Consider the following 137,850-nt stretch of genomic DNA (forward strand, 5'->3'; position numbering starts at 1 on the left):
TGATTGCACACGATTTCGGATTGCCCGAGCCCTCCCTTTCTTTCGCATTGGTCCCTCAACGGACAATGTCTCGCCGATATTTATAACTTAACTTATACGCGCAATTCTATCGTACACAAAGAATAGCCACAAACGTATGACCTTTGAATAATTTAATTATTGGAAAAAGCTCTTAAAACATAATTAACACGCCCCTTTTTTAAAATATATATTACCACAAGGCAACGCAAGAGATTTTAGAATGAGCCGCACTATAAACCATATAGATTTACATGCATTAATATCGAAAACATGGCATAACTTTTCACGCGTATTTATTCAAACTATTTCAGCTTAGGATGTTTCTTTTATTGAGCCTATATTACGATTGTGAAGGGAACCCATAGTAATAATCCATACCAAGAGCGCTTGCAGCCTGTTACAAAAGCAGAGATTACGTCAAGTTCAACAATAAAACATTGTTGTTAGCGTTGACTCTAAAGGAACAACCTAGGGTTATTAAAGACTCGGAGGTGGGCAGTGTCTTGTCTTTCTTGATCGGCTTATATATGACAATAGAAACTTTGAGTTGAGCTTATCATAATGAATGTCACACTTAAGCGAAAGATTATAACAGCACAGTTGCGGTCTTTAAAACCTTTAGATTCCTAAGATATAGAGCTGCAAAATAATAATAATAATAAAAAAAAGAAGAAAACTATATAGCTATACAAAAAGCCTTTTTACTGCGCTGCAGCAGCTAAAAACCGTGTATCAAAACACATAAATATCAAGTCGTAAAAACGGGTCAGTACATAAAGCCATCGGAGAGCGTACAGCATCATGTTTATTCAAATTTGTGACAGACACAATAGTGCAACATTATCCCGAAATTGGAGGCAATGATGAAAAGTGCCTTGACGTATAAAAATTCTTAAAAAAACCCGTCAGTTGTCTAGATCGTATTCGACCGCTCCAGAAAACCAATTTTTAATCCTTATACTTGGCTCTGCAGTTCGTTCTACTTTGTAGTACGTATACAGCGCCCACCTACTGCTTTATAACTATAGGCTATTGGAGAATGCAGTTTTGGACTACTCTCCTATGCCGCTCCGGGTATATTTCATATGACTTTATGGGCAATTGAACATCAAGTAAAATGATGCCCTACGTTCTTCGTGATCGTTTTTTTTTTAAATTGATCCTCTATATTTAATATCAAAATAGTTTGTTTTAGAATGACACCGTCAATATCACATCGATTGATCTGTTTGCCGTTCCATTTCGATTCATTTCAAAGGGAAACAGGATGTGTGGAGTTACGGATAACAAAGCGCAAGCTGCGTATATATAATCGAATGGTATAATATGTAACCGACGATGTGTCCCGCAGGCAACTACTTGCTTGGCATGTGCGCATCACGATCCTCTCCTCATTTAAATGCAAGGCGTGTGAATGACTCACAACCTGTCAAAGCAACGAGACGGATAGATATTTGCCTTTGGTATATATACACGGATACGTGTAAGTCACGCCACGATGTTATTGGCCTTTTTTTCTTTTTTTTTTTTTTTAGGGTTAAAGAAGCGCCGGCTAAAAGTAACGTCGCAGTTTGTCGGAACACGACCAACCGGCGAAAGAACAACAGGCCGAGTCCGAGAAGTTTATGATGAGTTTCTTTTTCTTACTTTTTTGTTTTTTTACTTTGGACGCAGTACAGAAGTCAGTGTCTACTAGCTTTATATTATATAGGCTATCTATTCTATTTTTTTTTATTCTTCCTGTCTCGGCTCCTTTCTCTCTTCCGGTTTCTCACGCAGCGGATATTGAATCATGCAGCGGGCGACAACGGCACATTAGCGGGTGACCCTCTCGCTATCGATTTCACGGCACGTCAGCCCAACAGCTCAACCTATTAACGGTGTAGGCTACATTTAATATACAGGAATGACGTCGCATTTTGGCCCTACCCAATGTCCGTGTGCAGCCCGACACAAACATCGTTGATCGACGACGGTCTGACCTTTCTGAACCGCTTGGCCAATATAGCTGTCGATAACGCGCTTCATCTAACCTTATTTCATCGACAATTATGTCGTAGAAAAAAAGGCTGCAATACTCAACCGGCAAACTGCCGACACGCTCAAATGATAACCCAATACGTCACTGAGTTTGACGAACGCTTGTGCCTTATTGTAGTGTCGTTAGGAAAAGCGTGGCTCGGGTGTGACAGCTGCCTCGAAATCGCTTGATATATTTAAGTCACTGCCTATCAAAAAAAAAGAAAGAAGAAGAATAACGTCAGCGTTTGATGGGTGGCGCTGACTGTATGGTATAACACCCGATCCATATCAACCGAGGGGCTTCACTGATGGCGAACAGCTACGCACGCATGTTTCGAGCCTGTATAAATACATGACGTACATATACTTCCAACTTATGTAGACTACTCCGTCTATGTCGCACAGTCGAAATCATTTTGTTGTTGTTGTTGTTGTTGTTGTGCCCATAGAAATTTTTTTTTTCGGGATTTTATGCAGCTCGTGTCGAGAAAATAATAACCAAGAACGCTATATATACGAAGCGCCTGTCACGTTTAAATATATTTACAGCAATAAAAAAGCACGTAAAAAAAACGAATCTCCATTGTAAGCAGATTGTACAGTATGGTGTTTGGGACGCCCAGGAGGTATATTCACTTGTGAATATACAAAAAAAAAAAAGAAACGGGCGTGAAGGCATCAAATAAAAATGAAAAGTGGGCGACGGAGTCTATACTACAAGAAACTATTGTGAGATGGTGAGAAGTGTAGGAAGTCGGCGCACTCGGGATGACGTCACCAGTGACCCCATCAAATCAGGTCGAGTTAAAAAAAATAAATAAATAAATAATAAATAAAAAAAAAAATAAAAAATGAGATCACGGACCCCTACATGTACATTTGAGAATATACATCCATCACGACGTGATCTACAGTGCGCTTAGAAGCTATAAATAACACGGGCAATATTAATCCCGTCTGAGAGACAAAGTCGGCGCATTGTGCTCATCACTATGTAGAGAGTTGCACACACACACACACACACACACACAAAATGGCTGCTGTACAGTTTTTGTGGACTATATGACAGCAGACTGAAAATAGCCGACATCAATGTTTGGTGCCAAACATTTTTGTTTTGTTTGTTTGTTTTTTTTTTTTTTTCGTGTGTACAGCAGTTGTTTCTTTTATTCATTTGATTTTTTTTTTTTCAAAGCATTTCTCGCCTCTATATCATTTTTGCCCATGTAGCTTTTTTTTGGCAATGTCTTTTCCTATATATACTATAACTATAGTTTTGCAATTCAAATTCGCCGGCCAGTCAATGTGGCGGAGAGGCCCTCAAGACACGGCGTATAGATAGTTTGCTTTCGTGTAACAAAATATTACATATCGACTAGTTGAGAGGAGTCCCACCTGGCTTTGCAGACACGGTCGTTATTCACTCGCACCACACACGAAGAAAACACACACGCGCATATACACACACCCATCATCTGGAATTCTCTCGTCCCACCGACTCGTCTTTTTAGATACCAACAACCTCTTACACGTTAGCTACGTATATTTACGGAGAAAAGAAGAAAACAAACCCCCCCCAAAAAAAACGGTGAATGAAAAAAGAAACAAAAACAAAAAACAAAATGTACGCCGTTGATGAATGTTGAAAATTCGACGCCGCCCTAAAAAAAAAGATGCGACGCATACCCGTACATTTATCCTTTTACGGTGCACGCTGTTTCATATAACAAGACACGGCCATTTTCCCTTTTTTTTTTCCTCATCCATCAATCTATTATTATCTATCGCTCCGCACGTAGAAGCAACGCGGCTTTTCTTTTCTTTCTTTGAATGGAAAACAAAAACAAAAGAACGGTCGTGAATGATCCCACGATCGAAGATGAGAATCGTGTTATATTAAATCATTGTAAAACACCGTGGCGCCAATGACGACAACAAGCTCCGCCAACGCCAAAATTGAATGATTTCAATATTTAGGACTGTAATGTATGTACCGTTTGACGTGTGTTGCGTTAATGCTTTGTAACACATATACGAGCTATCATTACACACACGACGGTAATGCGTGTGTGTGTAACAATTGAATATATATACTGTATATAGTATATGTAATAGGCTGTGTGTGTGTGCGTATAATATAGTGGTTGCAAGGAGAAGGCATAATGTATATATACCTGGTGAGAATGCCGGCGCAGAGCCAAGTGAAAAGGGAGATGGCCATGGCCCGGCTTTTCGTGCAAACGTAGCCGGCCCTCAAAGGTTGACAGATGGCGTAATAGCGTTCGAAACTGATGGCCAGAATGGTCAGCACCGAGGTGTGCGGAGCAATTAACTCGACGAAAGTCACCACCAAACCTGCGTGTCAAAGAAATAAAACCAACAAAACAAAAGTAACAAATTACAATGCGTTCGCATTCAATCGGGGCGTACGTAATATAAATAAAAATCAAAACAAAAAAACAAAACAAAAAAAAACCGCACGTTGGCTGCAAAAAAAAATCCAATTGGCAAAAACAAGTTATTTCACTTGCGTGGCTATATACGATACTGTGCCACCTATCCATTAAGAAAAGGTCAAGCGCAATTGAAAGCGCCACGTAGTTAAAGGTCAAATTTCCGTATGGTGCGCCTTTCTCGGATGTTATGCTTAATGAATTCTGCCTTGATTTTCATTCGCCTTTCATGCCCCATAGCGTTGGACTCAATTACACATTACACGCTATTGCGTATATGGAAACAAAGAACCCTAGGTCAGGGCAGTGGAAAGGGTACAATCCGGTTATAGGACGCCTTATTCAATACATCCGCCGCATTCAATGACATCCATCCTGATTATTAGTCAATGTGGTCGAGAGGGTAAGAAATAAAAGGCAAAAAAAAAAAATAATAAGAAATAAAAAATAATGATTATGTGGGTGCGGGTTGCGCTGAGATATAAACCACGTCCTCATCCGCGGTCATCGCGGACGTCCAATTTTCGGAGTGAATGTTTGAACGCGGGGTTTCCGCCTTTTTTTTGCTATCTTTCAAAAACTCCGGCTGTTGCTGGCGTCGTTTTTAACAGCGATCCCCTATATGACGAAGGCAACAGCAATTGGCACTCAAAGTCTATCAACGACGGCGTCTAATGCTGCCAGATGTGCAGTACTTCAAAGGAGACTATAGGCGCCATCCCATTTGATTGCCCCACTCCCCCTTTTTTCCCCCTTTCTCGTCGGCTACGACGAATGGCACCGCCTTCAAATCCCTTTTTGAAATTCCACATCGTCAGGAATTCAATTTGAAAAAATGCAATAACATTTTTTAGGTGTTATTTTGCGTCCAAGAAAATAATGAAGTGGTCGGCGTGAAAGACGGTCTATGTTGGAATTATTGCCTCATCATCTTACATTCATGGGGGTCTTAAAGCTGAAATGCCGATGGAAAAAAAAAAAGACTTGCTGTTTTATATATTTATGTTATTTTAAATTTTCCTTAGCTGTGAAAAAAAAAAATTTTATTGAAACGCTCGGCGAGTCGAAATCGATTTCATCAGAATAGATAAAACGATTAGACAAGTTACAACTTGAGCTCACGCTGCTCCCTGCCGGCCCCACACACACACACAAACTAAAGCCGACCTCCCGGATTCTTCATTTTTCATTTGATAATCGTGTCCGTTCCATAAGTCAATGCGCCCCTTACGTATGATGCTGCATCTATTTTGTCTTCGTGCCCAGTATTCGTTTTTATTCTGCCCGCTGATGTGTATCGACGTTGTTATCTTCATCATTTTCGACGGCCGTTGTCTCCGTTGTTTTACAGTCTGCCAACAAGTTGTTTAACGATGTCGAATCCTTTTTGGCCCGGTCATTCAGCGAGTCGTTGGCCTAGACGATGCGCATTCTCTATATAGTTATTGCATATATAAGCGAATATATTCATATGAACAGCATAATCGTAGAGAGCCGCAGACAAACATCGGCCATTATATAGGACACACAAACAAATAGATGAAGGCAGAGGAAGGGGGCGCGTCTATTTATATGCAAATTTATGAGCTTGCTGAATATTACCCGAGCTGACGACAAATATTTCGACGAAAAAGAGAGACAGCAAAACTGAGTCTCTCCCTCTTGTTTGTGACACTGTGTGTGTGTGTGTGTCTCAGTCTGGACAAACTACCAAAATACACTCACCAGCACGTCCCTTTTCTTCGCCTCTCGGTCGCCCACGCCCCACCCCAATCTGACGACACTCCCGAATTTAGATCTATACTCTATACCTATATATATACAAGAAATACATATTAGCTTTGCCGTCCAAGGGCTAGACATTTGGCATGTAGGTAATCCCGCAGCTAGACGCGAAACATTCTGCGGGCCAATTCGGGACTGTTGCGAGGCCGTTGACGTCGACTAATGACTCTGTCCATTTTTTTTTTCACATATTTTTTTTTAAAGATCTTTGACAGCCGAGTCTATACACATGTGCTGTTTCTATAGGGTGTATATACTGTTAAGACATGCAGAAATGGGTGGTATAGCCCGGGCTAGGGGTTGGCGTGAACGAACGATTGGCAAACGATGTCAACGATGCCAACGATGCAACCGATGCCAACAAACGAAGGAAAAATCCTCCCCCCGGTTGTTGATGGATTAATGCGGTCGTTGCGTCTTTTTCCCCCCACCGTAAACGCTAATGGCCCTTGCCTTTAGTTTCCTTTTTTTTCGCGGACTCGTATAAAGCGACTGAAGGTCGACAGTTTGATAGCCGAGGCTACTGGATAAGAAGTGGTTCTAAACAAAAGCTTTAAACATATATCCTTTATAAGTTATAACACACAGATATACGTAGGTATAGATGGGGATTAATAAAAAAAATGCCGAACGTCGTGCCACTTCTACTGTTCGTACATAAAAAAAAAGAATAAAATAAAGGAGGGGATAAAACAAAACAAAATGCGATCTGTTCAAGACAAACGGCCTGTACAGCTGCGCTCGTGACGTACTGTTTGCCAAGGTTGGTGCCCACGATCGAACGTCGGTGGTTGATATTAAACTAAATAGAGCAAAGCTTGAGACGACACCGCCTCTCTTTTGTTTTGTTTTTTCTCCGATTCATCACATCTCCACGACATTATGGCTTGTTGAAAGGCAAAATACAAGTCGATGGCAACCGACTAAGCTCCGCTATCAACAGCAGCCACTTGAAATGAAACTGAAAACCCTCGAACGGTTGAGCTCATCAAAACTGTGCGGATATCATGTCTTAATATATATATGGTTTATAAATCAAGTTTTCTCAAGACATTTCTTAGAAATGTGTGTTTATTTTCACATTTATTTATTTATTTTTTAAATAAGATTTTTTTTATGTTTCGCAGCATTAATTTTTGTTTTGTTTTTTTCAAATATAAATTGGTACTTGTCGTTAGGGGGAAATTCTCCGACGGGGAGGAATTCGAAGAGTGGAACTATATAAAAGAAAGCGTGTGGCTCAGCAAACGATACGCATACCAAAGTGAATTTAAAACAGCTTAGCGAAAATTGGGGCTAATTAGTAGACGCCCTACTTCGAACGATGACTGTAATGCATTTTCAATAGCAACGAAAAGAAGCTTCCCCGACTGCCAATTAGTTTCAAAACATATGCAAATTTTCACTGGGCTTTTTAAAAAACGAAACCAAGTATACTTATATTGAATCACGTCCCATCAATTCAATATCCTTTGTATGCATATATAGTGTCACCTTAGCGGCACGTAATACGGCAACTCCCATCGTTCAAACGAAACACAAAATTGTCCTTTACATTTTCAACGACTGGCTCTATATATATTGACGCAATATCTATAATGCAACTATATACCTATTCCGAACAATGCAAATCAATGACAAGATCTATTTTCAAATACACTTGTCACAGCAGATATATGTACGGGATCATATCTCGTGTAATTAAGAGCCGTGCACGCCATCATCTGTTTTAATAACGAGGAAGATTGTATAAACTACGTCATAACAGACAGCATAGTATACATATAATATATTCGAGAAGGGAAAAATAAAAAAAACACGTTAACCAAGGTAAACTGGCAAACTTTAAAGCCGAAAAGTTATTACTCGATGACATTTTGAAAGTTATGTAGTAACAGGCGTCACGACGCTTCTGCACGAAATGCTGACAGAGTCTGTTGAAGTTGCCGAAAGGAAACGCGCGGTATTCTACCCCATCACATCGGATAACTTTTGGAGAGAAAAAAAATATAAATACTGCATATAAAAAATTATAACTAAACTTTTAACATCGGTATATGCAACTGGAATATTTATAGCAACATTTTTTTTTTCCCCTGTCCATCGGAGAGTATAGTCAATAACATTTTACATACTACTTTTTTCTGCCCATGTACGACCGTTAATTGTCTCAAAGTTGGACCTTTACATTATACGTGGCCGAGGGCAATGAAGTTTCGATGCATAATGACGTGGGCCGAGGAGGGATGTACGTGATGACGCATACGTTCAAGAGAGTCAAACATTAAAAAGTCGTCGACATTTCGTTTTTGAACGAACGAAAACTTTTCTCGTTTCAATATATCCCACAAAACAAAATTGGCTTTCGCATTTCGAGCTATTCACGTTAATGCCGGTTTCCATTTTTCACAAGGTCGACAGGAAGAAACGGATACGGTTAAACTGAATCGCAGATGCTATGCATCTATAATCTCCTTCGCAGTTGACGCTGATGTTTGATGCACGAAAAGCCCGAAGAGAACTGAAAAGGTCAACACCCAGCTTCGTTAGCCCCAATTCAAATGTTACAAATCGTCTTGAATTCAAAAGTTCAGCTCAAGGCTTTTGTTTTTTTGTTTTTTTGTTTTTTTTTTGTCGCTATGCAAATCATCAGGTATGTATACAGATATACGTCGACATTGCGTGACCTTTCATTTCACCTTCCTTATACTATTCTCAATATATGACGTCTTGGTCTGTCGACGACGAAGCTATAAGCTCGTTTATTTGCTATATCCACCATATCCAATCCCTAATAATAATGATTTAATGAATATTTCCCGCTCACTTAAGTGTATCAGAGAAAACGTTCAGCCGATGACAACAGGATCCCTTCTTCTTCTTGCTCGCATCAATCCCTTGGAATTCGATACTTAGTTATTCCGCTGTTTGCCTCTGACCGCTGCATGTAACGTTGACATAACAATATCTCGTCCCCCCCTCCCCTCTTTCTTCCAAATCAAAAGTCGTGTCAAATCCTTCATCAACCCAGACACACACACAGACAAATAAAATGTGCTGTAACGTGTGGATCTTTTCACTGGCGTCTCAAATCTCACGTGTAAACACAAAAGACAAAAACAGGAGGGTTTATTTATTTTTTGTTTTTGAGCTTAACCTTATGGTCTCCCCACCATCCAGTCCTAGATTGCATTGGCTTTTGTCAGTAGACTACGGAACGTGTAGATCCTATTTCATCTCCCCGCGGGATCGATCAGCGTCGTCCGTGCTGGATCCCATCCGAAACGATATTGACAAGGAAACCAACCGATTCGGCTTTGGCTTTCTCTCTTTATATGTGTAAAGAAACGAAATGTGTATACACGTCGTACAGTATAGAGTGTGTGACTGCGTGCTCCTCGATAGTTTTATTTCGTCAGCGGCTTACGGTTCGTCGGCTGCCAGACATATTGATACACACACAGTTGGCGGGTTCTAACTGCATCAGATTGGAATTGGGTCTCATCACTTTTGTTTTCTCTCTTCATTCAACTAGGCTACCCCTACTTCTACGTTGGCTGTCGGCTACATCTCGTTAAATAGACCTTTCATGTGTGCATAGGGTCTATCTTTATATAGAGGAAACAACTTGTCTTCTTGGATCTATGACCTCCATATCTAATCATCTTTAGTTGCTGGCCTTTCAAAACTATTTCATCAAAAGCGAGTGCGTCGTGATATTATTTGTTATATATAGGAGACGCCCTACTTTTCTTTGCGCCTCGGCTATTGTATTGCCTGCTGATGTGTAGACGAGTTAAACAGATTGGCCCGCTTCCTTTTCTGGCTGTTGTGTTGTATAGACTAAAAGCTCTCTATGGAATAAACTTGAAGACTTTTCTTTTTTCTAGTCGATTAAACTGCAGATTAAAGATTGATGCATTTTATTTATTTATTTATTTTTTACCTGAGTCCGTCGCATATTACGGTATTCAATGCATATGCATCCGTCATGGCCGTTCAACGTACCGTAAATAAGAGAGAAAAAGAAACAATTTCGATAAAAATGAAAAAGGTTAAGAAGGTTAAAGTTAGAAAAATCGAGTTGTCAAAACTTTAAGATATCTCGAAAAACTTTTTCTCCGTCTAAATCGTAATTTTTTAACCAAAACGCACGCTTTAGTAAAAATAGTTCAGATAATTTCAATATTTCACAATAATTCATTTAATTTCCCTTAAAAATTAAATAATAAATGTAACGATGACCATGCAGGGCAATGAAACACTTTTTATATTCCGTCGCAGGTCATTTTTGCAAGTATTTGACGTAATTCATTAAACAAATGTAAATCATCATGTTAACACAACATAATACTATCGCGTTGGATTATTAAAAAACATGTTCTAATGGTTTTTAATAATTATTAAATATTAAAACTAAATACGACACTAAGCATATTTTAAAAAAACCATGACCAATGTAAATTGATCACCACAGTGGCGCGAGATATCGATTCATTTTATGGGTATAAGAAGCTCCTAGGAAAACCCACGTTCAATCGTCGACACCCAAACGGTGTGTCGCAGGGCAGAAACATTGCCCCACCAGGCAATGAAACACTCAAGCGACCTCAGTTTTTACAATACTACTATTATAATAATCTTTCTAATAAAAAAATATCGTTTGTACTGAGATAATAGGCTACAATTCTATATAATTTTTATATAAAATTTTCAGTTTTTTCAAAAATACAAAACCAAAAGTATCAATGCCCCCCCCCCCTACTATAAACGCCATCGAATCAAGATTCATTTTTGATCGGATTAAATGTGATGCTTCGCAGCATTATCGTTCATATTATTCATTTAATGGTATAAATAACGTTTGCGCTGTATTCCAGAAAATAAAAGCAAAATGCTGTAGATCTATACAGAGAATGTCAAATTATTCAGGCCCCGATGCCTGGCCGGCTTTGAATCGAAACGGAATTCAATTCGATGGAAAAATGAGTACATTTTCATAACTTCCGTTTTCAGCTTGACGTTCAGCATTAACACACATGAAAAATGTTGCTATAGCTAAAAGCGCTTGTCTCATATTCCGACAGACTATTAAACAGCTGGAGGGTCCATATTTTAACTACATCCCACTAAACACATCGAAATCAGGGCATTTTGTTGTCGCAGCAGCAGCAGCCGACCGTTGCCGCCCGTCTTTTTTCGTTTTCGTTTTCCTTCCACGTGGGCTTTGCACACACCTCTCCGTTTATTGCGCCGCGCTTCGTTCGTGTCAAACGAAGCGAAGCACCGCACGTCGTCACCCGGTTCAAGTGCTGAACTATATAACAAACACACGGGGCAACGTCAAGTGAAGCATCAGTAGTCCACGTCACGTTTTGTTTGTAAAATATCAAAATATATACGCTGTTTTTTTGTTGTTTTTTTAAGGAGACGAGGCGTGTCGTTGAATGAGTTAAGGTACTTTTTATTTTGAAAGTGCGTTACTTGTTTGTTTTTGGAAATGAACAGCCTGAGAAGTGATTGCGCTTGTTTGTTACCTATCAAAAGACGTTTGCGTTTCATTTGTTTTTTGTTTGGATTTGCATAAACAGTGTCAAGTGTATACACACACACGCACAAATGGGATGCTTTGACTGTCGGTTATTTTCATAAATTTCGTTCGTCATTCACTGAATGAAAGAAGATTTAAAAAAAATGGAGGCGAGAAAAACAAAATGATGTGAATATATCTTGCGAGCTATCTATAAATAAAAAGTGTAAATGTATGTCTTATTTATAGATTTATAGTATATAGCCTATACGGACAGGGGCAAACACAAGCTGCTGCTTATATATATATATATACAGTATATAGGGACGAGGAGGGGGAGCGGGGTGTGGGAAAAATATAAGTGTCACGGTTGGTCAGTTGCCGAGAGCTTTCTTATCCGAGCAGCGCAGGCAGAGGCGGCACGGCACGCGCCGTTTCTCACACTCTATCAAACAGGCACACCCATATGTACACTGCGCTTCCTTTCTCTTCTCGTATATAGACCCTATACCACTGACCCGACTGCGGCGCTGTCGGTACAATAAAGGCCCAACGGTGTATCGTTTTTGAAAAAAAGAAAACGAATGTTGTTTTGTTTTTGTTTGTTTTTATTTTTGTAGGAAAGAATGAATGGAATCTTTTGTGCTTTGTTTCATCAAGATACTTTAAGAACAAGATCTTGCTATTCTGGAACAGCTATATTCTGTTCCTATAGCCAGGAAACCATATATATTTCAGTTCTATCTTTTCTTTCTTTCCTCGCCATTCGAGTTGGACAGCTTCGGCATTATATAGGCCACACTTTTGTGCAATTTAATATATTCAAATTGTTATGCATCAGACGAAATGAGCAATACACTATAGACACGTTGAATTTAGAAGAAAAATAAACCCTCGGTTCTATTTCTTTTTTTTTTTTAATATTATCGTTTCCATGTTGTTGTTGGATCGAGAATAGAAACATTAAATTTGATCACCATGTCCATTTGTTTTATATATATAGCATCAGTATACGAGGACAATCGAGTCAATCTGCCCGATAGAAAGATATAACAAGTGATGACACAAAAAAGAACACACGTAGATTTTTGCTATTGATGGTGCACTCATCTCCTTTGGTTTGTTCGACATCTTCGCCGTCTTTATATATAAGGAAGAATCGCTAGTTTCTTTTTAATTAAAAAAAAAATAAATAAATAAATAAAAAATGAAGATAAAGAATCTGCGTGGGCTGCGGGAAGAGTCACTCTATAGTCTGGACAAGCCATCGGGAACCGGACTGTGTCCTCCAAGCGTCTGTATAGACGATATAGGCTTTTTGCTGTGCGCATTCTTGTACGAGCCAAAAAGATAAATCTGGTGAGTGCAAATCCCCTAAAATGGTTCGCTATGCGGCTAGTCGACGATCGGCACGCTTGATGATTCGTGAACGGCGGCCAGTCATATCAACGTCGGAATGAATCAAATGCCATCCTCATTGATACGAAAAAAAATAAATAAATAAATAAATAAAATAAATAAATATTTTGTTCTTTTTTAAAAATTTTTTTTAAATATTTTAAATATTTTTTTTCTCTTCACCCGTCAATTCTTTTTTTTTTTATATTTATTTTATTTACTTATTTTATTTTACTTTTATTTTTAAAATATTTTTTGTAGCGCCCTATTTTCGTTTTCTTTGAATTGCGTGATTCCATAGGAGGGAAGATCGACTTGGCTTTCATGCAGGAATTTTCTAAATTTGAAATGGGTCTGCGGAGTGTTTTGCGATTTGTGTAACAATAACGGGGAAAAAAAAGACAACAAACCAACGGAAGAAAATGTTCAGATGTTAAAGAGTAGGAAAACCAAAAAAAGGTGGTAATCCCCCTGCCAATTAGCAGCTGTAAACACGGAACCCGAAAAACGAGTCGATGGCCATTTCATTCCTGTTTTTGTTTTGTTTTGTTTTGTTTTGTTTTTTTCTTCCTCTACACCCAACATTTTTTCGATATATTTCGCCATATTTGGGCCGAACTTTGCTTTATTGTAAAAACAAAACATCGGCCTGTGAAAATACACAAGAGGGCGTCGCTTCAGCAGGACCGACCGAAAGAAGAGCTAATTATAGCTTACTCATTTTCAGGTGATAAAAACAAACTATTCCTATGCAAATCGCAACTCGAATCAACTCGACTTTTTTTTTTTCTTTTCTTTTGAATTTTTATTGATTCACTTCCCTCCCTTTATTTATTATGATAATTTTTTTTTTTTTTTTTCAAATATTACCAGCAACATTATTTCTTATCTCCCGTGTCGCTGCCAACACCACCTTCCCCCCGGAGTCATTTTTCCGTGCCGAATGAGTGGTTGCAGAAAAAAAAAAAAGTCCATTGATATTCATATATCCACTCGTAAAAAAAGAAAAAAAAAAAAAAAAAAAAAAGCTGTTAAAGTGGGATATCTTTTGCGATTCACTCTTTTCTCTTCCAGTCCTTTTTGCCCCTTTCTTCAAAATTTTATTTTATTTTATATATATATTTTTTTCTTTTGAAAATTCGAATGCACGAGCTGTCTCTTCTCAACTATTTTATTCAAATCAAGTGGATTCTGCAAGGATGAAATACGCAGCCATGCCAGGAGCTCAAGTTTTTTTTTTTAAATATTTTTATACAGAAAAAAAAATAATAATTTCTTTGATAAACTCGACAATTCCGTTGGAGTGATTTTGTACCGCCGGTAAGGAATGCGATGCAGCGTTTCGTCTAACTCAACTTTTGACTCTTCAACAACAACAACAAAAAAATTGAATCACGAAAACTAGAGTTCCGCTTATAGATATAATCCCTTTGATCCAATCATTTTCCATGGCGTCAGAACGTATGCGAAGCAACTCATCAGCAGGGAGAATTCGAAACGAAATGGCGTCCAAATTGGGAGCTATCGAGGTCGTATAGTTCGCGAAAAAGCCATGCAAAGTAGAGCCAACAAACTTCAGCCAAATAAGCTTTTGGAGTTATTGTCTGGAAAACGTTAGCGGATAAAAAAGGAAAAAAGAAAAAGAAAAGAAAAATTCAGGAATCACGTTCGCAATCCTTTTTCGCTTCCATTGTAATGTCCTTGTTTTTCTCTGGTTTTTCTTTCAAGGATTAAGTGTGCTCATCACTCTGGCGGGAGAGCGCTGAAGAATCAAATAAAAAGGCAATAGCGCCATTTTCTTTTTTCGGTTTGGCAACGTTTTCTTTCCCCTTTGCTTTTAATTCCGGCGTCTCCCTCATTTTTTGTTGTTTTCTTTTTTTCACATACCATTTTCGTCCCTTGCTTGGCTTTTTCGATGATTGTTTCCATTTAAAAAAAGAAAAAGAGAGAAAAATTATAAACTCGACAAGCTCCTGCGAAAGCGATGTCGACATTCAGCGTCGACGCCGTTTCTCTTATTCATGGCCGTCCAAAACGCTCAAGGTATTACATAAACTGTCGCATAACGCATATATAGTATAAGCAGCGCTTGATAGTTATCGCTGCTTTTGGACGTTTCGCATCGCAGAAACTGCAGACGTCCATAAAAAAACAAAAAAAAAACAAAAAACAAAACAAAAAACAATAGGAGAAAGAAAGAAGAAGAGCATCATCACAAAATATAGTCGGGAATCAAGGAGCCAACGCATTTCTATGCTCCGGTAAAAATGATGCGTGGCTGCGCGATCCTCAACATAATTTCTTATCAATCTAAAAACATTATTTTTTTTGCATTCAGCGCAATTCCATGAAAGACGAATTGATTAGCGCGATGCAAATGAACTGTTTTTTTTTTGTTCTTTTGTCCCCACATGCTTCGTAATTCGCAGTCCAAAACATAATCAGCAAAAAAAAAAAAAAAAAAAGTTGGTCAAAAGCCAGGACGTCCTTATTTATTCATCTCCAATTGCCGCAGTGTTTTTAATATGCATAACAATAGCATACTTTCATATAATCCGTCAATTTACATTCAATCGCTCAATTCTCCCCCTTTTTTTTTTATTCTCCCCTCCGACATTTGAGGTCAAGACTAAAAGAGTTTCACACAATCGCAAAGCTGCCAATATCATTTTTTTTTAAATAATTCGTCAATGTAAATTCCTTGATTTTTCGACTTGGATTTCCCTTTGTTTGCCCCCAACTCGCCTTATTATGGACTGTTGCAATACCCAATGTGGAAAGAAAGAAGAAAGAAATTCATTCACAATTGACAAGCCGGTAGAACCAGTCCCGATACATTCCAAATCGTTTCGTTTCTGTTCTTTGATTTGAATGTTGTCTACTTTCCTCATCGAATAATAGATAGACAGTGATGGCGAAGAAAGGCAGTTGGAATGTAAGCGGATCCATTTCTCTGTTGTGAATATTATACGTCTCCATAAACTGACATTTCCTCCGGGACGCCACGAGCTATTCTGATGCTGTCATGTAATGTTTTTGTTTTGACTATGGTCTGTATCATTTGTTGATATAAGCAAACTAACGCGGCAGCATGCGAAACAGGGAGATTGCTATATATCCTTCAAGACCCGGATGACCGACAATTAGCCAATTAGACTGCGTGCCATTTGTGGAAGTGACCAAGCGACTAACGTATAATATATATATACAATCGGGCGCAATTTGCGAGTGCTATATCTTCTTACAAAGGCTGTATACCCCATGAACCGTCTTGGCGTTCGTGGTGTTCAGCTTTCACCACGACGTCCCTCTCTTCTCTAGTGGCTATGAGTCATCCAAAATTTATAAAAAATAATAATAATAACCTTTTTTTTTGTTTTTTTAAAGAAAAATCAGACAATCGCAGCTTCGAAGAAGACAGCATCGATTGTGAGTTCTTAAAACTTCAATGGTCGACGTAGAATAATCAATACGCTAATGACAAAACACCGAACGTTTAGACACAATGTGGCTCAACTTGAACTTTGTGCTTTTCCATAAACAATTTCTTTCGTTATTTACTGAATTTTTGCTTATCTTTTATACAGCCACAGCTAGCGGACGTGTAGAGCCTCATGCCAGGAGCGAGGCCAAACCTGAACGTCCCGTATTTTTTATTTTTTTTGGTTGTCTATTGAAAAACTGTTTGATGACCATAGCTGATGCTGACAGTGCAAGTTTTGATGTATTTCAACAAAAGAAGTTCCAACAGATCTGATCGATCTCGATTATCAAAGAAAAAAATCGCCAGTATACAATCAAAATTCAAAATAAAAACAGCGCGACTATGCAAATGTGTTGGAATTTTCAGCCGACACGGCCAACGTGGCAGAGAATGGTGCAACAGTGTTCATCATTTTATTTTTCCTTTTCCCTGCCATTTGCCTGTGTGTCTGTTCTTTCAACAACAAAAAAACCCTCAACGAGTGCACGTTTGTGCACTGTCAGTCGCACTTGTTCAAATGCTAAGTGGTCCAGCATCACCTCAACCTCTGAGACTCTTAAATGAGAGCGCGTGTTATATTATACGCGACGGATGGATGCAAATATTGCGGAGCCTGAGACGCAAATTTCTAGCCACTTGTCAGTTTTGGTTGCAATCTTTTAGAGGAGACTATTATATAGTTCAACTATATAAATCTACTATGTATCCATTTTTTTTTTGTTAGAGAGAGAGAGAGGAAGAAAAAAAGAATGGGATGAAGTCGGGATAAATGTGGGACGTATTCGCGGGAAAGTACATTCAGTAAGTGCAAAGGGAACGGCGCGCATTGGCGCCAGTCATAATCAAATGGAATTGACAACTTGCATTCTTGCGATTAACATCAGGAAAGAAAAGAAAGAAAACATCAGACAATCAGGAAAGTTTGAAGGATGTCTGAATATCTGAGAAATGTATCGCTCCAAATTGAGGTCACAAAACGTTTTTTTTTTTTTGTTATTTGATTTTGGTTTTTTTAACGACTTAAGAGGAATTGTTTTCCTCCAAAAAAATCTCTGCAACTGATACGCATTTTCCTGTAAGTTAATTTATACAATTCCACGAGCTGATTAGCCAGCCGGTCGTAATAGGTACAAAACGATGGTATGCAAGTGCAACTACAGAACACGTAGATACACAATGCAACAACGTGCGTGCAAACATGCGCAAGTATTCGGCCAACCGTCAATTGGGCAACAAGTTTCATTGTCTTATTCGACGAGGCAGCCATCGTCTTTGCTCAGCAAAATATCTTCCGTCGGAATTTCATGCGCCGAATCGAAATATATTAAAATCTCGTACTGATTGGCAATGCGCTTATGCATCTATCTGTTGTCAAATCGAGTATGTGCAAGAGCTTGCCAACGATGACGCAATCGACGCACTTTACATATCCCGAAAAGAAATGACAGAGGACCTTCATTCGCTATTCGACAAACAAACATTTCTTTCTTTCTTTCTCTATTCCGATTCGATTACTGTGAAATCGTCCTTGCAAGGACGTTGTCCTTTCAATCGCAACATGTAAAAATCAATATCATGGCGACATGATAAGTTTTACATGTTTCGAATACAACCAGCGTGGCCTTTCTGAGTCATCCCAACTTAAAAAAAAAAAATAAGAATAAATAAAAGACAACCTTTCCATAAAGAAAACGGGCGTCCGTCTTTCCAGCACTGTTTCCTTATATTCTGTCCGGCAAAGTATTACGCCACGTCTATATGTACGATTAGAGAACAGCGGCCATGCCCTTTTTGTGTATGTGTGTGTGTGTCTTGCTCATTTGTGTTTCACCGTTCGTATCTGGCTCCGTTTTCTTATTTTCTATGCACAAGAAACGTAGTCTAAAAGGGGCAACGGACTTGACTCTATAGCAATGACGTTGGCCGAGCGATAGGAGAGCGCAATCACGTCGCTTCCTGTTTGGCGTCGGCCGAAACTCGACGGATGTGCTGGCGAAGCCTTAATTTTCGACTCTCCTCTTTATTGTCAGCGCTCGAGATTTTCAAAAGCAAATCAAAGTATATTACCCTAAAACAAAAAAAAAAAAAAGAAAATAAACTGCGTTTCCATGCCACGTCTTAATCTGTGTAATATACAACTGTTACGCGACTATATTTGTTTACCTCCTTTTTCTTTTTCAAAAAAAAAAATGTTGACTTCATTTTTCTGCCTCCCACTCAAGCGGATGTGCGGTCCGTGACGCCGCTATTTCTACACACACACACAAAAGTGATGTCGGCGCATCACCGCATGCCTTTCATTTGTAATTTCTTATCTTGTATGACTTCACTTCCCCCTTTTTTGGCTAACGCAAGAGCTTTGAAACGGAGACGAAAATCAAAAAGAAAGTCGAACGTTCTTATTACCAGCTCAAACGAGAAAATGAAACAAAATAAAAAAAAATGATGAGGAAAGAAAAAAAAAAAATGGCGTTATCATCCAATGGCTGGGGCCGGTCACAAGAATCCGACTTTTCGTTTTCAGTAATAACCGCATTCTTGACTTTTATCCGACCCGTCGAGTCACCGTTGTATATATCCTTGAACGGGTCTTATTGAAATGCCAAGGATTTATTTACTGTATATGTGTCGTACGATATTTGAATCGATTATATTTTCTTGTGAACATGGAAGACCGTCGGTCAAATGTTATTACGCCCCTACGTGTCAACAATGGAAAACTGCGTTCATGGCCAAAATCGAATTCAACGTTTTGTGTATAACTATACGGATATGTACAACTCCATTTTAGCACGCCCCACCATAGCGATTGTTGCGCTAACGATAACAAAGTGAAGAAAGCTTTTAGAAACGTAGAAACTTTATTGCGCAATTCCATCTCCATATATTTTGCGAGTAGTATATAGGTACTATGAGATACGTGTGTCCTGTTATGTGACAAGTGAGGATTTACACCACCTATCCACATTTGACATCAATTTCAAAAAAAAAAAAACCAAAACATGAATCATAAAGGATTAAGAAACTAAGAAAACAAAAGAAGGCTATATGACGACAAGTGTTGCGTCATTAGAATGTCCCCCCCACCCAAAAAAAAAAAACCAGAACAATTTACAACATGTAAAATGCGCATATTGCGTATATAACTATGTAAACAATTGCATCACTTCAAGACCAAAAATGAATGAAACAACCTTTTCTTTTTATCTTTTATGCACAGTATATAGTTGACTACCATAAAAGTCCCGATTGTCCTTCGGCTGAGATTTGCTAAAGCTATATATGCAAATTTTATGTTTCAAGACTGTATATACTTTTAATGCTTTGACGGAGATCATTTTGATGACACAAAAGATGTACATTTTTAATGATCTTCGGTATGCCACCAACGTTGAAGTTGTGCAGCATTCGTCATGTCGTTTCATTCCCCATCAAACGACTATTAAATTTAGGCGTTAATGTGATAGAATTCAACTTTCTCAGCTTAAGGAACGCCTTCAACAAAATGATTTGCGCATCAAAAGTATTAAGTTGCTCGCATAATTTCGACTTGAAATTAGTTCACCCGGGTAAAACTAATAACTTCATTTGATGTGAATCGCTTCATTAGTTCAATACATCATTGAGTTCTACATGTAAAAGCAAGGCGACAGTATAAATATGCATATTGACATCCCCAGCAGCCCATAAATGAGATGCCCCTCCACCGTTGAAACAAATCATTTTTGAAATCAGCGCGTTTAATGGCCCTATTTCAATCGCCTCTATTCTCCGCTTGAATTCGCATTTTTCATTATGTGGAACGTCAAGAGGAAGGCGAACGCACGTCCGTACACATACTTAGATAGATACATCCTATTATACCCTTGCGCCTACCTTCCATGAAATGTTACTGAAATTCACTAAAGGATGATGGCGATCAAATGAAATAATAACGGACAAGCGGCGGCCCAGTGTGCATGTGCGACACCCAGCCAAATAGAACCAGCCTCGCAACTGGACCGGTTCTTTCTCTGCTGACTGTGGCCAGCGTTCCAGTTCCGCTGTCTTCGGTCAACGCCTACGGAGGCTTTGTCCGCGGTAATTGTCATCGCAAAACTTGCGAACCCAACGGGAATGAATCTTTTGTTTTTTTGTTCTTTTATTTGTTTCTATTGCAAAGTAGAATCCTTGCCCTGTATATATACTACACAGTTAGGGAATCAAACAAAAGGCTGAACGGATTTCCGCGGATTGCCGACTGGGCCGCCCATGAGACGACATGTGTAGTGAACGTTAAAAACAAAAGAAAAAATAGGGGACGATGGCAAAAAAAAGGGACAACGTGATTTGGACTCGTCGAGCTTCTTTTATTTTCACTCCTATCATCTCGTCGTATACGTAACTACAAGAGGAAGAAAGAGACAAGTTGAGCCTTTCTGCATCGCTCTTCCCTTTCGTCTCAGTTGTAGTATTTCTCCAATCTCCTGCCTCTTCTTGTTTTGTTTGCTTCTTTCTTTCTCAGCGCTTATTCTTTACAGTGTAGTCATCTAAATTGTCATTATACAATCGCGTCTACATGACCGATGTTGCCATAGCATCTGCAAATAGACACAGCACTACACACACTGCAATACCAAGTGAACACATACGAAAAACGGAGGACATTCTTGTTGATTCTGACGTCATTTTTGAGTTTATTTTATTTAATTTTTTTTTAAATTTAAAATTCTAGAAAAAAAAGGAGGGTCCAACTCTTTTCTTCTAAACCTCCTGAAAAAAATCGGCGTGAAAAAGAAATCGTTATGGAAAAAAGAAATGCACGCGGTTTCGATCGACAGCGTTAAAAACGTGTCGGGTGATCGGGGGGGTTTGACAGTGGCCAGGTCGAAAGCTGTTTATTGTTGTTTTTTTTTTTATATATAAAGAAACGTCTGCACATCCACAGCTCGACCCCAATTGAGTCTGTGATGGATGACTTATTAGTGACGACAGCGACTTTAACTGACTCCGTCCATTTTTGCGCTGTGTGTTTCTTTCTTTCTCTTTCTCTTTTGTTGTTTTTTGTTCAACGGCTATTTATTTGCTTGCCACTTTCTTTGTTTTGATTTGGGATCCTTGTTATTGTTTTGTTTTCTTTGTCGTCACCATCGTTCTGTCCTTTTTTCCTTTTTTTCTTTTTTCTTTTCTTGGATTGTATTCAAATGAGATACGATGACTTAGTGCGCCCTGTTTTGCTTGCGTTTAAACGCCAAGCGCGTTGGGATCGCGTTTGAAATGAAGGGCGTTTGCATTTTGACGTCACGATGCTTGCTCTCTTATTAATGTAATAAAAGAAGCAGTCACAGTTGGGAAGAAAGAAAATAAAAATTCGAAATAAAAGGAAAATGACACGTCCGATCGACACGCTGAACAATTGCAGTTTGAAAACCGGCATCCCATCAGCTGATATTCCCATTATCATGTAAAACTCTACTGGTTCAATGCCAAAATGCCATTACACATTTGAAACTTTCGTTTTGCCCTTTTTTTTTTATTTATTTATTTTTGTTTTGTTTTGTTTCTTTTTTCGCTAATCTACTTGTGGTGTGTAATCGAACGAGATTTTCAAAAAGGTCGCAAACACAAGACGAAAACAGATTTCAAGGCCCCGTGAAAACACGGCGCTTTTCGTGTACATCCCAAACGAGGCGTCTCTATACTATCGACCACACGAACAACTTGTGTTGAAATCACGAAAGCAAAACAAACAAAACAAAACCCCCCAAAAAATCCATGACGATTGAAAACGAGAAATGCCTTACGGGATAGTAATACCAGAAAAAAATAAACAAAAAAAAAATAAAAAGAACTGCGCAATATGAAACGGGGGAGAAATAAGGCCAATGGCTGTTTATACAGTTTTAGAGCTATGCTAAACAGCCATGCAACTTTACAAAGTAGCATCAACATTTTGACACATCAGTCCATATCTAATCCGCGCAACCCAACTATGGGGGAGGGCGCTGAACATCTCTGATTGCGATGCAGAAGCCAAGATATAAAAACGACTCAAAGGGGGATGAACGTGTTGCGATGGAACGCAAATCGGAAACGATATACTGCACATAACGATATATACATAGCGTGTACTTACACATGGTTTCGCCCAGGTACCAGACGCCCGGAGTGGAATGGAGTTCGACGAAACCGGTCGGCAGGCAGATGAGGATGACTAGCAGGTCGGCAAGGGCCAGATTGACCAGAAAAATGTTGGTCGAATTGCGCAGATCTTTGCTGTGGGCGATGACGATGGGCACGAGAACGTTGCCCGTGATGCCCACCAGCAGAATGATGCTCATTATGGTTACCGTGGCGATGTAGGTCGTCGTCGAGCCGGCCAGGTCGCCTTCCATCCCGCCCAGCGATGGACCGATGCTGGACAACAGGTCGATCCCATCCGACTCGATCATTGCCATCGTGCTCGATCCGCTATGCGAGTCGTCCAGGCTATCACCGATGGGACCGGATGCCGACATCAGCGCACCTCCAGCCACGTCGTCCGCAATGGCGCCACTACTGACCGTCGTGAACCAGAAAAGGGGACCCATTCCACTGCCACTGATGTCGTCCACATCTTCGCCCCAGGAAAGAGTTGAGGGAGACAAATGTGCCCCATAGCCGGTGCTCCCGTTCGTCACTTGCTCCATTAGCCGACTCGTCTCTCTTTTCTTTTTTTTTTTTCCTTTTTCTTTTTTCTTTTGAATTTTAATTTTCACGTGATGCTACTTTTTGCTGCCTACACGGCGGCTACTCCACTTTAATGGATTGGCCGTGGGCAATAGGCAAATGAGTCACCGTACACCGATCAAGCATTTAATATCCACAGTCAAATGTCTCGGGTCTTCTGGCCGCAATTCAAAGCAACAACAAAATTAAATCTCAACACGAAAAGAAGTCGTTTGTTCTTCAAAATTTAAAAAAGAAAAAAAAAAAAAACACTTCCGGCTAAATAGGCCGGTTTGCGAGCCGGATGCTGATTTTCGCAGACAAAATCGATCGTGATGTGTGTAAAAACTGTTTTTAAAAAATTGAAAAAAAAATAAAATAAAAAATACACACTGTAGATTATGTTTTGGAACGTCGGCGAAGTAGGCAGTCAGTAAGGCGTATGATTTCATTGACTTTCATGTAACCCTGACAAGGTGCCTATCCGTTTGATCAATCGGACAATCTTGATTGGCGAGAAAAGATGTCACAAGGCCGACGAGTGCCATCACCAAAAACACTTTTGATTGACCACTTTATAGGAAGAAGGCCTAGCTGGCAGTGGCCCTAATAATTGTCTCGTATATTATGCGTTGCAACGGCAACGCATTCAGCCGAAAGAAACGCCCAACAGCGGGCGAGGTACGATGAAGAGCATCACTGATAACAATTAAACTAAAATAAATCACGTCGTTTTTTTTTTTTTTTTTTTTTACGATGACGGCGCACTGATAACAAGAAGAAAAGTAAAAAAAAAAAACTATACTTGAGGGCGACGCACTCACCCACGTTTACGCTCAGGGGAAAAACAGAATTCAGCAAAATTTGAACAACAAAAGACAACACACACAAACACACAGACACACACACACACACAGAAGAGAAGAGAAGAGAGCCCAATAGACTTCACGAGGCGAATGATGATTATCTGACACGATAAATACGCCAGTTGAAAGGGTTAAAAACGATGACGGGACGGGAGCCGGGGACGGGGACGGTAACGGGATGGCGATGTCGGTGGGAGAGGGTGTTGCTTTGGTATGAGGCCTTGTCGCACAGTGGATCTGCCAACGACTGAGTGCCGCATAGGATGGAGACTTCTTTCTTAAACTATAGAAGAGAAGCGAGATGGGTTCGTGCAGGAGCAGAATTGTGGGAGTGGGGGAGTTGGGGGTGGGGGTCGGGAGATTGAGGGAAAGAAGAAAAAAGAAAAAAAAAGAAAAGAATAGAGAACGAGACGGGTTCAATTGCGGTGTGTAAACTCTGCTGTGTAGTCGTGTGCGCGTGTGTTTGTGGGCATTACACCAAATCGAAATGGCAAATGCGTCCGCACAAGAGCAGACGGCAACAAAATGTACGGGTCTTCTCACTCAGCATCGATATTTACAACTGGCCAAAGATGATAGTCTGTACGATTTTGCGTGGCCGTGTGTGTCTGTCTTGAGTATTCGCTTCTTGCTGTCTTGTGCTGTGGCACTTTTTTTTCCTTTTTGGCGCTTGCTCCGACATCACCGGCAACACAGTGAACCAAAGAGAGGCAGCAGTACACTCTGAGAGGCTGGACAGAGTGTGCGGTGCGATGGAGATTGTGTCTTTTTCTTTCTTTCTTTTTTTTTCCTTTTCCCCTTTTTCCTTCTACCAGTGACGCAAGGTAGTCACGTGAGTCGACTCCTCCCACATATTTTTTTTCCTCTCTTATTCTCTATCCTTTTCTTTTCATCTTGTCTCTTTTCTATCTCCACCTCGCGCTATTTTCTTTCTTTCTTTCTTCTCATCATCTTTTATTTGGGCCTTCTGTTATCGTTTTTTTTTTTCTTTTCTTTCTTTGATGAGGAACACCGAGAGCAGCGGTAGCAAGTCACAAAAGTGTTACGGCAATCTATAGCGAGTCCCTCGAGACGGCAATAGCCGACGCGAGAAAACACGACGTCATATTAAGCCCCGCAAGATCTATCAGAAAAAAACAAAACAACAACAACAACAACAACCAAAAACAAAAAACAAATGGTCGTTCATCCTGCGGACTTGCAGGACTTCAGCCGGCCAACCTGGCCGGATAACAAGGCCAGTCCTGTGTTATTACAATCGTTCTTTGATGAACAGACGGTGAGACTGGTATACACATATATACAACACTGACTGACTTGTGCGCACGATCTACTGGCCCACCGTAGTTGCCCATGTCTCCGTAGGCGTTTAGCTCCACACCAGTTTTAGACGTGAACAGTTCTTATACCGTAATGCTCTTACGTCCGTCAAGGCTGCCCTACAAAATTTAGGGATCCGCCTGTTTCTGGTGTATAGGGGGCTACCGCGTCTAGCGTAACACGATGCAGGTTAACGAAGAAAGAAAAAAGAAAACATTGGGGAAAGATGACGAGAATAGCCCGCAAAAGAAAAATGCGCTTCTTTCAGATGTCAAGGATCATCACGTCGGTTGTGACGGCGTTGATGGTTCAGTCTCATGGATTAATAGACCTGCAAGGGAGGGGTATATAGCATTTCGATTCTATACAGTGTGCTGGCCGGCCACGTCTCGTCGTGTTTTCTTTGTTATCCGCGTCCAACGTCATCTTTATATAGACACAGCTATACAGACACGCTATAGCCGTTGGTGAGTTTTTTCGTGCGGCAAACGTGCGCCAACTCTTAATAAAAGGGTATAACGTATATAGAGACACTGTATATGCAGCATATTACTATACCATCGTATATAAACATTCGGCAAAGTCCCAATCTCTCCCACCCCCTTTCCCGCAAGGCACTGTCTCGTCAGTTGCGTGCCGAGTCTTTTGTATGTTAACTTTTTTTTTGTAATCGATTAAGGGAGGGGGGGGTGGTCCATAAAAGGGAGAAAAATAAAAAAAGTTTGTTCATTAGTCTATTATGCCGCCAGCCACTATTAATATGTTGTAGTACATATAGAGTAGACTATCTACTATAGATACCATCCATTCTATTCAGCAGCGTCGATGCATATTTACGCGCGGAGCAGATGAAACACGAACAAGATTTGATTTGATCTTGTTTCATTTTGTTTTATTTATTAATTATTATTATCGTTATTTGATTTTTTTTTTTCATATAAAAAAAAAACTGTTGGCCAGCATCTGTTTATTGTTGTTGTGTGCAGCTTGTTGTTGCCTAGATGTTGTCGAAGCAGAAGCGCAAACGAGTTAGGCAGCCACCAGAATTTCCGATTCAGGTTCCATCTTTTAGTTTTGTTTTTTTTGTCTTGAACTTTCCTTACTCTCTTTATATTTATTTTACGTTTTATATGCACATTCCTTTTTTTTTTTTTTTTTGTTTTACATAAATTCCTTTTTGCCTTCATTCCTGCCATGAAAATGCAGAAAATGAAGTGTTTGGAATGAATAGTTTTAAAAGCCAGTGAGCCAACTAAACTGACAGCTTTTCCAGCTATAGGAGAACCCGACCGTGGCCATCAGATACCGTAAAGACACGTGCGCGATGTCTAAACGGTGAACGCTATCAAACGCAGGAGAAAACGGCCAAAAGAAACTTAAGCCAAAAAACGACATGTTTATCGATGAAATTCTCTATTTTTTTAAGGGTGGGGATTTTTTTGGGTGGGGGGGAGCCACGCCTGATTCCTATTTTAATCGCCTTTTACGACCAATGCTAAAATGAAATAAAAAAAAAAAAGGTGAGCTGGCACGTTGGTTTCGTTGTCAAAACAAACAAAAAAAAAAAAAAAAAAAATGCGATCGAATAACAGTAAATTGATTCCACTCTGTTCGTTCGTCGGCCAGCTTGCGTCGTTTGTAACGATCGGTAATGGTATACACCTGTGTTGCGACTATGTAACGATTGGGTCAGGAGATATAGTGAAATTGCCAGTACAATGGATAAATGGTCGGATGGTATCCATAACAATCGAGATTTCCTGTTAGAAAATGGAAGAAGATAGAAAGCGAGTTGCATTTGGTTGTTAGTGTGGATCGATGAAGACGTGCGTTTTTGGCCGCAGGAAAATAATGTTAGTATAGCCTCCACGCCGAAGGAAATGGCGAATATACGCAAAACGGAAAACGAATCCTCTTTTTTCTGTATCGAGGTCATCGAAATAAATCGAAACGAGATGCTCTTTTACTTGGAACCGTTGAATTGTGCGAGGATGAAAGGTTCCGGCCCGACTTCCAATCATCAAAATCACGGATGCAAACGGCATAATAGGATTGACCTACTGTTTCGAAACCCGCTTGCAAACAAACTGTGCAATTCGTCGAACAAAGAAGTCGAGGAAAAAAACAAAACAAAACAAAACACTAACAAAAAATAGAGAAAAAGCCTGTCAAATGAATCGGTCCAGCTGACGGTGATGAATTGATTCTTATTTTTATTTTTCTTCGTTGTGTCTTACTGTTCTTTTGGTGTTGTTGTTGTTTTTTTATTATTATTATTATTCTTTGCGCACTCCTTTGATTATTTCCATTTATTATTCTCCGCGAATTTTCCGCATCCCATCGAGAGTCTAGACACGATCGGCGTGCGTGTCAGCAACAGACAACTCTATGACTGTATTCGCCTGCGTCCCGATGTGAAATCAAAACGGCTAACCCGTTGGGTATCTATTTGTAAAATCGGAAATGTTTTTTGTTTTGTTTTGTTTTGTTTTGTTTTTTTCCTCTTCTTTTCAGTCGGCTAGCCGCTTACCACCAAGCATACAAAAACGCGGATAAGCGTTTTTCTTTTCAAAGAAAATTTTTTTTTCGGATAAAAAGAATCAAAAACAAAACAAAAAGAGAGAGAAAGAGAACCACGCATTTTTCGTTCGTTTGGCAAACCCACACACGCCGCCCCCTACATACACACACACACACTAATCAGTCTTCTGGCATCGTTTTTCGAAACAAAACGAAGAGAAGTAACAAACCAAAAAAATAAAAAAATAAATAATAATAATAATAAAAACAAAGCGAATTTTGTTTTTCTACAAGAAGAAGAAGAAGAAAAAAGAATTATCGCATCTAAATTTAAACCTCTCCCACTTGACGCATCCGTATAGCCTCAGGTTGTTCATGTTCGTGATATAGGCACGGACAAAATTGGCAACACTCGAGGGTCGTGTTGACGCCTACTCTTGTTGTGAGAGTCTTGCATTCACATCCGCGCAAATGTCCAATGGCTTCTTTCCATGTCAACTATATAGGCGCAAAGTTTCAACATCAGCACCTCCAACACAATTACGGCAGGGCTTATACCATTTAGCTGTTGTTGTTGGTGCTGTATGGTGTATATACAGTATAGCCCGATGCGCACGAACAGCTCATCTTCTGGCTATAATTCCTGCGCTAAACGCGACAGCTTCGGTTGATCATCATTTCTCACAGCGAGTAAGCAGCATCTATCTTTTCAAAGTGGTAGTGACTCGCCTCTCCAGTAGAGTGACTGGGCTGTCTCCACCAAAAGAAGTCACAAAAGTAGCCGATCCTCGCGGCGTGACTAGCCTCATTTGTTATGCTGTCGCAGGCAGGGGTAGACAGTGAGCGATTTGTTAAAAGACAGGCCCCCCCTCCCCCTATCCCACCCCCCAAAAAAATAGAAGAAGAAGAAGAAGAAGAAGAAGAAGAAGAGGGGAATGTCTATGTAACTGCAAGTGCCTGGGCGAACCATCAGGGAAATGACGCGTCTACTCGTCGTCTGCACGCTCTAACCGCTTGAACACGACATGGCAGCGTCTAGCACCTCTCGGTGTCCAGTTTGCGTCACGACGATACTACGAATACATGGCTCAGCGGTCATTGTCAGTCAGGCTTGAATAAAATATCCATACACTACAACCAGTCAACTGATTCGAAAGGAGCTCGTCGCTATCAAATTGGTTGGCAATAAATGCACCGGTTGAGATCGATACAGTCCCTAACATCAACAAAAACGCTAGTACCCACAAACAGAAAAAAAGGAGGGGCGGGGGGGGGAGTCCATTTGACCCTCTCTTTCCATTTCTTTGACCTCAGCCCGTCTCGGCCCATTTGACGGTTTCTGTCGTAACGTTCCGGAACTGCGCTAGCTTTCCAACACAAAAATAACTCTAAAAAATGTTTTTTTTTTTTTTAATTCAAAAAAATGAAACAGAAACGAGAAATCGATAGATGCTGAACGCTTGTAAGGTATGTAGGCTAAATAATAAAAATTCCCAATAGATTATCAGTTTACGTCACTCACAGGTCACGACGCCTAACATCCACACGCACAAACGCGTACAGTATAATAAGCCTCGTTCGAATATTTATTTCACACTTCGCAACGGCAACTATATAATAGCCTACATATTACCACCAAGTATAGGCTATATAGTAGATACATTCTTAGAACGCCCCCCCCAAAAAAAAAAACAAGTTTTCTTATTTTGGTTGTCATGCCAGTAATGGAATGGTAACTCGATTTAAGCGTCGACTTGAATAGATACCATTTGTTACAATAAAGGAAAGTTGATGTAAAACGACAAATGTAGAGCTGTGTATACACGGGAGTCGGGTTGTTGCGATCCACCTAAAACTGCAGGAGAATCGATTCCCTGCACCCACATGCCAGTGGTATACAGGAATGAGCACAGCAGTCTAATTGCGGCCCATAAGTAGTCTACAAGCGGAACAAGTCATCGTATAGTTTGATATTAAAGATGCACCGCACTCCCACCTACGCTCCTGCCGAGCTTCTTTGCAGCACGTAATTTGATTTCATCTGATAGATGGGTTGTTGCACGTGTGTTTCCCTTATTACGGCAACCTTCAGTCATGATTTAGGAAGGGAAAAAATCAATAAATGAACCACTATCATTTGAAATCGATTATTTTGTGTTCGGAGAAAAGTGGGATATATTTATCGACAATAACTGTGGGCCTGCACGAGTTGAATGGACCGAGCTTTTATGACTCACGGCGTTTACCATTTTATGTAGCGCTGGTTTACCCAAACGCGCGGTATATACTGGACAATAGCGGACGTGCAGCCTGCTAACTATGGCAACTGGATCCCATATGATACACATACTGTGAATGGCTCCATGAGCTCTCGAAAACCGGCCATTGCAAAATAAGAAGCTTGGATTATTTTTCTTTGCCTCTACACTATCCAAGCACTCGCTTACGCTATGTCAAACGGTGTACGTGTGCCGCCCCCCCCACTGGCTGTTTTGACTGCCGAGAAAGTTTATCCGCCAAAACATCTGCCAACCATGGCAAAAATGAACGAAACGCCCAATGCCTTGGCAAGCAGCACCTAGCAGACGCCTCCTTGTTTCTTTCATAGCATTTTTGCCAGCGTCTCCAGCATGCCACTGTCCAATTCCGTAGTTTGCTAAAAATAACGCCAGTGATTATGTCCGTCGTAAATACAATCATAACAAGCCGCAGTTTGACTGTTTTATCTGAACACCGAGGATCCCTTTTTACGACCTCGAGTGTATTAGTGGCTATTGCAATATCGTGGCTGAGATGGGGACACTGTATTACAAGATTTTATCCATTCTTTTTATTATTAATTGATTTATCCAGCCTTTTTTTATTTTATTTTTTCGATTCCCTATTTTGCCAAAAGGTTTAATCCATTATCCATTATCCATTTGCCATTTCCTTCTCTCCCGGCGATCGGTGGACGTGGAATGCTCAACAGTTTGGCAAGTTTTCCCATTCGTATCTGAGACAGTGTTTAACGAAGACGCGGCGCCGTGTATGACAAGCGATACTCTGACGTAATGAGCCTGCTCAACAATCAGCCTTCAGCGTCTTGTCAACAGACGAGGTCAAGGCGGACTAAAGACAACATTTTCTTTCTTTTTTTTCTTTTTCATTCTTCTATTTTTGGACGTGCGCAGAAAATGGGAGGCCGAATTCCTGAAAAGCACCTACAGTAAATAAATAGAGGAATGACGAAGAAGAATGTACAGGCGTATACGACCGACACTATGGCATCGTCTGCACGGCCCCCCGTCATAGCAGCCCATTCTACCGAGAGTTCGATGGCCGACGTGTATAGCGACGACGCTTCGTGTGTATTTGTACGTAACGAGTCGTTCCCCGTTTTAGCCGATTTATTTGATGGCAGTGGTATGCGGGAACAACAAAACATGTTTTGGCAACCGGACGTACACGAACAAATACTATTGTGCACTGCTGTTGTTCGTGACCTACCAGACCGGACCCTTTGCGGCTTGTTGTCTTTGTTGCAGACTTGTTTGTTCGCATCCTCGCCATCGTTCGCAACGCAAATTGTCCTCTGCAAACACCGTACTATTTTACGTTGCCCTTGCGGGAGACAAGACCCAAAAGGAAAGAAGAGGGCCTCGTTAACTTATCAAGTCGTATTCCTTATCTATGAGCAACACAGCACTGGTCTTTGTATGAATCGCATGTAAAACGTACAAAGTTACAGCCGATTATCGAAGTCGCATGGAGGGTCCATTGTTACCGCCAGATGACACTTTTCTTCTAAGAAGACGAAAATAACATTGATCGGATGAAGAAGAAAGAAAAAAAGCGAAACAAAACAAAACAAAACAAAATTCGCGTCGATATCAATAGCTTTCAACACTTAAAATAAAGAGCAAAGAAACATGAACAAATAAGAGCACCGATTCCGACACTATCCATATCGAGTGCCCTCTTAACCAGCGTATCACGCCGACCAGCCGAACGTGAATAGCGCCAGGGCAATACAAATCTGACAAGTTGGCACAACACTCTGAACACCCAAACAACAAGAAAACTGGACAAAAGATCGCATCGGATTTCTGGTTGTTTGCTTTGTTTAGATTGCTCTTCCTTTTTCTTTTTCTTTTTTTCTCTTCGTCCCCCTCTGTTGCTTGTTGTGATCTTTCATCTAGTCCGGTAAACAAAAGAGTTAGAACAAAATAACAATTCGGATCGAGAGCCACCAAGTTTCGATCGTGTACGCCATGCGTATTTCTCCTATTTCGAAGAAAATGCACATGGCACATTGCGGTCTAAAGAAGACGAATCATCTTTCGTGATGGACATCGATAAGGACGTACTAGTCATTCCGCATGGCTGCAGCCAATGGAATCTAATTATCACGTCTACATTTCACGGTGTTTGGCGTTTGTATGCTGTATACCCGGCTCTTCAGTCGCTGCCCGTCAAAATAAAACAGGAACGAATTTAATGAATGCAGGTCATTCACGGACGATTATGTAGGAGGCAATGATTGCCCAAGAATCAACCAACATCTCTCCATGCATAACTTTACCGTTTCCACTATCTTGAAAGCGCCGTATAACCAATAAGAGCTCAGTTGACACAGAAATTGATTGATGGCAGCAGGTATTCGTTGTACACAGTCTGGTGGATACATGAACGAAGAATGCAAAAGAATTCCGATTAATCGACCTACCTATTGAAAAATAGAAAACGACCCGAATCTTTATAGCCATCTCATGTGTATACTCATCACATGATGGATGATGATGACTGCCTCTCCCCATTCCTTTGCATAGAGGTGGAGAAGTGGAGCAGGACGAGGTCTGCGTGCGCTATGAATTCCGGCCGATAAACCGGATCCAATGTTCCTATTGAGAACGGCCCGTGCGTTATCTCACGTATTGTATAGGCAGACAGTTAGGCTGAATTATTTACGTGACACACAGCCCTTGGGTTATGAGGAATGACAACGGCAACACACGTAGGGTGTAGGACGAGTTTAATTTCGTTGCAAATCACGCTTGAATGGGTCTATTTGACAGGCATAGGGGGAAGGGGGTGCATGCGTTTGTGCATGATCCAAAGTAAGTCAGCTGGCGAAGGGAAAAACATGCTGATAGAGGCCGCCTCTTGTACACATTTCAATGCTAACGTCGACCGACAGATTTGTTCCTTGTTTGCCTAACTCCATTGACATGAGGAATTACCTAGGGCAGCCCCATCCACCAACCTAACTTATTTGCCCTACATCCATTTATACCAGACAGGAGGGGAGAAGGATCCCAAACGGACAACTAACGCATGTTGAAAGTAGCCGTTTTCCTTCCCCCATGGCTATTGAAAATTGTACGGCACTCTCTACTAGGCGCCCTCACTCCGTTCGCGAAGTTTCCGATAGAGTTCGCCCCAGGTTGCTGTTGAATCGCGGCAACCGTATGCTCCTGATTAGACTCAACGGCTCCCGCTGTTCGCGAAGTTTTCGATAGCATTGGATAAAAAAGAATAACACAGTATCATCACTCACAGTGTAATCAAAATTGGCCACTAATTTCGATTAAATTATTGGTTTTCTCGTTAAATCAACCGATTTTTAAATAAAAGAGAGCAAAGTGCTGTTAGCGTCCAACGTGAGGCTTATACAATTCAAAATAAACGTAGAAAAGAAAGCGGCATTGCTGGCGCGCCAGCAATGCGTTGGTCACATTTATTTCAAAAACAGCTAGCTGGATGAGAAAAAAAATATTTTTCCCGCATTCAACGTTAAATTTTGATCACAACGTGCAATTTTCAGCGGATTCCAATAAGGTCAAATTTTTTAACGAATTTTGAGACTTAAAAATTAAGCCCAACTTTTTTCATTTTCTTTTAAAATACCATAAACTATAGAAAACTATATATGATTAGATTAAAAATTATTTTAAAAAAACGAGCATAAAAAATGCACCGTATTTTCATGTGGGTCTTCTACTTTTTGAGTAATTACAATTAAAAAGTAATTTGCGCTATAACTACTTCACTTGCGTTTTATTCAAAAACGACATAATTAATGGGGAAACTAATATTCCAGAAAAAATCAGCGTTTCATTTCGAGTCTAAAGTGCGGGTTTTAATTAATTTCTAAGAGATATCAATTTTTGCAGATTTTGACGAAAATAAGAAGACATATAGTCTTATAGCCTTCACCCTTTTTAATTTTTGACCAAAAATTTCAAATTTTGCTTAAAGTACATGACTACCATCCACAATTGAATGCTTATTACGGAAATCAAGATTATTTTTCAATTGGCCTGATAGATATTCTTAACTAAACGTAAAAATCTAAATATAAAGTTGGGGACCTAACCGCAATTTGTTGGTGTTTTATTTTAATCGGCTGATTTAAAGAGAAAACAAATTACTTAATCGAAATTAGCGGTAAATTTTGATTGTACGGTGTAATTATTTTTTCTCCAAAACTTCGCAAATACCATGACCCGTCAAATCTAATCCGAAGCAGGTTGCCGCGATTCAATAGCAACCAGAGCCGAACCCTATCTGGAACTTCTCGAACGGAGTGAGGGCCCCTAATATTTCTATATGCTACCCGACTATACCCAAACTATACCCAACCCGATAATGACCATAATGAGTAATGGAAGGTGACTATTTTTATTGCAGAAATTTTTCTTGCTGTTAGCCTAGGGGTTGGGGAGACAACCGAAAATATAGCCTACACATTTTTTCCAGACATTTTGCTAATTACCTGGGGCAAAAGAAAAAAAGTGTCTAGACTTAAACTACCCAGCCCCACTTATGGTGGTTTTGCACCAAACCCACCCTACCTCTATATAAAAAAGTAAACAATTAATATTTTCTGCCCACAGGTGGTTTTTTTTTAAAATCTGTGTTCTCTCTTTTTTTGCAGGATACTGTATATACGTGCAATGAAACTTGATGTGACGGGAACGTTGGAGATAACTGTATTGCGAAATATAATTTTGTATGGAGATAGCTGGATCACGAAATAGAATTTTGTAATGTAGAAACTGACAATCATTTCTATTAAAACAATGTATTTCTGTAAATACATTTTTTTCCAGATACAAGAAAGTAACGAAATTAATGACACAAACACGGGACATAACGTAAACGGAACACATTAAACATTTACTTAACGTAAACGGAGCAAATTAAACATTTGCACGGCCTTTTAAAAATAAGTCCGTCTGCAAGCCAGAGTCATAGATTATATGATTTGGCTCCCTAGCAAGACAAGGGAAGAGAGAACAAAAACTTGTCTTGCTAGGGAAGTGCCTATGATTTGAGTACTCCATGGTATAAACGCCTGTAAATAGGTCACGCTTCACGTCACTTTTCGCGTACCTCGTTCCCTGCGAAAGTCCTGCACCAAGCGGATTTTCACCGGGAATGGATACTCTTTTGCATTGTAGTGCATCAGGTCTCCGCATGGTTGCACTGTCGGAGGGAGCAAGCCTATGCTCACCCCGTAAAAAATCGGGTTCGCAAAAAGTGACACCGGAAACCAGGAGTAGTCAGACCATGTATACAGTGCTGGTCCAGTTATAGAACCACTCTGTGCGTGGTCCTATAACGAATGGTTCTATAAGCAAGCACCCGATCTAAGGGCCATCTATCGTCTATTCTTTCATTACTCAAACTTTGACGATGTGGAAATGTAAAAGCGTATAGCTCGTTCGTAATGTTGTTTGCAATGGAAATAGAGTTCCGCGTTCGAATCGCTGCTATAGCAAACTAAAAAAGATTTTTAGTCTACGTGTAATGTAGTCTCTGGGTGTTAATGATAAGATACTAATATATCTTTATTGGTATGAAAACATCCATTAAAGCAGTGTTATGATAAGCTTGAGGAACTGTTACATACCAGAAGAGACGAAATATGAGGTGCTGGAAGGACTGGAATAGAAGAAGATGCTGGAAGTTTAGAATGAAAGGTGGGAGTTTTCATACTAGAACTTAATGTTTTAACAATTCTTCCATTTCTTTATCAAGAAGAGATTCTATCACAGAGGTTGACCCATCACCAATTCGTAAAATGTCAATTCATTTTACAAATTAGAATTACAAATGAAACAAAGGAAAACGACAGGAAAGTATTAATTATGAGTGATAAAGCGTTAAATAACACGATAACTAATTTCTTTCTATTTTTTCCCGTCTGAATTTCTTTACCGCTAATTGTTTTAAGTTTGGATCATTGAATCAATTTACACCATTGCCTAAAACTATGTAAAGCAATTGAAGTAAAGTTTTTTTTTCATGTTTTAAAGTGCATAATTTGCTGATTCCCGCAACCGAAACATGGGTCTAGTTGACAATACGGCCAAGGGCGGCTCTGAAACACAGCAAAGAAAAATCGGTTCGATAACCGAGCCGGTTCCTTTTATTAGCTAGTCGATTGTATAACTGGACCGGCACTGTAATCAATGACCCTGTCCAGGCAACGCAGGAAGCCCCGCCTTGAAAAGTAATTTCACGGCCTGATTTTTTTACATTTTCATGACTTTCGGTTCCAAACGCCATCGCCATCTATCATGGAAAAAATCATAGCTGAAACTCGGGTTGGTCGTCTAAATTGCTCGGCAATCTTTTACCGTTTAGCCCAAAATTACGGGAATGCAATATCCCAGTGCAACGTTATCTGCTCTACAAAGTAAAACCAATTTCCGAATCCTAACTTGTAAGGTGGCACCACTTATAAAAGATAAATGCAGGGACCCCTGAGAAAATGGCGTCATCTACCGAGAGAAATCTAAAAAAAACGTGGGTCGATTGAGATGAAATATTGAGGAAAATGACTAGGGCCCCTCACTCCGTACCGGAAGTTCCCGATAGGGTTGGGCTGTAGTTGCTCTTGAATCGCGGCAATCGTATATGCTCTGATTACACTCAACGGTTTCGATAGCGTTGGAGAAAAAAGAATGACACAGTATAATCAAAACTGACTGCTAATTTCGATTACGTAAATATGTTTCCTCGTTAAATTAGCCGATTTTAAAATAAACGAAAATAAAGTATTGTTACCACCCCAACTTTATATTTTGTTGTTTACATTAAGTTTAAAAAAACTGTTAGACCAATTGAAAAATAAACTTGTTTTTCGTGATTAGAATTCAATTCTGAATTGAAAATCATTCTTCCTTTTGACCATGGTTCAAAAAAGTTCAACCATGGTCTGGACTGTGGTTGAAGAAAAGATCTCGCTCAATTTGGTAGATCTCAACCTTGATTAATCTTATGGTGAACCATAAAACGGAAATCGAGCTAATTGAGCTCAATTTAGGTTCGGGTTAAGCTCAAAAGTTGACGATAAAACGCACCGTAGTGCGGACTAGTGAGAAATGCAGTTTCACAAGAATCCCTACCGGGAAATTAGTTTGGTAGCCAACTTTGGATGGCCAGAGTCGTCCAAGATGATTCAGGCACTAACTTCAGTGATAAAGCCAAAACAACAATATCCTTCCGTTCATAAATATTGTAAAACGTGCAACTCAAGTTCAGCTTTCATGTAGGGTATTCACGTTTAAGTCTGAACTCTCCAGGAGTGAAATTCTTTTTATAAATCCACGAATTCGAACCGGGTTACGGAGAATTCCATATACTAGTAGAGAAGTAGGTCAACATACGTCAACCAGGTGGCTGAGTCATGATTTAAAAAAAACGAATCAAACCGATTAAAAGGCGCTGCCACGGAAAATGTAGCACGGCGAGGCGACTCGAGTAGCAATATCGGAGGCCCAGATCGAAAAATGCCTGTCTGTCCTCGACATCCACATATCATTACAGTGGAATCTCTCACTAGGCAACATCGTCAAAATGACACAAGAATTTAGTGCAGCTTAACTAAAGAAACATACGTTACTGTGTACTTTACGGAATGATCAGAAAACCTAATATAAAATTGAAATGTGGGCTTCTTTTTCTGAGTAAAAATAGAATACTGAGAACACGTAAGAAATAGGATTAAATATTTTTTCTCGTCGTCTTCCATGGTAGAATACGAACGAAACTTAATTTTGTAAATTTTTTTTTCTCGTCTTCTTCTATAGTAGAATGAGAAGTGAACGGGCCTTCATTTTGTAAACTTCTTCGTTAGATCACTCGCCATCGCTCTCTTCTTAAAACTTTTTTTTGTTCACTGTTATTCATTTCTCCTTTTTGATTTCTTCTGGTGGTATATCGAGACGCTTAAAAACACCCTGCAACTGAGTGATTTCTCCTTTAACGTCACTTTCGGTTCCAATAAGAAGATCGGATCGATCCATAAGGGCGTCCATCTCTTCTTCGGTAAACACTGAAGAAAAGAAACGCATACAGGAAGAATAAACACACAGGTATTAGTCCCGAGATTTCTATTATTGGAGATAGAAAAATAAGGACAAGTAATCTCACCTTGACCAGATAAGCTTCGATATTCGCCGTTGTGATCGCGGGCTTTTAGCAACTCAATCAATTCGTTAGCTGTGATACTGTTGTGGCTGCTAGACTGAAGGCCCGATTTAAATTTACCTAGATCATTAAACAAGGTATTTTTTTATTATGAATTCTACATAATCGATCGTTGTTCTAGGATTTCCAAAATAAATGTCAACTCCTACGAGACGCTTCTAATGGACATTTGGAAGTCATTTAAACAATTTTCTAAAACAAAACAAACAAACAAAAACTATCTCTAAAAACGCTAATCCGAGTTATTAACAATGGTCCTGAAAGCATAGTTACATTGCAAATCCATCTTATAAGCGGACGAAAAGTACCTTTCTGAATGACCATTTTTTCCAGTTTTCGTTTGGCGCCAGCTCGCTCTATGATTCGTTGATCAACAGTATCTGAGGCCACTAAACGATAAACAATAACTGGTTTTGTTTGACCGATGCGATGGCATCGATCTTGTGCTTGCAGATCACATTGAGGATTCTGTTGTGAAAAGAAGAAAAGAGATTTAGATATCACACGGAATTATTTTCACATTTTTACGACTGTAGAAGTACTTACCCAATCTGAATCATAGATGATAACCGTATCTGCAGCAGTAAGGTTGATGCCGAGACCACCAGCTCTCGTACTAACAAGAAACACTGGCATATCAGGGTCATTTCTGAAATTATCCATGTCCACAGCTCTTTCTTCTAGGTTCATACGGCCGTCAAGTCGGCCAAATTTGATACCCCGCATTGACAGATAGTCGGCCAAAACGTCAAGCATCATAGTTAGCTGACTAAAAATTAATACCTACACATAATAACCAGTTAGGTGGCGGGTGCAAGGTAACCTATTGAAATCGATCAAATATCTTTTACCTTGTGACCATCTTTTATAAGGCGCTTTAACATCTGATCCATTACAGCTAATTTCCCCGAATCGCTAACCATGGCCTCGTCAACAATGTAATCACCTACAAAATTCGATAAAAAATAGGTAGCTAGCAATAATGAAGCAAATTAATCACCTGTCTCGATATCAACTTCCCATTTGACAAGGTACGGATGATTGACGATTTTCCTCAGTTGCATCATGGGATTTGTCATTTTAATGTTAGTGTTTACGGCTTGAACTGTTTTCTTCTTCCTTGAAACCCACGCATAAAAGAGAGCTGAAGCATTCAAATTAAATTCAAGGTTAAGCCGAGTGGGAAAAAAATTACGGTTGCCGAGGTTCCCATTGCAAATCATTTGACAACTTCATCCACTCGTCGATTTCTTCGTCTACCTTTTCGACAGACATTTTCCCCAATTCTTCCGTAACCTCGTTCGTTCCCATATTTGAGTAATTGATGTCTTGTCTCTTCGCCTTTCGCTTTGGCCGACCATTAGCTTGATATTCGATTACTTCTGTTTCGTTCTATATTTTGGAGTTTGCAATAATAAAATGTTAACTAATCGCCAACAAGGATGAACTGAATCGTTAACTAACTGGTTCTCCTAAGAGGAATAAAATTGAATGATCAACTGTAGCACGGTACAGTTCATCTTGAAGTTTACTCATAGGACAATAAACAAGAAGTTCTTTTTTCTTCGGAATTTGCAAGTCAACGTCGGTTTTTAGTCGACGAAGAAGGAATGGTGACAAAATCTGTTCAAATGTGTCTCAGTGTTAAATACACCTTTGTTATTTATATTTCATAGTATACTTGGAAAACTTACCTGATGAAGCATGGAAAGGACATTTTCTTTGCGTTCCAGTTCAACGATTTTATGTTCGGCTTCGGATCCTTGTAATTCTTCTACACGAAACCATGCAGTAAAGACGTCCAAGTCATCAAAAATTTCAGGCAGCAAAAAATTTAGCAGAGACCACAGTTCCGACAAATTGTTTTGCAAAGGTGTGCCCGTCAACAATAAGCGGTTGGAAGAGGGATATTTTTTCAACTCCCTGTAAAAATAGGGGAAATGGAATTAATCAAAGAAATGCATTAATTAAAGAAAGTTATAGTACGTACTGGACCAATCGGGACTGATAATTTTTAAGCCTATGACCTTCATCAACGATTATGTAGCGCCATTGCAATCGCTCCAGTACTTTTCTATCTAAAGAAATATCTCAACTTGAAGGTTATGATTGTACTATTAATGAGTCGCATCTTTTACCTCGAATAACGACCTCAAACGAAGTGATAACAACAGGAAAAAACTTGATCCCGTTAATGCCAGGTATTTTAAATTTTTGTCTGATTTCCGTTATGACTTCATCACGCTTTTCTTGGTTACCGTGGTAGAGTACTATTGGTATCTGTAAGTTTTTAAAGTAAATTAACATTGGTTGCCAAACGGCAGCAAAGAAGCAGAACTATCAAAACTTACGCGGGGAGTGAATCTTTTGAACTCCGACATCCAATTGGGGAGGGTAGAAAGAGGCGCACAGACGAGGAAAGGTCCGGTAACTCCCTTATCCATGAGATGGGCGACTAATGAAATACATTGAACGGTCTTGCCGAGCCCCATTTCATCGGCTAAAATGCCATTCATTCCGTTCTCGTAAAGAGACTAAGAAGTATATCAAAATTAGCCAATGAATACTAGACCCTATAGCCATTGTTTCATACCACAAGCCAACGATACCCTTCCATTTGATACGGTCTCATAGTTCCTCCTTCGAAGAGTTCAGGCGTTTGTTCTTCATTTTTCACATCTTCAGTAAGATCTTCAACAACAGTGTCGACCTCTTCGTCAGCATCCCCCTAATCAGTTAAACAAATTATTATTATTTTTAAATGTTTATGGCTCGGTTATAACGAAAACACCTACATGTGCCGCACGCTTCCGAAGTTCCTTTTCATCAAGCACATTTAGTATATTTGCTTCAGAAATATTATTCTTGCGTAACCTCTTCCTTTGTGTTGTATCAGTTTTCTCATTAGGACTAAGCAATTCAGTCTGACGCTTTGCCCCCCTTGTCTTCTTTTCTGATTTCACAATGTCTGATGGAGGTTCTTCCAGCTTTTTGTCAATATTGTTTTCTTTGAGTTTTTTTTTCTCAGCTGCTTCTTTCTTGGCCAATTTTTCTTGCTACACCATCCAAAATTTGTTTGAAACACAACTATTAAAATACAAAACTTAACTAATACTTGTAGAAATATGTACTTACTTTAATCTTTTCTTCTTCTTTCTTAGCATTCATCCTTTGAAGAAGGAAATTGGCATAAAACTTACTGCGGTCAAGCAAGCACATCAACCTTTTATATCGCATTTCACTAGGCTGTGACGATTGATCCTCTAATTGTTGAGCTTTAAGTAATCTTTCATTTTTTTCACTTTCTTCCTGTTCAATTACTCTTGTAAGTTCTTCTCCCTCTTTACGAATATCTTCTGGTAGATCTGGGATGTAAAGATTGGATACCTCAGGACTTTAATAAAAGTTATGTACAACTTTGAAACATACCAGCAATTCCTCCATCATTAATAGATTGCAAAGACATTTCTAACATAAAAAAATTCTTTTTGATGGGAAAACCTATTTTTTATAAAATAACTGTAAATATACTTGAAGAACTGTTGAAAAACACCTATCATTGAAAAGATTATTCAGTTAACGCCTAACTTTAACTTTTCTTAATAAAAAAAAGTATTTCCCTGGGAAACGGGTTACAACCTCAAGAGTTTTGTGTTTTTAAAAAGACACCCCACTGGAGTTATTTAAAATTCACGTGGTTCTTCTGAAAAATTTCGACGATGATTAAAGGTAGCGAAAACATGTGCTATTCTGTGTGCTATCTATCTTCTCCATGGTCTGCAGAACCGAAATAAAGGGAATTTGGGCGCGAAATTGCCAGTGCCACGGGTGAGTGAGAGTGAAAGCTTACTACTAGTGATCGGCCCCGATGGGCTCTAATCGGGGTCCCCGCTCCGCCACGAAGAAAACCATTCGGGGCACAATCAGGAGACCACTTCGTCAACCAGGGCGGGGCGCGAATAAACAAAGTGGCATGATTGCACCAACGGACCAAGCTAGTGCCCCAGCAGGGCTTGGCCCCGCGTAGATCAGGGAGCTTTTTCATCGATTCAGTGGGGGAATTGTTAGTTTTTTTCGTTGCGGTGATTTAGTGCTCGTTGGCAGTGATTTTACAAAATACCTATCCCGATCGACAAAATACTTCCCGGTTGGCTTGACCGAACGCTAAGGCCAGTACAATTCGGTATTTAGCACGCTGATGCGCTGGTATGTTACGTACCTGATTTTCCCCTCTGCAAAAGAAGCAAATGTTCATAGTTCAGTTAATTTAGCAACAAAAAAAAATGGTGTAACTCCAAACTAAAAGCAATTTACTTGACAAAATCGTCGGGAATTTAAAACGCTTTGTTGATTAAACACCACACACATACCACCACGACATAAAAATCATATGTAGGTGACCTGAAATGGCTTTTGCCCTATAAACAGGATAGCAAAATGCAAAAGAAGACAACAATAGGTTCTTTACTGATCTCGACGTGATTTGAACACGCAACCTTCTGATCTGGAGTCAGACGCGCTACCGTTGCGCCACGAAATCTTATAAGATAATTTATGTTATTCTTGAAGTATGAAACATACAGGGAATCGTGGCTCTAAAATATCAATAAAAGAAAGTCTTGGGAAATATAAAAGCATGATACATTAAAAGTGAGATAGAGTATATCACACTATTCTTTACTTAAGAAAAGGGTATACTGATGCCCGCTAGACAAAACTCACCAGAGGCAGGTGACGGACGTACGGACGATAGGTAGCAATGGGACACATTCGATTAGTGACAATTGGAAAGCCCTACTACATTGAATTTGACAGAAAATTATGTAGGGGCAACATTTTGTTTTTTGTTTTTTTGTTTTGTTTAACTATTACTTTAGAACTGTTTGTGTGAACCCAGGCGTTGCCGTCATTCTGGAAACAAACAATCGTTTACTTTTAGCTTGATTTTTATCTTTACCTTACGATGCGTATTATATTACTTACACCATTTTTTGTTTTTTTGTTTGTTTGTTTGTTTATCATTAAACTAAGCCTAATTTATCTCTTTATAGATATATGCTTGGAGATACTCCAGCTGTCACGCCAGTATCTTATGGCATTAAATAAAGTTTAAGCATAATCACATCATTAGAATTACATCACGATATTTTTTCTGGTGTTATGAGGAATCTAAGAGAGTATCTTTAAAACATAAAAAAAATATACCTATGCTCGAACGAAGGGCCAAGGAAAAACAATTTCTCTTCTCTTCCGTTAGTGGGCTTGGTGCCAGATGCTTAGTGCCAGCCACATCTTATGCCTGCAGATTTCTCAATATCTTGTTTCATTACGGTTTTTGCCATTTTTACTTTAACTTTTATATTTGATACGGATTTCATATATTATCTTTCAAGATTTCGTGGCGCAACGGTAGCGCGTCTGACTCCAGATCAGAAGGTTGCGTGTTCAAATCACGTCGAGATCAATCAAGAAGAGAAGTTTAATTACGTATAATTTTTACTATTTGCTTTATACTATTTGTAGGACAAGAAGCATTTTCAGATCAGATTTGTTTTTAGACCGTTAATCAACACAAAATTTGAAATCAATGACACTTTTTCAAGAAAATAGCTTTTTCACGAAGTGTTCAGAAACCAATTATTAACACAATATGTAATTAACTAAAGGTAAGATGATAATGCCCTATTCTGTGCAGGAATTAAGCCAGTTTATCGGCTAAATCCAAAAACGTGTTCAAATACAGTTTGCACTTACCACTTTCTTGAGGTAGGTTCTTCCTTGAGTTTTATTACCATGCTGAAAGTTGATAAAAATTGCATCGACCGGGAATCGAACCCGGGCCGCCCGCGTGGCAGGCGAGCATTCTACCACTGAACCATCGATGCTGTGTCTTATTAGAATTTGTTCTTAGATTTATCAGATGCATTTTTAACCTCTCGAACCCCAGTAATAATCACTATTATTCACCATGCAAGAACGGGTAAGAAAACATTTGACTGGCAGATAAGGTGCAAAATTAAATGACGGTGTAACGAAGTTATCTTCGGATACTACAAAGCATGAACCACTTTAGATTACCAAGGTGATGCCTTTTTTTCCCGAGTCCTAGGATGGACCTTCTATTCATTGCAGCTGTGGCAAAACAGTGTTCGACCAAGGATCCGCTTTCTAATTTTGCTACGACACCACACACAAAAATTAGTATTCATCGTAAAGCAATGCGTCACTTCTGCACCTGTGCTAATAAGTAATCAGTGATGCAACCGTACAAATATCACGGTGGCCTCAACATGAATAGGATTTAAGCAATAATGGATGAGTTCACATTTTCTGTGTTTACACAAACGTCGACGAACGATATAAAAGGATGAAATATGGCTTTTATTACGCAGAATCTGTCGCAAATTGTTTCCTAAGATTGTTCGCTCCATCCGTCTTTCTTGTCAGTGGGCACTAAGAATCGACTATCATGGAGTCTTGCACGGTAACTGAATCTTCATTTGATTTTAAGATATCTTTTGACGAAATTTTGGTTTCATACTCTCAAAACAGATTTTTAGCCATGTCATTATAATAGCCATGGTTCTTTTGAGTTTCTCGTCATTCCATGTGTTGGGTGAAACTGCGAATGATAAATCCAATACGCTCGGTTTTCAAGAAAAACCCTACGATTCTCTTTACAATGAAGAAACGCAGCAGTTTGCTCCTACGCGGACGTTCAAGTTAACTCGTTATGCAAGGCATATACCTTTTCTTGCTGGGGCTGCTGTGGGTGCCATAGTAGCCAATAACCGTCATCCAACACATCATGGATCAAGCTACTATTATCCGCCGAGTTATTACCCCCCTGGTCACCATTACACCCATGGATAACTCTTGAAATTAAAAATAACGAGTGCAGTGGTAATGTAGCTGGTGGCTCTCATGTAATTACACCACACTTACCAGATTTCATTGAATACACAAACCAAGCATTCATCTAGCCTTAAAATCACTTGTTCGCTATTTTCGTTATCTTGGCACTTGAAATTACATATTTTTCTCACCCTGTTACAAACGTGGAGGAGTCAGGCTAGAAAACATTCTAACTGCTAAGCTGTTGGAATCCTAGCGAAAATCGGCCAACGAATTTCAGGGTTAAGAATTTTGTCAGTGCAGACGAATTTTTAGCTCTTGAAATGTGGCGCCTGATCTGAGAAACGTGATATTCTGTACATAAACCAGCTTCCTATCACTTACTGCCGTAATTGGTGACATTATTTTATGGATGTTTTTCGAGTTTTTGTTTTTGATCAGATACCTAACAGAACCGCTCAAGTTTCTTTCCTTGGAAGCTTATTCATCTACAACATTAAAAAATCAAAGATAGGACATCATAGTTAGCTGACCATTTTAGCACCACCTAAAGATGTATTTCTTAATTGTTTCACAACAAACAGACTTTCAGTGGTGAAGAAGGGATGTGACAATGGGAACATCCACAAGGGAAATAAAAGAAAAACTAAGGGGCTTAAGGGCTTAAAAAGCCACGACATGGCACTCGATACTAAAACCAGAAGTCATCTTTGAAAATAAAAATAAAAAAAAAGTTAAAATGAACACAATTATCTAACAGTCATACGGAATTTTGCTCTTTTTGTGTTTGAATTTCAAACAACATTCAAACGGTTGAGATGCTAAAAATAAAACATCACGGTTTAGTGTAGTTAAAATTAAATTCGTGGCTCGACGATGGATCTAATATCTTCCCTTGAATTAATGACTGAATGACCCACATGGATGAGACAAGTGGAATCTTCATGCGACGAGCCTGATCGACAATTTTAGTTGGGCAATCTTTGGTTGTGACTACATAATCAAATGGAACATCATCACAAAGCGCTTTTTCAGAATCAGCGGCGCCATTGTCAACATTTGCTTCTTCAGAATCGGGTCTGCATGCACGAGCAGGTAAGCGGGAAACAATTATACATTCAGCTTGAACAAGAATTGGTACCCAAAGATCGTTAAATTCCGGTGGCCCATGCAAAAGGACACGCATGCCGACGAAACAACGGCCGGTGGTAGGAGACCACTCAACGATATTGCCGTGAAGGTCGATGCCCGGAGGATGGAGATAACGCTCATAATTAAATCTCTCGTTCTTTTGGCAACATTGATAAACCTAAAAGAAAAAGAATTAAAACGAGACTTGAATTGCTGCCTTTGTCACCTATTTTACTCATTACCCAGTCGTGAGACACCGCGCGAATATTCGCGGCAAGAGATCGGATATACCTCTCAGTGCGACAAGGACGGTTACAAACAATCAAAACTGTCCCTTCGTCCATCTCCAGTTGACTTAGGTCAAAGCGCTCTAGCACCCTTCCACCGCCTGCCGTCAACTGGCGCTTAATATGCTCCTTGTAATAGGGAGTAGGGTTAATGTAGGGTTCAACTTCATCAGTCACTTCATCAGGATCCACTTCAAGAGGTCTTGTTGCTTTCGTAAGAAGAAAAGCAAATCCGGCAAAAAGTTGATTGTTTTCGGGAATGGGTCCTGCAATGTCGAAGTTCACTTCTTCTTTGGTCTCTCCTATAATCTCTTCCTCAACTACATTTTGGACTGTTGTGCGACCTACCAACGTCGAATGCATTCGATCAAGAATCCGGCTTCGCAGAGATGTTTCTTCATGTTGAAGAAACGAAGCACCGCTACTTTCGCTCATGGTAGACGTGTCCAGCGTCAAGTCTCTTTTTCCCGTAATTTTTTTGCGCAACGATCCTGAATTCGAAACTGAACGCTTAGGTGTTTGGTCTTGTGCAACTAGAAAAAAAAATAGATTAACACATGTTTTATGTTTTAATTCATCAATTTAAATTGTGACAAAAGAGATACCTGCTGGAGTCTCCGATCTCGATCTAGGAGTGCGAGGGTTTCGCGGCGTTTTCTGAGGTGAAGGGGCTATTAATTCAGTGGTCGTCGCTCTTCTACGCTTCCCGCCCAGAATATTGTCTAGACTGACGTTACATGTGTGGGGAGAAAAAAGCTGTGGCACCACTATTGAATCGCTCCAATGTCGTATATGTTCTTGAGTCAGACAAATCCTATTCAGAGATGGAAGATTGTACGAGAAGAGAAGCCATCATAACACGCAGTTGGTTATCGATGAATCAAATTAGTTATAATAGTCTTACCTCTTTCTCGGGACTTTAATGGTTTCACAGCCATCCATTTCTACCAAATGTTCCATCTGGAGAGTAACAGATTAGATTGTGCGACATGGAATAAGTCTAGCAATTTACAGTACCTTTTCATCTGGTTCAGTAGGTTTAAGTTTGCTGTAACCAATAACAACACCAGGCCGTCCTTCGCACAGGTTTTCGTTGAGAACTAGGATCGGTTGGTTTTTGCTCAAAAGTGAAACAGGCAAAATAAATTCTTCGACTAGACTTCGTGATTGTCCATCCTCAAAAACCACCGTCCATTTTCCTGTTTGGACTGAGTCACGCTGGGTGATCTTGGCAGCATAAAAACACTTATCTGGAAGTAGAGAAAAACGGGTGAAAAAAAAAACAAAACATACCATATTCTCTCAATGCGTGTCCGAATTTAAATTAATGAATACCTGTCCATTGTGCAAAAACTGGTTTATCTAAAAAAATTACGAAAAGAAACAAGAAAATAGTAAAAAAGTTCCAATTAAAAATTTATGAAATTGCAAATTACTTATTTCGTAGGAACTGTGGCGTAGGTCTCGTAACACGTCTCCCACCTCTGTGACAAAATCGTCCGATGATTTAAGACTATCGGGATCGACATTTAGCTGGTCAGGGTTGGCATTTGCTGCAGGACGATTATCACTCGATTCCGTTCTCTCAGTTTGCTGATTCTTTTTCGTACCACCTGATTTGTTCTTGGCTGGAGTTCCATCCGCAGGTGGGCGACCTCGCCGACCTTTCTTTGGCGGAGTCTCGCTGCTAGTTTCCGTTTCCTTGATCATTTCAGGGATTTTGGGTTTACGCCCCCGTTTACGTATGACTTTGATTTCGGTATAGGCGGTAGCCCCCTGTTCAATCAAATGCTGCGGCTCTTTATCTTTCATTCCAGAGATGACCGGGCCACTTGCTACATCAACAGCCAATGAACCTTCCGTCGAATCTGGGTATAAGGAGGAGTGCGAGGGAAGAGGAGCAGTGCCTTCTTCTTTTGACTGTGCGTTAGGACTGGATGGCATGGCTGTTTCAGCATTGGTCGAGCGAGTTGCTTTCTGCCGAACAGGGTGCTTGGGCATAGCGAATTCGCTGCTGACAGGTAAAACTGGTGGCTCTAGACTGGCTCTGCTCAACATAGAACTACAGGCAATGGGCGCCGTTTCAAAGTTGGAGGCAATAGAGAATCGCGACATTCGCAACGAAGCTGAATCCGACTTGTAGCTCCCAGATACATCGGCATTGTATCCACTTGAACTCTGGCTAACATGACGGTGTAAAAGCTCAGCAAATGATTCAAGCCGTGAACCGGGTAATGTTTCGCAATCCATATTGTCAAACAAACCCATCCGCACTTGCTCAGACACGGAACCAGAAAGTGCCTTTTCCATTTTTGACACGGGTAACATCTACGTGATAAAATTAAATTTTGAATACGTTACCTGCGATATTAAATTGAATTCATTGCCTTTTTGGATTGTACGTACTTTGCTAAAAGTTCGAATGACCCAAGCCCTTTCTAGCGTATTATAAATTCGAGTTACTGCTTCAAATGGTACCCATTGTTCCTGTTCCACTTCCGGAGTGTTCTGCAAAAGAATGCGTTAATAAAACAATTACAGAATGTAACGCTTGACGCAACGACTTCATTAATAGATTACCTCCTGCGACGACATATGTTGTGTTGTTTCATTACTACTTCGACATTCTTTCTCCTCGGCCTTCACTTCATCAGGAAAATTTGGTGTGCTGACAGCGGGAACGGAATGATCGACATTGAGCTTCGGCCCATTCTAGATATTCCATAAAAAGTTTTAGTTATCAATAGTTATAGCAACAATATAGTCCTTATACCGATGGGGACTCTTGTGGGCTCAAATCGGCACTGAGTTCGAGTTTGGAACTTATGTCATTACTGATGTCTGCCGGAAGTTGAGGAGTTTCACCAGGCGAATGATTCGCCCGGGATATTAGATCCTGAGTCTGAAAACACTCGACAAAACGATGGCTCTGTGAATCTGGATCTCGGAAGGGTGAGGTACTCAACAGATCTTGTGAGTATGGAACAGATAACGGCGATTGAGTCAGCCGTGGGGTCAAGTGCTGTGATGCAGAATCCGCCTCCCGCCGTGGCTGAGCAGCAGGAATTGCCACTGAACTTTGAGGGGAACTTGGTTCCTCACGGACCTTGCGTCTAACCTCTGCAACAAATTCAATTCCATCATCGGCGTCTTCGGGAGGTTCCGAGGGACGACTCACTGTAGGCTTTTGGATAGAATTATCAAAACCCCTATTTGGCTCCGACAGGAATGACGATGGAGACTCAATCACAGCCGAATGGTTGGACCCGCTATCACTTTCGAACTGAATTTGGCGCATCGATTTTGATTTCGATATGCTACCCAGTGCTTCCACGTTCGTGATCTGGAAGAGAAGAAGCAAAAAAAGAAAATCCTACGCTGTAAGCAGCGTTCTTTTCCTGCCTGTCTATTGTCTAGTGCAATTTATAAACATACCGTCTTCGCAGTTGCTTCGTTAGCTTCTGGGGATGAATCAACTTTATCTGGAACAGTACTAGATGCGGCCTCTTCAATATTACGTAGCGTCCGTAGGGATCCCTGAACCGGAGAACCAATAGCCATGGTCACAAAAGCTGAAGACCGCGACAAACTCACTGGAGTCCTCCTACAACTACAAAAATTTTGTGGCACAATTATATTTTGTCAATTATTAATTGTCAGTACACACAACATTCAGTTTATTTACAAATCTCTTCTGTAATAATCTTTAAAATAACCTTGGCTGGTTTACGGGAACTGGTGATGCAGGCAGGACATCCTCATCATCTTCAATAATTGCTGTATCTGCACTAGGTGAATCAAGACTAGGCCTTGACAAGTTGAGATTTGAATCAGGTTCAGAACTAAGCTGAGAAGTCAACATGTTATCCATAGCTGGGCTTTCGGAAATTCGAGAAACACTGGAAAAAAGTTAAGAAGAAGAGCACAGAAATTAGTTAAATATCTAAGTACACAGCTACTGGGATACTCACATCTGTGATACATTACTTCCATGAGAGATGCTTAAAGCTGCTGTGCTTGCTTGGCTATAATCATCTAGTACAGTTTCATTAACCGTATTGAATTCTTCCAGTATATCATCATCAGTAATGAAAGATAAGGATACAAATGATGGGTCCATGTTGTTGTTGCTATTTACAGATCTCCGTGACACTTCTGTTGGAGGATTTGGTGCTGTGAAATTGTTATGTAGTCCTTCCATATTGTTGAGATAGCTGAATTGGTTGCTTTCCACGATCTACTCAGATGTCAATCTTCTCTCATTTATTTGATTGGCAGTGACAAGTACTGTTTGGTTCACCTTTTATAAAAAGATAGATGACTGGGCAGCATTCAAAAGTAACAAGCCTGTTTTTCGGGCGCCACCTGGCATCTAAATATTGTATATCCAATCAAAAGAATTGAATTCTGCCAGTTCAATCGGTTTGGAATTTTAGCAATTACTGCAACCCAGTTCAAAAAACTTATGTCGGAAAATTTGCAAAACACAGAAAATACATCAGGTGTTTAGCGACGCAAGGGTTTCATACCCACCATGTTTTTTCCTACGTTGCCAGTTCAAAGAAACCTTTTGCAAGTAATGTGCGCAATCGCAGTGCGGCCAGCCGGAGCCGGCCATCGGCCAAGAGGCCCAACCGCCCAACCGCCCAAGACAACAGACAAGTGGAGTCACGTCTGATCACGTCCAAACACCCCAGTAAACACTAACACAATTCCGGAAAGCACAATGTTTACAAAATTTGCCCTCTTCCCCCCTTTTCCTTTAGAAAGGGTACAAAGCTTTTTGATGGAAGCATGGTCTTTCAAAAAACTCTTGGCCATCCATCTCTATCCATTGTCTTAAAACAATGATCTTGGATTCGACAAAGACAGACTTAGGACATAGATTCTGTGAATACAAAAAGCAATCAAACTATTATCTTTTACTTGTTTTGCTCGTTTGTATTGAAATTGGTTCTTGTTTTTTTTTAAATTGTGAACAACTTTGTGTTGCTTTGCGGGCTTAGGCCTTTATGTTGAGCTGCCAATCCCGCAATCCACAGCTGTCATTACCGTTCTTACAGACCTATATAACTCTCTCGAATCCCTATTTCTAGCGTGGGGACTGTTTAATCGGATTTTCGGCATCAACAAGGGGCCATCAAGATGAACGCATGTCAGCGTTTTTGCTATTTTCGAGGAAGGCTACTGGTCGAAGACACGATAATAGGGAGATACAATTTTGTCTCGAAAACTGAGAGGAGAAAACAGGCCACTTGTTGAAGAAACCGAATGAATCGAAAAGATTCATCTCTGTAATTTTTTGTGGTAACAAGACCTTTCCCTTTTTTCAAATTCTTAACCACAACCTGTTGGTAACATCACTAGAAATACTTCTGACGATAAAAACAATAATTATTATGAGGATGGATGCATCGAACTAACGGAACCGCCTTAATCATCACCTGTAGGCCTATAATAACTCCAGTGTGTAGCCTAGTACATTCCAAGGCGATCCAAGTTCCACGCTACGTTGCTGCAGATGGAACATCTTATCCATTACAAGATTTATGGTTCGATTTGGTAAACTCAATGCTCCATCATTGTGATAGAATTTGGTTACCGTCTTACTGCGTAACGAAATAAATAAGCACTATGGCAAAGGAATTTCTAAGCTAATTTCGTTTTTCAACTTCTTTTATTTTGATTGTCCGTTAAAATTGGTGTGAGTGACAATTTTCTCCGGGTGCCCTTGACATGGCTAACATAGCAAGTAGCACGTAATAAAATGGTTTCGCGACGAAATGGTCGGATTTTTTTTAAGACATTCCGAATTTTTTGGTTCATGGGTGCACACGAGCGTTCGGATAGACGACCGATTGGTGAAGCGACGAAACGATGCGTCATAAACAGCTTATAAAAGCCTTGACGTAAAAAAACGGGCACGATCGAACGAAAGATGTTTCTCGGTTCAAGCAGTTTCGTCTCCTACTTCATTTATAGTTAAGACATTTTTCACTCCTGCTTATAAGTAAATCCAGGAAATTGTTATTATTTTTTAAATATTTAAAACTGATTAGGCTAGAATATTAGAGATTCAATGTTTTTTCAAGTATTTTCGTTTTTACTCTGTCATAGTTCCTTTTGCAACTTTGCAAACTATGCAAAGCTCACGTGTATACTGGCCAATAGAGAATCTAAAATTCTAGCATGTCCAAATGTCCTTCTATATAGTACGTTATCCTAAAACGAGAGTTTTAGTTGTTTTACTTCAAAAACCCGTGTGAAAAGTATAGCGCTACATCAGACAAGCTGAAGTCTCTAACAAGCCATATGGAGATCCTACTACCCTGCCGAACAGTAAAACATGATACGAAGTCAGTTTGTTGGCTTGACAGAGAGTGTAGGTTGTATGGAACGTTGGCTGCCTTTTTTTTTCTTCCTCAAATGTGGAAGCTTCGTCAGTCAGTTGCTACAGACGTGTTGGAAGTCCTGAACAGTGCTGACCGTCCAGCTATACCACTTCTCTTCTAAGCAGAACGAAAATTAAGCCATTTGACCATAGTTTTTTAAAACCTACAGAATGTTAAGATGGAGTCGTTGTCCATAAGCAACCGTGCGTGGTCCGTCCGCTCCGTCAGGTCGGCCAAGATGGCCAAAAAGTCGGCGGGAAATGCCGGCGGTGTGCGCTCGAGTTTCGCGTTGCTCATCATGTTGATCATTCACGTTCAAGTCACTACGGCCAGTTGGTGGTAAGTCATTGCATCTTTCTTTTTTCTCTCTCTCTAGCATTTACTCAGATAACGCCCTCCAAATCTACTCGTTAACACATACACGCTAAGGGATAGAAACACGTCAAAGTTCGAGTTCTCGTGCATGCGTGAACATCTAGGCCTACGGCCAGTTCCACGATTGAAATCACCGCACCACATCCCAGGGACGGTATCGGAACGGGGTACAATGTCACGACATCGGCGTCGTCGACGTTGGGACGATAGGGTATAAATATTAGGCGTCCGAATAGGCTAACCGTTTTGTTTTCTCTCCCCCCTACTCTATTTCTAGGCCTTTAAAGTTCTGTGTGCGTGATGGTTTGCGTGTGCGTGTGTGTGTGTGTATAACTGTGTATATAGATAATATAGTAGTGTGCGTATATTTTTCTCCCCCCAACAACGGATTTTCAAGCCTCTGACTCTGTGTTACTGTGGTGAGAGGGGGGAAGAACGGAATTTGTAGCCCTGGCTGTGACGTTTACGACGCGCGGCCAAAAGTCCCTATACATTCGTCCTGCCCAGCAGCTTCGTTGCTCTAGCTCTTTACCAAAGAATAGGGAAAAAAGAGGAAAAAAAAAGGGGAGAAAAATTCGTGTCAAAAGGCACCCACCATTGGCAGCACAACAGTATATATAGTAATGGTTTCCAGATATTAAGAAAAAAAAAACTAGCTCTAGCAGAGAGAGTGAAATGGTCGAAAACACCCTTCCGCTTTTTGGGTAGTTAAACCCGGCAACGCACTATAACCCGCTTGCCATCCCTCTCCACAACATTATGTATACTGTATATACACGTATAAAATTAGATATATAGTCGCTCCAGTAGTAACACTACACATCCTGTCTATTTGTTTGAAAAAAAAAATTTTCTTCCCTTTTCACTGGTTCATCAGCTGCATTGGTGTCTGTCACGCAGCCACGCGCACGTTATACGACCACTGGTAATAGCTCATCTTGGTCATTGGCGACATAAAATCCGCCGGGGCTCTAAATAGTTTTAAACTATGGAACCAAACGAAGGGTTTAGCAAAATAAGAGGGGAAACAAAAAATTGAGCTCGGCAAGCTGAATTGCGTGTGTAACACCCCTCAACCTAATAATATCTAATGTAGAATATTTAACGTCAAAATAAAATGAAATTGGCTCTCAGTTGACGCCATGTTATATTGTGCCTTTATACGTGTTTTGGTAATCTGCACGTTTGGCTTTCGTAGATATCCTGTGTAATAAAAGGTTATGTACGAATAGGCTCCCCACAAAGAATTTGAAGCGAGTGAAAGACTTGTCTTTCCTTCCTTTTCTAGCACCCTCTGCTTTTTAGCCTCCCCTCCCACAAGTTCGTCAAAAGTCGTAAATCTTGAGTAGAGCCCAGCTGACCAGAAATTCACCGAAATATGCCCCATATCCGCGCATTACAATCTGTATACCAGAACACCAAAGATCTTTCGTCTCTTTAGTCTTCGTGTCACCCTTCGCTCTTGTCTGCTCCTTCTCTCTTTCTTCTTCCTTTTTTGAACCCATAACATGTCCTCTACCTTATTTCGTTCAATTCTTTCATTGCTGCGAAAAGCCCAGGCTTGCATCTATACCTCAACAACGTTACACAGCGCAACGTAATGAATTTTGCGCACGTCTGTCTGTCTGTCTTGGCCGTCTAGGGCAATTGATGTAAATCAGCAAACTCAGCGGTCAACATCACGGCACGATTGAGGTGAAGGACACATTCCCCGTGACCGTAACGACGACAGAGAGTCGAATCTTTAATGGGAAAAGTGTTGAACAGAGTTACCGTCTTGAACAGATTCAACGCCTCTTGCCAACGAAATACAAGACCAAACGCTGAAAACTCCCGAAAACCCTTGACGTTTAATTATCAGCAATAACTGAAACATTTTCTGCGAAACACTTTGATCCAGTTTCGATGGCTATAGAGTGGATGTGTGATGGTCTAAACGCAGCCAGCGTCCGATTTTGATGTGCAAGCAAAAGTGTAACGGATCTAACAGTCAGTTTATGGCACACGTTCGGGGTGTTCGGCAGTCGTTTGAACAAGTTTTTCATGCTCGACTTTGTGGTCGCGCCCTGTATACGCAGTCGACTACTCACACACGGCACCGCGGTACTGTATGAGTACACAGAGCTTGTTTGGTCAGTCGAACGGAACTAATGTTTGTTCCTTTTCGTCGGCTCTTTCTTCTCTTAGTTTTTATATATTTTTTTCATCCCTCTTTTCTTTCTTTTACTTCTCGTTTCATGGCTTCCCTTGAGCCACCCACCATGCTGGATGGCTATAGGCGGCAAAGACCCCGTGTGGGCTTTTGAAGTTTGTAATATAGAACGCTATATAGCGCACCGTACGTATACATACAGACAGAAAGCGAGAGAGAGAGAGAAAAGTGAGAGGCGTTTTTGCTGCGACCAAACTACAAACAAATAATCTTAACACGGTTGCCATGGATCGCTATATGTATATGTGTATATACGTCGTTGGGTGAAACAGGGCGCGTTTCAATCTTCATTTTTGTTTTGTTTGTTTGTGTTTTTTGTTTGTTTTCGCTTTATTGTTACTATTGTCACGGATAGAAAAATTGCCACGAGAACAAACAATTTTCGATTGGACTTATTTACCCACTTTTGGGGAAATGTTTTGGAACAATTGGCTTGCCATTCTCTCAAGCTTAGGATTAGCTACTTGGATTTTGCTGTGTTAGATTATACTATTGGATGTGATAGGCAGCGACGCTTTATCATTTACAATCAACACAAGTGTACCGCAAAAACTGCCCGTATAGTCTGTCATAGTACACACTTACTCTCATATAGATCGTAAGATTTTAAAAGGGAAAAAAAAAAGGAAACATCAGCAGTTGTTTTTGTTTGTTTTAATGATTGGGACATCAGATGACAACTTTGTAGGCTCTAATCATTTAGGATGGGCTTTCTCTCTGGTAGAACAGCAAAAAATGATAATCAGTGATCGTAAAGTATTTAAAAAAAGAAAAAAGGCAAGAATAAAAATCAGCAAGATAGAATAGCGCTGATGGAAACAGCTGAGTAGAGGAACAAGGCCATAGAAAAAAAAAAGAAGAGGAAAAATGTTGACACATCAAGACGGCCGATGTCTCCATCCGCTTCGTATCGGTTCATGAGGGCTTGGGACCGAGACGCATTATTCACTATTTGATGAAGGGCGTTTCAACGGCTATAACTCTGCATGCACGGTTTATTACGCTATATATACACCAAAAGAAAAAGAAAAAAGATAGGCAAAGGGGCAGGAGAGTGAAGGTTGCCTTGGTAGAAGTTTTCAGAGGAGGGGGGAAAAAAAGAGGGATGGAGAATAACCAAGTAACGCCAAAATCACCAGCAAGCGTCATAAATCTGCAGAAAAACAGGGATGAGTCAAAGCTTAACGACAGCAAACTGCCCCGTCTCTGTATATCGTCAGATCAAACAACATCGTCCGCAATCTTTTTTATGACTGTTTGGCAAGCCCCGATGGCCCACCAGTTATGCCATTCTTCGCAATTTCTCTTTATTTTCTTCCTCGATATTCTACACGTGAATAGCGCGAAGGGGGGAAGTGTGTACGTACGTATAGCTCCGTTTGATGTGCGACCGTACTGTGCGTGCCCAGGGCTGCATTTCCGTTTTGGCCGTGTGTTGCAGCGACACGGCCATCGTGAAGCCAAGAACGACGAAAGAGAGGGTGTCTCGATGGTTAACAGGACCCCGCGACGTATAAATGTCAACGTCGTCCACGATTTGTGGAGCTATATACTTCCACAGATTTACTAATACTCGGCTTTCAATAGACACATGCATTCAACCAGCACTGGCATCGCAGGGGGATGAAACAGGCCAAAGTACACCGCTGTCGTATAGAATCGGAATGCTTTAGCGAGAACCCTAACACCATTTCCCCTGTATTTCCTCAATAAAGGCACACAAAGGAAAGAAATACCCTTTCAACCTCTCCTGTATACTATGCCAGTCGTGTTCGGCACCATAAGATTTTGAGCATTTTTAAGCCTCGTTTTTAATCTGTGGTTCTACACAAAAATGTCGTCTACATCCTCGAGAACAAATTGTTCAGCTGAAGCCTATATGCCAGGCCAATACACAGGCCTACGTTTCAACTCTTCAGCTGCGTGTTTCGGGTCTATATGGCTTTAGGCTTCAAGTTAAAAGCAAACGAGTGCCTTTTTTTAAGGGCGACAAAGCTATTATGGACCTACCTATACTGTCAATTCTGTATAGAACCCTCCACCTTTGTATAGGTGTATAACCAAGCCATTAAGCCGTAGCTAAAGGTCTAGGTTAGACTCTTGCTTTTTCGTTTATTACTTCCTCCTGATTCAAGAAAAGTCATGAACATATGGCAATTTTGTTGCAATTCAAATAGAGAAATAACCATTGGATTTACATCTGGCTTTGCACTTTGCCAATATTGGGATATTTAGATTGCTTTGTGGCTTTTTTTTTGGACCATTATTGACGCACCTTTAAAAATCCAACATAACAGGCCTTTTATACGGATATAGTGGTAAACCGTTACATGCACACACGCATTCAGCTCGCCATATCCGCCTATGCATTTCAAATTGTTATACTAGGCCTATTTAAAAGATACGCAGAGTTCAAAAGCAGCACGTATTGTGTTTACCAAAGATCTTGCCTTATGAAATCTTCCAGATTTTATAGCCCTGCGAGAGCATTACAGCAGCTTGTAACCGCAATTACATTTCAGTGTCATAAAAATAACTAGACAATACTGGTTGGACAGCGATAAAAGCTTAAACTACTGTTAATCTCGTTCTTTCAAAATCTATTATAGTTACAGCTTCGTTTTATTCTTGATAATATTCTAAGGGCCACTGTAGTGCGTATCACAGTCGTATGTAGAAAAACGTTGTGTACTACAATTGGACAACATAATTGTTGCATGAGCGCGTAGTACTTAAAACAAAATTGATGTATCATGTTTTTACGGAAAGCGTTCCGTATTTCAAAGCGTATCGTGCGTACATTTAAAAAATAAAACATACCACAAACGCTTGCTTCTTATCGTCAAGTTTTGAACTCCATAATAGATCTCAACTGTAATATTCGTTGTAACAAATCAAATGCCTCTAATAAACATGTTCTACCGACACCGAAGTTCTAGATCTAATAATCCCACCAATTACAAAAATATTCCGAAACTCTAAAAGAATCATTTCATCCTCGCTGCAATCTTTCCGGAATAAATCAAATGCGCTAGCATCCGCTCTGTGACGTTCAAGGACAAGGCGATGGCCAAACCGCTTTCAGAATTCGTTTCAAAGAAAATATACAAGTGCATCATTTCTATAAACAAATGTAATACCGGGCGCGACAACGAGTAAACACAGAAGGAAAAAAAAAAAAGGTCAGGGCAGACAGGGTTGGCCGAAAGTTGCGGGTTTGTTCAACAAGGTGAAGGAGGGCGTGTTCCCCCTCCAACACTAATTGGTTGTGACAGCCGCCTTATTACATGTCGAAAGCCAATGAGAGGTAAAAGGAACATATAATACCCGATCCTATACACGATATTAAGGCCACAACATTGTATAGGTCCTTTACAACGAACACATTGTAGGAGGGAGGGGGGAGGGCATATCACATGATCTTGTCCAATTTTTCCGTCGATCCCTCTGTGAAGAGTGTATCCCCCCCCCTCTTCAGTCGTTATGCACCAAGTTTATATTTCACATTTCAATAACTATTTAGTAGGCATTAACAACGATGCTCTTGCTCTTTCGCTTCCGTGAACTATATGTATGTGGTCCGATTATTGATGTTCTTCTCGGGTTTTTGTTTTTTGTTCTTCCCTATCCACCTCTTTATATAGTCTCTTCTTTCTCCTCTGTTTCGTTGTTGTGTGCGTTGCTGTTACACTAATCCGACATCCACCTATTGTTTGCATAAGTAAGGCTGCACGACTCACAAGCGAAAAGAAGGGGAGGACGAAACATGAAAAAGGGAGCCAAAAGAGCGAGTTCTACGATTCGTCGAATGATGCATCGCGTTTCACCTATTTGACTGTGTATAGACTTAGTATTTCATTCTGCCAAGCCAGGACGAGCGTGAGCTATACACGCATGCATTAGCCAAAACAGTGTATAGTCGTTAACTAATGCACGCATCGTCCCCACACAACCGAAAAGGATATAGCGCTTCTCAAGCTGTTCCATCGAAACGGAACAATAGAAAATCAGGATGATAATAAAGGAAGCGAATATATATATATACAGAAATGAGTGCTGGGTATATGTGGGTATATATTGAAGGGCATCCTCACTCGTCTTTTTGTTGTTGAAAACAATCCGTTCAGCACGAATCACATTGTCTAGCTCGTTATGTTGTTACATGCCCTCCATGCCCGTGGCTCTAATAGGTATATAGTTATCCTGCGGGTAAACAAATTGGAGAAGCTTCATCATCATTTCTGAGGGGAGAACGAAAGACAGATCTGACAGGAGCTTCTCACTGTTAATTCCCGTCTCTTCATCCATCTGATGCATGAAAACACGGCCCTCAGGGTATTGTTTCCTCCTTTAATCCTTGATTGAGGAAACGGGTATAGAAACTAGAATCACGCAAGTTCCTTGTGCACACACTTTTTTTTTTTTGTTTCTTTCTAAATTAAAGTATAAAAAATTCAAACTAAATCCTTTAGCTTATCAGCGCCGCTATACCAAATAAAAATTTTATTTTTTTTTTATGAATTCATTTTGTTATGAGTGTGGATGTGAGTGCAATGTTTGCCTCCCCTCATCTAGTATTGAACGGTATGTTTGCGCCTGTTAAATTTTTTATTCTGATATTCCGTTTAATGTTGACTTGTGCGTATTTATTGCGAGCACACAGCCGCGGGAATCGGTCAAGTCGAATTTTACCCCCAGCACTTGGAAATGTGTTGTTGGCTCAAAAATAGATTTTCAAGCAAATCAAATAGTGCCTATAGGCCTGCTAGTTTTTCTTATCGTGCCGTGAAAGCAACGAGAAAGCCTCGTCAATGTTTTAACGATTGACGTGCTCATCTCAGCGCTATTCTCTATTTGTTTTTGTTTTTTTTGTTTTTTTCTCGTGTGTGCCTTTCCGCTTCAGGTTATTGGGGACTCCGAGCGTCTATCAGAGCACGTTGGAGTTGACGCCGACTAGCTACAAGGACCATTGCAAGCGGCTCTATTACCTCGTCGAGAAGCAGCGTGAGCTCTGCGGCCTTTCACAGAACGTACTTTCGGTGCGTCTTTATACCAATTTATTTTATTTGTGTATCAATTTATTTATATGCGGTTCACCCGGGCTGAATAGCCAGATCCCCGGACGAGGAACGATTTATCTTTTCTCAAGTGTATTATTACGTTCAATCATATAGTTAATGTGCAGCACATACAATTGATCACCTAACAGTTAATGATTCCCTTGTTCAAAGATATTCTCTCGCCAATTGTAGAAATGTGGTTTTATTTTGCAGACAATCAGCTTAGGAGCAAAAATGGGCATTAGCGAATGCCAAAGTCAGTTCCGCTCCCAACGATGGAATTGTTCGACATTCGACGAGTCCACGTCCGTCTTTGGAGGCGTCCTGTCCATCAGTAAACCTTTCCCTATTCGCGATTCCTAAATTGATGATCAAAAGAATAATAAATATACGCAAAGAAAAATGCTGTATCTTTTAAACTATCGCATGTTAATGCGTATTGAAAACAGGAAGTCGCGAGAGGGCGTACGTGTACGCTATTAGCTCTGCTGGTGCTGCCTACGCTGTGACGAGGGCTTGTTCGCGCGGAGAAATTACCGAGTGCGGTTGCGACGGCAAAATTCGACAGAAACCTTCAAAAGGTTTCGAATGGGGAGGCTGCTCGGAGGTAAAAACCAAATTGTTTAAAAATCGCATCATTTTGAAACACAAACAACCGATAATCGAGCGATGCACGTCGATCATGTGAGATTTTAAACGTCTTAGTTATAGGATCTAGTTATCGACTGATATTCTAATATGTAGACTAAATATAGCTGCTGGGATATAAATGAATATTCTTGAATGTGCTTTTCTTTATTCACCGCAAGGACATCACTTTTGGTGAAAGATTCAGCAAGGAGTTTGTCGACGCTCGTGAAGATAACCAGCAAGCCGAAGGACTGATGAATCTTCACAACAACGAGGCCGGAAGAAGGGTTAGCCTTTAATTTAATCAACTGTAAATCATATAAGTTTTAATTGCAAGAACTGCTTCGGCTTATAGTAAAAGGGACGCTGTTTTTTTTTGTGTGTGTTTGTTTGACGTTTACAGCTTTTTTGAAACTCTGTTGAGAAGCTTGTAACCAATTTCGTTTGATTGGACGTAAAAATATTGATAGGCCTGTACCAAGACTATATGATGGTTTTCTCGTAGAACAATCTATTTATCCCGTCATGTAAGAACTGAAGTGGTATTTTCGTTCTCAAGCTTTCTACTTTAATAATCATTGGCTCTTAAATAAAAGAGTCACTCCATTATAGACATTGATTTATGATTCAAATTAAACGAAATAGTTCCATTTAATATACAGGCTATCCGAAGCCGAATGGAGTTGGTGTGCAAGTGCCATGGTGTCTCTGGATCTTGGTAATAAGCTGCAACATTCCATTCCCCTTTTTTTCCCCAATTGATTTCAACTCCCCTTTCTTTTTTCTTTTTTTTTTTTTGTTAAATTCGTCCATATGTGATTTCAACGGAAACACATCAGCTCCATGAAAGTTTGCTGGCGCAAAATGGCAGCATTCTCTGAGGTTCGTTTTATCGATTTCATATACTTAATTCCTAATATTCTTGATAGCTCAAAAGAGAAATGAAGAAATGTAAACACAAAACTGTCAAATCAAATCCCATTTCCCCAAGACTAATTCCAACATTTTCTCTAATAACTGTAGTAGCTACAATGCCCTCTTATGAGTACAGAGAATCGTTTGAATGTGACGTGTGTGTTGAAAAGGGGAAATACTTTTAATCTCTCAACGCAGATAGGAGCTGCTTTGATGGAGCGTTTTGAAGGGGCTTTCCAGATGACTTACCGTGGCGGCGGCGTCGCCATTAGTAGTAGCACGAGCAGCCGCGTCGCCAAAAAACTTAAGAACAAATTACTTGTCGTCGACAAGAACATGAAAAAGCCAACCAAAAAGGATTTGGTCTACTTAGATGATTCACCCGACTACTGCGAACGTAACCAAACGTAAGCTACTTGTTCTATCTTTGTCTGGTTTTAACAGACATTTCTTCAACGGCATCATTTCAATTTGTGAATTGATATAGCCTTCAAGCCCGACAAACTATATGCTTTTCTCATTAAATAGAATTAATGGCACAAGGGATTATTAATAGAATCGAATCAATCTAAGAAAAACGGAGACTAATATCTCCGTCTTTCTTTGAGTGGCATCAAGAAACGGGAACACTTAAATGAAAAAGGGAGTCGCTGCTCAATTTGACTATATGTTATTCATTGTTTTTTCAAAACGAAACGTCTCGTACCATATGCATATAGCTTGTGTCTACTAACTTACAGATGGGCCATACGTGATGTATATACCGATACACCTAAAAGTTTAACCTTCTTTCATAACTAAACAGGTTGGGAGTGCTGGGTACAAAGAGCCGAATTTGCAACAAGACGAGCAAAGCCATCGATGGTTGTAGCCTGTAAGTGTTCTCCTTTCTTAACATCACTAATTTCCCTTTTGTAAGCTTATGTCTTTAATGCACAAACGAATTGTTTTTCCAATTTGTTTCACGAATGGATAAAAAGCTTGTGCTGTGGGCGCGGTTACCAAACGCGCTGGATCGACCTGGAGGAAAAATGCAACTGCCGATTCGTTTGGTGCTGTCACGTTCAATGCGACATTTGCAGACAACGCAAAGAGCTTCACCTCTGCAATTGATGTATCAGACAGTTGTGTATACCGTCAAAAAAGTCGCAAGATATGCAGGTCTCTTTACGAATTGCAAAGTTTTTTCTTTTTTGTTTCACCTAGTGGCTGTGAATAATTGCTATCCCTCCCAAACATCCGTATAAAGACAAATGCGACGGGTTCACCTGACACCCAGACTATTTTTGGGGGACATTTCTAACCCTTGTTCTTTTTCTGCAGTTATCTGTTTCGCGTGGTATTCGCTTTTTTTTTACCAGTAACAAATCTTTGTGACGGTATTTGTACGGACGATTTGCTTATGGCAAACGTCAAGCTCAATAGTAGACCGAAACAAGAGAGAAACAAACAAACAAACAAACAGGTGAAAAGACGAATTTTGCGGAAAGAGAATCTCCCGCTTATTTTATTACCCAACCCAAGTAGTCAATTTCCATTGGATGCCACATCGACCATTCGAAATTTCTGATAAATTCACCTTAATTTTTTAATATGAGATTTTTTTTAAAATAACCATATTCAGTTACAGCCATATAAAGAGCCACATCAAATACTTTTGTCATATTGGTCTGCTTCATTCTCATATTTTATTGTCGTGTGTCATCATATTTGCTTTGTCCTGGGTCTCATAGGAACCACCGGTTCCCATAGAACCAGAGCTACTTTCAAATACATTTGTAAATAACCAGTTTTGTCCGTTCGTATTGAGAATGTGTCTCATGTTAAGGCCTTTGCCTCATTTGCGGAAAATAATACACCGACTCCCGACACAAAACGTTTTTTATTTTTGCATTTGTTTGCTGGACCATGCAAATTCTTTATTAGCCGATCACATTTCGAAAGGATAAATGAGCTGTTTTCCTTATATGAAATTTTTAAACAAACATTTCCCATTAGAGAACCATGTCCGTGATTGTACGTCGCGTAATACCCTCTCGTGTTGCCTTGGATAATTCATTGACATGCATCTTACATAACAACCGATTGGAACTATTTCACGGGAGTTTAATTGGCGCACGAAATCCACATGCTAGTAAATTTCTCAAGGAAAGCCGATTTGCCATTGTAAAACTAATTCAGAAGGACAGTTATGATTTTCCTTATCGGAAATTTCCGCGAGTTACACGCAGATAATGTGTAAGTTCCTCACCGCTTTCTTCCTCATTCTATTCCTAGACATGAAATACTCTTTAGTTTATTTTAAGAAAACTTTTTTTTTTCCATCTTTCTCTCGTTTCTCAAAAGAGGCTGGGTTTCTTTGCGCAACCAGTTGCCATGTGTCTACGCCCTAATTGGGTCATTAATCGTCTAGTGAAGTGGATAGGCCTCCAGATGTAGCCTACAATAGTAGGGTTCGTGCTCTGAAATTCTTATCTTTATCATACGTCAGTCGGATGTCTATGACGTCAGTTGTGTATGTGAACAATAGATGCAACTGACTGTCAGTGCACTAGTGTGTTTTGATACTTGGTTTCGTCTCTTTTTGCTAGTGCTGCCGAAGATGGCAAACTTCAATTTCTTCTGCACAAGTTTCCTCGTCTCAATTTTAGTGTACAGAGGTTGTTAACTTACGCAGAATTCGATAACAAGGAGACAGTTCAGATTTTTAACGATTCATTTTGTTTAAATTAGGTGTGGTAGTGGCCAATGACTGCATCCCTCGTCATTATGGGAAAAGTAGCTTCGTATGTGTCTGCAATGCCACATACTGTGACGACTGTAAGTCAATTTTGACGTGAAGTTCACAATAAAGTTACGCATTGCCTAAAATACTTCAAATCAATGCAAGTGGGTCTCGCTAGCAATAACGTCGATCAAAACAATCCATTTTCTTTTATTTTCAGCACCGACCGTTGGCGATCTAGCGGCAGGCCAAGCTACTTTGATCTCTTCCACTAGAGCAGACGCACGCTTCCGAATAACCAACCTGACTTTCGTGGGGTTTTCAAATTCACTTCTTGGTACGTGTACGCAAAAATTATATACTCTGAAATGCTCCATCATTATGATTAACACTCGTATGTTTTGTTTTGATTTCGTGAAGCAAACCAAATATTTATAGATCCTTCTGTTCAATACCAAAAAATTCTTGGATTTGGTGGCGCATTTACCGACGCAGCTGGAATCAACATTGCGAAGCTGTCGATTTTGGCCCAGCAAAATTTACTTAAGTACAAAAAAAGTATAACATTAATACGACGATTTGTTTTTTTGCTCAAGCAAGAGCGTTTTTCTTTACATTTCCACATGTTTTACATAAAGGTCATATTTTGGAAGCGAGGGAATAGAATATGGGCTGGGTAGAGTTCCTATTGGTGGAAGTGATTTTTCTACCTTGGCTTACACCTACGATGATTTTCCTGGAGATAATAATCTAGCAAACTTTTCCCTAACTAAAGAAGATCTGTTCTTCAAGGTCCATAACCCTACATTTTACATATTTGTTTTCATGTGCATCAATGTTTCTTAAATGTTTTATTTGTATTTCTTATTTAAAATTTTTAATGTGCTAGATTCCATATATCTCCTGGGCTCAGAGTTTTAGTGCCAAACCTATAAAGCTTCTTGCCAGCCCATGGAGTGCCCCTGCATGGATGAAAAGCAATGGCAAACTAAATGGCAAAGGGTATGTTTGTACAATTAATGGAAATATTTATTTAAAACCTAACAATTGGGCTACATCATTGAATAAGGTATCTTCTTCAAGAGTATTACCAAGTATGGGCAGAATATATCGCGAGGTAATAAAATTAGTGACTTGACGTTTTAAGTTCAATTTCAAGGTGAAAGCTCTTTTTGTTTGCAAAAGATTTTTTGAAGAATACAAGAGCCACAACTTGCATTTTTTCGCCGTTACACCTCAAAATGAACCATCCGATGGAAATATCCCAGGTAAGCAGTTACTAGCTTTACATGTTATTGTTATTATTATTATTTTTATTTATTTGAGATTTTTTAAAAATTCTTTTTCTTCGATTGGAAGATTTTCCATTCAACTGTATGGGCTGGACTCCAGGTAAATATCCATTTCGAAGGTTGCTACCGTCTTATGTAGTTCCATCGCATTATATTCACTAACCTGTTTTAAACTTACATGTTAACCTTCTATGCTACAGAACAGCAGGCAATGTTCGTTGGCCTTAATTTGGGACCTACGTTAGAGGCCAGTGGATTTGGATCCGTTAAAATCATGATTATGGTTCGCAATCTTTTGCAATTTCCAATTGAAAACAATAGTTTATGATTCTATCTTAATCAACAGGATGATCAACGCCTTTTGCTTCCGAAATGGGCCGAAAGTGTAAGGCAACCGTGTTTTTCAAAAAGCTTTATACTTTATTAGTGATTGAAATCAAACTCTTTCTGGAAGGTTTTGTCCCATCCATTGGCGAAAAAGTACGTTGCAGGTGTGGCAGTTCACTGGTACACGGATCTGTTTACACCGGCAACAGTTCTAACCAAATTTCATGAAAAATTCCCAGATCATTTCATTTTGGCCACTGAGGCCTGCGAAGGTACAATCAGTACAATACTGATGAATACGAAATGGAACATAACCACTATTTGTATTAAAAAGGTGACAAACCGTGGCAACCGGCCGTTAGTCTTGGATCGTGGGAACGTCTTGAATCTTATGCGCACAACATTATAGAGGTATATGCTCTATTTAGATAAATTAAAAAAAAAACCAAAGAAAACAGGAAAAAAGCCGGTAGAGGACCGTCAGCGACAATTGTCAGATAAAGTTGGCTTTTTTTTTTTCATTTTGTAATTGGAAAATCTATTTAAATGCAAATTTTCCTTATAGTTTTTCTTAGTTTAGCTAGATCTACATAAATATTTTTTATGTTAGGATCTCAATCATTGGGTGACTGGATGGATGGACTGGAATCTTGCGCTGGACGAACGCGGGGGTCCAAACTGGGCTGGAAATTTTGTCGATTCCCCCATTATTGTTAACAAAGCTAGAGACGAGTTTTACAAGCAACCCATGTTTTATGCACTGGGACATTTTTCCAAATACATTCCAGAGGACTCGGTCAGGATTGGTATTGATCTGATTGACAATTCAAACTTTTTCGGAACCGCTTTCAAACGTCCTGATGGAAAGCACACAGTAGTCCTGCTCAACCGGTAAGCGGGAATTCCAAATACTCGTCTGCGTGTCATAACTTACTGATGCCATTCTGTATCTTGTCAGGTCAAACGAGGATAAATTAATTATGTTGGTTGACCGTGAACGCGGTGCCTTGGAATTCACTTGTCCCGCCCGCTCTTTAAATACGGTGGTTTATGGTTAATGCTTTCTTACGTGGATGCCAAATATTCTATAAATAACTAGAAAATGTTATAACCGGACACAGTAAATAAATCAAACGTTTTGTTATTTTGGTTACATATATTCTTGGCTCAGCCATTCGTTATTTTCAGTTTTTCTCGCTAGGTTCTGATTTGGAAAAATAGAAACAAGAACTTTTGTCTGTTTTATCCCTGTAATGAGTCATCTGCTAGAAAATCGCCTTTGAAGAAAAATAAATCGCTTCCGTGTTTACGGCTCTTTATTCATCAGTCACCACCATATACTTCCTTAAATTGATAGCAAGTCCGACACGGAAGGGCATTGCGTGTATTGTCATCAACACCAAGATAAGATAAATATAATGCTATTAGGTAAACAACATGATACGAAAATTTGTAGATTGTTCGATAACCCCTCCAAAACAACAAACTTTTCTGGCTTTTACTCTTGGCGTCGAGAGAATCCAACAACTTGACGCTGTCACCCCTCGACAGCAAAATGGCCAGCTTAGCTACACTTTTCTTGCGTCTGTTTACCGTGGTGTTTACCTTGTTCTCCCTCACTGGTAACACATTTCTTTTGTTCTTGTTCTATAATAGAAAATTTTCCTAATGCTTTTTTTATTGATCATTCAGTGTCAGCCGAAGACTGCATTCGTCGTGATTATGGCAGAACAAGCTTCGTTTGCGTATGCAATGCCACTTATTGTGACACAGCTCCTAGTGTCGGTGCTTTAGCAGCTGGACAAGCAGTTCAAATAACATCCAGTCAAAGCGCAGCTCGCTTTCAAGCTACCAATTTGCAATTTGGCAAAACATCATCAAATAAGGCAGTAATTAGTAGGTTTCGTTTATAATATTTGTGAAGCCATTCGATATTTCTTGAATTAACTGTTGGATTTTCCGCGTTGAAGCCAACGAGATATTTATCGACACATCGATCACGTACCAAAATGTGCTTGGTTTCGGCGGAGCTTTTACAGATGCGGCCGGAATTAACATAGCAAGGCTGTCTCAAGCTGCACAAGACAATTTGATGAAGTTTGTATTAAAACAGTGTTTATAAATCACATTCCTCTTATAAAAACAAAATTGTTAACCGTCTTTTATCTTTCTATTGTTTTACTGGACACGTACGATAGCTCTTACTTCAGCAGCAGAGGGATTGAATATGGTGTAGCGCGCGTTCCCATGGCCGGGACGGATTTTTCGACCCGCACCTATTCGTACGACGATTATCCGGGTGATGTGACACTATCCAATTTCGCGCTTACCGAAGAAGATTTGGTTTACAAAGTGAACAAAACATTTATTACGTATCCGCTTACGAATCATACATTTAACGCCGATTGTTATACAGATCCCCTACATCAACTGGGCCATTAGCTTAAGTTCAAAATCCATCAAGCTGTTTACAAGGTGTGTGTCTCTTACCTGTGTCTTTAGTGCTTGGATTTAACAATAATAATTTAAATTCATGTCCTACTTTTAACAGCCCGTGGAGTGCCCCAGCGTGGATGAAAAGCAACAATGAGTTTTATGGGCAGGGGTACCTCCTCGGAGAATATTACCAAGTTTGGGCAGACTATTTCGCAAGGTTATTTACATTTCCAACTTCTGTTTAAGAATGATTTTGCAATATGCTCACTCAACCAAAAATGTAATTCCTTTTTGGTCGTTACTACCCAGATTTTTCGAAGAGTATTCGAAATTTGGTTTGAATTTCTGGGCACTGACAGGTACATCACACTATTTTTTAAACACCGCGACAACACAATTTATTTTTATCAACATTTTCAGCTCAGAACGAACCGGTTGATGGCCGAGTACCAGGTATGAAAACTGAAATTAAATCAGCTGAAAACACACAAATTTGCTTTGTGAAGCCTAAATATTTAACTTCATTTGTATTCAAAATGTAAATTTTCCATTACGCAGGTTTTCCCTTTAACTGCATGGGATGGACTTCAGGTAAGTGCACTTTATGTGGCACTAAGTGTAAACCTACCGTAACTAGAAAAATGAAAAAAATTTAGTTTTGAGGAATAGAAATTTTTTACAGAACATAGAAATATGTTCCATTTACGTATACTTAACCAACATACCTACAAAAATTTCACTTGTGATGATCTTAAAACCCCAGTTTCTTAACCCATCCCATACGATTACTAAACGAGAAAGGTCTTGTCTTATTTTGCATATCTCCAATTGTTGATGAGGTCATTTGCCTTGTTCAAGACTAGCTCCAACACGATTGCAAAACTCTGATGATACGCGTTTCTCTCTTTTCTTTTTCCGCAGAAAATCAGTCGATATTTGTTGGTCTTAATCTTGGGCCTACCTTGCAGGCTAAAGGATTTGGAGATGTCAAAATCATGATTATGGTATCGTATTTAACTCCAGTTAGTAATAAAGAAATTGTGAATTAATAAGCTTTTATTTTTAAACTGTTGCTTATATAGGATGACCAGCGCAACTATTTGCCAGAATGGGCCGAAACTGTAGGTTCAATACATTTGTACTTGTTCCAGTATTTTCCTTCAATCGTTAAATGCATTTGATTACTTTTCTAGGTTTTGGCAAATCCTGACGCAAACCCATATGTTTCGGGTATTGGAGTCCATTGGTATCAAAATTTCATTGCGCCTCCTTCTGTCTTGACAACTACTCACGAAATGTTTCCCGATCGCTTCATCTTAGCAACTGAAGCTTGCGAGGGTACTACATCTATTATGCCTACGTATTAGTTTCAATTACTAACCACTTGGCTACCAGCAGTTTTCTTACGTGCAAAAGATCTTAAGTGAACACAAGTTTTATATTTCTCTGACTATAGGTACTTTCCCCAAAGAAACTGTTGTGCTCGGAGCTTGGGACCGATTAGAATCATACGCCACAGACATAATTGAGGTAAACTTACCATCCTCTTAGAAATTCTACTTTTACTTCTACAATCTTGCTGTAATTCTTTCATTTACGTGATGAGCATTCGTGATTTTATGAAAGTTTTAAAACGCTGTGGACGGAGCTTGCTACAGATCTCTTTACACTTTGCATAATTTTCTAACTCTAAACGCGAAACTGAGGCTTATTCGAAATATTTTGCTATGCGCAGAATATGAATAACTGGGCTGTAGGGTGGGTTGACTGGAATCTTGCACTGGACGAAGGGGGAGGTCCAAACTGGTCGGAGAATTTCGTAGACTCGCCTATTATCGTGAACAACACCATCGACGAATTCTACAAACAGCCCATGTTTTATGCCATGGGTCACTTTTCCAAATACGTACCAGAAAATTCAATTAGAGTAAATATTGACATTTTGAATGACACGACCCTTATTGGAACTGCTTTCGTGCTGCCGGACGGAAATCGAGCAGTCGTCATTTTGAATCAGTAAGTTTTTTTTTTTTATACCACTGTCAAACGCTGATTTCTATAGACGTTTTATTCAAAATACAGGTCGGACGATGACAAAACAATTTTACTAAACGACGCTGAGCGCGGAGCTTTGGAAATTCCATGTGAAGCTCGTTCTATGCACACCATTCTATACGGCTAGTTTATTGTTGGTTTTATTTAGTTGCAACTGCAATGCATTTTAGTGGTGTCAGCTGTTGAAAATACCATTTAGAAATAAAAGAGTAGCCTAATCAGAATCAGCGTTCAAGTTTGATTATACCGTTTGATTTTTGTCGAATTTCATGACATGTCGGTTTTTGCAGATTTTGACAAAAGTGAGAAGGGTAAAAGCCTTCCCACTTTTTCATATTTGGTCAAATTTTAAATTCACATTTTAATACATGATTTCGATCCAGAATTAAATGGAGATTACGGAAATCAAGTTTATTTTCCCGTCGGTCTTACAGTTTTAAAGTAAGCGTAAAAAACCAAAACTGAAGTTGGTGCGTTAACAGCACTTTGTTTTCGATTTTCGTATATTAAAAAACCTAAAGCCTTATTTTTGTACCAATTTAAGTTTATGGCGTGTCGCAAGCGGATCGATGGTTGGGACTCACGTTCTCACTGGATTGATGCAGAAATGTCGTTATCGACTTACTTGTTAGTCGGAAAACTTTGGCATCCCTTGTGTTTGCTTTAAAAAAAATAATAATAATTAATCAAACTTTGGCCTTCTAAAGAACTTTGGCTTGAATTGCCAAACCGGATTCTCGCAATTTTTCGAAAGATAAACGAAATATTATCCCTTCAGTCTTACTGGAGGTCCACGAGTCTACGAGTGTGATGCCATATCGTGAGTATCTTGGCATTAGTCAGTAAACGTCTCGGACACCACACTCAAATCTAGAACGATAGATCACTACATGGTTTAATTTTTGTTGAATAGCTGAATAATTAACAGGGATATTAATATTTTATTCGGTATTGGTGTTCGAATTCCGTAAGCCTGTGTGAAAAATTCGGGCTTAAAATTGCGCTATAGTCTCCCTATATTTGCGGGGTTCTTCTAAAACTGAATAACTGACGGGGAAATGAATATATACCAGCTGAAATCAGCGATTAATTTCTAGTATAATGTGTGTGTTTTTTGTCGAATTCTAAGAGATGTCAATTTCTACCGATTTTGACAAAAGTGAGAAGGCCTTCCCTCATTTTCATTTTTGACTAAATTCTAGATTTAGTTTAAAATACAGGATTTCGATTTAAAATTGAACGAGAATTTAGAAAATCATATTTACTTTCTCTTTGGGCTAATAGTTTTTGAAATAAACGTAAAAAGTGGTCGGACAAAGTTATTGCACGAAGATCCCTTTGGTTCCGTTTATTACGAAATGTCCCACTTTTTTGTTTTTCCCAATATACTTTTTGTTTTTCAAATTTAAATAACTATACGTGCTTTATAATACAAATTTACGTTAATCACGAAAATCCACTCCACAAGTTTTCGAGTTTTTTTTTTATTCAACGTGATTGCTCTAAAAACCACTTTGATTCCGTTTTATTGAAAAACTACACAATTGACCGTTAAAATAATATTTTATTCTGATCCAGTGTTCAAATTTGCTTACAATAGGTTAAATTTCCTAGAATTTCAAGACAAAACTTTTTTTCACGAAAAGTCGGACTTGAAAAATAAGCTTGACAAAATAAGCCCGACTTTTTTGCTCATTTCATTTAATTAAAAAAAATGTTGTACAAAATTTAACGAGAATCATGAAAATTGACTTCGTTTTCTTGTTGAATATATAGTTTTTGAATTATTTAAATTCAAAGTCGTTATTATTTATTGATGTTATATAATTTTTTTCAATTACTGTTACTAGTACAGTTCAACAGCTATCTCGCACGTAAAAACCAAGCAATGTTATTACCATACTCACAAGCCGTCTCCATTAAAGACTGAAGGTGACCCACGAACGTGGATTTATTCCTTATTGAATTTTCATGTTTTCCTGGTTTTTCACAACCTAATCTGAAGCAACAAAAATCGATGGAGATAACCTAAAAATAACAAGATCATGTAGGCTAAGCTTTCGCAGTGCTGCCCTGAATTTGTTCAATGAGCACAAAGTGGAAAAAACAAACGATGACGCAAACAGAGTTTGCGATAAGCACTTTGAATAAATATAGTTGAGACAAACAAGGAGGGTTTTTTATTGCTTGATATCCATACACCAAGCAATCAAAATCCAACATTTGATTCAGTATATGATACTGTGTCTGAGAAAGAAAAAAAATTGATCAATCAACGTCAAGTTTGCGGAATGATCCTTCAATGCCAAAGAGTTCCTCCGTCGTTCTTGGTTTACCCTGACGTTTGGATTCATCGGCCAAATATTTCGCTTGCTGAAGAAGAAAATCCCGATTGTCTTCAACTTTTTTCTTCCAAAAATCTGCATCGCATAAGAAAATAAATCAATAAAATACTAGACAAAACCAATAAGTACATAACAAATTGTGTGAAATAGAAAATATGAGAATGACCTGCAACGTTAGCAGCCAAGATATCAACATACCTGTTAGTTCCGCAGTAGAAAGTCCTTGGCCTCCGTAATCCGACGGAAGAATAGCTTTTGGAACTTCTTTGTACAAAGATTCAAAATCACTGCCATGTACTTTTACCTACATTGAGACAAATTTGGAAGTAATCTCACGTATTAACATTAGGAAAAGAACCGATTGAAATGAACAACCGAAAAATAAATCATACCCTTTGTTTCATTTTATCATTTAGAATACCCATTACGAGATTGTAGACGGCGTTAAATGCAGCCGGAGTTCTGATAAAGTTTATGCTTTTAGGGCTCGCTGGGCCGGCATCCTGTAAGTTATGTAAAATTATATTAATCTGTTATGCAATCATGCGTAAACTGGGCTACATGTTTTATGATGCGTTAGCAATAAATAAATTGTTATCGTGACCTGAAAGTATTTCGCTTGCTTCTTCATGAACGATAATGGCCTGTGTGTCAGATGGCTTAGTGAGTAGCCCTCGAAATCAACAATAACCACCGCACCGGTTATGAACATCACCGGTTCCTCATAAGCTAAAACCTCGGCAACCATTCCCGACGCTTTTTCCAAATCTTCAACCTTCACTTTATCGGGAGGAAAACATCCCATTCGGTAAATGAACACTTTACGACCAAGATCATCATATCCAGGTAGAGGTAGCATTATCCTGCAATGATTAAAGAATTATGTAGCCTACGTCTATAAACATGCCCTGCGATAACTTATCATTTTTTTACCCGTATTTCAGAGCGTTTTGAATCTCAGGTCTCTTAGCATCCCATCCACCGAAAATGTCTGGAAGCAGTGCTCTCATAGTGAGGCACAAATCAATTTTGCGCTTGATTTTCTCTAAACTGTATTTACATCCTCTGGCGTACATAAGGACAAATCTGTCATCTAGGAATTTTCAATCAATTAGGTACGTGTATGCCGTTAAAGGTATGAAAAGCGGACTGACTCACCTGGAGAACATGTCAAGTGAGGCTGTTTCTTCAGCCATTCTTTAATGATTTTCAACGTGGCTTCTTTTCTCTCGTCGTCTTCACCGATGGCTTGTTTGGCCCTGTTTAACACTTCAGGGTCAATGGATAAGTAGGACTTGCTTTCTTGAAGGCTCATAGTTTATATTGTTGAATGATTTGTTTTCGGTAAAAACGAGTAACGGTGTCACCAACTAGCTGGACAGACTGAGATCACTGTGACAGTTGTAGCGTCTTAGCAAACGTAAAAGAAACAAAGATACTGGACTTATAGTGATAACGTCCAGTCAATTTAGTATAGATAAACAGGCTTCCCTACACTGCTTGTCATTATCGATCCACAATTGTAATATCAGCATATGGAACTGGAAGGGTGCTGGAAATTTCAAATTGAAAATGTATTTGAATTTGACTTCTGCATGTTCTTACTTAGCTGTCTTTACCGCGCTGGATTTTATATCTCATATGATGCAGAATGGACATGTTAGTGCTTTTATAACAGAAATTTACCGGAAAGTTAAAACATGGGAAAACTAGCAATTACATGGTTGTATTTTATTAACCTTCATTTTTTTTTATGAACATTTATTCGCGTTCATTTATTATTTTAATAGAAAAAAACATTATTAATTTTACATGCTACTTTATTCAGGCTCAACGTAATGAAAATAAAATTGATTGGAGAAAACAAACATACTACCATAACCGCAGGTTATCTCCACGGATTAAGAAATATAAAGTCCAATACACATCCGAAAAAAAAAAAAAAAAACCAGGCGGAGCTCGCTGGAACGGCGCCTGCCCAGTGCGTGGTAAATAGGCCCGGTTTCCCCTGTCTCAATTCTATTCGTGTCTTTTATTCCAGAGCAGTCGCTCTATTCTCTCTGTGTTCAGTTGTAACCCTACCCCTGTCTGTCTATTGTCAAATACATTCGGGCAGTACTCTGTCAAGAGTTGCGCCCAGTAAAAATTAAAAAAAAAAAAAAAATACACATCCGATTAAAATCAACTTATAGATTAAATTTGTCCCTGTCTTCCAAATCGTAGCATTCTTAGAAAGCGGCTTGAAGACTATGCATTAAAAATGACAAAGAGTTACAATCCGATCTTTTAACCATGCAGTATTAAAATACGTGCATTCAAGTAAAACCCCCAATAAATTCTAATCTTATTCTAGCCGATAGAAACAGTTTCGAATGTCATAACCTTTAAGTTCCTGATACTAGAAAATCTCCGTCCATACATCCTGTGTATATATCAAACAGCAAATAACAAGCCCAATTTTACTAAGTAACACGAAGAAAGATAAAAAGAACTTAGCACTCGCATTAACATAAGAAATCCAAATACAGAAATATTTCCAATTCAAAGAAAATTGTGTACTCCACTGAAACCAAAGTTGTCACGTACAGGAAAATAAAGAACGATGAGCCAAGACGTGTTACCGTCCCTATGAAGGAAAAGAAAGCCATTAGAACGTTACAATTGTCGAAATTTCTCAAAACTATTCTGGCATTTATACCACCCAGCTCTGCAGAAATTCCAGATGATTTAGCACTTAATTCTACTAACTACCCAACTAATAAGGATTAGTCAGACTATCAACGTGCATCTTCGAAATCCACACGACGAAATTAACACACCTTAAATACGTAACATCTCGGAACCCAGTCTTTACGTCTACGGCATGACCCTCCCAAAGCGTTTCCAAGCAGGTACTGAAAAAAGAAAAGAAAAAGGAAAAAAAACAAACAAGATTAATACCAGCAATGTGAATCCGAATCCATTGCAATCCATCGTGCTGCCACAAAGAAAGCGCGGCAAGCACAGAATCATGTACGAGTAGAATAGAACTCAGCCTCAAAAGGAAAACCAAATGTGCTAATCTTAAATTTACCAATGGTAGAATCCGCCAAGCCGGATTGTTAGATGCGAACATCAATGGGACAGCAACCATCCTAAAAGACGTAGAAAACCGTTTTAACAAACCCAACAAAAAAAGTTTATAAAATGAACAAGTAGTAACTGCAGTGCGAATGAATATGGAGATCACTCAAAGGATGGGCAACTGATTTATGAGAACTCTCAAACACCGATCAGAGAGGATTGTTTTGTTGGGGCAAGATTCTAAAGCGAAGCAGTGCAAGGTATGTAATACTTACCACGGAAACAGTCACCTTCGCACCAAAGGGAGCATCAACTCTAATTTCACGCTAAGAGAAGCAGGAAATAAATACAGACAATTAAAGAACCATAAATAGATTCGAGTAGCTGTCGGCAGTGTTCTAGAAGGTACACTTCATCAATTGAAGTTACCAGCTGGTAACTACGAGCATTATTCTAGCATCGTTGCAAAACGCGAATACGCAAACTGGAAGGTATTCACCGATCGTCGATGCACGAAACAAAGCTGCAAGCTATATACTTACAGTCAGGCAGCATCAAAAGTTGTAACCATACACCAGGCAAATCCTACATTCAAATAAAACAAATTAAAAAACGCCAACAAACAGAGCTAACTTCTTGACATCTATACACATCAGAAGCACAGTCATCATAGAGGATGATCTACCGTAACGGACACAGGCATTGTCCAGCAAATCCAAACCTCAGTCGCAAATTATAGCATCATGTAATGAAAAGAAAGTAACAAAAACTAATAATCACCTCATATCTCCCCATCACGGAATAAAAGCCAAGCAACCCAGGGTAACAAGTCCTTGGATCCCAAAGTCCAAAGGCATGGCATGGCAGCACCACATGGCTAACACCATAACACACCAACAACTATAAAAATAACTCCAGTTACACTAGCAAGACTAGAGATGACTAAATCAAATATAAATCTCAGAAAAAAGAATCATCAATGATGATCAGCCGGCAATTCCTATCTTACACTTTTGTTGTTCATCACATCAAATAAAATTTAAAGTCTTATCATGCAACTCACCTATTAGATCACCTGTGATGTTCCAGCCATTACAATATGCACACTTTTCATCAGATTTATGCAACTGCAATAAAACATTAGAAACATCAGTGCTAAGCAATTAAAGAGGTTAATACATTACATAAACTAAAATATTTAAAAACCAATAGGTCAGGTGGTAATTTCTACCATCTAATTTTAATGTGAGTCTAATTTCAATGTAAGTTCATCGCTCATCAAGAATAGGAACCTTGCACTGAGCAGAATCTAAGTCCTTTTTAGAATTGTCAATTTAAAAAGAACACATAGTAGTCATCCAATAAATTGACACAGTAGCATAGCATTTGAGTATAATAATGAATATTTAAAATTCAGTAAAGCAAAATGGATTTGAATTTATAAACTGTCAAAATAGAACCATTAATCAATGAAGTCCCAACGATTCATGTTCAAAACTGACGTTACCACGTGGTCTAATCTTCTGACTGTACCAAAAAGAAACAATCGAAAAAAAAAATTCATAAAAGACAAAGAAAAGTTTTCTGACAATGAAATGCTTCAAAATAAATCTTTAGATTTAAACAAACAACACAGGAACGCACTCATCTAATAAATTAAACGAATGGAAAATGGGATTTTTTTCTTACGCTTTTTAATGACACATACGCATAGTACTCCTTCACCTTGTCCTAGCAGTTTTCTTTCACTGTTTGAAAGCTCCGAGAGAATTTATACGCCACCAGTTTAGCACTTTGCCAGTTTGCCCGCCTTCTTTGCCACAGCATTGTCAATTTGTCATGCCGTTTGCAAAATTTTAGAAACTAATGCATTTTGGGGTTTCGGGGCGGGGAATCAGAATTTTTGCCCCGAGCCCAATCGAGTTTCAGTCATGTACGCAGAAGGCAGAACGCAGTCTACGTACCCCGATTAGGCGCAAATTCAGACGCCCTGCACCTCGAAAGCCCCGCCCGATATCGCTCCGACTGTTTATCCATACCTGCAGTCGTTTTCCCTCCTCCCACCTCCTATCGGGCCAGGATAAAATGCGGACGCGGACCGCGGACTGCGGACTGGCCCAAAATTTTTGACAGATTTTTCGTGGACTTCAGGATAAAATGCGGGCCGTTTCGTATATGGACCGTTTGAAAGTGTGGACCAGGCAGGATAAACTGCGGACTGGTATCTGCGGACTGCCCATACCCATTGATGCGGACATGCCCATTTAAATTTTAAATTTCAATTTCAAATTAAAGATATATTAAAAAATCAACACATGATGTATTATTCAAAAAATGATAGTAAGAGACAGTTTAAATCACATGGTTATTTCTTAACTAGGTAAACTCTTGGTAAAACAATGAAAATAAAACATTTAATAAACTTAAAGACATTTGGGGCACTTCCAGGGTTTTTTTAAAGACTCCTGAGAGGCATAGTGCTGCTCTTTAGGAAGACATTCTTTGTAGTACCATTCTTTACAATTTTTCGTACCACACTGAATCATCTTCTTCTCGTTTCTAAATTTACTTCCAGCGTAAAGCCTATCGGGGCGGCGGCATACGCAATTCACTTTCACCGATTGCACATTTTTGACGGTCTTAGACTTAGGAAAAGATTGATTTGATACGGTTGGAAACATTGTTAAATCGCCATTTTGTAAACATGCGACGAAATGCTCACGCATTTTTGATCTATCGTAATGAATGACCGAGGGATTTTTATCTAGCATAAATAAAGTCGTCAACTGCTAAGAGCTGTGCGCGTTTTAATTTTTATTCATTGGAATTGTTGCATGCGTACATATTTTTTAAGTAAACAGTTATCGAACAACAATCGAACGAACAAAATGAGGTTGATCTGTCTTGACAAGAGTAAATATTAGAAAATTTTAATGTTAAATACTATTATGAAATTAAGACTATATTTATTGATTTTTCTGCCTTACCAACACATACACATGTCTATATTGAATGCAGCATCCCCGTATAATCCGCGGACTGCGGACTGCTGCCCATGGAGAAACTGCGGACTGCTGTCAAAAATTTTGGGCAAGTCCGCAGGTCAAAGTCCGCAGTTTCTCCAGTCCGCGGTCCACGTCCGCATTTTATCCTGGCCCCCTCCTATCTGTTAAGTTGTAAACAAGATTAGTAGAACACGTTGTTTTTTTTTTTTTGTTTAATAAAGTTGTTTAATAAAACTTCGTTTGAAACCATAATGGCAGAATCTCGTTCGTTACCAAACATTCTTATAACGGGTAAGACAATAAAATTATTTCTGGCAGATGAATACAATGGAGAATTACATTTTGTTAAAGCTGATCTGACAGACAGCACATGTGGAATTTTCGTAGGAATAAAATTTCTCTTTGGATTGGTGCTAAATGCATTTTGATTTCTTCCCTGTCTTTACTATATAACACTGTAGAGTTTAGAGTATCTGTCATCTGCTGTTCCAAAACAGGATAAAGAACCCATCTAATGGTTCACTTTTCTAAAATCTACTTAAAATTTTTTTTTTTAATTAGGAACACCAGGGGTAGGAAAATCCACCCTTTGCCAGCAGTTGGCAGAAAGAACTAATTTTCAGTGGCTTGAGGTGGGCAAGCTTGCAAAGGAAAACAATTGCTATGAAGAATTCGATGAAGTTTACCATTGCCCTGTTTTGCATGAAGATAAGGTATACAAATCATAATACTTCACCAGCCCCTAAAACTATGTCCCATTTTCTTCTTAGATTCTAGATTTAATGGAAGATCAGATGACTGATGGAGGAATAATTGTTGATTATCATGGATGTGACTTTTTCCCTGAACGCTGGTTTGATATAGTGTTTGTGCTGAGAACAAACAATACAGCATTATTTGATAGATTATCAAAACGGTAGAGTATGATCGGATAATATTAAATATTTTATATTCTAATCCTAGCATTTTGTTGGGTAGAGGTTACAGTGGGAAAAAGCTAGAAGACAACATTCAATGTGAAATTTTTGGCACTATTCTTGAAGAAGCAATTGATTCTTACAAGAAAGATTCTGTTTTCGAATTGTCGAGTAATAATGCGGACGAGATGGATGAAAATGTGGAACAGATTGTGCAGTGGATTGAGCAATGGAAGCAAAATAAAATGTGATTCCTAAATGTGGCAACACTGGGGTTCTCGGATGTAAATAAAACTTGTGCAAAACTCGCTTTGGCAAGTCCCAACACCTGTATTGTTTTGTATTAGATGAACAGTAGTTTATATAATACGATTGAATGGCGGCAAACGTATTCTCTCGAATTTGTACTCGAGGATTTTTGAGGAGTTACACGTCAAAATCACACCTCCATTTTGACTCATTAAATCCTTCACAGTCATGTGTTGTTTCTAACCCTGGAATTGGAAAAAACACATTTTTGGAATATTATTGTAAAAAGTTTTCTACCACAGCTCAAAAGTATGACTCAGACTCAGTATCATGCTGGAAATGTGGAGTGACTGTTGACCTGAAAAAAGTTTTGTTTTGCGACTACTGTGAGGTTGTTCAGAAACCAAAATACGATGTAGATTTTTTTGAAATTTTTGGCATGAAACAAACTTTTGAAGTAGACAATAGGGAGCTGACAAAAAAATTCAGGCTTTTACAAATGCAGCTTCATCCCGATAGGTTTTCCCAAAAATCTGAGGTAGGTATGTAGGTAAAAGAGCCAGGCTGTTAACACTTGTCACCTTTTATACATTTGTTTTAAGGAGGAAAAACAAATTTCTGCTGGTTATTCCTCTTTGTTGAATCAAGCATACAAGACACTGAGCTCACCATTAGAGAGGGGGCTCTATCTCCTACAAATACAAGGACATGCACTATCTGATGAAGGAGAGATAATAATGGATCCTGAATTTTTGAGTGAAATAATGGAAATTAATGAAGAAATTCATGAAGTTGAAGATCATGAATCACTTCAAAGATTACAGAAAACTAATACCATTGAGCTGGAAAACCTGTTTAGGTATTAATCTAGCTAAAGTATGAATATATCAGAAATTTTGTTACATTATTTATTTATCAGGAAAGCTGCTGATCACTTCAGAAATAATGATTGGGAGTCTGCACGAGAATGCGTGGCGAAATTGAAATATTACAATAAAATTCAAAGAAGAATAAAGGAAATTGAACAGGAATTGGTAGAAAAAGAAAACTAGCTGTATACCAAAATATGCTGTACCAGTTCCTTGTTTTATTGTAATAGAGCCTCTTTATATTGAAACTTCAGTCATTTCCTCTTTAATTTCATAAAATTTACAGGTAAGTTTCTTGAGGCACCTGGGTTTCTACAGTAGTATTTCAGAACTTTGAAGCTACCTTGAAGATAAACCGAAGTTGTATTGTTTTACCAAAAGCCAGAAAAATGTTATGGTGTAGTTATCCGTGACAAATTTTACTGTATATGGTTGAGACCTAATAAAATTTGCTTTTAGCCATAACCACAAATACTTCAGCGTGATGTTGTTGAATCTGCGACATACTTTAAATATTCCCTTAGACCTTTCTGGAAATCATGATAGAAAACGTACGCTCCAGCGCATAAAGATGAAGGAGTCACAGTGACTAACTCTTTGGGTGAAAACTAATGAAGAGTATTTACGAGAAGATTACATACTTCAACGAGCATCACAGAGAGCTCAAAATTTAATTGAACTGAGAAACTTAAAGGTATTTGCCCAGAGAAAATCGACAATTACTTATGATGTATTCGCAGAGACGATTGTAGAGTGTGTACACCAAGTCAGAAACACAGGGGGTTGTGAAAAGGATGTCTGGCAAAACGGCGAAGCTGAAATAACTCTTTTAATAAAAAGAGAAGCATGTAGCACGTTAACTGCCAATGAAGTAAGACAAACTTTATAAAAACGTATACCAGTGAGCGCTGCATTGGTCATCTGCCTTCTTTATTAACAGAGCTTCTTCATATTGAGACTTAAGTGACATCCACTTGAATCTGTCGAGATTTACTGATAAGTTTCTTGAGGCACTTGGATTCTTACAGAAATATTTCAGTTGTTTAACCAACTGGTTTTCTGTTCGATATAAGCATTCTTCAGGGAAGATTTCCGGATAAGACAATCTCCAAGGACACAATGGAAAGCAACCCAAGATTGTAGCTTCTATCCTAAACCAAATAAAATTGTTAAAATGTATGTCTTCAATAAAGGCGTATTTGCTTATTACATTGAGACCCCATAAAATTCATGATCAGATGTCGACACAACTACATGAGCGGATGAAAGTAATTCCACATAGCGACCGCGATTTACCCATCCCCAATCCAATACTTGACAATTATTGCACGCTTCATATTTCAGTTTTTTCTCATCGAAAATTAATGGGATTTGCTGGAACTGTTCACCCAATACAGACAGCCGGAACTTGCAGCCTTTTTCAATAAGGGCGTCAATAACCTATTACCATCAGCATAATAGCATTATTAATTAGCTTTCAAACTAACACCACATCCTAACAATGGAGGAATACCATGAAAAATTTTTCAGGGCCCTTGTCATGTTCCCTGGATAAGAAATGTTTCTCTCAAAATAAAATAAATAAAATAATGAAGACAGAAAATGTACATAGATTTTTTTTTTTTTTTTTTTTTACAGGTTTTACCATCTATGAGGCCATACGATGTGAAGACCTGCATTGTCATCAGTCGTTCTTTCTTCAGAACTAACCGGAGATTTTTGAATTGAGATAGGGAAATATAAAACTTTGCATTTTGGCCTGATTGTTTCCTGCAAATTTTTTGGTCTATAGTCTGGCTGTAGTTTAAAAAATGAAGGAATAGAATCCAAGAATGAGGTAAGGTTGAATAATGTGTTGAAGAAAATGTTATCAGCCACCATGCTATGATGGATATTAATCAGATCAGAAAGGCAATGAAACAAAAAGTCTAGAAAAAGGGTTACCATGATATGATTTGATTATAACCATATTGAAAGTCTCTGTTTTCAAAATCCAGATGTTTATTAGAAACTAGCAGAAACTTGAATTATCACTTTTTAAAATTGTACCTTTCTTGTTGTTTTCTTACTGGGTAAATCAACTGATTCTCGTGGAAGTAGAGAACTTTCCTGCAGGGCATTAGATCTGGCCTGAGAGCAATCAACTCTGCCATGTTTAAAACTGAGCTAGCAAATAACACTCTATGAATGGTTAGGTTATACAAAACATGAGTTAGGTAACATTATTTAGAAATACAGCATTTACTGTCAAATTACTCATAAACATGTTTTCTAGGAATCACTTCAGCAAAGTAAAGTGCACTAGTTCTGGCCCTCCAATGCCATTTTTTACCCTAAATGTGAGATTGAAATAATTGATAAGGATACATCAGATATTCCTCAACTCTTTTGATTCTAACAAATTACAGGAAGAGTAAGCAATTCATAACCGAACTCCTCGAAGTCTATGCCTAAAATACAAACGAGGTACTTTTTTAATCGAGTGTAACTGCACTCACAGGCCTGAAAAACAAACCGCTTATTAAGGTATCCAGTAACTGCTTGTGTGAACCAGCAAAAAAAGGTTCGATAAACAAAATACGTGCCATGATATAATGATATAATGGTAGTTATCTGTATCACCCGCCAACAAAAGAGAAAACCCTGAACGCGTGAAATACAACGTTGCGAAATTTATCACATGGGTTGGAACTTAAAAATAAATAAATAAAAAAATATAATTCACTCCTGTAAACCAGAGTAGAGTCATAGAACTAAAAAAAAATTTAAATAGAAATTTAAAAAATTAATTTTTTAAATAAATCTAAAATAGAAATAGTTCATAGACACCCTGGTTGCTCCCCCAGGCTCCACTATGGCTATTTTCCCTCTCAGAAAAGGGATACTGTACCCTTTTTCGGGGAATACAATCCCATTTTTTACATTTAACTTAATGCACTTAACTTAATTATTTTGCGGGAGCTTTTCAGGAGGACACGGTCTTTTACCTAGTCTATAAAGTCTACAAAACAAATTTTTTGTATCAATTCGATTGGGGTTAAAAGCTAATTTGGCCGGACTAACAGTCGTTGATAAAAATTGAGCAGGTCTTTTCTGAAAATCCTAACTATGACTAATATATAAGCCCCACACGGGCCAACATTTTAGGTTAATATTCTTCACGTAAGTCCATTAGTCGCAGAGCAAGTCCATAACACGGCGCATACTTGGATAATTGTGATAACAATTCTAGGGCGAATCTGATTTTGTCCCTATTGAATCCCGACTGCACGAAGTATCATTATTTGAAAACACTACGCTTCGACCCTAAGGGTGTAGACGAATTTATTCCCAGCCCTTCACAGCTACGGTTTTACCTTCCGGCGTAGAAACCACCCCCTTAGTCAGACTAATCCCTGAGGGTATATATGTATATATACTGAAGGACTCTAACAATTTTAGGGTGTGGGGTATAGGGGGTAGGGTAGTAGTAGTAGATCTCAGAAGGTTTAATGTCCATTATGTATTTCCATATACGTTTCTTCCCTGAATGACCAATCGTCCCCAAATTTTGTACAAAATTCTGTCAAAATTTGATACGTGGTATAGTAGCTTTTTCATTTGATTCTATTACAGTTTTAAAAAATTAATTTGCGTAATTGTTACCTAGTTGGTTGCCGAATCCTAGGCAGTGAATTTGATTTTGTTTGCGTAACCTTACAACTGTCAATGCATTCTAGTCAGTGCAGAAGGCTGTATAACAGTCACTAAACAGTAAGTGTTCTCTTTAACAAAATGTTTTAAGCAGTAGATTTTTATATATTTTTTTATATTGCAGTAGTAAACATGCTGCCAGAACGGAGACTATGAAGAAGAAAGTTACACAGCGGCGACAAGATAACTAATTTTAGATGCTATATGTACATGTATGTGTGTGATAGCTCAGCGGTAAGGTGTTGGGCTCATAACACCAAGATCAATCGATCAATACTCTTTAAAACACAAAATTTATTTAGTTTTTTCCTTTTTATGCGTATATTTTGTTAAATTTTTAAGTCGCTTAGTATGTCTGTACCTTCGAAAATTTGTAGGAGGTTTCGAAAATTGAAAAACGTAAAAAATACACTGCGAAATTTGAACGTAAAAAACCTTTTCGTTATTTGAATGTTTAAAACCTTCGATTTTCAAACTTCTATCTAATATCGACGGTATAACGGGATTTTAGCGTACTGAAATAAGAAAATAACATACTTTTATTCGTTTTTACCATACTTAAACTAAAATGATTATACTTATCAAATTGAACATACTTAAAAAAATAGTAAAGTTTTTAGATAAGTATTTTTAAAGAAATTAAGTAATTAAAAAAAATAAAGTGCCATAAGTCAACGTACTTTATTTTTATTTACATACTTATTTGTAAAACAAAAACTTTTCATTAAAGTATTTTATAGAAAAGCAATTGCTGTCATACTTTTATTTCAATTTCCCGTCACCTACGTTACCTCACACACTCACATTTCTCAATTATCTCACATTTTTATGAGGAAACAAAAAAAATTTTCTAAGTCCTTATTCGAATCCCCAATATACATAGCAAAATAATTTATCATTTATAAGAACAGATAGCTTATTGGTTAGAGCGGGTGACTAGCGATCTTGTGGCAAATTGGTACAGTGTTCAAACCCCACCAAAGACTTGCTTTTTTCGTATTTAAGTATAAGTACTCTCCAACCGCTGTTCATTTTCGAAGGTTAAATACTTCGAAAAATGAAAGTTTCGTTTGGCGTAAATCGAAACGTGGAAACTAATTCAGTTTTCGAAGGTTATTAACCTTCGATCTGGGTTGTTGACAATTCGAAGGTTTTTTCGTTCGAAAAACGAACGACTTTTTTAACAGTGTAAGTAATATTTATATGGTTACATTCCCTGAAATTGCTTTTACAAGACAATTCAATTTGTTGTCTATTTTTGAGGAAAAATCTTCATCTAATTCACGATTGCATTCTCATTTTTTTTTACATAAGTCCCCGTGTTGCTAATTCCGGACAGTATACTGCTGCAGATGATGTAAAATTAAACTGCTATTCATACTAGTCGCATTATGTCGATAACAGCGTAGTGGTAAGGTGTTGCGCTAGCATCATTAAGTTTAATTGTTCAATACTCATGCGGAAATAAAACATTTTTTCTTCAAATGTCATTGTTTTTCTAATTTTTGGAAAATTTTTTTAAGTCGCTTAATAGGTCTTAAACTTACATTATCCTTATAGACAATTTTTTTTCAAAAAAATTGCCCGAAGGACATTACCGAAGGAATCTTGTTTGAAAAAATCATTTGAAAAAATTGAATAATTGAAAAGAGTCCGCAAGTTTACAGTCGTCGCTATGGATCGGCCCTCGCCAATCGAGGGATGCCTTTCGGGATGTGGGGCGTCTGAATTTTCATCTCGAATTAGGTCGAGTTTTAACCGGGTTATGTATCCCAATTAAAAACAAACAATCGCTTACCTGAGCGTAATCGATCTTCTTGCTGACCAATCAGGAGTTGATTCATCTGTAATTTTTTTTTAGTCACGCCATTTTTTTAAATGGTGCCAGAGCTTTCGGGGTGATCCCCGCCCAGCAGGAGAAATAGTCCTCCTCGATCGTCTCAGATTGGCTTTTTTCGGGGTGGGCCAGTGACCCCGGTTACAACCAATCGGGGTCGATCGCTAATGGCAACTCGAAATTTCAAATATCCCAGTGATCTCTGCATGTATCCGTTTCCAAGTGCTGCGTTTATTCCGAATACTTTTCATCGATGAAAAAGCAAACACACACGTGAAGACTAAAGAAAATATCGATCAGAAACGGCACGCTCAGTTATTACGAGAAATCAAATTTGAGAAGTAAGAAAAATGCCTGATATAAATCAGTTGAAAAAGAAGAGTGGAAAAACAGAAATCGGCAAACTAAACGAAACTGAATAACGCCGTCAAACCTTCGCCGAATAGTTGGGAAATGGATTACTGATGTCAATAAAAGAAAAAAAGGGAGAAAAAAAGAAAACAAAAAAAAAGAAGAAAAAAAAAAAAAAAATAGGAAATATGCCGTTGTTCCCTTCACTGATCGTCGTACACCTGTCAGCCAATGCTCGCAGTTAAGGCTTTTTAAACCAATTTTTGCCCACCCCAATCCGTACCTCTCCCAATGGCTGAGGAATTGGCCAAAGAAATCCCAGTTTTCGTCACACATCGCGTAGTGTGGATTCAACAAAGAAACAAGCGAATCCTCAACTACCCAGATCAACGCCATGGTCGGAAATGGTAGAGCACGCAAAACGAGGGTGGGCAAATGGAAATGATTCACATTAGAAAAAAGACTTGCCCCCAAAATAAGAAAACGGGAGGGGAGGAGGAAAACAAAAAGCTCGTTACCTTTAGACTCCAACCCGTAATCGATTTTATCGGTTCCAGTATTCCAAACTCCCTTTTTTTCTTCTTTTTTTTTATACAAAATACGCCGAATGAATGATTCGAAATTCCTAGGCTAAATATGGAAGGAATGGCGTCTTTACACACACATACATACTCGCACGCATTCACACACACACACACAGTTGGGTGAAAAGGGGAAATGCATCATGGTGATCCATTCATCAAAATTTTCGACGCTGTACAAAACGTCATCTCCTTTTCAGACCCCCAAATGAAAATTTTGTCGCAACTTAAAGAATAGAAAAGGGGAGTCACCAAGGAGATGAAGAGAATGGACCAAGGAAATCTCTTAAATTATCCATCTTCTTTGGGTGGTGTGAACCATCCATTCTTCTCGTGGATTTGGACCAACGATTTAAAAGACTGCTGAGCGCGAGCCAGACTATACTGGCCTTTTGTGGCGCTGAACTGGATGCGAGCCTTGCCTTTGACCAGTGTAGCGGCAATTTGTAAAATCAAGGCTTCCATTGTGTAGGCAGAGCTCCAGCCCTGACGTGTCAGCAACTCCATGCAAATAGCGCCGCCCACCAAAACGTATCCTCCTTGGATTACAGGATGTACCACACGAACAAATGGAGGTTCGAAGGGAAATGATTCCTAAAAAGAAACAAGAACATTTTATTTAAGCTATTTAGTCTGGTACTTCATGTTAAGTTTCTTTCATTGAAAGTTCACAGAAATTCCAGGCTCCATGGTATTCTTAACTCGATTCCAACCTAATTGCAAAAGGAACTTTGCAAACTGCGCATTACGTAGGATATCGACTTGCCTTGAAAACTAAATTAAGTAGGATATGATCTCTTCCATCTTTGTCTTTCAGCAACTGTAAGTCACTGTGTAGGGGTGAGTCTGGATCCACCGAAAGCAATCGTACGTTCCATTCATACAGACTGTCATTAACTAGTTCGACACTGTATACTCCTGTTAGAGAAAACCTTTGTTATCAACAAATAATACTTCGTGCTTATTCCAAATTTGCCTTTTTTGGAGCTGTCAGAACGATATATGTCTCTCAGTTCTTTCATTAGGCGGTCAGTAGCCTGTACGGAACCTGAAACGGCACCCCTTAGATAGTCTTGCCTCTGAGTTTGACGCAATCGTTCTAATGTGGCGAAATGTTGCGAATCCATATCCTCGTCTTTCTTTTTACCTAGAAACGCCATGCAAAATGAATCGTAACAACCACAGGGGCTCAAAAAAAAAAAAAAAAAAAAAGGTTTTTACCAGCAGCATTACTGGTCCCTTCATCTTCTTCCAACTCCATGTGCAAATCTTCATCTTCGTCATTCTCTTCCATTTCTTCTTCTTCATCTTCTTCATCTTCAGCATTCTGCTGCACACTATCTACTTCCTCCTCTCTAGCAGGAGATGAGGAACATGCTGAGCCAGATCCTGAGGATCCTCTACCTGAACTTGATGCATATCCCCCACCTGTGGCAAATGTTATGCTACCGTTAACCAAAAGACAAAACTTATTTCCATTTTATTTTACCATCATTGCTTGATGAAGATGATAATGCTCGCAATGTAGAAGGAGATGTGGTATTGTTGTGAAAGAATGGAACTGCATGTGTCAAGGTCAGTAATTCAAGATCAGGAGGCTCTGGAAGGTCATGAAGCCTACACAATTCTTGAACCAAAATCCTGACTTGTTCTAAAATCTATATAGAAGTTCAAATATAAATCAACCCAATCAATCATGTTAAAGAATTTTAAAAATTAAAGAAGGATATCCTTACGTGATTTTCACTACCCGACGTGTTGCTCAGAATTTGAACAGCATTGGTTATCAGAGGATCTTCCACATCAGCAAACCAAACTGGAGGAGTTGAAGGGTATGTTTCCTAGAAAGTTAGTAGGAAAAATAACAATCATTTTTTTCCAAAACCATCAACAACTTGAGTGTAAAGAAACTATGGTGATGATTTTTAATACTAGATTAGAATTTGCAAAATGCTTACTGTGATGTTGGCATGGATATCAGATTTCTTCCCGTATTTTCCTATGAATCTACATGTTAATTCATCAACGCTGGCCGAAACGACTTGAAATCGCTCATGGGTCTTGGTAAAGACTGATTCGAGGGTTCGAATCTCCAGTTTGAGGTTGTTGAGGCAAGCCATTTCGGATAATGTCAATAAAACAAGTTTGACGAATTTATTGCAACAGTCAACTCTAACTTTACTAGGAATCCATAAGTGTTGCGTTTCAAAGTTTGACGCGGGCACTCGCTTAGGTTGAAACAGTAAAAAGAATTTATGCTGAAAAAGATTTCCGTTTCCAAACAAAAGCCCTAATAATGTCCTACAAGATGAAGGAAAAATGGCTGGCTGTCCCTCGCTCCTGGGTGGCGCTAGTTGTAACTATACCCACACCATCTGGCATCCATTTATGTTAACTTTCTTTGCTTTAAAATGACCCATTTTTCTCAACATTTTTCGCGTACTACATAAAGGAAATCCGAAATCGAAGAAAACATTAAAAAGTATATATTTGTCGTGAAGATGTATGATGTACATTTAAAAAATCAATTATTTTATAGATGAAACATATAATGTAGCTAGCAAATACAAATTTCTACTCTATGCACTTTAGCTAAAATGGATACTTTTAAAGGTAGAACCTTTACAAAATTACTTTTAAATAGACATATGCAGTAAATTCAACAAAAATCAATAGACCTACACTAGATCTCCTGTTAAAGCGCTAAAATCAACTCGCGTCTTGCGTTTTGGGATAATAATGAATATTTTTAATCCTTGAAAAGTTACGTTTTCAGAGACACCCATTTTTTAACGGTAGACCTATTGATGGGAGTAGATTTCAAAATGATAAACACCAAAAAAAAAAAAAAAAAAAAACAGGAATTGTGCATAAATCTTGAATGGGTCATTACAATAAATCTACTGCTTAAAATTATACAAAAGAAAAATGTGATTAATAAGAGCATTGCTTGAATATTGTCACACCTTAGTAGCAGAAGAAGACAGCAAATTTTACAAGGTAAAAAGCCGAAAAAAGCTCATTGTACGGAACTTCTCCGGAAATATAGTGTAACCTTAGTTACAAGTGAAGATTATTTGATTAAATCTACGTATCAAGGTAAAGTCACGGTGTTTGATGAATTTTTTCCCCCCTGTGAATATGAAGCTTTTACCTACTGATTTTTCTACCGTCTATTTTAAATAAAACAAAAAAAAACAAAAAAAACATTTACATGAATTAGTTGAATATAATCTTTCCGTCATCGTTGGTCACCTTCTCTTGCCTGCAGATACAACATCTCATGGTGGGCTAACGAGTTTGGTGGAAGTCTGAATCGCATTTCAGAGTGCAAAACAAGTTCGACACATCTTTTAAACTGTCACACGACTCTTTTTGTTAGAAAGGGTAATCGGGCATCGGCCAACAAACCTTAGCTACAAACCCAGTATTTATGTTGTGGATAGCAACATGGGACGGAATATTGAGCTAGTTTGGTAGTAACCAGTTAGGAATTCAAAAGTTGCAAGGTGTTGTGCAGAGATCTGCTTCTGACGAAATTCTTTACTTGTGGACTTCGTTTTTGTTGTGTATGGAGCTGAGAATGTTTGTTTAAGTAAAAATTATTACGGAGTACGGAGAATCAATTAGAATAACAAAGATTAAGAAAATCAACGTCCCTTAAATTTGAATGTTCATATAATGATATGCCATATGAATCTGGTTCTACGCAAGGCTGCTGCACAAACACGGTCAAGTCCAAATTTCATACTTTCTTCATCCCGAGAGATTGAACGTGGCAAAAATTTTATCAGATTTGTTTGTTTTTTTGCACTTCTACTTTTTCGAAAACAGTAGCGATAAAGGAAGTGTTATAAGCAATTGAAAACTTTTCATTTGCATCAGACACAAAAGAAAACACAGCTGGAGATGTTTGGACAAGTTTAAGAATGTATAACAAATTTGATATTAGATCAAAATCCAAATATTTAAGGGTTTCCTTGGTTGTTGATGTTTACTCGGTTTGGTTGTTGATTTAGAGGCATTTCACAAAGAACAATGCAATGCACAATCGCGCAGAATCAGAGCAATTTCTTTGTTAACTGAAACCGAGTAATGAACTACAAAATCTTTTATGTTGCGTGTATCAATTATGCATTTTCTCATATGTCTGGCAATAGCTGGTATGACGTCTTCTTGGGCCAGTAAGCTGCAATCCAACAGTTTTTTTATTAGTCATTAACAGCAAAACTTCCGAACACGTTTTTCTGGAAACGATGTGCAACAAGTGGGTGCTGGGTGGGTAGGGCTTGTTTAGGAATCGGCCCCACGTAGCTATTTTGGAGGATTTCTCGGGTCAATTTGGTTTTTCCATAGATCTTTCGTTTTTTAACCCATAGGTAAACAGATCTAAACTGGGTCCGGACAAAAAAAGAACCCAGTTCCTAGACAGTTTCATTAGCCTTCCCGGTTCCAAGAACTGGTCACACCACTTTCTTCCCCATTTACCCTGTCCTCTACCCCGTTTTCTACCTACAAACTTGATTATTGTTCAAATTTCTTGTAACACATTGTTCACTTTGGAAGACAAGAAAAAAAAAAGAATGTATGAAATTTTCGCCCCGAATCCAATCTGGGTTCAATCGGGTTACGTAATTGGGGCTGCTACCCCGATTGTAATCAATCGATTTATGCAAAAACATAATCGATGCATTTTTTACCCGATTGCCCCGATTTTCACCCCAAAACCGTAACAGCGGCCATCTTTTAAAATGGCGTCAGGGCAATTGAGGTAACCCCGTATATTAGCCCCGGCCCGCCCTGGTTGACGAAGTGGCACCCCGATTCAGTCCCGAATGTCTTTTTTGGGGGCGGGGCGGTTAACCCGATTAGAGCTAATCGGGGCAGAACGCTATCTACTAGTGATAAAAGTAGGCGAAGGATATTAAAATTTCATATTCAAATGTATGCAATTTTATGAAAATGTAAAATTGCTTAATGCATACCTATAAAAAGTTAACTGCAACTTTTTCAATACGGTGGCAGATCGTACCAGTTCGCGCCGGAAGACCAAACCGAACCGGTCTGTTACAAAAGGATCGGAATAGATTGCATCAGCACGGCCATTTTTACCGTGAGTCAGATCGGCTTACCCAATCGGCGCCAATCGGGGCCGAGCCCTGGCTAGCATTTCATGCCCACGTGAAACCCGGGTAGGTAAAGGGCACAAAATCTGGGACGCAACAAGTGGCAAATCAGACAAATCTTGATTCGTCTAAATAACAAAAATGCACTAGAAACGCTATATACTTTTTCTCAGCAGCCTCCTGGCGGTAATCAGCTTGTAATACACTTTGTACAGGGCCTAATGGAAAATCTGAATTCGTCTGACTTGCCACTGGACGCACCCCTGAAGAACTGTTACCAACCGGATCCAATTCTTAAGACAAGAAGACCTATGCGTATTGCCCAATGCCTACCCATTGGACACGAGGCCGAGTCCTACCCACGGTTTATCAGAAGATTAAAGTTTGTTACAACTTCAAAAGGTCGAACAGACAATGAATTAAATAAATACCTCGTTTCGGCTTTCAATGGTTCAACCGATATCAAGTCAGATACTGAACCTCGTCAACCGTTTCGATATGGTACCCGATTCTGAATTGGAATATATGTTTTAATGACATATAATGCGTAGAGTACATGAGCATGAATCCCAAAGGTTCATTGCTACGGTCCCATGTTGAAAGCTTTTGGAGCTTAAATTTCTGGATCAATTATTATTCCATTATATAGATAGCTGTTTCTAGTTATACCTATAGATGTTGGAGTGCGCTAACACAGCATCCTATCTCGCGATTGATTTTTCCTGTAGGCGGAAGTACAATAAAATACTTTATTTTAAATTATTTCAGAGTTGTTTTCACTCTACGTGTCGTAAAGCTCTATCAACAACTTTCCTCTAGAATTTACTTCCGCAATTGCAGTTGGCGATTCGCTTGGCAGCTTCAGCATCGGTTGGCACTTTGGGTCTGTGGTTGCAATTTTTTCCATTTAAAAAGCAGAATTAAGAGAGACATTCATTTTTAGGAGAACAAATTATTATTAATCCTGTGGGGAAAAAAGGCTTTCGATTTAGTTGTACAGAAGTAAGACGGGCGAAACTTTCACTTAATGGAATATACAGGGCAGTCAAGATACTTTTATCATCTCATGGAATCATCACAAATGGCTTGTAGTTCAGGCAAATCACTGACGCACGGCAAACGATTAACAGCAGCTTGGGTGATCCTCAGTTCTGACCACTTTATTCGCCAATGGAAGTCGACGTGAGGATCTTGCAACAGCCCAAAAACTTGTTCAAAAATCCCACTGCAATTTTCATATTGGTGTGCTGTTCCACAGACACCAATTATGACCATTCCATGTGGATCTTTTCTTTCTTTAACCCCATTTGGACTAAGGTTTGGGTTAAGAAGAAACCCATGTTGACACAACAATATTTGTAGTAGATGTGAGGCCTATAATTGAAAACCAAATTTAAAAATAATAATTCAAAAACAGAATAAGTTAATTACTATAGTTATCTGTAATGGAATAAAATGTGGGCATGGCACTATTACCTCATCTGAGCCTACAGCTTCCTGGTTGTTTGTGACACCAGGGGAATTGAATGTGATTTTAAGTCTCACATCCTTCCAGAACTGTTCAGAAAGTTTTGATACTGTGGGGGATTGCTTGTGAACTGCTAAAAGTATTTCGTAAAACCATTGAGTGAATTTCAGACCCATTTCCGGTGTTGTTGGTGGTGTTGTTGTTGGTGGAGAATCTTGAACCTCTTCCAAAGAAGTTGTTGATGTTACAGCAACTGTACTTTTTTCAGATTCTTCTGTGGCCCATAGCTCTAAAATTCTAGAGACAATGGTAGATTTCTCAGCTTGTCCATTGATGGATACTCGTCTTGAATTTAGGTATTCAAACAGGATGGCCCTTGTCATTTTTTTGCGATTCAGAAGCCAATTGGCTGATTCGGAATGCAAAACAATTGCGTCTATGGCATCTGTAGATCGGTCAATAACAAAAACACTGAACGTTATTGATTTTGGCGCTGCCGAATTAAGATTTGGTTGGGTTACAAAAAGCTACCATTGACTGAAGTGAAAGCTAGGGCTCTTTTTGTAGCAGTATCGGCCAAGGAATACACGACATCATCTTCCAATCTTGAAAGCAAATCCCGAATTCCAGTGATTTCACCTGGCAGCATTTTTCTCCACGCCACTCCGCCTAAAAAACCCGGAAATAGAGATAAAAATAAACAACATGGGACCCATTCCAACAGGTAAAGCCTCTTCTGGCCACACACTTAAAACGCATTCGGTTCAATTAAAGTGCGACGTGTCGTAAAAATTCGCCTCGCTGAAAACGAATTGCCTGTTTGTACCTCAGTCGCCCAACTATCTATACAGTCTCTCCTCTTTTTATTTTGATTACAGTCGAAAAATATATATATACCTATATAGCCTATAGTAAAATTTCGTGCCGTTTTCTTCTTTTACGATGCGAGCCAATAACACCAAAGAATTTATTCGTACCATCCGCGAACCTAATGCGACGGCACGCTTTCTTTTTCTTCTCATCGCTTTGCTAAATGTTTTCCGTACAAATTATAAACTTTTTTTTGTTTTTTTTTTCGTATCCAAACATCGTGTACTATCTGTTTATTTATTTGTTTATAACCGGTTAGACCAACCTACCTCACAAAAAGGGTGTTGGTTTATGTGTGCATGTCTTTTACCCTAAGGTGCATGCATTTTTAAAGGTAAACAATAGGCTACAAGTCAGGTCTCAAAGGCAGAATAATCAAAAAAGAGACATCCGTGGCCTAGAAATAAGTTTGACTACAAGTCACGGCCACAACACTGCAATTTGCAAGGGATCTTTTTTTTTTTTTTTAGTTCTTTACGCATTTATTATATATATTTTTTTTATTGGTGGAAGTCTTTCTTCAATACTTTATTTAGCTGAACAAAATGACCTTAATTTCACGAATTGGGGAAAGGGGGGGGGCTGTTGTCGCAAATTAAACAGAATGGAAAGGTCTACTAATAGTAGTGAAATTTCGTTCAAGTGTAATTGGACGGAACTGGTGAAATACATAATAAAATGTATATAAATATTTTTTTAAAAGAGGGAAAAAAAGGAAAAAAAGAAAACGAAAAAAGAAAAACCAAATAAACTAGCCTAGAATAAATGAATAAATAAAAGCGCGTCAAGTTCTGGGTCGGTCATTCACCCTGGCCGTTCTACAAGTGTTGGGGTATATACACACGCGCACAGGGCATATAAAATACACACGAACCAGCAGATCCGATCCGATCTGAATGGGGATTCTCTATTATCATTTTTTCTTTTCTCTCTTTATCTTTTTCCTGCTGCATGCGCATCCGCTTCTCTGCTGTTGGCGTTGACTTATTCCATTGTGGTCATTAGTTTTGCACGCGTTCATCCGACAGGGTGAATGAAACAGAATGTAACAACACGAGCAAATAGACCGACTTGACGTATACTATACCTGTGGCAAATCATAAACGAACAAACTGTATATGCAAATATCGACATCGACAAGAGAAAATTCGAGATAAAGACCGTCGAACTCAAATTCAAGTTACACTCTTTAAACGTCTAACGAAATGTATTGCACCTCCTTTAAGGTATCCAGCTAATCATTTCAAAAAGAGGGGACCACCTTATTGTTCTTTTCTACAGTTAACGGGCGCGAGTTGAATGAACTCAGGCAACGCGGCTGTTGTTTTTTTTTTTTTTTCTGTTTTTTGTCTATACATTTCCGCGCCCTGGTCAATCTGACGATCCATTTTCTTCCTTTATTTTTATTTATATATTTTTTTTCTTTCTTTCTTCTCCTCTACTCTTTTAATATTTTGTGTTTCCTTTTTCCTTCATCACGACAACCACCACCGCGGTCTTGACGAAATTGCTTTTCGCCGTCGAACTGACCAGCCTCCATCTGCCGCCGCAAACCCTCCAACAAATGACAAATAATGCTCATTTAGTTTGCCCAAACATTGTATGGGTGACGCCAAAGAGAACAAGAAGGCGGAAAACAAAACAGGATGGGATACCATTTGCTTGTTATGGGCGTGTTGGGTTCGATTGTGGGGGGGACATACGTTCATCCCGCCGATTCTCCTAACCCCAAGCTTCACCTTATAGACCAGACGAAGAGGTAACCAACACACACATACACACACACACACACAGAAAATGACTTGCTAGACTCCAACGGGAGACGAGAGGGGCCACACGGATGAAACGTATATATAGAGGGGTAACGGTGAGAGGCTTTGGAACGAGAGGTCAATCGCCCAAGTTTTTTGTTTTTTTGTTTTTTTGTCTCAACACAGCAGGTGTGATTACCGAGGGGACGGAGGTCAGTTGGAGAAAAAAAAAAAAAAAATAGATAAAGAAGAAGACGAAACCAATTGGAATTGTAGATGCCAATTATGAAGTAGAGTGGGAGCAACCTGAGCATGGACCGATTTCATAAATAATTAATTCAATAAAAATAAAAATAGAACTTAAATGCGAGTCAATCAAATTGTATGACGTTATACACTGTGTTGTGTGTAGACGTGTACGATATAAATCTAATAAATGTAAAGATATGGATTTCGTTTTGGGGGAGAGGCAGTTGAGGGAAGCGGGGACTGAGAGGGGGGGAGTTGAGGAAAATAAAAGAAGAACGAGACCGTGGAAGAATAAAAAAAAAAAAGGGACTCGTTGTGTCGGTCATTCACCTCTGGGGTTCTGAAATACTTCAACATATAGGTAGGTGTATGTGTAACCGATGTATTGCTGCTGCTGCTGCTTGGTGTGTATGTGTGTGTGTGTGTGTGTGTATGCACGGGGAAAACTGTGAGGACTCCCGGATAACAATGTCAGGTATTTTCTCCACGTCTTTTTTTTTTTTTTTTTTTTTCATTTCATTCTTTCTCTTTTCTTCCTTCCTTATTCCATTTTTTCTTTCTCCTTTTGTTGGCATTTTGGCTATTTTTTTTTTTTAATATTTCTTCTTCCTTTTTTTTTTGCATCGATAATTATTCTATAGCTTAAAAAAAAGACATGTTTCATTTGTATTCCATTGTTCTTGTTTTCCATTTGTCTTTCTTTTCAAAGCCATTAATTCGTTTTACTTTACTTTTAATTTGTTTCTTTCTTTTTTTACAGTATACCAACAGCCCCCCCCAACATTAAATCCAACCTGAGAAATGGTTGAACTGCTGGAAAGCGAGAAAGTGAAAACTAGACGGAACACACAGACAGGAGCAAACGGCTATAAAAAAAAAGAAAAGAGAAAGACATGAGAACAATCACATGCACGAGGTTAGAATAAGAATAGTAGGTAGTTTTTAAATTAAAAAATAAAAAATAAAAATAAAAAACTATATAGAGAGCAGCCCCATTTCACTCTATATAAATATATGTACGTGTACATGTATAGGTGAACCCAAACTCAAGAAATATGGAAAGATTAAAAATAAAAAAGAGGGGGTGAAGATGGAGGGGGGAGGATTGGGGGAGAGTCATTCTGACTGCATTTGATGACATTTTTTTTTTTTTCTTCTTCTTCTTCTTCTTCATTTCCACGTATGTAGACATATGCTGCTCGCTTTTAGTCTTGAGGCACCGTTACTAGCGTGGAGTTGCAATGGAGATAAGGACAAGGTGAAATCCGAGAAAGAATTAAAAGAAAAATAAAAGAGAGGGACGAAGAAGAGGCGACCAAGTGATTGTCTCCATTTCACTTTCATTTCCTCGACATGAACATTGGACATTTTCTCTTTGCTTTCTCGCTATATAGATGTACACGCATAAAAGGTTTCAACCTTTCCCTCGGCTTCAACCGAATTTTTTTTTAAATAGAAAGAAGGAATTTTAAACAGTGCTATCTTTGTATAAAGCACCACCGATCTTTGTCGATCCCATGGGCACACCGAACACACACACACACACACAAAGAAAGAGAGAAAAGACACTTTCATTTTGGGGACGAAGAGAATATGTACAGTAGATTTATGTATATAGGAAGGATCTACGTGTGCAATTGGTGTATACACATCAAAAAGCGGGTGATAGGGAAATAAGAGCAGCGGGCGTTCGACACATTGTGGCATTTGGCGGCGAGATGCACAGACACTATGGGCGGTGAAAGACATGACACACAAGAAGAAGACAATCAGAGTTCAACAAAAGGCTTTCCTTTCTTTCTTTCATTTTCAATCTTCAAAGGACGAACGAACCTCCACATCTTCGATGCACATATCTTAGTGTTAAACAAAGTTCGTATTCCATTTTCATATATAGAGTTGTTCTTGTATATGTATATATATAGCCATACAAAGGTGTGTGTGTGTAGGCCTTCACACACACGGCAAAGGTCAAATCCATTTCCGGGGTCTTGACAATCAGGAAAAGGCTGGAACGAAGTATAGTATTGCACTTTTTTTTTTATTTTTTCACGAAAAATAAGGAACGTGATTCATTTGACACCTGACCGAGTCGCGTTGTTTGCATGTATAATTCCTTTATTTCTTCCAAGTCAAAAGAATCGCAAAGGCCGGCCATTACATAGCCAAGTCAATAAAGCACTGAGTGAATGCCAAGCTTATTAACCAAATGCCAATAAGAAAAACCAGAAAAAAAAGGACAAAAGTTTAAAGAATCTACACACGCACGAGAAACGAAGAAGAAATGGGAATACGTAAGAAAAAAATAAAAAGGAAGGTACGTCCTAGTTCGCTGGAGGCGTTCGCACGTGGGGGTCACAGTCGGTCATTGCCACAATTTTTTTACCTTTTCCTTTTTTTTTTAATTTATTTTTTCTTTCTTTCTTTCTTCTTCCTGGCTGCCTCTTTCTTCACTAGACATATGCGATCGTACTTTTTTTTTTTCCCTTTTTTTCTTTCTTATTGTATATCGTTCTCTCCGCCCTTCTCGCTCTTCTTCTTCGACAACTATAAAAGGAGAAGAAAAAAAAAAGAAAGAAAAAAAAGAAGCATGATAAGAACAAGGGGATCAAAAGAGAAGAAATAACACTGTCGTATAAGACTGGGCAAAGTCAGAACCGGTGGGAGTTCACCTTGTAACCGCTGGCCGTCGTTTATTATCATTTTCTCCTGGGCGTCTTTTCTTTTGATTCTCATTTTCTCCCTTGATTCCACTACTATGGTCCGTCCTCGTTCAGGTCAATCTCAACTAAAGATACTCATCCTTCTTAACCAACTCACGGCAATGGACTATCGATCACGTGTCCATTCGGAAGTAATTTGTTTCATTTGACCGATCGTTACGCACTGCTTTGTGCCTCTCGTTGTTCTTCCAAACTGACGGCACATCGTCCGTATCATCCAGGAAAATAAAAAAAAAGACCCGTCTATTGAAGAATTCTTTGCGAAATGAGATGAGAAAGAAAGAAAGAAAAATGCTCAACTTTCTTATCTTTAACTTATGTAGTTTATGACGTCTACGTCTTGGATAAGAAAAAGAAAAGAGAAGAGAACCCCTCGCTGAGAAGAACGCAATGGAGAACAAGCAACACGGACGATTTGTATCCGCCTCGGATGGCGACCCCAGTCCCCCCCCTCAATGCGGAGGTCTTCGACCCTTTCGAAGAGAAAGTGTCACTCGCTCTTTCCTCATTCATACAGACGTGCAGATGGGTATAATAAAAAGAAACGAAATTCATAATCATAATCAATTGAAAAGAACCCCACAAGGCGGAGTGGAGCAAGTGGCCTACGTCATTTGACGTCACACATTCGGTCGTCCATTTCCCAATTTTGGTTTTCCAGATTACAAAAAAAAAAAAAAAACCAAAATGAGGCTAAACCGATACAAAAAAACAAAAAATGCTCTTCATCTTGATTGCCTAAAATGGTCGCATTGCTCCTGTTAAACAGAGAAACACGGACTGGCCAGACTTTCTTTCGCATTGCGACACTTGCCAAATGGGTGCGCTTGGTCTGTCGAAAGAGGTAGACGGAGTAAACGTGACTCATTTGGAATGTGCAGACCAAAGGCAGATAGTTTACTGGAACACAGGAAAGGGTTAGCTAGACGTACGGCGCAATGGCGTGCCACGGTTGGGCATATACCAAACAGACCAGCAACTATAATTGAATGTGTGCATTATATACGCAAGTAGATACGAGGACAACCTACTGGCACACATTTGCCGCCGATATTGCGAAAACTTTCGCGACATAAAACCGACATGAGGTCCTTTTTTTTCGTTCGTTTTTATTTTTTTTTTTCGTTACTTAAAAATTTAAATGTCCTCTATATACCCGACGTTAAAATGACGCCGGGATGACTTTGCGAGCTCATTATCATTGGCGGATAATTCGAATGTATGTATAGTTACGTCATCTGACCTCGATGGCAATGTGTATATACAATCTAAATGAACGCCTGTGCTTTTTTCTTTTTCTTTTTTGCGCCAATGACAGTGGCTTTCTTATATAGCACTCCAGCACGCGGAAATGTTACCTTGTTTTTCTGTTTTTGTTTTCTTTTTCTTTTATAGTATAATACAGTACATAATATACATTTCATGTAGAGAGTACTGTATAAACACACGATAGAACAACAGCATACACGCGTACGTATATGTGACATTTTTATTTATTTATTTATTTTATTTCATTTATTTATTTATTTTTTCCGATATCGAATCGAATTGTGTGCGTATGTGGCTTTTTGAGAACTCCGGGTGGCCATGGGTTTTCTCGTCGTGCGCTTCCAAGAGAAAAGAGCATTGCGGTCGACACCGAAATATATAAGAACGAGAAAGAAAAAAATATACGTACGTATATAAGGAAAAAGAAACGGGGTAATAGTTATGGGGAAAGAAAGAAAGAAATGAAAAAGAAAAAAAAAAAAAAAACTAATAAGAAACAAGAAAGAAAGAAAGAAAAAAAAACAGCACAAAAGTAGACGGCAAAGCGAAAATTGCATCACGACTGTGACCTACAGAAAACAAGCGCAACGTCCCGGGATAGCCGCAAGCCTCACGCGGCGAATGAACGAATGTAACCGACTGAAGGAGCTAAAAAGGAAAAAAGGAAAAATAATAAAAAAGAAAAAGAAAAAGAAAAAAGTACCCTGATGCACGCAACAAGCTGCCGGCTGCTTCTGTTGCTCTGCTGCCTAGCTAGGCTGTTGTAGAAAAAAAGAAAAACGATTTTCAGTCGTACGGATAGAGAGGAACGAAGAGGAACGAAACTACAAAAAGAAGGAAAAGGATAGGACAAGAAAATGGGCGCCATTGACCTGAAGCGAGCGAACGAAGCGGCAGAAGTCTAAGGCTCTATCGCAGAGCATCCACTTCCGCGTTATACTTTGGCACGTTCGCTTCGCCCAGAGAACATTCATTCAACTCTTTCCACCGCCCTACCATTTTTTTCCTGTAACTTTTTCTTTTGGCTTTTTGTTTTTTCTGTGTTTATTTTTTTTTTTTGTTCTTTTTCTCTCGAGATGTTGGATGCGCGTTCTGTGCTTTGCCGCTTCAAACACGGCCAAATATATAATTGAACAATCACTTGATTTATTCTTAGTGTCTTTAATCAGTCCGATTCGGGATCGGTCTATTCCACATTCGTCCATTTTTTTGTTTAAAAAAAAAATTTGATTCGCAATCAGTGGAGCGCCACAAGTCAATGTATGTTAAATTAGCAAGTTAAAAAAAAGCCAAAGAAACAAAAACAACCCTTCGAACCCGTATGTATGACAATTGATCCGATAATTTCGAGGTGAATAACTGGCAATCGTGTCATCAGAGTCGACAATCAAGTACGGAAAAAGAAAAAAAAAATCGTCTGTCGAACGAACTGCTGGGTTTGATGTATAGAAAGAAAAGAAGAAAAAAAAAGGCAGTGACGGTGTCCAAAACTTCTTCTTCCTTTTTTTTTTTGCCGGGCATTGCCCCAGTGAACCCGTCTGCTGTGTACCCAGGGTTTTCGGTGCCGCCATCAGGGAGAAGAAGAAGGAAGGAAGGAGGACCCACGAGTGATGGAAAGAGAGAAAGAGAGAGAGAGAGAGATAAAAAAGAAGAAAGAAAAGAAGGAATGGCCTTTTTCTCCTTCTTCTTCTTCTTCTTGGTTAATTTGTGGATGGATGGAGGGCGGATTCGGTGCGGGCGCTGAAAGCATCCGTGTGTGCAGATCAAATGAAAGGAGAACGAAGCAAAAAAGGAAGGGGCTGAATGAATCAAATCAAAGAGAAGAAGAAAACAAACGAGAACAGAATGATCGAAACGACAATCAAAACAAGAACGGCCTTATTGCATTTTGCTTGTCAGCGTTCGACATCTGCAGTGCATCTGCTGTGAAGTCTGTGATGTCACCAATGACGCCCGTCTCTCCTATATTCACCTTCTTTTCAAATTCACCCGCTCTCCCGTCAGTCTGACAGCTCCATCCATCCGCGTGTCCCGCAAAAAAGTCGAATCAAATCAAATACTCAAACCCTATTGGTAGCAATAGCTCCCGGTTGTCAGTGAGGGGTCAATACACCGAGAGTCGATATTGAACTGTATAGAGCTATATATAAAAGCGATCACGAATTCAGCTTTCATTTGACGTGAAATTCGTGTGATATACCAACAATTTCACGCTTACTTAATTCTCTGCTCCTCTCTCTTCTCTTCTTCTATTTTTTCCAAATAAAAAAATAAAATAAAATAAAACCACCAGACTTTCATCTTGTAACAAGAACTTCGACCGGTATAAACGAACGAGAAATCGAGCAGACAGATGACTTCAAAAGCATAAAGAATTCATTGAAAATCGAAGCTTTCCTTATATCCTTGCGATGATTTAGCGAAGCCAAGGGGGTAAGAAATCAAATGGAAAGAGTTCAATGGGTTCCGTAATGGCTTGTGGCTGTTTATGCGATGCGCAGTGTTATTATATAGCAACAAGTCACTTGTTATTAGAGACAGAGAATCAAGTTCGCTGGCCGATCGCTGACACCGGTTCTGGCGGGCCGGCAGCAGTTGCAGCCTCACCGACAAGGAAGCGCAATCGAATAGACAGCCGATCAATGTCTTTGGCTTTCCATAATAACAACATCAACAAAATGAAAATGCTCTTGGCTTTTTTTTTTCTTTTTTATTTCTATTTCTTTTTTCGGTTGAAAACGTGGCGGACTGCGTGAGACGCGGCAACTCCGGTTGGACTATCCAATTTGCCTATTTCAATAGACATCGAACTGATCATCACGAACCAATCAACTAAAACGATATTCGATCAATCTATATAGTATATACGAAATATACGTGCGTGTATGTAAATTAAACAGTGTAAACTATAACATGCGAAAGAGGTTGGGTGAGGTCGAGACTGGACAAACCGGCAGCAAATTAACATGCGCCCCTCACATTTTCCAAACGATTCATGTCCAATATGAAATAGCAGCATTTTGATTGGCTGCAACTGATTGGCTGATGACTGGCGCAAACTCGTTGACCGTGACATTCCCCCTGCACATAGTCTGCGATACGACATACGAACCAGGTACGACAATATGATGCATTTAACCTATAATCTATACGCATATATGGTTCGATCCATTTTCTCCTGCTGACGCATCAGACAAGTCACTTGATTATATTTAGACCTATACGCATTTAAAGTATAGGAAAAAGGAAAAAACAAGAAAGAAAAATGTTGGTCATCCGGCTTCCGCGAAATGTCCTCCATGCGCTACTTATTTATTTTTATTTTATTCCCATTTATCCTCCGTCGGTCCTCCGTGCTGTTGCTATTTTCTATCCGCCTACAACACGCACTATTTCTTTCTAGATGGGATATTTTTTGAAAAAATCGAATAAAACATAGAAATTGTGTAGACGAAAAACGGGACAACTATCGAGAGAGAGAAGAGGCTGTCAATTAAAACCGTTGATGGCCGAAGGTTGTTGCTGTAGACAGTGCACAGAATGTCTTTCGATGTAGCCATAATACGGCATAGGATGGTGGGTTTAGACTGGTGCGAAGGGGACGGTATAAACATCAAGACAATATAATATAGCACCACCAGTCGACCGGACGGCCCATAACGGGACCATCCCATAGCGCCGTGAACCGAAAACTTTACTGTACTTGGGTTTTTTTCTTTTTTTTCTTTTTTCTTTCGTTTGATTGTTTTTCTCATTCTCTTTCACCGCCTCGTTTTTATAATCAAGAAACCGCTCCAACGGCTCAATCTTTTTATTGTTGTTTTTTTTTTTCCTTAGCTGTAATATAGCCCCCACCCCTTAAAAAAAAAATAAAATAAATAAAAATAATAATCCGCCAGTTCGATTATATGCTCGGTTCATTTCTTATGTACCTGATGCTAGAAGGTCCAGTGATATGCGGAAATAATTCTCCTGTACTATATCAACGTCTTTTATTGGTCCACCTTTCTCTTGCACTAAACATTGCAGACTTGTGCTCCTTTTTTTTCTCCTTTTCTTCCAAACAGCGACATAAGTTTGTTTATTAGCCGATTGAGAACGGACGACCAGATGCGGAAGAGAAAAAAAACATAAATGAATCATTTCTTAAACCGATAGAAAATTTGAAATTATATTTAAAAAAAAAAAAGAAAAAAAAGGCGATTGAACGCCAGGCTAAATTTAGAACACGAAATAACAGCTGCATCTTCCTCTAAGTTACTACCTAAATCTGAAAAAAAAAAGATAAATAAATGACGCTTTGAATCTCTTTCTCCTGGTCTGTACAACGATGACGTCACGGAAGAACAGCGTGACTTGGAAGCCGAACGCCCAACACGTTCGTCTCATCGGCCATCTGAAGACGATCGACAGAGCGAGTGATGAACTTAATGTATATAAAGTATAAGACTTGCTGCATATAACATTCACACACTAAACAGAGGACCGTTTGCAAGTGCCTCCTTCCTCCTTTTTCTCTCTCTCTCTCTTTCTTTTCGTTCACTTTGAGCTCCGCCTCTCTGGTCGATTGGCTCCGCCCAAGCTGCTCAACTCATCCGCACTCGGCGCTGACGGATCGTACACCGGTCCCCCCACCCCCAGCAGTCGACAATCGCCTAGCTATATACCTGGGCACGTTGGTGGCTGTCACAGTACATTCAGCCACTTGGCTCCGTACGAGAAACACCTACGAGACATTTCTCTCTCTCTCTCTCTCTCCCTCTCTTGTTTTGGTATAGTAACCACCGAACATCCGTTTCTCCTCTCCTTTTCGCATTGCCACTTCTCGTCGGCTGATTGATCCTCGTACACTCCCATTTTATTTCCCCCCCTCCTTCTCTCCCACCAAAGTAAAAATCCAAATTTTGTTCATCGAATCTTTTCAATTTTTGGAAAGAAACAAAACAAAAAAAACAAAAACAAAAAAGGCGCTCAATTTGAAATTAGTTGATTTTGATTGATCCCTCAAAAAAATGTCTCCGAAACTAGATCCCACCGGTCTTTACTGAAAAAGAGTGATCTCGATCCCCGCAACAAGGCTCACTTCCGTCTCCTTGCCTCTCCCTCCCTCCCTCCCCCCATTGCGGTGCGCGTTTGATACACCAAGTACCACACACAGAGACACACAGAGACACACAGAGAGACACGCCACTTACAGACAGGCAGAATGCAGAATACAATGGTCCAAACGAATGTCCCGCTCGATCCAACCGGCCTCTACTGAAACGTGACGATTGAAGAGTAAACGGAAACAAGAACAAGAACACGAAGAAGAAGAACAACAAAGGCGCCAAAGAAAACGATGCGGAATGCTCGCGTTTGGCGGACGCCAGCCTGTGACTATCGGTGGCGCAGACGAACGTTCCTACCACCGGCGTTGGTCTTGTTGGCCTTTTTTGGTCTGTGCTTCGCGGTGACGCAGGCCGAGGATGGCTACTCGATTCCGGCCGACGCCATCCGCATCGGAACGCAGGAACTGGGAGCCGACCGACTGACGCAGCACCTGGCCGTCCTGATTGCGAGCGGTGGCACCAACGTCAGCGCCAACAGTTTGGATGGTGAACCAATGGACGAGCGAGACAATCAAGTCAATGCCGAAGCGGACGAAGGTGAACTCGAAGAACGAGAAGAACGAGTTGGTCAAGCAGACGACTACCGTCTTCCCACGGCTCTGGTCAGGCTCAACGCTTTGCTACGGGCTGCCGAAGAGCGGAAAGAGCGGCTAGAATCAAATGCCGCCACGTCCCGTCTACTCTCTATCAACCGGGGTGGATTCTTCCGCGGATGTAAGTTTCCCCCTTTTTTTTCTTTTCTTTCCATTTTGATTATTTGATTTTCGTCATCCTATTAAAGGTAGATTTGACTCTATGATTTATTCCATTGGTAAACAAAAACAAAAAAAAGAAAGAAACATTTGGCAAAATAGTTTCGCTTCCGTAAATGCATATAGTTGTTGCATACATCATTGCGTCAGCACCTTTACAGCATTAAAGAGCTTTGTTTGAACAAGCGCCCACGTCCTTTTAAATTCGTGATAAGCAAATTGAAATAGTCGAACATTGAAAATCGACACACGCACAAAAATGTGCGTGTGTTTGCGTGTGAGAGAGAGAAAGAGAGAAAAGGAAAAGCCACCATTTATCATCATCAAATTACTTGACCGAGATTGAAAATCGAAAATGGCCAAAGTGAAAGGCACTGAGGCGCGCACGTTTCAACTTTCACGGAACACATGGCCCTCCTTTAGCTATATTCGAACACTCACGTGTTCTACGTCGCTAACCCAAAGTAGTATATAGACTATTCATTTCGTAATTTTCCTTCGTGCAATTTCTAGGAATCGCTCTCGATTCCATGTTTTGTTTGCTTCAAATTTTTCTTCTCCAACTGTTGTCAAAGTCGGCCTTACTTTTCACTATAGCATAGTACGCACAGTATAGATATGCGCTGCACTTTTTTGTTTTTTGTTCCAGTCACTTTCGCAGTAAGCCTCACTGTAGCCTTTCGTGTTGTCATTGATACGTTGAACATTCTCGGATCTGGGGCTGATCAGTGCCAAATGCTGATGTCATCATTCGTGACCTACTTAATATGAAACAAGAAATGCGTTAAAACGATGTAGGCAACGCACGACCACTAAAGCCAACCCACCAGCCAGAAAAACCAACAAAACAAAACAAAAAAAAAAACCCCCAAAAATATCAGAAAAACACACGCTAGACGTAGTGAAAGAAGCCCAAATTAAGCGTATAGTATAGGTTACAATTATAAAGACACAACGGCAATGGCAAATGCCAGCCGTGATTGGGGTTTCGTTATTGAACGTGATCTTGTCGAGACAGCTACTTTTTTGTTGTTGTTGTTCTTTTTGCCTTTCTTTAAAGACCCTCAATGTCTCTCGGCTTTTTATGCAATTTCTCCGGAATTCACGTCATGGCTGGACCTTTTAGCGTTCCACTTTGATGGCTACTGTCAATCGCTGCTTTATTCAATCGTTGTCTTTGGATTTTCGGACGAATCGTTGTGTGTGATCTGGTGGTGTTTGGCACCTTACACACGCTTAATTTTAACACTTTGTAAATGAATGCACCACAAGAGCAATAAGATGGAAATCAAGGGTCAAAATCACATGGAAAAAGAAAAAGAAAATAACTATTTCCGAAAACCGGTCCGGTGTCTCTCATTTTTCTCAATTTTTTGCCCCTCTAAGTGTTTCGAAAATAATGCGAAGGTTTGGGCGTTGTCAATGACAGAAAACACAGCACAAACTGCAAAGGAATTCAGTTTTTTTTTTGTTGTCTTTCCTACAGAAATTCGTGTAGACACTGAAAAACTATTTAGCGACTAGCCTACTTATCATTCACACTGCGTATAGGCCTTAACAACTCAATCATTCATTTCAAAAATGAAACGAAACAAAACGCTTCAAACAATAATGCTAGCCTACATCGCATTAAACAAATAATTGTCTCTGATCACACGATCCGCAGAATGTTTAGCCTATACAACTATTATTTTCTCACCAAAATCGTTTATTTCTCTTTCCTACCCGTGCAGTGTTGGTCGTCTGGGTGCCGGTCAGCTTCCTGTTGCCTACACTCGCCCACCGTTATCCGACTTACTATCGAGGTCGATCCAGTCGATCAGGGAGGAAGCATCTTTTGGACGGAGAACTGGATGAAACTAACATGATCGTCGACAAGCCAAACGGCAAGCCGGCCAAGATCGTCCATTCCGGCTACAATCCGGACTCTTCTGACTACAAGTTCGAGTCGCATTACGGACCTTTGCTGTCGCGATTGGAAGCTTACTTCACGCTGATGCGCATCGATAACATACACTGTCGCTGGAAGCTGCTCTGCTACGCCAGCCGGCAGCCGGATGCGTATCAGCCGCTGTCCAGTCTGTTCCGCAGACTCTTCGAGCGCAGCAATAAGCCAGCGGCAGCGAAACCCATCAACCAGCAGCGCTACCATCCGGCCCTGAAGAAGTTCTTCACCTACGTCTGGGCCGATAAGAAAGGCGCTCGTTTCGGCTCCGTCGACCAATGCGACGCCGAGTACAGCACGTGCCCAACCCCCGTCCATCGCCTCGTCCGCATGGACATGATCCGCTTCTGGCAAAAACTATCCAAACGCTTCGCCATCCAGCTGCAGGATGAGTGAACCTTCCAACTTACCGGAAGGCAAATCACCTGCATCATTATTTCTGAATATCATTTCATTATTTTTTTTTTTTTTCATCGGTAGTTCAGCACATTTTGGTCTTTCTATCCATTTTTTTTTTCCGTAATTTTTTTTTTAGACCCTTCTTGAGATTTATTGGATTTATTTTATTTAGCGACGTAATGGCTTCTAAACGTGATAATAACTAAGGTAGAGACGGTTTTGTGCAGACGGGGGAGCGGAAGGTTTTTGTTTTGTTTTTGTTTCAGGAGGGAAAGACAGTGACATCTAGCGAATACGGATGTCTTTATATGTGAATATAACCTATTTCCGGGGCAGGTCGAAAGCAATTCGAAAGAATTGCTCCTTCCCAAAAGAATTAATTATTAAATATGCAACGAAGGAAAAAAAAAAAAAAAAAAAAAACATTTAAGAAGAAATCGAGAACAGAAAAACAAAACAAGTAAAAGAAAATATTAAATTCTAAATAATAAAAAAAAAAAAACAAAAAAAAAAAAAAGTAATAAGAACACAGAGACAGAGAGAATTTATTATTTTTCTATTTATATTTAAATTTAAACGAAGATCAGGGTTAGTAATTCGACGATTGCGTCCCATGCCAAGATTCCTATAATGCGTGTGTATATGTATGCGTGCGGCTCTCACTTCACCAGCCGCATCTGAGGTATGGAGATTTACGTTGTACGGAAGAAGACGGCAAAAATAGCCACGAGAGTCGTACTCATGTACCATGTAGCCCTGAAACCTGTTGGGTAACAAATAAGACAATGAAAAAAAAAAGAAAAAATGAATAAAAGTAAAAAATATATGCAAAGCGATATCACGATATCCAAGTACCTCTGGTCTTTTCATTTCTTTCGTTTTCCAATGAATCGGTGCCAATTCCAGGGTTTCCGATTGTTCCATACGATCGCCAACACAAAATATGTTATGATATTGACATTCACCTGATTCGAAAACAGGCTAAAGATGGCTATAGGGCAGCTCAAGTAAACAGTCAATTTGATGAACAAGTTTCTGATTTATTCAATTATAATAAAAGCCTTGGGAAAAATAAAACAGGGACAAAAAAAAAAAGGACTCAATCGCCAGGTCCGGGAAGTAAACGCGGAAATTACGTCGTCCATAGCTGAAACAATAAATAAATCACAAACAATTCGCGGTCTCCTTCGTGCCGTTCGGACACCACGCCAGCGTCGTGATCCGTCATACGATCGAGTTCCATAAAATAAGCCAAATCAAATGCTTATCTTCTATTCCTCCACGAATAACATCATTCATTCGATAGCAAGACACAAATACGATGAGGCTATAGACAGGGAAACTGTTTGGGTGGCTAAAATGAACACACTTTGGAACGTCAATAACGACGAACGGTCGAAACCAATTAGCATAGATGCTAGAGTGACTCAAACTGGCAACATCGTTGACTATATACTGCAGAATTGCCGGGGGTTCAATGAACTGTGCTCACGCCGTCAGCTAATATTGAAATGGGTGCCATCTCAAAGCGAATCGCCTTAAACCCCACACTAACGATAGCGTGAAAGACAGGTAACATGTAGTATATACTGTAGCTATATCTATACAGGCTACAGTACGTACAGTACGTGTCAGTACCCGGTATATTTGAAGATGAAACGAGCAACTCGATTCGGGTCATCTGGCTCGTTCGCCCGCTTCACTTCAGCCGCAGCGTTATAAACGACGAGTATAGTTTAAACCCGCGTTCGCTAGTAAAACGCTGCTGTGTCGGTTTTAAACGTGGCAATTTGCCAACTTTAAGAAGAAGGCGGGATTGATGGCGAAGGAGGAGAAAATAGGGCGGTACCGGTACGTCACCGATGACGTCAATGTTTTGTTGGACTCGCTGCGGCACGGTGAGCAGGGCAAGGCCAAAGACCGGCAGTAACCTACTGAAAAAAAAAGAAAATAACAATAAAAATTAAAAAAATAAAAAATACCCGACGTATAAAGACAACTCGATAATGTTATGGAGAAGAGAACCAGAACAAGAGACGAAGCGTTAGCCGACAGCACGTCTCTGTACGCTGAGCACACACAACAGCCTGCAGGGGGCAAAAAAGAGAGCCAATAACACTGATGCCGTCCATTTGTTGGCAATTGCTGCATTTGCTTGACTCGTTTTTTTTTTTTTGTTTTTTAATTTGCTTTCGAAGTTCTTTTATTTGTTACTAACCAAGCTGAAGGAATGGTCAATGAAAAACAACAGACAACGTCATGTGAAAAGTAATTGCCAATGTTAACTAAGCGGACTCTAATAAAGGAAGAAACAGGCAAAAAATAATATTAAAGCAAAGACAAACCCCCCCAAAAAATGCAAATAAAAGAAAAATAGAAAGAGATAGAGCAAAATAAATTTGAATTAAAATTAAAACCGTCTATCCTAGCTGGTTTAACCGGTCACCGGATTGCTGTTTTCCTTTACATTTATACAACGCCAAACAACATCAACTACAGCCGTCGAAAACAACTTTAAACAAAAAAAAAAAAAAAAAATATTTAAAAATAAAGAAATAAATTAAAACAAGGGAACAAACAAGGACGGACGAGCTAATAATTATCACATCTCCCAGAGAGTTGCAGTTCAAGTCCTACGTGTATGAATGTAACGCACTGTACAATGTAGACTACTAGCTACATACCTCAGCTGTTTTTGTCGGAGACGCTGTGCATGTTCAGGGGAGAATTATAAGTGGTCGGCGACTTTGCGGAGGAAATGCTGCCGACACATATGTCGTCCGGAATCTGTTCCCCCCCCCCATCCCCAACCTACCACGATGATAAATGCGTGTATATAAACAGATTTACAGTACACGCAGGGAGGGAGGAAATTTACTGAAGAAGGGAAGAGCAAAAAAAATAAAATGAAATAAATAAATAATAATAATAAAAATTAATAAACAAAAAAAAAACAAAAAAATTGAAATTTTATTAAAATGCTCTTGTCTGAATTTGGATTTCAAAAGGTTTTTGCGACTGAAATCCTCCACGTTGTGGTTTTAACCGCTTTAGCAATGTTAGGCGACATCTAGCTGGATTCCATAAGAATGATTGATGCAAAGTTTAGAAACCTCCCAGCTACGTGGCAGGTGAACAAAACAACAACAAAAATCTCCTCAAAATTAAAAATAATTGTATGAAAAAAAAAAAAATAAATAAATAAATAAATGAAGCGAGAGATAATCTTGTGTTTTGCGGTGCTGATATCACAAAATGCAGGGCAGTTGGAGGCTATTCTTGTTATTATATGTACCCACTATAGTTACAACAGGGATATATAATAATAAGAGCAAGGCTCGATAAAGGGATGTGTGTGTGTGTGTGTTGAGAACAGGGAACCTCAGTTTATGTCTATATACGCATACACGTATATAGATATATTCAAGAGCGGCACGGAGGTGAATGACCGACAGTGACCCCCCCTTCTTTTCTTCTTCTTTCTTCTTTTTTTTTTTTTTATCTTTTCTTGTGTGACTGAATGCCTATGTCTGAATGTACTATGTGTATGTGTGTGTGTGTGTGTATGCGTTTGGGAGCTGTGGCTATACCATAGCTGCTGGCCCCGAGAAAATACAATTCTTCTTTCCACGATGGCTAATGGTGACCGCCCGCTCGCTCACCTGAACGGCTCAAACATATGTCCAGGTCCTCCAGTATAATATCAACCCACCTTATAGCTATAGCCGTTCGTTTTCACTATCACGCTCTTCCCTTCTCAATCATCATCCCCTTTCCTCGAGCTGTTGCGTGGCTGCGAAAACACAAAGTATACGAAGCCAAGAGAGCACCACCAGAAAGCAGTATAAACGACAGAAAAGAGGAGTATAAATTTGTCGGTCACGACAGCACGCCGGCAACACAACGCGGAAGTCGTGCGGTTTTTTGGCACTAGAAGTACAGAAGGAGGTGCATCCGCAGTATATATAGGAGCGAAGCGAGTCCAGCAACAAAAGACCACTGTATATAGACGTGTGTGTGTGTGTGTGTGTGTGTGTGTGTGTGTGTAGGTATACACCGAAACACAGACAGCGTTCCATATGCTCAAACAGCCGAAAAACCATGACACCAGCTGCTGTTCATATCTACTGTTGGTTGTTTTGTCTTTTTTGGGTGGTGCACGAATGTGCCTTTATAACTTATGCAATTTTCTTTCAGACGAATTTTCAATGTGATGATATCAGAGGCGTTTTTACATGAAAATGTGCTGCGTTGATGAATCATATTTGATGTTTACGTGGGGAACAGGATACTTTTCATCTATAATTATTCACTTACCTTTAGGCTTCTTCGCGAGATAACTCGTTAACAAATTTTTTTTGCTGTGGAAAAACAAAATAAAAGTTCAATTAAGTAAACATTTAATCAATGTCACTTGATCAAAATCCAGTTTTCTTCGTACGTATACAGTATATACATTATATATAAAACGAGTCGCTTGACTTGCTTTTTGAACCCCCCTTGGCATCCCTATTTGGAATTGATTTTCTACGGACAAGTGTATACATTAATGCTATTGCTAAATAAAACTTGCTTTATATCTATGCAACTGTATATAGTGCTTCCTTTTCTTTAACATGTCTATCTAATGAAGCCTAGGTGGGAAACAATTCAATTACAGCTCCGGACAGCAAGACGTCGGCTGACCGGTGGGTGACCTCAACATTGGCCGTTTTTCTTTCTTCTTTTCTCCAACGTATAAAATACTAAATCAATAAAAAAAAAAAAAAAAAAGAAAGAAAAAAAGAATGCAAGAGTCGATGGCCCTTTATCTTATTGCATTTTCCTTGAAACGTAATTACAGTCCCCGATTTTCTGATCGACGTTGATACGAGTTTCGAATAGAGAATACACTTTAACACATAGCACACAATTAAGCAAGACACCAAATATTCAAAGAAGTACTTGAAGTAAGAAATATAAGCGTGTTATTATGGGCACGAGTGATTTGTAGGCTACATCGTACCCTGTATCTGACCTAAGCTGACCTACTTTATGACCCAGTTCCCTTTTTTTTTTATCCTTTACTGTTTTTTGTGTGTTCATATTCGTTTCTTTCTCTTTATTTGCCCATCGATTTGTTTCCTTTCTTTTGAGATCCCGTTTAAGATCTCCAATTGGTGACTGTACTTAACAGTACCTCTTTTTACTCCCATTCATCTCGTATTTTGTATGGAACTAGAACTGGAAGGTTCCAGCATGTTGACCTGGTTCGAAAATTCAACAGATAAAGGCCCATCTTACTACATTTCATTTATGCCTCTTCTTCTTCCTTGTATAAGATTATTTCCGCCTTTCAGTGAAGTTTTATAAGAGATCGCGACAATAACTCGATAAGGAAGGAGACGAATGAACGGCAGTGCAAAAAGAGGTCAAATCGGGTCATACCTGATCCACGCAAAGGTCGATCATTCAGCAAAGACGCGTCCAATGGGTCACGTTTAAACAGGCATGGAGTATTTGAGTGCTGCTGCATCGCGATCGAGACATATACGGTCCTTCGCGGCTGGGAAATTGACACCGATATGGATATCATAATTCAGCTGCTACCTTTTGCGTCCTCCAACCGATCGGCCAGTTACAACTATGTATATAGACTACCGTAAACAAACAAAAAACAAAAGGTCTATATGTTTTAAAATTTTGTAGCTGTCTGTCCTTACACAAGAAGAAACGGTGAAATTTGGGCTAAATTTTAAATGAATCATCTGGCTGGGCTAACTTTTATTTGTCGATAAAATTAACGATTAAATTTGCCAGCCGTTATAAGGTTAAATGCAACTCCCCAATGGTCATGTATTAGTCTACATGCTGTAGCTGCAGTAGACTATGATTGGAATCTGAGTTTTTTTGTACGCCAGGAAAATGCTGGAAAACAGTAATGTCGGCTTCTGGGCCACACTTCCTCGTCCTTCATGATCCTTCACATAAATGAGTTCAAACTAGGTTAATTGCTTGGGGCAAATGCGATCAAACTTGCCACGCGTCTGTGAGGAAGCACACATCTTTGAGCCTGGAATTTCATAAAAGAAGATCGGACTTTTATCAGCAACAAAAATGTACCATAAACTAACCAGGGACTTCAAATTCACAGTGTGCATAAAAAATTGGTAACACATCTATGCATGTCGTATAAAGAGTATTATTGTGTTGATCTGTTTCGTTGAGCGCTTTGAAAACGTTAAACATTTAGTTCATAAGCGGTTATACATTTTTACGCCTTATTTCTTTTCAGAACATCTTTTGTTTTGTTTTAGATATTTAATTTGACATAAAGGGCCGAAGATTTCTTTTACCGTCTAATCGAGAGGCTAACAACTAACATCATCATCCACACTGCACAAGCGTCTTCTGATAAGAGTAGTAGTGTGAATAATAGCCTAGACTACTATAGTTTCGAAAGACTGCAAATTATGTGCTAGCATGGACCCAAACAAGTTTCTAGACTATGCAATGTGCTTTATTAAAAAATATTACCGATATTTACAGGGACTGTTTACAAATGGTAAGCGATATTGAGTTTCACTCAACAAAATTAATTTATGTTGACTAAAAAGTCAAATAAAATTATGAAATACCGTAAGTTTGGGAACGATCGCGAGCGATTCGGCAACAAAAACGAAAAATCAGCATTCATCAAATTAGATCACCCCCAGACACTAAAGTGTTTTGCCTCATGTACACATTATATACGTTACTTGAGCAGGCTATGGTCCGTTAAACTCGGTTAAACTTATTCAAATTTTTCTGTCATATGCGTTGTACTTAAATCGATTTTGAAAGATGAAATCTTTTGTGGTGCTTTTCCTTAAATCGATTGGTCTAATATGAGGGCATGGTTGCCCAAATTTAGAAAACAAAAAAACAAAGAAGAAACGAAATCTAAAAAGGAAATTTTGTTTCATAACAGAGATGAAGAGGAGATGGGCAAGACCATAGGTAAAAAAATTTAAAGAATCATAGACGCCATCTAGCGTCTGGGAGAAGCAGTACGTGGATCTTATTGCATGTTTTTATTTTATTTACTAATTTTGTTGATGATTTATTCATTAACTAATTTTAATCCTTTATTTTCTTTATCGTTGATAAAGAACCATGAAATAGTTGACAAATGGCGCCCAAATTACGCTTCTAGGATTACAAAAAGGGGCTGGGAATGTACAAAAACGTTTTTCCCAATCGTAGGATGGCGCTAATGTTAGCCAAAAACTGCCAAAAAACTGCCCACGTTTTTGAGCATGGAGTTACCCATCTCCCCTTCTTCTCTGTTTCATAATGTAGCTTAACACGGACATACTTTTTCAAAAACGTCATGTGGTATTTTTAACTTAAGTTAAACAGCTAAAATATATACACTACTTTCTGCTTTTTTCTCTCAGTTGATCTGTAGCGGATGCTGAGTTGCGCGATCTCGCAGTTATGCCTCCTGTATGAAGGGTTTCTCAACGGGGCTCGCTCCCTCCGAAAGTGGTGCACCATGCGGAGATCTCATGAAACGCTATTTCTCTAGACCTCCGCTTGGTGTTAGTATTCGAAAACTCTATCTCCCTTGTTAGTTCATTCAGTCCTCTGCTTGGTGCAGCATTTTCAGAGGGACCGAGATAAAAAAACTGGTTCGTGAAAAGTGACGCCGGAATCCAGGAGTACCATGTATCTATGACAGTGTATCAGACCATGTAATCTATGACTCTGACTCGGGCTTGACCCTGCATTGCGATCGGCCCCGATTAGCTCTAATCGGGTTAACCACCCGCCCCGAAAAAGGTCTGTCGTGCCTGAATTGGGGTGCCACTTCATCAACCGGGGCGGTGCGGTGCAAAACTACGAGGTTAACCAAATTGACCCGATGCCATTTAAAAAAATGGCCGATTTTATGGTTCAGAGTAAAATTCGGGGCAGGCGGGTAGAATGAGCTAGAATCGGGGGCTCTTATCGGAACAATCGGGTTAAAAAAATCAATCGAATATGTTTTTGCATAAATTTTTTGATTGCAGCCCATGGTAGCTTTTTGGTGCTTTTTGGCCGATCGGTGAGGTCATTTTGAGTTTCGATGCGGTTCATTCGGGTTTCGGAGAGGCCTTATTTCCTGTCCATGGCCATTTGAGTCAGCTTCCGGGTTTTCTTCGCTCAAACCGATGCAAAGGAAAAATCATATCGGTTTAAGTAATGATATCGGGATTTGAAACCGGTTCCACTACCCGAATGCCCATGAGTGGAAATTCACAATTATAACACTAATTTTAATGAAATTATACCGTTGCTTAATTAAGTAATATTGTCGCGGGTGAAAAGGGAGATTGGTTATCTCTTCGCAGAGATGAGTCACCCGCTCCTTGGACAACGCCGCGATCGTGGTGAAGAAATTATCGGGAGAAGTCCGCTCTAAGAAAGATAGGCTTACTTGAATCAAATAAATGTTCAATGTCGTATTGGGTAGTTAATAAGTATAGGTTTCTTTTATCGGTAGCCATTTCATCTATAAATAACGAAATAATGTGTCCAACACTCTTTACAAAATTATAAACAATTTTGAAAAATTAACATACAACAGTTATATGAAGACAGATTTCACTGATTTATTGTAGCTTTTTCACAGTTCGAAAAGACTTTTGTAACTTATGTCTACTTTGTTTACTTTATGAAAAACAACAAAACTAATAAAAAAAGCATCTGCAAAACAAGGAGGGACAATGGGCGGGAACAGAAAACAACGCCATCTAGAATTTCCATTTTGGCGTGAATATTGGTTGAAGTTCAACTTCAACTATTTTAGTTGAACTAAAGATCAACATCTATTTTGTCGTGAACTAATCAGTTGAGGTTGAACAGAAAAGTTCAACAAAAGGTTGACGCGGAAACGCACCCAAAAACCGTTTTATGGTCAACCAAAAAGTTGAGCAGCTCAACTACAGGTTGACGATAAAACGCACCCTTGCTGGCTGCACGTACATGCCTTCAGCGCCACTGGTGGGAAGAAGCAAAACTAATATTTCTCATGTTTCTCAAAATTTTTTGGCCTCGCTGATGTCTCCCCAATTGCAATGTTCAATTTTCGACTGCACGTCATGCCTTCAGCGCCACTGCGGGAAAATGTAGCAACTGTCATAAGGGTTTCATAGGTAGGCAGCCAAACACGAAGCATTGCTTTTAAATGAGATGGACGATGCGGAAACCTTGTTTTGAAAAATAAGATTTGATAAAAAACGGAAAGCAATGATTGAATTTTGTGTGAAAATTAGGCCGAAGTAGATTTAAGTGGAAAAAAATTACGTTTAACTCTAAACGAATGATAACATTATGGACACATGAGTGTTTTTGCCTTTGCAATGTCCGGTCGATAGGGTATTTTTCCATAAGATACCGGAGCCTACTATGGTTTAATTTAGTTCTATCGCCTATCAAAATCAACAAAATGAGTTTCAATAGGAATAATAAAAAGTTGACGCCTTCCCACTATGTTTGTTTTGCTTCTATGACTATTGCATTTATTTGCGTGACGGCTCTTATTGTCATGGCCACCGATCCCAGACGGTACCAGAACCCTCCATGTACGATGGATTTACATTTGTATGAATGCATTTGTTCAATGTTCTTTAAAACCAGGGCAATCTACTTTTCCAATGGAGAACCCCCCAGATCTTGGAGAAAAGATACTTGAAATCTCAGTAACTTCTCTCACGATGTCTAACGTAAACGACGTGACCAATGATAAATCAGATACCTTTGGCACAAAAAGAACACCACAAGCCAAAAGTTTTCCTCTTTTTGGCCCTGACAACGCCACCGAAGATGATTTGGTCGTTTTATTTCCAAACAGCTCAAGCAAATTGTCACCAACACATCTTTCGGCAGTCAAACCAGAGGTGATAGCATCGCTTGAAAAAGAGGAATCAGATCTACTGGCAACAATGATAGAAATACTGGGCATAACTTTCGAGGACCGTGATACAGATTTAATAAGAGAAATTTTTGCAACAGTGACAGACGTGGTTTCAAAGGAAAGTAACCCTGAATTGAAAGCACAGCTCGTGAAATTCCTGGATATAGTTACATTTGTAGCGGAAAATAATGAAATTGAAGGAAACACGTTGGACACTGTCAAGTATGGCATAGGCTTGGATCCTCTAGCTACCAGTAGTGATCGAAAACCATTCGGGAAAAGTTTAATTCCAGCATTCAACACCGAGGACAGCGAAGGGGACTTTGAGAAACCGAACAATGGCATGGAAAGCAAACTTATTGACGCTAGCATAACCAGAAATGGTATTGCATCTTCTGATATTGGCTACAAGAAAGTCAGTGAAATGACTGATATTATCGACAGCGATTTCCAATTGGATATAGTCAAAACAACCGGACGTATTAGTGAAGCTAACACTTACAATCCAGCAGTAATGCAGAAAGTTGGTGTTCCAGCTTCGTCTGAGCCTTCCGAAGAATTTCAATTGGAAATTACAAAATCGTTTTCTAGTATCGGGTTTTCAGATGCTAGTGATTCTAATATTACAACGGAAAACAAAGGCATAAAAGAAAAACTTGCTAACGACATGAAAATCAGTGAGATAAACATCATCGAACTGAAAAATGGAATTGAATCCTCCAAAGTCAGTGAAATGACTGATATTATCGACAGCGATTTCCAATTGGATATAGTCAAAACAACCGGAGGTATTAGTGAAGCTAACACTTATTACAATCCAGCAGTAATGCAGAAAGTTGGTGTTCCAGCTTCGTCTGAGCCTTCCGAAGAATTTCAATTGGAAATTACAAAATCGTTTTCTAGTATCGGGTTTTCAGATGCTAGTGATTCTAATATTACAACGGAAAACAAAGGCATAAAAGAAAAACTTGCTAACGACATGAAAATCAGTGAGATAAACATCATCGAACTGAAAAATGGAATTGGATCCTCCAAAGTCAGTGAAATGACTGATATTATCGACAGCGATTTCCAATTGGATATAGTCAAAACAACCGGAGGTATTAGTGAAGCTAACACTTATTACAATCCAGCAGTAATGCAGAAAGTTGGTGTTCCAGCTTCGTCTGAGCCTTCCGAAGAATTTCAATTGGGAATTACAAAATCGTTTTCTAGTATCACGTTTTCAGATGCTAGTGATTCTAATAGTACAACGGAAAACAAAGGCATAAAAGAAAAACTTGCTAACGACATGAAAAACAGTGAGATAAACATCATCGAACTGAAAAGTGGAATTGGATCCTCCAAAGTCAGTGAAATGACTGATATTATCGACAACGATTTCCAACTGGATATAGTCAAAACAACCGGAAGTATAAGTGAAGCTAACACTTACAACCCAGCAGTTATGCAAGAAGTTGGTGATCCAGCTTCGTCTGATCCTTCCGAACAATTTGAATTGCAAATGACAAAATCGTTTTCTAGTATCAGGTTTTTAGACAGTAGTGATTCCAATGGTACAACGGAAAACAAAGGAATCCAAGAAGAACTTGCTAACGACATGAAAAACAGTGACATAAACATCATCGAACTGAAAAATGGAATTGGGTCCTCCAAAGTCAGTGAAATAACTGATATTATCGACAACGATTACCAACTGGATATAGTCAAAACAACCGGACGTATTAGTGAAGCTAACACTTACAATCCAGCAGTAATGCAGAATGTTGGTGATCCAGCTTCGTCTGAGCCTTCTGAAGAATTTGAATTGGAAATGACAAAATCTTTTTCTGGAATCAGTTTTTTTAATGCAAATAATGAGGCCCATGACAGCAAAGGACTTGGCCCAGTTGCCACTTTAACTTTGAACACCGTCGAGGAGTACGAAAAATTTCACACCGGTATGGCGAGCACCTTCCTTGACATCACAGAATCAGATTCGCAGAATAATGCCGAAAATATCACTTCAAGCGTCAGAAATAATGGCACAGAATATGTCCGGGCTGCCAAGGGCTTTCGATCTCCGATTTCAACAGCCATGATTGAAATAAGAGCGCCTTACATAAAATAAATTGGATTTTTTTCGTGTCGCACCATTCGATATTTCCTTTTTTAACCATTTTGTTTTTCTTGACTGAACTCAACAATAAACTAGATTAAAATGCATTCAACCATTTGTATTCATTATCACTTTCTAATTAAAAAAAAACTGATCTTCTATTTATCTTACCATGTTATTAAAACAGACTTCAAGTTTTGAGGTTCCTCCCCCCCCCCTCTTTCTCAGTCGATGAAAGAAAGTAGGGGAGAGTGGGGGCAATTGATACACTTTTTGGTTTTTTGTATTTCTTAAAAAAAAACCGAAAAATTTAATATAAAAATTATATAGAATTGTAGCCTATTATCTCAGCTACTAAACGATATTTTTTTTTATTAGAAAAAATTAATTATAATAGTAGTAAATTGTAAAAAACTGAGGTCGCTTCGAGTGTTTCAATTGCCATGGTAGCAGGGCAATTGAAACGGTGTGTCGACGCAATTGCAACGTGGGTTTTGCCATAAGAGAGCTTCTTCATACCCACATAAAATGAAAATCACGATATCTCAGCAGCCCCAACTGCTAGTGTGATCAAATTTTACCATTAGGTACAATGCGATTTACAGATTTTGAAAATATGCTTAAAGTAGATCGTAATTTAGTTTAAAATATTTAAATAATTCAATTTAAAAAAAACCATTAAGCAACATGCTTTTTTTAATAAATCCCAAACAGCGAATACAAGTATTTTAGTTGTCTTAACATGATGATTTACATTTGTTTAAATGAATTACGTCAAATACTTGCAAAAAAAATGCAACCACTCGCAGACAGGGAATATAAACAAAGTGTTTCAATTGCCCTGCAATAGGGTCATCGTTACATTTAATTATTTAAAATTATTTAAGAATGCAGGGAAAAATTAAATGACATTAAATTGTAGAAAAATGAATTGCAAATCATCTGAAACTAATTTTATTACTAAAGCGCAGCGTTTTATGGGTTAAAACAAAAAAATTGAAAACGCAAATTTTACAGACGGAGAACAAAAAACAGTTTTTTCGAGATATCTTAAAAAGTTTTGAATACAAAAACTCATAAATTTTTCTAAACTTGTAAACCCCCTCATTCTATTAACCCAAATTTTTTCAAGAAAATTCCTATTATACGGCGAGAGAAACAATTTTTGTTTCAATTGCCCTGTGTCTCAATTGCCCCCACTCTCCTCTATTTCTTAACCAACGGGAAAATGTGGCGATAGTAGTCGGAACTGAGGTCTTCTTGAAACAATAGACCTCTAGCACTGTGCGGATAGTAGGACTCTTGTAGTCCGATAGCGTAGAAATCCGCCATTTTGTTTCTATAGAACATTTTCAATGATATTCTTTTGTCACAATAAACTCATATAGTTGATTGTATTACCAGTGGCGCTGAAGGCATGTACGTGCAGCCAGTTTCTTGTACTTCTTATTAGATTCATGACATTTTTTCAAGGATTTCTTTAAGTCGCGAATCTCCTTCAGCATCGTTGCTTTCTCAAACTGTAATGGTGATGGGAAAAGGGTTCTTTTGTTTCTAACTCGTGATAGAAATCTGGACTTTTTCAAATTCTTAGACTTGTTTTTATTTGGGTTTCACTTGCAGATTTTGATTTTTTGGGAGCAGTATTCTTGGTTGAGTACTGAGTCGAGTCACGGGCGTCCAAAGCTTCAGACATTATCAGCATTCTTCGTGATTTCTTCTTTGGTGGTATCAATTGGATAACTTCCTCCTGGTCAGAGTTGGGGGGAGCGCGCTCTCGAAAAGAGCGCGCTCTGAGCGGCGCTCAGAGCGACGAGCGAAGTCGCTCAAACTGGAAAAACGTGAGCGGGAGCGCGAGCGAAGACCTCCTGAGTGGAAGCTCAATGACTGCAACGCCATCTAGCGGCGGTCAATATTTAAGACTAATTGGATGACGGAATATTTCCAAATGCATACTTTGGAAATTACTTGACAAATTAGTTTTTTTGAAAAAAAAACCGGGAATTCTAGTAAGAATCCGTAGGATTCATCTTCTAAGTAAGTTGTAATGCAGTTGTAATGCCAAAATGAAGACGGAAATATACAGATTTCATATGGCATTTTTTGTACGTGAGCGAAGAGCGCGAGCGCGAGCGAGAGCGCGCTCACTTTTTTTTTTTGCGAGCGAGAGCTGAGCTACGCTCACTTTTCAGCACTGAGCGGAAAGCTCTGAGCGCGCTCTCAAATCAGTGAGCTACTCCCAACTCTGCTCCTGGTCTATGGTCGAGAAACGAAAAATTTAATGATTATTTATAGAATTGCAAATGAATTGTGTTACCTAGAATAGGAGCAGAACTCGATGTATTTGAACCATGAATTCCATTATTTCTTGGAGTGATACATTGTTCAACTGTGTCTATAACTTAATTCCATGAATTTGAACTGCCGGTCAATCTTCATATCTTTATTGTAAGCTTTATCATATTTACAAGAATGTAAAGTACATTACATTGTTTATACGATCTGAAAATAACGAGGGTTTTGTTGTTTTACCTTCATCAGTAATGGAAGGAGGATGAGGTTGATTCTGAATATCTGGAAGCTCAGCATTCCAGTTCAGCTCGCTACGGCGTTTAGTTGGAGTTACAAGAAAGTTATTGATGTCAAAATGTAATCCACAAAGTCTGAAATTCTGATTAGGGACAAAATTTGTTGGGCATAGAGACAACAATTTATGATATTTATTACTATTTCTTTCATTTGGAAATCTAAACAAATATGAATGTCTATAAAAGCAAAAAAAAAAAGTTGTAAGAATTTCCTACAAATATTTCTACACAGCTATGGAAAGAAATACGAGTTTCTTTCCTTTTAGCATATTTTGAATAGCAATCGACTGCTGCACCATAAGACATACTGATCAACACCATAATTATCCTTTATTTGGCCTTTACAACCTAAATATAAATATAAATAGACCTCTCTTGCAGAATGCAGATAGCAGGATTCCTGTAGTCCGGCAATGTTGCTATCCGCCATCTTAGGAAAATCACACCTTTTTTTAACACAGCCTCTTATGGGATTATTGTGTATAGTGAAATTATTCCTAAAGTGGTTAGTGATAGGAAAAAGTAAGACACAAGATGATGAACTATGTTATTCGGGTATAATTCAAATTTTTTACCGTAAGTGTAATGGAAGTAATTTTAATTTAAGGTTTTGTTCGTAGAGTTCGTCTGCTGTTGGCCACCAAAAAAAGCAATGGCGATGCCCTTACCAATGCTGTTTTTCTTGCTAGCACTATAAGTTTGTCTGCTGTTGGCCACAAAAAAAACACTAGCGTTGGCGATGAATCGCTTATTCTGTCCGTGTGGAAAATATCCGGATGCGTTTCCGAGATCAAGCATTTTTGGAAGAAGTTATCACTTTATAGCTGGACGCCAACCGTGCTTACGCCTAGAACCATTGGTTTGGCTGGTGTACTGAAGGGGATCCGATCCCTTGTGTATTTCTGTAGCAGTCGTCCTCCAGTACCTTGCTGATTTACAAAAGGAGGGTTATGCTTCTCGTTCCATTAATGTTCATAGATCGATGTGGTCTATGACACTTAATAGCTTCGACGGTTTTAAAATCGGCGACCATCCTCTAGTTGTTCAGTTATTGAAAGGTTGTTTTAACAATAATCCGTCTCGTCCTCGTTATGATTTGACATGGGATCCTGATAAAGTTTTTCGATATTTTACGAGTTTGGGCGATAATACGTCGCTTCTTTACCCAAACTTTCCCAAAAATTTGTTTTTCTTTTGGTGTTAGCTACGCTCATGAGAGTTTCCGAGTTGGCCTCCATTTCTTTTCAGTGTTTGTCTTTTGGTGAGGCTGCTGCATCTTTTTCCCTTCTCCGTCTCCGGAAATCTCAGCATTCTGGTCCGTTGCTATTTTTTCTCTCCCTGTTTTCCTTGACAGTTCCTGCCGTCCTGTGAGCTGTTTGCAAAAATATGTTTCTAAATCGGGTTCTTTCCGTTCCATGCCCTGTCTCGCTCTATTTATTGAAACTAGGAAACCGTACCATTCGGTTTCTTCGTCCACTCTTGGGAGGTGGATGAAATCTTGTTTATCCGAAGCCGGAATTTATGTTTCGATTTATTCGGCACATTCAACTCGTGGGACTGCCGCATCTATGGCGGCCGCTGCCGCTGTAGCAGTGGATTCGATTCTTCGTTCGGCCAGTTGGGCGTCGCAGTCTACTTTCGCTCCTTTTTACAAGCGTTCTATTTCATCTAATCCAGTAGTGAATGCCGTTTTCTCACAAACGTCATCGTCTCATCTTTGAATTCCACCGTTGAGGTCGAGCGAATGCAACGAATAGAATTGACAATTATTCGAGGTCACGAAGCTACCGATGAATAATTGAGATTATGTTTGTTAAATGAGAGAAGACCTCAACGGTCCTTCATCTCCCGCCCACACTTCCCTTTGTTTCCTTTCATTCGCTCTGTTTGTTGGTTTTTTCTCTGGTTTTTATTTTTTTTTCTTTCTTTCTTTTTTTTTTAGCAAGTGGAATGGCAAGGGGGCCAGTAACAGGTCTTTTAACGGACGTGGCCGCGTTTGAAGGCGATACGGCAATACGGCTGACAGTATCCGGAACAGGCGCTAGTAGCCTATTTTAATCCAGTCATATTTATGCTTTTTCTCATTCGTTTTCTCGTATTGTTTTGTGTTCACTATCTTTCCTCTTCCGTTTGTGTTGGCTTTTTTCTGAAAAAGTTCTGATGAGATGGGGGGTGGCCCTCGCTTCGGGAATGGAGGGCGGAGGGTTAGAGTGGAGACTTTTTTGTGTACCCTTTGAAGAGCTGAATACAGTGGTTCAACACCGTTGAGATCTTCTCTCATTTAACAAACAGAATTTCAGTTATTCATCAGTATTGCTTCGCGACCTCGAATAATTGTCAATTATTTATGTTTATTGTTTATTTTTCTTTCTGTTTCGTTTCCGAAATACAATGCCTTTTAAATTTATAACTTTCCTTTCATTTATTAGAATATTGTCACACCGGTTGTATTTAAACAAGAACAAATGAATACAAGTGACGACTTAAATTCTAAGCAATGGTTTAACTCGAACAAAAAGGGATAATCATTACCAAAAGTTGGAGAAGCGTCTGAAGACCTCTAGGGAAACCAGGGAACTCCTCTTACGGAGCCCAGCTCCGGGAGCTCACCCGAGGGAGACTCTTCTAACGCAGATTCGGGGCAGCGTTTTATACCGTCGCGCGAATTACTCCCCTTCCGGACTGCATATCTGCGTAGGGGAGACTGGAGTATGCCGGGACACCGGGTCAAGAGAGACAGAAGGGGGAAAAATAGTAGATTTTAATAAAATTAAAAATTTTTTTAGTATGTTATTTAGATACATACAATCTACTTTGGCATGAAATTTGGTTGAGTTTTGTCAATAACTGTATCAGTTATTAACAAAACTAAAAAAACGGTTTTTTTTAGTAAATTTTGTCTCCGCCATTTAATGTTTCTAGAAAAAAATAATCGCAAATGGCATGTAAATTTAATATGGAAATGAAGCTTAATCATTTCTTTATTGTTAAAAACAAAAATTATAATTTTCGATCAATTACTGTAGATAATATTAACGTTTAAAAAAAATAGTCTTTATCGGGAAATTGGGACAGCTGTTTTTGACTAAAATGGGACATTAGTGGGCGGGTTTGGCCTTCAAGCCCATCAATCATCACCGAGCTCATGACGCCATTACTGTTCCTTACAATGATCACAAGCAGTCGATTATTCAGCATATTAATCGATTACAATAAGCCCAACCCCTACCTATCTTGTAATAAGGGTTTTTATCATATAAGAAAAATTTTTTATTAACACAATAATCAAATTGAAACATTTATTAACTTATAGAGTCTATGCAGTGGGACGCTATTTCAATTTTTACAAATTTTTTTAATGAATTTTAAGGCGAAAACGGAGGACGTCCCTCACCACCCACCCTAGTGTCCTCACTTACCCCTCAAAATAGGCTCCTCCCACAAATCTAACAAAACTTTAAAGGTCTTATATGGGAAAATGGTTTATTATTAAATTATATAAAAAATATGGGGGGTACAATACCGTATGGAATACATAAAAACAAAATAATAAATTAATTTAATGATTAGTTTGGGAGATATAGGGGGAAAACGAAAACCGTCCCGGCTTACTCCAGTCTCCCCTACTGATGACGAATATTCAGATGAAGATGAAGAATGCATGGGTGTTCTTAATTAAATAATTGGTTCAAAATATTTGGGTTTCTTTTTCGTATCATTTGCACTACTACCAGACTGATTGAATTTTGAAATATAAGTTCGATAATCTTTCCTGAGATTTTCCCATTTGGTTCTGCATGTTGCACCTTAATCTCCACCACGTACAAGAAATCCTTGTTCAGAAAGACCAGTAGCAATATCATTCCAAATTTGCTTTTTATTTGTTTTGTTGTCAATAAGGAGACTCCACTTCTCTTTTAAGTGATCTAAAATATTAAAAGTAAATGAAATACTATAAATAATAGATATGTAAAACAATGTAGATTATTCAATAATAGTTCTGTTGCTTCCATATCAATGTTCAATTGTGATGCCCTTTCCCCACCATTCTAACACTCCTTTAAAGCACTATTATCAGGCAAAATACTACTTTCAATTTCCATTTTCATTAAGATTTATCTCTGTTAAATTAAACGCATATAAATCATAATGTAATGCCTGAACAAAAAATAAAAATAAATGTATAATAATGGAACACCGTTGCCTCATTTATTTATATAATGACTGTCATGTGCACAAAAAGGGGCGAGGAGATGTATGACATGAAGTTGAACTAAAGATCAACCGTGGTCCAGACCATGGTTGAGCAAATTCAACATCAGCATATCCTCATGACGCTTTTGCTTTGCAGCCTCTGACTCTTCATGTCTTTTTCTTCTTTCTTCCCGTTCGGCAGCGCGTTCCGCTTTGTTGGCAATTAAAATGTCAATAGCCTTTGCCACATTTGTGGCTTTGCTTGTTTTTTTTCGCTTCTTTGGTTGTGAACTGAAAGCATAGCCATCATCATCATCGTCAGAGAAGCGAAGTTGTCTGATGTAATAATTATCATTAGAAGGGTTTGGTGTCTCACTTCCACTTGGACCATCACTAAAAATTACATGTTCAGTGGTAGATGTCCTTTTCTTTGTCCCATCATCTACAATGAAATGAGAATGAAATTAGAATGAAATTAGAATGAAATGAGAATGAAATGAGAATGAAATGATTATGAAATGATTATGACATGAGAATGAAATGATAATGAGATGAGAATGAAATGATAATGAGAAGAGAATGAAATGATAATGAGATAAGAATGAAATGAGACTGAGGAGTACTAAAATTAAACCATGTTTCGTAATACAAGGACTATGCTTACCTATATTTGTTTGATTTTCTGTAACCTTGCTCAATCGAGTAGGATTTTGTTTTCCCATTGAAGAATCACCAATATATTCGGGATATGCTGCATTACCCTTTCCTAAAAAAATGGTTGTTACGACCATAACAATTTAAGTACGTAATTGTGGCATGCATGTAAAGAACACAATGTTATAAACATAAGACTAATAAATTATACGAACCAAGAATTTTTTCAATTTCATCAAAGAATGGGGGCTTGCAATCAAGAACATCTTCTCCCCCTCCAGTTCCTTTTGCTGCGAGCACAAATTTTTTGTACTCTTTGTTTAAGTTATTCCACTTCTGTTGCGCAGACTTTCCAGGATCAGGTGCTTTTATCTGGAACCCGTTCTCAAGCATCTTTATGGCAATCTCTTGCCACAGACCTGAATTTTTGGTTTTGCTGTCGCAAAGTCTGGGCCAGTAATGTTCAACGATCTCTGTAGTACCACAATGAAATGTTAGCAATAAGAAAATCTTAAGAAATAGTCTAAAATAAATACTTAAGAAAACTTTGGTTGCTTCAGCGTTGATTTTAAGTTGAGAGGCTGTTCTTACATTATTCCAGCAAATTCGCTGGACTAATGGTGGAGTAATTTCCTTGTTCACATCCACTTTTGTAGAAGTTTCATGGACACTACTACAATCGGAGCCTTCATCACTTGAAGGCTCGAATAGCAACAATTCCTCCACTGTCTTTTGCCGCTTGACACAACTCCCAGCTCTAACTCTTTGCCTTAAAACACCTTCATCACACTTTGTATGCATTGTGATAGAAAAATTTTTACATACGTGTACCACGACCTACGTCCCTATCTAAACAAAGCTGTCTGCTGCTGTGAACAAAAAAAGGTTGCCATATTAAAAAAAATAAAGAATTATTACAAAGTGGGAGGGTCAACCAACTTGAATTTAGTTCAACCGCAGTCTGGACTGTGGTTGAACTTTTGTGGTTGAGCTCGCAAAATTTGGTCGAGCACAACCTTGGTTGAACTTTTTGTTAACCATAAAACGGTAATCGAGCTCAACCGTGACGAATTGGTTAACGAAAAAATACCGATTGAGCTCAATTTAGGTTTAGGTTGAGCTAAAAAGTTGACGATAAAACGCACCCTTTTCTAGTTCAACTTGGAATTTTGCTTGACGCGAAAACAGAGGTTGAACTGTCTCTTGGTAGAACCCCTAGTGGCAGTTGACAACAAAACAGCAGTCGACCTCAACAGTTCAACAAAGGTAAACTCTTTAAACCGTGTCGGTGAAATTTCGAATTGTTGCTGTTGTTCGATATTGGTCAGCCAATCGTAGACCAGTATTGGAAAGTCAAGTTTGAACTATGTATGTTTCCCGACATTAACCCACTGTCGATACAATTTTGAATTTTTTTTCCTGTTCGATATTGGTTAGCTAACAGTAAACCAACAGTAGAAATTCGAGTTTAAACGATGTTCATTTTTAATACTAAACCGATGTCCATGCAATTTCGAATTTTGGACTGTTGTTCGATTTTGATTAGCCAACAGTAAACCAATATTGGAAAGTCAAGATTCTTTTATCGTTGATTGTATAATTTTAAAATATATATTTCAAATTAGGGATAGAGAACTACATAATACTGTCACACGAGTTGTATTTGAGCAAGAACAAATGAATACAACAAGTAATGACTTAATTCTAAACAATGGTTTAACTCGAATAAAAAGGGATAACCATTACCAAAAGTTGGAGAAGCGTCTGAAGATCTCTAGGGAATTCAGGGAACTCCCCTTACGGAGCCCAGCTCCGGAAGCTCACCCGATGGAGACTCATCTAACGCAGATTCGGGGCAGCGTCTTATACCGTCGCGCGAATTACTCCCCTTCCGGCCTGCGTATCTGCGTATCTTTCTTAGAGCGGACTTCTCCCGATAATTTCTTCACCACGATCGCAGCGTTGTCCAAGGAGCGGATGACTCATCTCTGCGAAGAGATAACCAATCTCCCTTTTCACCCGCGACAATACCTCCAACGATGGTATCCTCATTGTCACACCAAGTGTTGATGATACTTCCGGGATTTCTTGTGTAACACATATTGCAAACTTTAATAATTTCATGGAACAATGTCCTCTATCACGCAAGGATGACATTGTGAAAGAACTCGCACTGCTATACGCAAGAAAAAAACTTTCTCTTACAGGCCTTGGAGAAGTAGCAAAACTAATTAAAAGGTTATTAGGACACGATATATTACCAACATATCCAACGACTATTCTGAAAATAACTAATACTCCGATCCGGATCCCGGGTAGCATTCAATATTGCCCAATACACTCACAATATGCACAACATATTAGAAATTTCATTTTTAAACATTTAGAATTACGAAAATAGAAATGAAGAGGTGAACCTCCCCTTTGACGCTGACGAAGAGGTTGACCAACGATTACGGTTGACTGATGGCCACCAGAAAAACATTGTAAGGCCTCATATGTCTTCTACTATTGATAATCCTGCTACTTCTGAAACTGTGAACTCCGCCGTAAACGATGTGGATAGTACTGACCAAGTCTTTCAGCATATTTTAAGCAAGGAGGAAATTGTGAACGAACTAGCCTTATTATATGTAAGGAAAAAACTGTCTTTTAGCGCGCTTGGTGCTATTGCCAAGTTAATAGTAGCTCTGGGTCACAATATACCGATCTACCCTAGAACTATTCTCCAAACCACAAATACTGAGCTTTACCGTGGTTTTTTTCAATTTTCCGGCCGTGGCCGTATATAACCACAATTTTAATGTTATTTTCAAATCTTAGAATGTAAATTTGAGTTACTAAAATAAGGACAAATATCATTTCAGCTAATTCATCTTGTAGATAAAAATATGCTCTTTCAAGCTCATTTTTTTAAAATTACAATATCTCAACCCGGGGCCAAGTTATATGCGATTGAGTTGAGAAAACGGTCAGGCGGAATAAAAAAAACAGGAAAATTTGAACTTTTGTAGTTCGATTCCAGTCATCGCAAAAAATCTCAAAAATTGGGAAATGACTTCTAACGTCATCTACTATACCCTGTAAAATATTCAGAATATTGCTGAGTTGGTCGCGGAAAAATCGGTCGAATCTGGGTGGAATGACCCTTTGTCGACTAACGAATTCACTCGATTCCTCGCCATTCGTGGTTAGAATTTTTGTTGGTAAGGGGAACCCTCCAAATTTGGAAGAATATCTAAGACCATTTCTTCCTGAACTGATTCAACTGCAAAGTGAAGGTTTAAGATTCGAAAACAAATTCTACTCGGTGGAGATAATTTCTTTCGTCTGTGACGCTCCTGCTAGACGATTTCTGAAAGTCATAACTGGACATGGAGGCTATGGAGGCTGTGAACGTTGTTGTCAAACAGGTGTGTATGACCCAGTTTACCACTGTATGACTTTTCCGGAGTTGGTCGATGTTTTTCATCGAACGGATGCCACTTTCCGTGATCAGCTACACAAGAACCATCACAAAGGAAAAGTCCATTGCTGGATTTGAATGTAAACATGATTTCGAGTTTCCCTCTGGACTATATGTATCTTGTTTTACTTGGGGTTTTCAAGCGACCGTTAATGATTTGGACTGGAGACTGGAACAAAAAGCATTATCAACACAAATTTAGTACATGGGAAAAGGTTCAACTTAAAAAGACTTTGCCGAATTCGTCTTTCATACCCAGAAGAATTTCATCAAATAGACCAGTTTCGGATGCTGCGTTGCAAAATTTATTTTATCAATTATTTATTTTTATTTTATTTTTATCAAAATCAATTTTATCAGATCACCCAATAAAGTGCTTGCACAAGTGGTTAGGAGAATTTCGGAACTTGAAAACATCTCAGAATTAGACCAAAGCATCAAGAATTCCGTGTTCAACCCTGAAAATCCAGTAGCCTGTGTGAGCACGTTGAAGAAAAATTTGAAAATCAATTCCAAAAAGGACTCGTATTATTTGTGCGAAAATGGGATGGCTGTCAAACTTGTGGATCTTTCCGATACCTGTGTTTCTGTGAGATATTTTACAAGGCAAAGAAACTTGTACACGAAGCCAATGAAATCAAAGAACATTGACATATTCAAATCAGATGGATTAGAAGCAGAAGTTACAGTCCTGGCAATAAATTCTCTACAACTTGCAGCTAAATGCTGGGTTTTGCCTATGTCAAAAGGTTGCTGTGTCATCCCACTTCTACATCATTCAAGATCATCAGGTAAAATGCTATTAATGCTACATCCTTTGTTATTATTAAATATAAATTTTGTTATTCTGGCTAGGTGTCTAATTATATTCATATAATGATCGCCCGTATCTGGATTAGGACCATTATCTGAGACAAAATGTCTTCCCAATATTCCAAGTTATACACACTAAAAACGCAATCAATCGGCGTGTTCAAAATCTTTCTAGTGCAAATTTCATATGCTTTCCCCCCTATATGTTGTTTGATTTACACGTATGAGCAATAATTCATCCTGTATAATTTTTTTTATGAAACTGTGAATCTCATCAGTGTCACAAGGTTACTGTTCTTTGAATACTGGAAATGAGATACACCTTTGATTCACACTTATTTCATTTGTAGAGGTAATATCAACTATATTTCGAGTTTAATGAGTGACATTACTTGTTATCTAGTAAGAATGAGTAAGAATGGCAAATACAAAAAAACGTGCACGATCAATAAAACCGATACGTGATGATTCAGGGAATTTAACAAGTATTTTAAAATATTTTATATTAATAGCGATGGATTTGTGTAACAACAACAGTGATAACATGGTGTGTAGAACCTCTGAATGCGAGGCGGGAGTTCCGAGTTCGAATCCCTTCACAGTATAATTTTTTTATTTTATTTCCTAATATTGATTTTCATCCTCGCACATTGAATGTCGCTTGTTTACTGGAAAACAAATACTTCAATTTGACATGGAAATACAGGTAATGAGGGCGCTAGTTTACAGCAGAAAATGAGACAACGAAAATAGGCAGTTGTTCGCTTATATAAAAAAGGTCTGGGTGTGAAATTAGCAGACTAGAATTAACTAGTCACATGTTTTCCACGTGTTAGTGAATGTCCAGCCAACATTATCTAAGTGATTTGATCTGTTCTCTTCGAAAATGAGTGAAATCGTTTGTGATATACCAATTTGTTCAACATCGCCACCTCCAAATTTAGTGAAATACCGGAAAAGACGGAACGTGGATAAATTGGATTACGCAGAATCATCGGTTTCTTCATCAAAAAAAAAAAACCGTTGGAAATAATAGAGCAACCAGCAAAGTTTTGAAGCCAGATTTATCAACGGGTATTTCAATTGTTGTTACTTCCCCCAATAAATTTTGTTAATTTTTCTAATTTTTAATAGGTTCATTCCACAAAATGCGGCCAAGGAAAAATGCCCTCTCTGAAACTAACCCAGATGTTACCGGTGAAAAAATCAAGTAATGTCACAATAATCTATTTATAAATTTTTGCTTGACGTTCTGTAATTAATATATACTTTTATTACAGATAAGCAGCATCATACTGCAGCAAAAAGTGAAGAGGAAGAAGGATATAGCGAAGATGAAAGTGAAGATGAAAGGGAAAAAGAAGTGCCATTTCATGAAACAACAAGAGGAGAAGCTCAAGAGGAAGAAAGTAGAGTTATTGATGACGCCGATGGAAGAAGACTGCCAGAAGATGGTGAAGGAGATAGTGGTAACGATGACAATGGGGAACTACTCAAGGAAATGCTTAATGGAACTGTTGTTGAACTGGCCAGACCAACATTCTCAGAAACTTCTACTATGGCAATACCGCTCATTTCAGCTGAGGAAACATTAGTGTTTCATATTACGAAAGAGGAACTTACAGGTAATTTCTTCTATGCCACTAAATAGTAGCTGTAGAAATAAAACACTGCTATAAGTGTTGACATCAAGCTACTCCATCTAGCGACCAAACTCAAAAGCTCTTAACTAAGATTCGTTTTTTCTCCTCATGGCTTACTCTCGTCTCTCTCTTTTCTTCTCATCTTGTGTTCTCTGTATCATATATCTAGTAAACATCTCTCTTGTAGAGAGTAATCAGGTTATAAACTACAATTGAACTTGGCAAGCTTTACACATTCATTGAGCGTTTCAACTCAATAATAAGTACCCGCTATTCCTTAGTTTCTCTTACGGTTCAATTTTGCATTACAATAAGGTTCAACTTTCATTTGCATTCAATCGTTCATTATCGCAATCTGAAAGAAAACTCAGCATATTACATACATCGCTATTGCTCAAACAGCGATAGCGTTTGAACAAACTTTACTGTCATATTATAAACCTCTCAATTAGTCAAATTCAAACTTTTTTTTTCGTGACCTATTCAAATAACTGTTTACTACATTGTTCATTTTTTAAAAATTTCATTTCTTGATCACAAGTACTGTTTTGCTTCAGAGTATCAAACAAATCTACGCTTTCCTTTGTTACATTGCCATGCATACGGTGAACCGAAAAAGGAAAAATGAGGAAAGCGTAGATTGGTTTGATACTCTGAAGCTTAACAACCAAATCCTGCCCGGGTATATATCAAGCAATAACATAAATTCGAAATTGTATCGACATTGGATTAGTATCGGAATATACAGATCATTTAATTGTTTCGACATTAGATTAGTATCGGGAGATATACATCGATTTCTGACATTGGTTTACTGTTGGCTAATAAACATAGAACAAGAGCAACAATTCGAAATTGTACCAACATTGGATTAGTATATGGATATAGACCTTATTAAGATCCAAAGGTATGGGTCAAGCCTACCCCCTAGCGGCGCGTTTCAGTGTGAAGGGGTGCCGTGAACAGCCGCTTTTTATTTGGCTTGCCGCATGTGGCATGGTAAGAAAAGTTCAAACTACCATGCCAAAGTTCAACTTACCATGCCACATGCCGCAAGCCAAATAAAAAGCGGCTGTTCACGGCACCCCTTCACACTGAAACGCGCCGCTAGGGGGTAGGCTTGACCCATACCTTTGGATCTTAATAAGGTCTATATAGATCTTATTGCAATTCAAAAGTACGCGACAAGCCAAAAGTCGTGCGCAGCTTACGCCGATGCGCACCACTGTGGCCTATAGCCGAACTAAAAATTGTTTTATGCTTGACTATAACCATTCGTACGATGCTTTACCACAGACGGATTGCCAGTTATTTTCCAGTTGACCTTTCGTCCGTTGTTTCAGTCACTGCAGCGTAAAACCTTGTTATTAAATAACATGAGACGAGTTTGTTGTATTTGTGGTGAATTCGAAACGCAATCAAGAAAAAGTTCTTTCTCTTTTTTTTCAATTCCTAAGAAACATGGATTATTGCGTGCAAATGAGATCCAGTTAGTGGAAAGACGAATTTCAGCTTGGAATGCTATTCTTGGGCAGTATTTAAATAGACACTATGGTATTCAATGTGTTTGTTCCAACCATTTCCATTCAGGGATGAGTTTCTTAAGGTCACTTCCAGATTTGTATAAATGTAGATCAATTACAAGAGGATCATTACATTTCAGTTCTTCAATTTTTTCACAGTATGATTTAAATTCAACCTCAGGTAAACTTTTGGCTAATTCGGATAGTTTATATGACACTCGAGTGACTCGACTGCCGCTCATTATGAAACTACATCACAGTTTACTTTTTAAAATGAAAACAAACTTGCAGATTCCATGACCATGAGTGCGATCTGTCTGCTTAACGGTAAAGCATCGTACGAATGGTTATAGTCAAGCATAAAACAATTTTTAGTTCAGCTATAGGCCACAGTGGTGCGCATCGGCGTAAGCTCCGCACGACTTTTGGCTTGTCGCGTACTTTTGAATTGCAATAAGATCTATACAGTCATGCTTGGAAGTTTCTTTAGCAGGCTAATCGGTCTATATCCTTCTATTTCTTTTTGATGGAGGGGATACTTTGGTGCCTACCGTACCCCTTTATGCTATTCCTATTTCTCTTTCTTTGCAACCCGCGAAAAAGGTGCAACATTAAATGTAGGAAAATTAACTGAAACGTAGAGGAAGAGAAGAATGGAAAGAAAACGAGGGTATGGTAGGCACCATAGTATCCCTTCCGTCCAAACAAAATGAAAGGATATAGACCCATTTGCCTGCTAAAGAAACTTGCAAGCATGACTGTATATCGTTTAAACTTGGGTTTCTGACTTTGTGGTACTATTGGCATTTCGATATCGAACAAGAGCAAAAATTTGAAATTGTACCAACATTGGATTTGTATATGGATATATATATCGTTTGAACTTGGATGTCTGACTTTGGGGTACTATTGAGAATTTCGATATCGAACAGCAGAAAAATTCGAAATTGTATTGACATTGGATAAATGATGGGATATATACATCGTTGAAATTTGGTTTTTGGACATTGGATTATTATTGGCTAGTCGATATCGAACAACAGCAAAGGTAAGTTGCTCGTCTCTTTTAGCCGAAGAATTTCGTTTGCTGCCAGAAATTCGTCTGCTACAAGGGGATGA

The 137,850-nt window shown here is 39.0% G+C and overlaps 16 protein-coding genes, 6 long non-coding RNA genes and 1 other non-coding gene across 33 annotated transcripts in view; 9 read left to right on the forward strand and 14 right to left on the reverse strand.

Annotated features, from left to right (window-relative positions):
* The window catches only part of LOC116920905 (thyrotropin-releasing hormone receptor), a 28,018-nt gene extending 2,926 nt beyond the window's left edge, over positions 1–25,092 (reverse strand). The window contains exons 1-2 of the mRNA XM_032927072.2: positions 22,809–25,092; positions 4,218–4,398 (exon numbers count right to left, since the gene is read on the reverse strand). Coding sequence (XP_032782963.2) covers positions 4,218–4,398; positions 22,809–23,361 — 734 coding nt within the window. The 5' untranslated portion in view covers positions 23,362–25,092. The remainder of the gene's footprint in view (positions 1–4,217; positions 4,399–22,808) is intronic.
* On the reverse strand, positions 5,523–10,284 carry LOC116920917. Its single transcript, XR_004392917.2, has 2 exons — positions 6,099–10,284; positions 5,523–5,930 (listed from the first exon to the last, which is right to left on the reverse strand). It is a non-coding gene; the product is annotated as an uncharacterized LOC116920917 (long non-coding RNA).
* A 12,871-nt stretch (positions 25,093–37,963) lies between the features above and the next one.
* Positions 37,964–42,360, reverse strand: LOC116920998 (lymphoid-specific helicase). 4 transcript variants are annotated; one of them, XM_032927187.2, is made up of 17 exons: positions 42,208–42,360; positions 41,998–42,069; positions 41,704–41,933; positions 41,364–41,624; positions 41,162–41,296; positions 40,920–41,102; positions 40,707–40,848; positions 40,559–40,646; positions 40,263–40,491; positions 40,033–40,191; positions 39,764–39,960; positions 39,569–39,687; positions 39,420–39,514; positions 39,115–39,351; positions 38,877–39,036; positions 38,512–38,628; positions 37,964–38,413 (listed from the first exon to the last, which is right to left on the reverse strand). In XM_032927187.2, the coding sequence occupies exons 2-17, from the start codon at positions 42,041–42,043 to the stop codon at positions 38,265–38,267; spliced, it is 2,547 nt and encodes an 848-aa protein (XP_032783078.2). In that variant the 5' UTR covers positions 42,044–42,069; positions 42,208–42,360; the 3' UTR covers positions 37,964–38,264. The 4 variants fall into 4 exon arrangements, with proteins under 4 accessions (XP_032783078.2, XP_045028807.1, XP_045028808.1 ...); XM_045172872.1 differs by having other exon boundaries at positions 42,152–42,356; XM_045172873.1 differs by having other exon boundaries at positions 41,998–42,036; positions 42,100–42,356.
* A 2,022-nt stretch (positions 42,361–44,382) lies between these two features.
* Trnag-gcc lies at positions 44,383–44,453 on the reverse strand. The gene has a single exon. It is a non-coding gene; the product is annotated as a tRNA-Gly (tRNA).
* A 438-nt stretch (positions 44,454–44,891) lies between these two features.
* Positions 44,892–45,546, forward strand: LOC116920999. Its single transcript, XM_032927190.2, has 2 exons — positions 44,892–45,052; positions 45,121–45,546. The coding sequence occupies exons 1-2, from the start codon at positions 45,038–45,040 to the stop codon at positions 45,439–45,441; spliced, it is 336 nt and encodes a 111-aa protein (XP_032783081.2). The 5' UTR covers positions 44,892–45,037; the 3' UTR covers positions 45,442–45,546.
* A 401-nt stretch (positions 45,547–45,947) lies between these two features.
* Positions 45,948–51,390, reverse strand: LOC116921000 (TP53-binding protein 1). The gene is made up of 14 exons (XM_032927191.2): positions 51,142–51,390; positions 50,813–51,078; positions 50,558–50,740; positions 50,277–50,451; positions 49,615–50,184; positions 49,422–49,553; positions 49,248–49,349; positions 48,278–49,169; positions 48,177–48,203; positions 47,859–48,091; positions 47,746–47,801; positions 47,447–47,655; positions 46,797–47,374; positions 45,948–46,732 (listed from the first exon to the last, which is right to left on the reverse strand). Exons 2-14 carry the CDS (start codon positions 51,040–51,042, stop codon positions 46,259–46,261), a joined length of 3,861 nt encoding a protein of 1,286 aa, XP_032783082.2. The 5' UTR covers positions 51,043–51,078; positions 51,142–51,390; the 3' UTR covers positions 45,948–46,258.
* A 1,890-nt stretch (positions 51,391–53,280) lies between these two features.
* Positions 53,281–64,301, forward strand: LOC116921001 (protein Wnt-4). The gene is made up of 10 exons (XM_032927192.2): positions 53,281–53,572; positions 60,724–60,859; positions 61,094–61,214; positions 61,330–61,487; positions 61,690–61,797; positions 62,173–62,228; positions 62,350–62,392; positions 62,624–62,832; positions 63,231–63,299; positions 63,406–64,301. Exons 1-10 carry the CDS (start codon positions 53,412–53,414, stop codon positions 63,536–63,538), a joined length of 1,194 nt encoding a protein of 397 aa, XP_032783083.2. The 5' UTR covers positions 53,281–53,411; the 3' UTR covers positions 63,539–64,301.
* Positions 64,302–64,882: 581 nt separating this feature from the next.
* On the forward strand, positions 64,883–68,088 carry LOC116921003 (lysosomal acid glucosylceramidase). 3 transcript variants are annotated; one of them, XR_004392972.2, is made up of 16 exons: positions 64,883–65,085; positions 65,159–65,245; positions 65,371–65,487; positions 65,571–65,697; positions 65,789–65,942; positions 66,040–66,152; positions 66,220–66,267; positions 66,336–66,418; positions 66,510–66,542; positions 66,643–66,725; positions 66,789–66,827; positions 66,897–67,041; positions 67,104–67,180; positions 67,380–67,660; positions 67,728–67,889; positions 67,958–68,088. XR_004392972.2 is itself a non-coding variant. In XM_032927193.2 (15 exons), exons 1-15 carry the CDS (start codon positions 64,956–64,958, stop codon positions 67,825–67,827), a joined length of 1,617 nt encoding a protein of 538 aa, XP_032783084.1. In that variant the 5' UTR covers positions 64,883–64,955; the 3' UTR covers positions 67,828–67,924. The 3 variants fall into 3 exon arrangements, 1 of the variants encoding a protein (XP_032783084.1); XR_004392971.2 differs by having other exon boundaries at positions 67,971–68,088; XM_032927193.2 differs by lacking the exon at positions 67,958–68,088 and having other exon boundaries at positions 67,728–67,924.
* Positions 68,089–68,183: 95 nt separating this feature from the next.
* Positions 68,184–71,484, forward strand: LOC116921004 (lysosomal acid glucosylceramidase). Its single transcript, XM_032927194.2, has 15 exons — positions 68,184–68,391; positions 68,462–68,665; positions 68,740–68,866; positions 68,968–69,121; positions 69,186–69,244; positions 69,321–69,422; positions 69,515–69,564; positions 69,626–69,658; positions 69,764–69,796; positions 70,127–70,209; positions 70,288–70,326; positions 70,399–70,543; positions 70,662–70,735; positions 70,941–71,221; positions 71,288–71,484. The coding sequence occupies exons 1-15, from the start codon at positions 68,325–68,327 to the stop codon at positions 71,385–71,387; spliced, it is 1,551 nt and encodes a 516-aa protein (XP_032783085.2). The 5' UTR covers positions 68,184–68,324; the 3' UTR covers positions 71,388–71,484.
* A 1,933-nt stretch (positions 71,485–73,417) lies between these two features.
* Positions 73,418–75,028, reverse strand: LOC116921005 (retinol-binding protein pinta). The gene is made up of 6 exons (XM_032927195.2): positions 74,764–75,028; positions 74,539–74,698; positions 74,210–74,468; positions 73,998–74,108; positions 73,804–73,909; positions 73,418–73,680 (listed from the first exon to the last, which is right to left on the reverse strand). The coding sequence occupies exons 1-6, from the start codon at positions 74,918–74,920 to the stop codon at positions 73,529–73,531; spliced, it is 945 nt and encodes a 314-aa protein (XP_032783086.1). The 5' UTR covers positions 74,921–75,028; the 3' UTR covers positions 73,418–73,528.
* A 4,778-nt stretch (positions 75,029–79,806) lies between these two features.
* LOC116921009 (adenylate kinase isoenzyme 6) lies at positions 79,807–80,898 on the forward strand. The gene is made up of 4 exons (XM_032927203.2): positions 79,807–79,964; positions 80,235–80,386; positions 80,444–80,589; positions 80,652–80,898. Exons 1-4 carry the CDS (start codon positions 79,925–79,927, stop codon positions 80,839–80,841), a joined length of 528 nt encoding a protein of 175 aa, XP_032783094.1. The 5' UTR covers positions 79,807–79,924; the 3' UTR covers positions 80,842–80,898.
* A 68-nt stretch (positions 80,899–80,966) lies between these two features.
* LOC116921008 (iron-sulfur cluster co-chaperone protein HscB) lies at positions 80,967–82,887 on the forward strand. Of its 3 annotated transcripts, XR_006646007.1 has the most exons (5): positions 80,967–81,377; positions 81,442–81,698; positions 81,759–81,931; positions 81,995–82,105; positions 82,168–82,887. XR_006646007.1 is itself a non-coding variant. In XM_032927202.2 (4 exons), exons 1-3 carry the CDS (start codon positions 80,967–80,969, stop codon positions 81,889–81,891), a joined length of 801 nt encoding a protein of 266 aa, XP_032783093.2. In that variant the 3' UTR covers positions 81,892–81,931; positions 81,995–82,173. The 3 variants fall into 3 exon arrangements, 2 of the variants coding, with proteins under 2 accessions (XP_032783093.2, XP_032783092.2); XM_032927202.2 differs by having other exon boundaries at positions 81,995–82,173; XM_032927201.2 differs by having other exon boundaries at positions 81,759–82,173.
* LOC116921007 (glycosyltransferase-like domain-containing protein 1) lies at positions 82,423–85,018 on the reverse strand. Of its 3 annotated transcripts, XM_032927198.2 has the most exons (10): positions 84,224–85,007; positions 84,115–84,158; positions 83,965–84,041; positions 83,758–83,889; positions 83,653–83,688; positions 83,354–83,590; positions 83,222–83,255; positions 82,919–83,148; positions 82,608–82,859; positions 82,423–82,534 (listed from the first exon to the last, which is right to left on the reverse strand). In XM_032927198.2, coding segments are annotated over exons 1-10 (1,116 nt in total). In that variant the 5' UTR covers positions 84,297–85,007; the 3' UTR covers positions 82,423–82,533. The 3 variants fall into 3 exon arrangements, with proteins under 3 accessions (XP_032783089.1, XP_032783090.1, XP_032783091.1); XM_032927199.2 differs by lacking the exon at positions 84,115–84,158 and having other exon boundaries at positions 84,207–85,010; XM_032927200.2 differs by lacking the exon at positions 82,423–82,534 and having other exon boundaries at positions 82,621–82,854; positions 84,224–85,018.
* Positions 85,019–85,403: 385 nt separating this feature from the next.
* On the forward strand, positions 85,404–85,715 carry LOC123471491. Its single transcript, XR_006646009.1, has 2 exons — positions 85,404–85,461; positions 85,526–85,715. It is a non-coding gene; the product is annotated as an uncharacterized LOC123471491 (long non-coding RNA).
* Positions 85,716–87,449: 1,734 nt separating this feature from the next.
* Positions 87,450–90,512, reverse strand: LOC116921006 (ubiquitin-conjugating enzyme E2 Q2). Its single transcript, XM_032927197.2, has 7 exons — positions 90,129–90,512; positions 89,907–90,011; positions 89,660–89,828; positions 89,392–89,598; positions 89,147–89,317; positions 88,937–89,088; positions 87,450–88,764 (listed from the first exon to the last, which is right to left on the reverse strand). Exons 1-7 carry the CDS (start codon positions 90,288–90,290, stop codon positions 88,462–88,464), a joined length of 1,269 nt encoding a protein of 422 aa, XP_032783088.1. The 5' UTR covers positions 90,291–90,512; the 3' UTR covers positions 87,450–88,461.
* A 3,720-nt stretch (positions 90,513–94,232) lies between these two features.
* Positions 94,233–95,470, reverse strand: LOC116921011 (uncharacterized protein C3orf38 homolog). The gene is made up of 3 exons (XM_032927204.2): positions 95,296–95,470; positions 94,773–95,209; positions 94,233–94,670 (listed from the first exon to the last, which is right to left on the reverse strand). Exons 1-3 carry the CDS (start codon positions 95,411–95,413, stop codon positions 94,356–94,358), a joined length of 870 nt encoding a protein of 289 aa, XP_032783095.1. The 5' UTR covers positions 95,414–95,470; the 3' UTR covers positions 94,233–94,355.
* A 2,880-nt stretch (positions 95,471–98,350) lies between these two features.
* Positions 98,351–100,551, reverse strand: LOC123471494. The gene is made up of 2 exons (XR_006646011.1): positions 100,307–100,551; positions 98,351–100,181 (listed from the first exon to the last, which is right to left on the reverse strand). It is a non-coding gene; the product is annotated as an uncharacterized LOC123471494 (long non-coding RNA).
* A 912-nt stretch (positions 100,552–101,463) lies between these two features.
* Positions 101,464–103,303, reverse strand: LOC123471493. Its single transcript, XR_006646010.1, has 3 exons — positions 102,330–103,303; positions 102,200–102,274; positions 101,464–101,964 (listed from the first exon to the last, which is right to left on the reverse strand). It is a non-coding gene; the product is annotated as an uncharacterized LOC123471493 (long non-coding RNA).
* Positions 103,304–105,248: 1,945 nt separating this feature from the next.
* LOC123471525 lies at positions 105,249–106,191 on the reverse strand. Its single transcript, XR_006646192.1, has 2 exons — positions 105,559–106,191; positions 105,249–105,483 (listed from the first exon to the last, which is right to left on the reverse strand). It is a non-coding gene; the product is annotated as an uncharacterized LOC123471525 (long non-coding RNA).
* A 136-nt stretch (positions 106,192–106,327) lies between these two features.
* LOC116921954 lies at positions 106,328–110,679 on the forward strand. The gene is made up of 2 exons (XM_045173042.1): positions 106,328–107,451; positions 109,223–110,679. Exons 1-2 carry the CDS (start codon positions 106,968–106,970, stop codon positions 109,828–109,830), a joined length of 1,092 nt encoding a protein of 363 aa, XP_045028977.1. The 5' UTR covers positions 106,328–106,967; the 3' UTR covers positions 109,831–110,679.
* On the reverse strand, positions 110,523–113,749 carry LOC123471524. Its single transcript, XR_006646191.1, has 2 exons — positions 112,518–113,749; positions 110,523–111,767 (listed from the first exon to the last, which is right to left on the reverse strand). It is a non-coding gene; the product is annotated as an uncharacterized LOC123471524 (long non-coding RNA).
* A 14,876-nt stretch (positions 113,750–128,625) lies between these two features.
* LOC123471526 lies at positions 128,626–130,140 on the reverse strand. 2 transcript variants are annotated; one of them, XM_045173045.1, is made up of 4 exons: positions 129,823–130,140; positions 129,502–129,759; positions 129,297–129,383; positions 128,626–129,074 (listed from the first exon to the last, which is right to left on the reverse strand). In XM_045173045.1, exons 1-4 carry the CDS (start codon positions 130,085–130,087, stop codon positions 128,719–128,721), a joined length of 966 nt encoding a protein of 321 aa, XP_045028980.1. In that variant the 5' UTR covers positions 130,088–130,140; the 3' UTR covers positions 128,626–128,718. The 2 variants fall into 2 exon arrangements, with proteins under 2 accessions (XP_045028980.1, XP_045028979.1); XM_045173044.1 differs by having other exon boundaries at positions 129,297–129,398.
* Positions 130,141–134,704: 4,564 nt separating this feature from the next.
* On the forward strand, positions 134,705–135,483 carry LOC116920766. Its single transcript, XM_032926876.2, has 2 exons — positions 134,705–134,775; positions 134,846–135,483. The coding sequence occupies exons 1-2, from the start codon at positions 134,730–134,732 to the stop codon at positions 135,214–135,216; spliced, it is 417 nt and encodes a 138-aa protein (XP_032782767.2). The 5' UTR covers positions 134,705–134,729; the 3' UTR covers positions 135,217–135,483.
* The last annotated feature ends 2,367 nt before the right edge of the window (positions 135,484–137,850 follow it).

The sequence above is a fragment of the Daphnia magna genome, linkage group LG4 (assembly GCF_020631705.1).
Source record: "Daphnia magna isolate NIES linkage group LG4, ASM2063170v1.1, whole genome shotgun sequence".
NCBI classification, from domain to species: Eukaryota; Metazoa; Arthropoda; class Branchiopoda; order Diplostraca; family Daphniidae; genus Daphnia; species Daphnia magna.

Excerpts from the sequence above, each read along its gene's own strand:
- LOC116921011 (XM_032927204.2), bottom strand. The coding sequence starts at position 95,413 with ATGCTGCCAGGTGAAATCACTGGAATTCGGGATTTGCTTTCAAGATTG. Across the intron at positions 95,210-95,295 it reads AGCTTTCACTTCAGTCAATG|ATGCCATAGACGCAATTGTT; the intron begins GTAGCTTTTTGT and ends ACCGATCTACAG. Across the intron at positions 94,671-94,772 it reads AAGCTGTAGGCTCAGATGAG|GCCTCACATCTACTACAAAT; the intron begins GTAATAGTGCCA and ends TTTCAATTATAG.
- LOC116921008 (XM_032927201.2), top strand. The coding sequence starts at position 80,967 with ATGGCGGCAAACGTATTCTCTCGAATTTGTACTCGAGGATTTTTGAGG. Across the intron at positions 81,378-81,441 it reads GGTTTTCCCAAAAATCTGAG|GAGGAAAAACAAATTTCTGC; the intron begins GTAGGTATGTAG and ends ATTTGTTTTAAG. Across the intron at positions 81,699-81,758 it reads GAGCTGGAAAACCTGTTTAG|GAAAGCTGCTGATCACTTCA; the intron begins GTATTAATCTAG and ends TTTATTTATCAG.
- LOC116920998 (XM_032927187.2), bottom strand. The coding sequence starts at position 42,043 with ATGTTAGAAATGTCTTTGCAATCTATTAATGATGGAGGAATTGCTG. Across the intron at positions 39,037-39,114 it reads TCATCTATGATTCAGATTGG|AATCCTCAATGTGATCTGCA; the intron begins GTAAGTACTTCT and ends TTTTCACAACAG. Across the intron at positions 38,629-38,876 it reads AAAAATGGTCATTCAGAAAG|GTAAATTTAAATCGGGCCTT; the intron begins GTACTTTTCGTC and ends TTAATGATCTAG.
- LOC116921003 (XM_032927193.2), top strand. The coding sequence starts at position 64,956 with ATGCAACTGACTGTCAGTGCACTAGTGTGTTTTGATACTTGGTTTCGT. Across the intron at positions 66,828-66,896 it reads TTCCGAAATGGGCCGAAAGT|GTTTTGTCCCATCCATTGGC; the intron begins GTAAGGCAACCG and ends TCTTTCTGGAAG. Across the intron at positions 67,042-67,103 it reads GGCCACTGAGGCCTGCGAAG|GTGACAAACCGTGGCAACCG; the intron begins GTACAATCAGTA and ends TGTATTAAAAAG.
- LOC116920766 (XM_032926876.2), top strand. The coding sequence starts at position 134,730 with ATGCCCTCTCTGAAACTAACCCAGATGTTACCGGTGAAAAAATCAA. Across the intron at positions 134,776-134,845 it reads GTTACCGGTGAAAAAATCAA|ATAAGCAGCATCATACTGCA; the intron begins GTAATGTCACAA and ends CTTTTATTACAG.
- LOC116921000 (XM_032927191.2), bottom strand. The coding sequence starts at position 51,042 with ATGGAAGGACTACATAACAATTTCACAGCACCAAATCCTCCAACAGAA. Across the intron at positions 49,554-49,614 it reads GCCCACAAGAGTCCCCATCG|AATGGGCCGAAGCTCAATGT; the intron begins GTATAAGGACTA and ends TGGAATATCTAG. Across the intron at positions 48,092-48,176 it reads AGTTTTTGCACAATGGACAG|ATAAGTGTTTTTATGCTGCC; the intron begins GTATTCATTAAT and ends CTCTACTTCCAG.
- LOC116921007 (XM_032927198.2), bottom strand. The coding sequence starts at position 84,296 with ATGGCACGTATTTTGTTTATCGAACCTTTTTTTGCTGGTTCACACAAG. Across the intron at positions 84,159-84,223 it reads ACTGGATACCTTAATAAGCG|GCATAGACTTCGAGGAGTTC; the intron begins GTTTGTTTTTCA and ends TTTGTATTTTAG. Across the intron at positions 83,591-83,652 it reads TATAATCAAATCATATCATG|CATGGTGGCTGATAACATTT; the intron begins GTAACCCTTTTT and ends TATCCATCATAG.
- LOC116921954 (XM_045173042.1), top strand. The coding sequence starts at position 106,968 with ATGCGGAATGCTCGCGTTTGGCGGACGCCAGCCTGTGACTATCGGTGG. Across the intron at positions 107,452-109,222 it reads GGGTGGATTCTTCCGCGGAT|TGTTGGTCGTCTGGGTGCCG; the intron begins GTAAGTTTCCCC and ends CTACCCGTGCAG.
- LOC116921005 (XM_032927195.2), bottom strand. The coding sequence starts at position 74,920 with ATGAGCCTTCAAGAAAGCAAGTCCTACTTATCCATTGACCCTGAAGTG. Across the intron at positions 74,109-74,209 it reads AGCAAGCGAAATACTTTCAG|GATGCCGGCCCAGCGAGCCC; the intron begins GTCACGATAACA and ends CATAACTTACAG. Across the intron at positions 73,681-73,803 it reads TTCTACTGCGGAACTAACAG|ATTTTTGGAAGAAAAAAGTT; the intron begins GTATGTTGATAT and ends TATGCGATGCAG.
- LOC123471526 (XM_045173044.1), bottom strand. The coding sequence starts at position 130,087 with ATGCATACAAAGTGTGATGAAGGTGTTTTAAGGCAAAGAGTTAGAGCT. Across the intron at positions 129,760-129,822 it reads AGCAACCAAAGTTTTCTTAA|AGATCGTTGAACATTACTGG; the intron begins GTATTTATTTTA and ends GTGGTACTACAG. Across the intron at positions 129,399-129,501 it reads TGAAATTGAAAAAATTCTTG|GAAAGGGTAATGCAGCATAT; the intron begins GTTCGTATAATT and ends CCATTTTTTTAG.
- LOC116921001 (XM_032927192.2), top strand. The coding sequence starts at position 53,412 with ATGGAGTCGTTGTCCATAAGCAACCGTGCGTGGTCCGTCCGCTCCGTC. Across the intron at positions 60,860-61,093 it reads TTTCACAGAACGTACTTTCG|ACAATCAGCTTAGGAGCAAA; the intron begins GTGCGTCTTTAT and ends TTTATTTTGCAG. Across the intron at positions 61,488-61,689 it reads AATGGGGAGGCTGCTCGGAG|GACATCACTTTTGGTGAAAG; the intron begins GTAAAAACCAAA and ends ATTCACCGCAAG.
- LOC116921006 (XM_032927197.2), bottom strand. The coding sequence starts at position 90,290 with ATGGCTTGCCTCAACAACCTCAAACTGGAGATTCGAACCCTCGAATCA. Across the intron at positions 90,012-90,128 it reads ATATCCATGCCAACATCACA|GAAACATACCCTTCAACTCC; the intron begins GTAAGCATTTTG and ends CTAACTTTCTAG. Across the intron at positions 88,765-88,936 it reads TACTTAATTTAGTTTTCAAG|GAATCATTTCCCTTCGAACC; the intron begins GCAAGTCGATAT and ends GTTTCTTTTTAG.
- LOC116921009 (XM_032927203.2), top strand. The coding sequence starts at position 79,925 with ATGGCAGAATCTCGTTCGTTACCAAACATTCTTATAACGG. Across the intron at positions 79,965-80,234 it reads ACCAAACATTCTTATAACGG|GAACACCAGGGGTAGGAAAA; the intron begins GTAAGACAATAA and ends TTTTTTAATTAG. Across the intron at positions 80,387-80,443 it reads CTGTTTTGCATGAAGATAAG|ATTCTAGATTTAATGGAAGA; the intron begins GTATACAAATCA and ends TTTTCTTCTTAG.
- LOC116921004 (XM_032927194.2), top strand. The coding sequence starts at position 68,325 with ATGGCCAGCTTAGCTACACTTTTCTTGCGTCTGTTTACCGTGGTGTTT. Across the intron at positions 68,867-68,967 it reads GCACAAGACAATTTGATGAA|CTCTTACTTCAGCAGCAGAG; the intron begins GTTTGTATTAAA and ends CACGTACGATAG. Across the intron at positions 69,797-70,126 it reads CTGCATGGGATGGACTTCAG|AAAATCAGTCGATATTTGTT; the intron begins GTAAGTGCACTT and ends CTTTTTCCGCAG.